At 46.6% G+C, this 131,254-nt stretch overlaps 3 protein-coding genes and 1 long non-coding RNA gene across 10 annotated transcripts in view; 2 read left to right on the forward strand and 2 right to left on the reverse strand.

The window, feature by feature from the left end:
- Pknox1 (PBX/knotted 1 homeobox 1) overlaps positions 1–41,497 on the reverse strand; it is a 46,538-nt gene extending 5,041 nt beyond the window's left edge. The window contains exons 1-11 of one of the 6 annotated variants that reach the window (XM_085679837.2): positions 41,375–41,497; positions 21,390–21,629; positions 19,693–19,800; positions 15,285–15,412; positions 12,909–13,080; positions 11,504–11,554; positions 8,958–9,054; positions 7,597–7,694; positions 4,534–4,662; positions 2,875–2,951; positions 1–98 (exon numbers count right to left, since the gene is read on the reverse strand). The exon at positions 1–98 is cut by the window's left edge and continues 75 nt beyond it. In XM_085679837.2, the coding sequence (XP_085535963.1) occupies positions 1–98; positions 2,875–2,951; positions 4,534–4,662; positions 7,597–7,694; positions 8,958–9,054; positions 11,504–11,554; positions 12,909–13,080; positions 15,285–15,412; positions 19,693–19,743 (901 nt within the window). In that variant the 5' untranslated portion in view covers positions 19,744–19,800; positions 21,390–21,629; positions 41,375–41,497. Of the gene's footprint in view, positions 99–2,874; positions 2,952–4,533; positions 4,663–7,596; positions 7,695–8,957; positions 9,058–11,383; positions 11,555–12,908; positions 13,081–15,284; positions 15,413–19,692; positions 19,801–21,389; positions 21,630–41,374 lie in introns of all 6 variants that reach the window. The other 5 variants (XM_085679836.2, XM_085679835.2, XM_085679834.2 and 2 more) reach the window with 5 other exon arrangements.
- Positions 41,498–69,999: 28,502 nt separating this feature from the next.
- Positions 70,000–77,603, forward strand: LOC148119185 (uncharacterized). The gene is made up of 2 exons (XR_015735495.1): positions 70,000–70,287; positions 77,319–77,603. It is a non-coding gene; the product is annotated as an uncharacterized LOC148119185 (long non-coding RNA).
- Ndufv3 (NADH:ubiquinone oxidoreductase subunit V3) lies at positions 76,673–86,533 on the reverse strand. Of its 2 annotated transcripts, XM_048451292.3 has the most exons (4): positions 86,396–86,533; positions 84,945–85,065; positions 79,521–80,636; positions 76,673–76,896 (listed from the first exon to the last, which is right to left on the reverse strand). In XM_048451292.3, the coding sequence occupies exons 1-4, from the start codon at positions 86,441–86,443 to the stop codon at positions 76,742–76,744; spliced, it is 1,440 nt and encodes a 479-aa protein (XP_048307249.3). In that variant the 5' UTR covers positions 86,444–86,533; the 3' UTR covers positions 76,673–76,741. The 2 variants fall into 2 exon arrangements, with proteins under 2 accessions (XP_048307249.3, XP_048307250.2); XM_048451293.3 differs by lacking the exon at positions 79,521–80,636.
- An 11,564-nt stretch (positions 86,534–98,097) lies between these two features.
- On the forward strand, positions 98,098–121,348 carry Wdr4 (WDR4 tRNA N7-guanosine methyltransferase non-catalytic subunit). The gene is made up of 11 exons (XM_048451290.3): positions 98,098–98,250; positions 99,532–99,597; positions 100,208–100,351; positions 113,841–113,997; positions 114,386–114,498; positions 116,192–116,252; positions 116,726–116,824; positions 117,505–117,569; positions 118,478–118,661; positions 118,996–119,065; positions 120,486–121,348. The coding sequence occupies exons 1-11, from the start codon at positions 98,162–98,164 to the stop codon at positions 120,671–120,673; spliced, it is 1,236 nt and encodes a 411-aa protein (XP_048307247.3). The 5' UTR covers positions 98,098–98,161; the 3' UTR covers positions 120,674–121,348.
- Positions 121,349–131,254: the final 9,906 nt, after the last annotated feature.

Here is a 131,254-nt window from a genome sequence, read left to right on the forward strand (position 1 = left end):
CTGGTCTGTTCTGAGCAGGCTTTTTCTTTGTTTTTGGAGTCTCTGAACAGCTGGAATCTAACATTGGCTGGAGAATTCGTCTTCGGGCATTGATGAACCTGTGAGTAGACAAAGGGATACTCAGGCCAAAAGAACTTGGAAAGATCTGGCATGGGGCACCACCCTTTAGGAACCATGTTGGCAAGAGGAACACAAGTGATAAGCTCACAGATCTCCAGAAGTTCATTTTAAAAATGAACTTAGTGGGGCATAGTGGTGCACACCTTTAATCCTAGCACTTAGGAGGCAAAGGCAGGTAGATTTCTGTGAGTTCAAGGCCAGCTGAGTCTACATATTGAGGTCTATACTAGCCAGGTCTATACAAGGAGAACCTGTCTCAATTAAAAAAAAATTTCCACAGCATGGTTAGCTCCACTCCTGTGGATTATATATTCATACTAACATGAATTCTCTAAGAATAAAAATGAAACACAACAAGCCTATATGGCTTGTGCTGCAGAATATCCTTCCACCTGTGCTACCAGCAGCAGGCTGAGCCATTAGCGAGATGCTGTGGGTCATCAGAGCTAGGATCTAGAGTAAGAACCATGTCTGGAGTCAGTGAGATTGTTCAGCCGGTAGAGGCACCCAGTGACTGTCTATCTCTAGACTCATGTAAAGGTGGAAGGAGCTGACTCCATTACGTTCTCCTCTGACCGCCACATGCATGTCACGGCACATGTGATCCTCCACCCTATTATGCACATATATATAGTAATAGAACGTTTAAAAAGAGATGTCTTTTCAGAAGATGATTTCAAATAAGAGGCTCTGTGTGCCCCATACACCCAGCTGCACAGCGAGCATGCAGTGACGAAATCTCCAATAGATCACGCTGCTCAGTGAGATGAAGAGCTCACACCTGAACTCAGAGAGAGAGACAGACAGACAGACAGAGCAGCAGAGAGAACAGGCTGACCAGGTGGGTTGGACATGGCTTCTCATTGGGAACATGCTAAGAAGACACGCCTCAGCTTCTGAGCTTCTGGCCTCCAATACATCAATCCAGTTGACTTTCTTTTCTTTTCTTTTCTTTTTCTTTTAAATTTTCAAGACAAGGTTTCTCTGTAGTTTTTGGAGCCTGTCCTGGAACTAGCTCTTGTAGACCAGGCTGGCCTCGAACTCATGGAGATCTGCCTACCTCTGCCTCCCGAGTGCTGGGATTAAAGGCATGTGCCACCACCGCCTGGCTTTTCTTTCTTTTTCCTTTTCTTTTTCTTCTTCTTCTTCTTCTTTTTTTTTTTTTTTTTTGCTTTGTTTTGTTTTGTTTTTTGACAGGGTTTCACTGTGTAGCTTTAGAGTCTGTACTGAAACTCACTCTGTAGACCAGACGGGACTCACACTCACAGAGATCTGCCTGCCTCTGCCTCCTAACTGCTGGGATTAAAGGCGTGCACCACCACTGCCTGACTAAAATAATACATTTAAAAAAAATTAAAAGTTGGTATTAAGTCTTCTAGATTATACAGTTCTGGGAGCTAAGCAGAGCAGCAAGGTGGGGTACACAAGGATGCAAATGGAGACAGCAAGGCGTCCAGCAGTGACAGAGGGCCCAGAGCAGCCACCAGGCACCTCTCAGAACATCAATCAAATGTGATACTAACTATGTCGTGATCAAGTGAAAATAACCATGGAGACACTCAGGAGACTGTCACAGGAGGAGCCCAGTCTCAGCTACACTGCATGAAACTATCTCACCAGCCACCAAAGAGAGTGCAGAGAGAGAGAGAGAGAGAGAGAGTGAGTCGGCCAGCAAGAATAGTTCATTGTATTCATAGCAATGAGAGAGAGAGAGAGAGAGAGAGAGAGAGCGCCAGTCAGTCGGCCAAGAATGGTTCACTGTCTTCATAGCAACAAGAGGCTGAGGGTGGTGGTGGGAGGAGTCAGTCAGCCAAGAATGGTTCACTGTATTGACAACAACATGCTTGAACCCTTTATATTTTTGCTGGCACTATACTTACAGGAAATAACTCAAGCAGCATGGTCTACTATTTCTACTTAAATAATAAATACTGGCCCAAATGCAAGAAAGTAGGCATGTTTATGCACCCCTGAAGGATAGCTCCTGCATCTCTGGTAGAATAAGCAGGCCAAATGCATGGTGTACTCTAGAATTACAACTGGCATGGATGATGGCGATAGCACAGTCATACTATGAAGCTATAATGCTTCTGGGTGGAAGTGTGTGCTTCCCTTTTGCGTGCTAATTCTATGAAGCTGACATTGTCTTCCGTCTGAACACAGTGAAATGGAGACGAGTGACTGCCCAGTGGAAGAGAAGCCTGAGGAACACCAGTTCTCACCATGGGAGCACATGCCTAGGGCTCAACTATCTCCAACAGGGTAACCCAAACCTAGCAGAGAATGTTTCACTTGTAAACACGGTGGTCTTCTCCGGGCAGGTCTACCTGGGGAATGTCTCTAAGTCCCATCATGCAGCAGAATGAATGCAGGGACACATGCAAGACTGTCCCAAGCTGTAGGTCTAAAGTGATGGCACCGGTATTATTTTTTTTGAGACGGGGGTCTCTCAACAGTCCTGGCCATCTTGGAACTTATGTAGACCAGGCTGACCTCAAACCTACAGAGATCCACCTGCCTTTGCCTCCAGAGTGCTGAGTTAAAGGCATGTGACATCACACCTGGCCATGGCCTATATCTAAGGGAGAGCAAGAGGGGCCACTGTGTTAGCATACCCGCGGGGCGAAAACACATGCCAATATACCCTGACACATGTTGTCTCTAGCTGTAGCACTCTGATGGCAGCATAGAGCATATCAGGAGGCCAGGCTCTGCCAGAGTAACAGGTGTGGTGTCAGCACGCGGTCATCTTACCAGTTGTTAACTTGAAGCAGTGTCAAATTTGTCTGAGCAGCAATCTGCTTTTTTTCATCCTCTGTTGGGTAGGGATGCTAAAAATAAAGAGGGTTACTGTCACAATGGGCTTTGAATTTGAAAGGGAAACCCAAGACTATCTAGGCAATAAATTGCATACAAATGAACAAGAGAAAAAGCCCATACAGTAGAGCTTCAGCACAACTAGACTTTATTTTGCAAATTCTTGTCATAAAAATGTTCAGATAAGAAAGAAGAGGGCTGAAGAGATGGTTCAGCAGGTAAGAGCTCTTCCAGAGGACCGGGGTTCAATTCCCAGCACCTACATGGCAGTTGACAACTGTCTGTAACTCCAGTTCCAAGTGATCTGACGCCCTCATATAGACATATATGCAGGCAAAACATCAATGCACATAAAATAAGAATAAATAAATCCTTTAAAAAATACAGGTAAGAATGAAGCATCTTTCTTTCCTGACCAAGAATGTCCAACACTAGCAGCTGTCAGTGTGTGGTGAGAATGTGGTCAGTCAGTGTCCCAAGATGCACAGGTAATGGTAGTGGGAGCTGCAGCCCTATCGTGGGGCATCCTCTGTGCACAGACATTTGAGCCTTGACACAGCACATCTATATCAACTTTGTTGAGGTTTATTGCATGAGCAACACAACACGTGGCATCTACTTCAACCCTGAGAATAAACGAACACTAGGATAGACCAGTATCACTGATAGCTTTCTTAAGATCAAACCTCTGTTGGATTAATATGATGTTAAAGTCCGGACACTGACTGCCCCTCAAAGGTCTGGGTATTGAAGGCTTGGTTTTTAGGCTGCTGCTATTGTGAGGTGATGGAAACTTAGAAGGTGGAGCCAAGAGGGGGAGACCTTATGCCACTAAACAATAAACAAAAAGTGAGGTCAGAAACATAAGCACAGAGCCAGAAATCAGACAGCAGTCACTGCTGCCCCACTGCTTGGAAAACTAGGTGTTGCAAAGGAATGAGGACAAGAAAGCACAGGAAGAAAGGAAATGTGTCCTCACTGGTCCTTATAACCAGGGTTTATGTTTGAGAAATATTAACTCATTAAAGGGAAGTGTGATAAGACACTGACGCCCAAAAAGGAAAGAGGTGCACCCAATGCAGCACTTCCGTGGGAAACTGTGACCACTGCAACACAGCCGTTGCACTGGCCATCACTTCCTGTCCTTTACCTGACACACCTGCACTGGCAGCCCTCACCATCAAGTACACTTGTGTGCCTCTAAGCAAGCCATGCGTTGGTGCTCCCCATTGTGCCCAACTTCACGATGTGCCTTAACTTAACTGCATCACCCTCTTAGCTCCACTGCACAAGCAATGCTGCTTGTCCTTTCTCTTTGCCGCCTCCTCCGGTCAGCCCCATCACAGAGTAGGATTTTCTGACCCAAATGGGCATGATAAGTAGTAGCTTAGTTGCTCCCTTTCCAGCCATAAGGGTACCCTTGCTGCATTTTAAGTTTCTTGAAGTCATTATTAGGGACCTATGCTCAAGCCCCACTATGGACACAGTATAATACCAAACTTAGACCTGGGTTAAATAAACACAAAAGTCAGTTTCCTGGGGACACAAGCCAGGAGGGCACCTTGGTCACTCAGGGTGTACCCAATGCACTCTTACCCCTATGTGCTGAAAGAGCCAGGACCGCATCACATTGGTGGCATGCTTCGGCAGGACGCCCCTCTTGTTCTTGGAGGAGCCGTCTTCTTGATGCAAGATGCTGAGATCTTGATTCAATTGCAGCTGAAGCTTTCACACAGTGAACAAATAATGTCAGCAAGGCTTTGAAATGACAACACATCAAGCAGCTTACAGCTTCAGATAGAGGAAGCTAACTTACTCTAAGGCTCTCAGGCTTACTTACAGCCAACAGGCACGTGTGGAAACCCTAAACAGATTATATACATTTTTTGAGGATACTGGAACACAGACAACATGCTTGGTCTTCATTCCCATCTTTGCAGCATGTAAGCCCTACAATTCTTAGACTCTCCAAACTGCTAAGGGATGCTTCCCATATTCTGAACTGTGTCAACTATTGACTGCAGCCCCCAGGAAGGGACTGTTCACAGGCTAGACTGAGGCAGAATCACAGATCTCAACCTCTGCCGTGCACCAATGGGCTAAAGTTTAGGGTCATCACCAACAGGCAGTGGGGTTCAACAATCCTACTTGTGTCATGAAGTTTCCAAGCTCTTGGAGGGTAGCATACTAGAGAGGGACCAGGGAGCTCTGTGCCCACCCTCTACACTATTCCTGCCTCCATCTGCATCCTCTGCAATAGACTTCACAATAAGACCAGCAGAATGGGCCCAGGCCTGGAAGGCAGTCCTGAAACAGCTGGCTCTGACAGGACAAGCAGCATCGATGTGTCACCTGGCACTGTGGACACAGACAGACCAAGGGACAACTGGACACTTATATAATGAAAACCCAGTACACACAAAAATAAGCACAATGCAAGTCAGAGCATCGTGGAACTACTGCTGAGAGCACAACAGGAGCTGGGACTGGTGTCACCATTAAGTGCTGACTTGATCAACTGGAGGAGAATGCTCAGGATGTGAGAGTGGAGCCCCGTGCAGTAGAAGGCAGGCAAGAAGTTTCAAGGGCATTCATCAGAGGCATGCTTCCCTTTAAAAACATATGTGGATAGAATAATTGGCTCAAAGGCTTGGAGGGGACCTGGGGGCAGAGGAGAAGTATTCAGATCTGCAGCCTGCCTATGGTGCTCTGTGAAGGCTGAGCTGTGACACACCCCAACCTGACAGAAGCATTCCAAGTAATGCTGAGAAATGAGGGAGTCAAAACCTGATACTCTTCTGAGTAGCAGTGGTACAATAAGTGGTCAGGCAGCTGGAGCTGCAGCTATGCAAGTAACCTTAGGTTCTACCCACAGCACCACATAAGCCAGGGGTGGTGACACAAGCCTGTGTCCTAACGCTCAGAAGGCGGAAGCAGACAGCAAGAAGTCCAGGGTTATTCTTGGTTAGACACAGAGTTTAAGGACAGCTTGTGAAACATAAAAACCTCTCTCAAAACCATTTTTATGTGGGTATGTGCTAGCAGTATGGTTAAAGACTTCTCAGTGGTCATCTCTCAGGAAGTCAAAGTCAACTCCAGCCTACTATCACCATCATGACCAGGCCATGAACAGCCAGGTCAGAGTGTCCTGACCAAGGCTGACTCCCTCCTCAGGGAGCAGCAGCAAGCAGTACTTTTTGACCTGAGTCTGCCATGTGCCCCTAGGCAGGGAGCCCTGTGTGACAGTGGAAAATAGGGTGGGAATGAGGGTCATGGGGTTTTTACAATAGGTCAGGTAGTACTGTCCTGAAGGACTCAGGCTTAATAGGTTTGCTACTTAAATGAGCTAACCTTTATCCCTAAGAAAATGCAGTTACAAAGAAGCAAAACCTTGTCCCAATCCCCCCCCCCAAAAAACAAACAAACAACAACAACAACAACAATAAAACAATCCCACAACTTTCTTTTTTTAACAAGACAAATGAAGTATCTTCTACAGTACTAGTAGGTTATTTGACTTAAAAATGTTCTAAAAAAAAAAAAGCATAATTTGCTGGGCGGTAGTGGTACATGTCTTTAATCCCAGCATTTGGGAGCAGAGGTAGGTGAATCTGTGAGTTCAAGGCCAGTCAGGTCTATTATACAGAGAAAACCTGCCTCAGAAACTAGGCAGGAATTGGACATGGCTCTATTGTTGCAAACATTTAAAATGGAAAATGACGAGGAAAGAAGACCGACAGGGAGACAAATGCAACATTAGTGAGCTCTAGCTCTCCCGTGTAGGCTTGGACCTGAGCAGTCACACAGCTCAACAGTCTCTCAAGTCCCCACCTATGCCAGGGGCATCTGCATCTTTTTCTCTAGTGTGGTCACCAAACCTTTGTGACAAAGGTGGCAGCCCCAGACTACCCAGACCACTGAGAGCACCTGCAGTCTACATGGATGGCTTCTCCCTTAAGACAACAGCCACACCCTAGGGCTAGGCATGATAAGGATGTGGACAGAGACCTCACAAAGTAAATCATCCACAAAGTAGAACTATACTTTAAACCTTGTCTTTAATTATTCAAAATAAAAAATTCATGTTTCTAGAACTTAGAGGGTCTTCCAGTTCAGAAGACCCAACTTCCCCATTTTACTACAAAGGAACAGGAAGACTGTAGAATGACTATGGCCACAATATGCCACAGGTCCCCTCTTGTTCAAAGAGTCAAACACCTGAAAGTCAAAGCCAAGAATTGCTACTGCAGACACCCAGAGCCTGACATCAATAAAGTACCCCAATCATGTCAAGGATACAAAGCAGAGGCCTGGGATGATTCCAGAGCTTGGGGTGTAGCTTCAGGTTAGGGGTACAGTCTGGGCTTTGTGGTTCTGAAAACTGTGCCTGGCTGTTCTGCATCACAGGACTCTGAGTCATGATGTGCACACACAGTGGACGTCATTGCCATGGCTGTGGCTGGGGCTGTGAACAGCCTCCCTGGTGCTCAGACTGCTCTGAATTTTGTAAACTTCCACAACAAGGGAGACGAAGCAGGAAAGGAAAGACACTGACTGCAGGCTGCTCGACAACAGCTGACAGTCACAAAGGGGCAGCTTAGCTGCGTCACCTCCCCCACCTAGGCAGCACGCATTACAGTCCTAGAGGACTTCACACACCTGGGAGTTCTGGATCCTAATTGTCCCAGGAGATAACGCCTGTGTGACCACTTGACCTTGTGGAGTGACGACGGTGACAGGCTGGTACACTGTGCCACCTCAAAAAGGAGAAGAGAATTTAAATATTAAACTACTTTTAAGTTTTAATGATTTAAAGCCATTCTTCCTGATATACTTATGGAAGAAATGAAAAGTCTATTGGGCGAGCCTTTTAACCATTCCAAATGGTCAACAAGACTTAGCAAAGTATGTAGTGAGACAAATTATCACACCAATTCTGGCCTGCATGGCACCTGCCCTTGTCACTGGGGACCAATTCATAATACTAGGTAGTTTCCAGGTCCTATGGATAGCACAATTAAAAAACTATGTTATTTGAGAAGTTAGCAAGATGACTCAGCAGGTAAAGGTGCTTGCTACCAAGCCCAGAACCCATGTGGTGGAAACAGAACTGATTCCTACATGTTGTCCTCTGACCACACCCATGCAGTGACACATGTACATGAATTTATGTATGTGGGTGCATGTACATATACACACACCAAGTATTTTTAAAACTATGTTGTTTGAAATCATAATTTTTGCTGTATCTTTTCTTTTTCTCTCTTTCTTCCCTCCTTCTTTCTTTTTCTTCTTTTTTTTTTTCAACACAGAGTTTCTGTGTAACAGCTTTGGCTGTCATGGTACTCTTTGTAAACCAGGTTGACCTCGAGCTCACAGACAACCACCTTCCTCTGCCTCCCAAGTACTCAGATTAAAGGTATGTGCCACCACCAACTTCTTTTCTTTTTTTACTTTATTACTTTAAATGTGTGTGTGTGTGTGTGTGTGTGTGTTTGTGTGTGTGTGTGTGTGAGAGAGTGAGAGAGAGAGAGAGAGAGAGAGAGAGAGAGAGAGAGAGAGAGAGAGTAGGAGCGGTATATGCACATGAATACAGGTGCCCACAGGGGATCTCCTGGAGGTGGGGTTATAGATAGTTGTGAGCAGCCTGACACAGATGCTGCGAATCAAACTTGGATCTTCTGGAAGAGCAGTACGTGCTCTTAACAGCTCAGCCACCTCTCCAGCCCCTTGCTACATACAGTCAATTCCTATATAAAACCTTTCCCCCAAATGTTTTTGGTAGAAAACTACAATCTGTACAATATATTTGTTGAAAAATCAACAAGATGCAGATATTCAAACTGCTCTGGACTCTAGCACTATTATATTAGTAACTGGCATTGAGTAAAATACAATGAAATTAAGAAGAAGAAAAAAACCCAGAAGTTAAAAGGCATTTATATATGTGCTTGTTCTAATATAATGGATGTTTTCTGCAAAAGCTCACAGAAAAGGTGCCCATTTTTAGGTGGTCCTACCTGCCACTGTTGCCATGGTTACATTTCCCTGTTGCAGGGCTGACGCTGGCACCACGATTCCCTGGGGGCTGAGAGTGCCTGTGATGGCGCTTTGAATCTGCTGAATGTCAGAACACACACATGGGGAATTATTAGAACACAGAGAAAGCACCTTCAAACGACAAAGGAAGCAGGATTATAATGTTGCAATAAGGAAGGTGAGGGAGGCCAGGGGCACTGAGCAGATTCAGTGGACCGGCTTTCAGAAAGCAAGCATCCTATATGGGAACTAGAGATGCAAAAGCAGTGTGATCCACACCATTGTGTGTGTGCAGTGTGTGGCTTTCCCCTTGCTGCTCAAGCCCAGGAGGTGAGCAGAAAGACCCTGCTTTCACATTACCACTTTCTCCTACATTAGGCTCAGGTACCAGTTCTCCATAACCAGACCCTTCAGGACAGAATAACACGTGCAAAGCTGACACCACTGGCTCAGAGGCACCAGAAGTGACCAGGACAAGAAAAGGAAGTGAGCACTTAGTGAGCACTGGATATTTCGGCCAATGCAATGAGACAAGAAAAGGGAGCAGACAGAGTTGTTCCTATTTGTACAGGACACCAGTGAAAGTAAAGAACTAGGGAATGATGCCGGGTGGTGGTGGCGCAAGCCTTTAATCCCAGCACTCAGGAAACAGAGGCAGGTGGATCTCTGTGAGTTCGAGGCCAGCCTGGTCTACAAGAGCTAGCTCCAGGACAGGCTCCAAAGCAACACAGAAAAAAACCAAAAAAAAAAAAAAATTAAATTAAATTAAAAAAAAGACCTATAAACACTTGACTTAGAAGAGAGAAATGAACTTATCAGGTCATAGGATATGAGAACAAACACCAACTGTTGTTGGAGGGCTCTGAGGGGCAGGACAGAAGGATGAAGAAGTAATGGGTGAGCGGCACCAAAGCACCACACACACATGTGGAGTGTCAAAATGCAATCCACTATTTTCCACAGCTGACATCTGCTCACAGAAACACACGGCTTTATCTGATTTTCTTATGAATGCTTTCACAGCACATTAAAAAGTAACTGCTTTTCTTCAGGCCAGCAATGAACACAAAACCCAAAAAGTACAATCCAGGGGCTGGAGAGACAGCTCAGCAGTTAAGAACGCATGAGGCTCTTACAGAGGACTGGGATTGGTTTCCAGGAACTACATGGCAGCTCACAACTGTCAGAAACTACAGTTCCAGGGAGTTTTATACCTTCTTCCAGCTACCTCAGGCACCAAAGTACACATACATTCATGCAGGTAACACATATCTAAAAACAACAAATCTTAAAAACAATTTATTTACAGTCATTCAAATATATACTTATGTGTAATCCTGCTTGTTTGAGATAGGGTCTCACTGTGTAGCTCTAGCTGCCTTAGAACTCTTTAAGTAAACTAGACTGACCTGACCTTGAACTCACAGAGATCCGCTCACTACAGTTGGACAGTTGGCTACTTGTATGTACTTCTAAAAGTGCGTGGATCACTATGGTGAAAACTACAAAACACTGATGAAAAAGCCCTAAGAGATGTAAATAAATGCAGAGATGTGGCAATTCTGGACTGAAGAGTCACACAGTAAAGATGTCAGCTCCCCTAAACTGATACAAAGAGTTAAGGCAATGCTATCAATGCCCACAGTGGAATTTGTTTTGCAGATCTACACGGCATCATTGACAATTTATATGGAAAGGCAAAGCAACTAGAAGAGAGCTAAAAACAACTCTGAGAAGTTCTGAGCTGGAGGAAAGCATCTCTTCAGTGCTGAGACTGCCAGGCGGCTGTAGTAATCACGGCCTGGTGGTACAGACACACAGCTCAACAGAACACCAGACTCCTGAAACATGCCCACCTTTTGACAAAAGGGGAAAAGCAGTCAGTAGGAGAGCTGCTAACAACAGGTGCTGAAGCAGGTGAACATCTGCAAACAATGAGAACTTTCAAAACTCAGAAACTTAAGGAAAATAAAAGTTAAAAAATGAGCAAAAGACATAAGCAAACTTTTCCAGGAGAGGCGACACACAGAAGGCAGATCAGCACATAAAAGTATCATTTGCTATCAGAAAAATGTAAATAAAGTCCTTGATGAAATACCACCACATATCAGAATAGTTAAAACACAATGATGCTTCATTCCTGCCTAGGCTTAAGGATGTTCTGAGAAGTGAAATTAGTCAGATATTGTATGATTCTGCTTCTGTGAGGAACTCAGAGTAGTCGATTCACAGAGATGGAAACAGAATGACAGGGCCAGGGCAGGGGAGGGCAGGACGAGTTAGCAGTCAACTGGGACAGGACTTCAGGGCAGCCAACGATTCTGAAGAAGCTGGCAGTCTCAGAAGTAATGATGCATGACCAATACTATAGTGACCAAGAAGCACAGTGGGCCCCAAAGGCCAGTACCTGGGACTGCACAGGGGAGTATGGGCTCCCAGGCTCCCCACTCAACAGGGTCTCGCTGTTCATTTTTGTCTTCAGACAAGCAATGTACCGACTACAAAAATCTTTACAGAGTTCATTAACCTTTTCCAGTTCAAGAAGATGAATGCGCAGAACCTGGATTGCTTTCACCATCTAGAGGTAGAAAAAATAAAGACTATTAAGTGAGAAATAATGTGCTGTTATCAGAAGTCACCGTTATAACACATACTGCTTAGCTACCAAATGGGAACGACATCAATGCCAGTAGCAGGAATGGAGCAGCACTGGCAATTGCACACAGTGCTCCAGCACTCCAGGGTCTCAGCCCCAGCCCGGCTGTACCTGTTTCAGACACGGGAACAAGGTGCCTCCTTCAGCATGGCCATGCTGGGAGTGTGGCTCAATGCTTGCAGATGATGGGGCTCCAGCCTCACTCTGCTCCATCTCAATGTCCACACCTATCTTAGGTGTGGTTCTAAAAGTTCAACCCACCAGCTCTGCCTTTTCTGGATCATACTTCTGGTGTCAAGTTTAAGAACTCTTTCCTAGCTCTAGATCCCCAAGTTCTCCTCCTATGATTTCTCTTTTGTTTACTATGAAGTCACCACGGTTGAGCATACTTGCTCTCTAGCAATGGGTCACTAATGCCAACAGTGCCATGTCACTGACAGCCCTTGCTATGAACAAGGCCCAGCCCCTCAATCAGACTCGGGTATGAAGTCACCTACATTCTTGATGCTGTGAGAGACCAATCAGTAACAAGAGCTACTGAGCATGAGCTCTGTTAAATCCTGTGCTTAGATGAGGAGGTGCTTGCAGGGTGTAGAGGACACCTGTCTCCTTACTGAGTCAGGCCAGGGATGGGCCAGGACCAAAAGGGCTTCTGCTCCTTACTCAAATGACAGGCATTTATTTCAGAGACCATAAGGCAAAGTCGAACACAGCCCATCTGTGCAAGCTCTCAGGCAGTAAACACTGAACACACAGTAAGAAATCAGGAGCAGCAGAGCTAAGGCTAATACGATTTATCCACAGATGATGAAGACCTGCTGAGGGCCAGAGTCTTCCAGATACAAAACCCAGAGAACGCACCTTGCTGTGGGGCTCTGAGTTCATCTGAATTTGGGAGAGACTCAGGCTGGAAGGGCAGACAGTGTGGGTGCCCTGACAAAGGATGCTAGCACTGTCTGTGTCCTCAAAGACCTTGCCACTGGGTCAGGAAGAAGGCACAGCAACTGGTGTCAGCACTGGGAGGGAGGCTGCTTTGCAGATGACAGCTCGAGCCTGTTTCTAAGATTAGACTTGTACTCACAACACAAGTGCAACAGACACCCCGTAGGAGCAGCCTGCCCCAGGAAGTTTTTACAGACACCCATGAGAGGACTAAGTCCCACCTCGGGAGGAAGCACAGATCAGTTAGATTGTTAAAGGGAAAACTAGCTAGAAACTAGAAGACTAGGAAGGTGAAAGGAAGGAAGGGAAAGAAAAAAGAATGAACTTTACTCACTAAGTTGTCAGTTTCTGGGTCTTCACAGAAGAAGGGCTTCCCGTCCTTCTCTTGCTTCCTGACAAAGTTCTCAATGTCCACATCGAAGCTGGCAGAGGTTGTACCTTCTGAGCCCTGTGTGGACTGCTCACATTTCTCAAACAACAAAGCTAGTAATGGAAATAGCGGGTGCCTGCAGGGAAAGAGAGCAAAGCTGTGCCACCTCTCTCCAGAAGTCTTTGGGATGTGTGCACCAATGAACCCCCACCCCTTTTTAGACAGGGATTCATTATATGACCCAGGTTGGCTTCTAACTCGAGGCTCTCCTGCCTCAGCCTCCAAGTACTAAGTAACAGGGATGCGTTGTCTGGCCTGTATGAGTGATTTTAAACAGTCCGTTACTTCTTTTTGTTTGCTCTTTTACACTTTTATTCAATGTATGTGTGCTCCACACCCACTGAGGTCAGAAGAAGGCATCAGATCTCCTGGGAACTGAAGTGGGGTCCTCTGGAAGAGTCTGTGCTCTTCCACCCTGAGCCATCTCTCTTACCTCATCTGTGACTTGCTTTTTAGTTTATATGGCATGAATACTCTGAGTGGAAGTGTTTCATGAAAAAAATTTTTTTTTGGTTTTTGGAGACAGAGTTTCTTTGTGTAGCTCTGTCTGTCCTGGAACTCACTGTGTAGACCAGGCTGGCCTCAAATTCAGAGACCTGCCTGCCTCTGCCACCACCATTCAGCAAAATACTTTTAATTGAGTTAGTTTTAAGTTACATTAAGATAATTTTTCAAAGCTCCTGATCTATTTGTTTTATGATGGAGCATCTCACAAAGTCCTTGCTGGCTTTGATTCACACTTCTCTTGCCCCAGCCTCCCAAGGCGTGGATTACAGCATGGACCATCATGCATGTATTTAAATTATTATTTGTGAACTATCCAAAACTAAATGGACTATTCTTGGTGTTTAGACCCTTATATGTGTATCTAGTCACATCAGAACCCTCAAACCCTCCTTTTTTTCTCCCTTTGGTATACCATGCTGGAATCCCTAGCCCCAGCAGGGATCACCATTAAATTTTCTCTTGGTGTTATGAAAAGGCATTTATACAAAATGCAAGCCTTCTGAGAAGGGCTTCCTTCATCAGAATAAGACAGCTGGGATTCACATATGAAGTTGCATGCAGCCATATTCCTTCCTTTTAATGTTGAGTAGCATACACTGTATGGACCCGCCACTGTCTGAGAAACATATAGGCTGTTCTAGTCTGTCAGTCATGAGGGGAGCTCCTAATACACTGTGGACAGCTAGATATGCACACCAGCTCATAGTGCACTAACTGTCAAAAGGAGAAAGCACAACCAGGGGTGGTGCACACCTTTGATCCTAGCACTTGGGAAGTAGAGACAGGTGGATCTCTATGAGTTTAAGGCCAGCTTGATCTACCAAGTGAGTTCCAGGCCAGGCTAGGCCTATAAAGAGAGAGCCTGTCTCAAGGGGGCTAAAAAAAAAGGAAGAAAAAGAAAGGATGAAGCAACACAAATAGGTAAGTGTGGTATATACACAGTGAACACCATGAAATATTATTCGGCCTCAGAAAGTCCCAGCAGATTCTATATTACAGATTCATGTTTAAAACATTTTCTGTGAAAAAAACCAGTCAAGAAAAGAAAATGAGCCCTCACTATAGAACATGACCTCACTCAGGAGATACCTGAGGTAGTTAAGGTCTACGGAGCAAAATGACAATTTCTTTCTTTCTTTTTTTGTTTTGTTTTGTTTTGTTTTTCAAGACAGGGTTTCTCTGTAGCTTTGCAGCCTGTCCTGGAACTAGCTCTTGTAGACCAGGCTGGCCTCGAACTCAGAGATCCGCCTGCCTCTGCCTCCCAAGTGCTGGGATTAAAGGCGTGCGCCACCACCACTCAGCTGCAAAATGACAGTTTCTAAAGCTGCATATGTGGAAATCAGAGGACCGCTCTGTAGACTTTTCTCTACTTTCTGTGGGTTCCAGAAATCAAACTCAGGTCATGTTTTAGACAGCAAGTGCTTTCCTTGCTGACCTATCTCAAGGCCCCCTTTCCCTTTTAGAGTCTGTAAAGTAGCCTAGACTGGCCTGGAACTGACTTTGAGTTCTCTGTTCCCAGTGCTGATATTCCAAGTGTGCACCGCCATGCCTGGCTGAAGCTTTTCTGAAAGGCTACCCAACACAAAGATCTGTAGTATAAAACCTTCTGTCTTACTATTAGAAGTAATACTTCAGTCTGAAAGGCGTCCCCAGTAGTCACAGTATCCCAGTGGTCCCTCCCAGCTCAGTCTAGAGCCCAGCCCTGGTTCCAGTTCACATGTCTGCACTCCTCCTGGTCCTCCGAAAACCACACAGTCCACACCCGCACACTACCTATAAATGGCCTGCTTGTCGGCATCCATTGGGGTCTGAGACTCCATGGGAGGAGGACTCACTCCTTCTGCATCTGGGTCAGAGCAGTTGGGATCTTGCTCTGTTTTTAACTCAGTTACCACCTGCATCTGTAAAAGGAGAAATTTTGCTATAAAATACAAAATATAAAGTGCTATTCACTCTGCAATTGGTAGATTATATAACTGCCAATAACACATAGAACATTAGCAGCAAAACTCCTTTGAATATCTCATGCTCTACCAGTGGACAACATAAAGACCAAATTTCCAACACATTAAGAATTGAGATGAGCCAGGCGGTAGTGGTGCAGACTTTTAAACCCAGTATTCAAGAGGCAGAGACAAGCAGATCTCTGTGAGTTCAAGGCCAGCCTGGTCTACAAAGCAGATACCATGACAGCCAGGACTGTTACAGAGAAACCTTGTCTCAAAAAACCACACACACACACACACACACACACACACACACAACAAAAAATGAAAGGATTTTGAAGCCATCACAATGAATTGCAGACAGGAACGGTCAGTGCAAGCTGATCTTTCTAGCCACATGGCTCCCAACTAGAAACTTAGGAGACCAAACAGAAAGCTTGTGTTCTTATACTCGCACACAAACAATTCAATATCAACAGTCAACTTTGTGACAGGGTTCAAGTTCTCCCACACCTGCCCTACACCATTATGCAAATAAGAACACGGGCTGGGAGCATAGCTCATGTGCAACATCCTGCCTGGATCTGATTCCCAGCACACACTCACAAGCATTTTACGTGTGTGTGTGTGTGTGTGTGTGTGTGTGTGTGTGTGTGTGTGTTTGGGGTGGTGGGTATATATATATATATATGCATGAGTACAGGTGCTCTTAGGTCTAAAAGAGGATACTGGATACCCTGGAGCTGGAGTTACAGGTAGTTGTAAGCTCCCAGGGGTTCTGGGAACTGAACTCAGATGCTCTGTGCTCCCAGGGGTTCTGGGAACTGAACTCAGATGCTCTGTAAGAGAAGTAGTCAGTCTTAATGCTCTGCCATCTCTCCAGACCCAGGATTCCCTACTTGTAATCTTATTATACTCACGAGGCTGAGGCAGGTCTGCCACAAGTTCAAGGCTAGACTGGACTATAACATGAGATCCTGATGTGGGAGAATTGTCTGTATTCTGTCAATCATATTTTACTAAAACGCTGATTGGCCAGGCAGGCAGTATAGGCCGGAAAACCAGATAGGAAGTAGAGGTGATGCAATGAGAACAGGAGAATTCTGGGAAGCAGAGAGGTTTCTCAGCCACTCCTGTGCAGACCACCAAAGAGGCAACATATAAGCTGTCACACTGAGAAAGGTACGAAGCCATGTGCTAACACAGATAAGGATAATGGGGTAATATATGTTATAAGAGCTAATAAGTAGCCAGAGCTAAGGGCCAATCAGTTTATAACCTTATGGAGTCCTGTGTGTGATTTTTCCTTGGGGTATGCCGGTTGTGGGGTACCAGGTGGGACAGAAACCCCAACAAGCCGGCCTCTCGTGTTACATATGGCGCCCAGACGTGGATAACTGAACCCACAGAAAGCCTGAGGAAGTTTGGGAAAGAATAGAGTAAACATGTTTTCTTGGTAGCAGCAATTTCTTGGGTCTGCTCTGCTTGCTAGAGGCAAGCAAATGTTCTCATCTAAGAGAGGCTTCCTGACTCAGCTTTAGCTGCAAAACCCTGCAGCTCATTAAGAGGTCCTGCCACGAAATACTTAAATAGTATTGATGAAAAGCTGAACGCATGCTTTTCAGTTTTCAGCCGTAGCAGGAAAAAAAAGCTGCAGTGTTTTAAAATGCCGGCTGTCTGGGCTGTCCTGCCAGGGCAATCTCTGATTCTTTCAGGCAGGCAGTCCGACGGAGTGTGGTCTGTGAGCAGAATGCTGCAGCTTGCTTGCTAGCAAGGACTTTGAAAGGCCATAGAGTTGTGGCAGTGAACACAGCTCTGGCTGGTACCTCAGCCATGAGGCTGGAAAGCTAAATAATGGGCTGGATCTAGCTGTCAAAGCCACAGCTTTAGTCCTACCGATATTGCTTGGTAAATTAAAGACTCATGTGGTCAGAAAAAGAGAGATATATAGTAAAAGAAAGATTCAAAGATGAAGAAAACCTCTAAAGAGTTTACAGTGTGTTAAAAATATATGCAGGCTAAAGGTTAAAGTCATTAAAAATAAAAAAGAAAGAAAGGGAGAAATAGGGTGTGGTGGTACACACCTTTAATCCCAATGCCTGGGAGGCAGAGGCATATTGACCTCTGTGACTTCAAGGGGTAGAGGCAGATTGACCTCTGTGACCTCAAGGTGTGGTAGTACACACCTTTAATCCCAATGCCTGGGAGGCAGAGACAGACAGATCTCTGAGAGTTCAAGGTGTTTATTGTAACACACACCTTTAATCCCAGCACTGGGGAGGTAGAGACAGAGGGATCTCTGTGAGTTCAAGGCAGCCTGGTCTACAGAGTTATTCCAGGACAAAGATATACAGAGAACCAGTCTCAAAAAGTAAAAGTAAAAATAGGAAGAAATAGAGGTTAAAATAAAGATGGAAAATATACAGAGAATCTTGATACTGTATGCTATTATGCTCTCTTTGAATTGTTTGAATGCTGAGGCAGAAACAACAGCTGCTAAAGGACTTTTGTTTATAAATGCTGCTGAACTAATCCAAGATAGGTATTTTGAAAATACCTTGGCTTCAAAATTGAAGTCAAAAGGTATGTTACTTTGGAGAAGAGATTTTGCTTTTGTTTCCACAGAAAATGAGAGGCTCTGGATTTATTCAGAGTTAAGAAAAATCATCTTTGGCCAAGGGAGACCTCCTGAGCAATCTCCGGTAGGAACAGATGGCCCAGATGACAGAGTTCTACATCCAGAACAGATTCAAGACTACTGCCTGAGATGATCAAGACTCACAGGATACTCCAGTCAGGACTTGATTATAACTTTAAATTTTCTTTAGGTCCCCATAAGATCATCAGCGCCCCCAACCAGCAGGAAGTAGCCTGAAATACTATGCCCACATTCCCAACAAATGGACTATGGGTATTTTCCTTTGTTTAAAAAGAAAAGGGAAATGATGTGGGAGAATTGTCTGTATTCTGTCAATCATATTTTAATAAAACGCTGATTGGCCAGGCAGGCAGTACAGGCCGGAAAACCAGACAGGAAGTAGAGGTGATGCAATGAGAACAGGAGAATTCTGGGAAGCAGAGAGGTTTCTCAGCCACTCCTGTGCAGACCACCGAAGAGGCAACATGTAAGCTGTCACACTGAGAAAGGTACAGAGCCATGTGCTAACACAGATAAGGATAATGGGGTAATATATGTTATAAGAGCAAATAAGTAGCCAGAGCTAAGGGCCAATCAGTTTATAACCTTATGGAGTCCTGTGTGTGATTTTTCCTTGGGGTATGCCGGTTGTGGGGTACCAGGTGGGACAGAAACCCCAACAAGCCGGCCTCTCGTGTTACAAGATCCTGTTTCACAAAACAAAATGCAGGGGCTACTAGATGGCTCAGTAGGTAAAGGCCCTCACTGCCAAGATTGATACGCCAAGTTCAAGCCCTGGTACCCACACAGTGGAAGGAGAGAACTGAGTCTAGACAGTTGTCCTCTGACCTCACAATACACTATGGTACACGTGCCCTATGTACAATAAACAAACATTAAAAAAAAACAGAGCCAGGCACATGGTATATTTTGTGTCCCAGCACTTAGGACACCAAGGCAGGTGGGTTGTGAGTTCAAGGCCAATCTAGGCTAAGCAGAAAGCCTCTGTCTCAAAACCAAACAATAAAACCTCTAGAACACCCAGCTTATGGGGTGTAGTGGTAAAGTGCTTGTCAAGCACTAGAGTTGCAAACAGACAAACACCCATCCAGCTTTTTTCTTTTTTTCTTCCCTATGCTGGAATCAATCCAAATGCTTCACAAATGCTAAGCAAGCATCCAGTTTTGGTTTTTGCTTGTTTGTTTTGTTTTTTTTGAGACAGGGTTTCTCTGTATAGCATTGGCTTCCGGAACTCCGTAGAGTAGGCTGGCCCCTAACTCTGAGATCCTCCTGCCTCTGCCTTGTCTCCTGAGTGCTGGAATTAAAGACATGCCCCACCATCACTCTGAAAGTACCCAGTTTTTAATCCCCAGCACCACATGCTTGCATGCACCCATGCATCCAAGCACAATAAAATACTCTAAAAATGGTTTGGTGGCTGGGCAGGAATTGGTATCGCTTAAGGAACAAGCATGAGCAATTGATAGCTCTGAGCTCTGTTGTGCAATGGATGCCTAATATATTTGTAAGGTGGATGTGCGAGCTCACGGAGTCACCTGGCAGTGATCAGGATGCAAAATAAAGGTCAGGCCCTTACTTGCTGTCCATCTTGATAGCTGTCTATACTTAACGTCTGTGTAGCCATCATGGTTGATGAGGGTTCACTTTAGACATCAGATCATCTTGAGTTAGAAGCGAATGGTGTCTAGAAAAATAAAGCAGAAGAGTACCGGTCAACACGTCCTCAGAATTTCTTGTCTTTTATCCCAGAGCATCATGTAATTTCTAAATACTATGTATTTTATACAGAGGACAATCCCTTCTTAACTCCAAGCCAGACCCTCCTCGGCAACACCACATTTGCTTAGTGGTCACTTGCCTTACTGTGCTGGGCCCCTACCTGCTATGAGACGGTTGAGCACACCCCTTTATCCCCTAACGAGGAGCCAGTAAATACTGCACACACAGGACACTGGGGGCTGGGACACCAGAAGCACAGGGGTTAGCCTAGAGAGACCCCACCTTCCTTGAGAACAGGGCAGTGGCAGCAGAATAGGAGACTAGTAGGAGAGACACCAAGGGCACGAGGAGAAAAGGAGAGTATGGAGGGATTCCCGGGATGTGTGGACAGAGTAGGCCTCCCCAGGAAAGGCCATCTAAGAAAGGCTTGAGAACCTGCAAGACTGGAGAGAAAAAAAACGACTAATGCAAACTGAAAATAATGTGCCCCACAGGAGCAGATGGCACTCTGACGTATCTGTGTGTGTGGCACAAATAAGTAAGCAATGTCATTTGCTTAATGATGACAGAAACCCTCAAAATAATGTTGCTGAGCTGGAATGATAAGCAGGGATCTGACAAACATGGGAGGTAGGGGGGGATGGGCAGCACTGGTCAGCCCCAGGTGGCCTACACCAGCATGCAGGAGCTTGCCTAGATAGTCACTTTAAGACCAAGGGCAGGGACATCACTTGTCTGCACTGGGAGAATCAACTAAGGGTCACCAAGGGAAGTACAATTATACTCTAGATTGTACAAAACAGAAGCACATACAGTCGGAGCATGGCAAGCCAAGGACAGGAATGAGCAGCATGTCTTGAGACAGCTCAAATAATGGTGTCTATCCCACAAACAGTACAGTGCAGTGGTAGCTGGGCTACCTCCTGTGCACATGATAGCTCCTCAGGCTTCTCAGATGGTGCCCACTTTATATCTTAAAAGTCAGAATAATGGGGCCAAGGCCACAGGGCTGACTAAAAGGTGAGTGACACTCACCTCTGCATCATCATACTGAGTTTGTCCCCAGGTACCAGAGTTTCCATAGGCCCAGGAGCTAGCACATGGGAAGGCACTAATACATAAATTCATTAGATGCTATGGGGACAAATGGCTTGGTGTAGATGCACACTACTGACAAACACTGGCAAGTCAATGCAGGAGTGATGACAGAGGATGACTGGGGTGAGTAAGGCACCTCAGAGGAGAGGTCTGACTAGGGAAGTAATAATAGGCTGCCTACCACCCCTGTGCAGAAGGAAGCCAAGAGACAAGATGGCTGAACAGAGCGGTAAGGATGTGTCTGATCAGGTGAGTCTGTGGCTACAGTGAGGACAGTAAGTCACTGGACAGAAACCCACAGCAGGGGTGAGCAGTGGGTGACACATGTACAGATCAGACTGCATGGCTTAGGGGCACAGGAGCCAAGGTAGGGAGCTATATGCACAAGAGTCAGAGGAGGTGAGCCAGGGACCTGCAGGTGGACTAAGGGAGCAGGGATGGGTCCAAACTTCCCACCTGAGCACCTGGAAGAATAGAGCCGTAGGTCTCGGGATGAGCAAACAGCTAAGATCAGCTCCATGGCTTGGGAGGGAAATAAGGCAGGACATCTCAGGCGGCAGGCGAGTCTCAGATACCTTCTCGGAAACTGAGCAGAGGAGGCTGGGCTGGAATCACTTGGCCATCATCAAGGTACAGTGGGTACACATGGAGATGAGCTGAGTCCTCCATAAGACACGTCCCACTCTAACCCAGCACCTGAACATGGACCAGATTTAGAAACAGGGTCTTACAGAGGGAATGACACTAAGGACTTGGGAGGGAGCATCTGGTTGTCTATCTAAGAGGAAAGGGGAAGCTCTGAGACACACAAAGAGGTTCACCACGGAAAGACAGAGGCACACACTGCAGTAATATACCCCTCAGTCCAGGAAGTCTAAGTAGGGTCACCAGAAGCTGGAAGAGGCAAGGACAGACCCCTAGAGCCTTCAGAGAGAGTACAGCCCTGCCTATAACTTGATCATGGATTTCCAGAACCATGAGAGAATCCATTTCTGAGGGTGGTAGGGATTAAATCGGGAGCTGTACACATGCCAGAGAGCTGTCTACTGTTTAATATACCCCAGTTTGCAGTAAACTGGCACAGCAGCCCTAGTTTAAAAAAATATATACACATAAATGCATGATGTAAAGCCAAGAGAGCAGAGAACAGAAGGAAGACAGAAGTGTGCTAAGACATGGCCTGGAGGCCAGAGGACAAGAGGACACAGCATGACATGATAAGCATGAAGAGGGAGCCGTGATGGGGGAGTGCCAACCATGTGAAGGACTTCCTCAGGACCAGGAAGAGGAGGACTGAGTCAGCAGCTGGTGAACAGAAGGTCTGTGGGGGAGCAAAACAAGAACCATGGCCCCAAACTCTACCACCAGAAGTGATGGTACCTGCACGGCACATTCCTGAGAGCTGTCTGTACTAGGAAGGGTGGAAAAATAATAGAAGCGGCTTATAGACTCAGAAGATGGGAGTTGAGTGCAGTGAAAAACTAAGTTAAAGACTTTTTTTCTTTTTTTAGAGACAGGATCTCACTATGTAGCTTTAGTTATAATAGAATTCACTTTGAAGACCAGGGTGGTCTTGAACTCACAGAGATTCACCTGCCTCTACCTCCCAAGTGCTGGGAAGTCATGCCACCCACTATGCCCAGCCTCTGAATTAACATCTTTAAAACCCTGCTTTAAGTCTGCTTCATCTGTGTGCTCCACCTCCCCCAGGACGCCACTCTGGGCAGAGACCCACACACCTACACCTTGTCAAGCATCTCCTAAAGGCCTTTGTACTGATTAAAGTCTGACTCTCCCAAATTCTGACTTCCACCTGCCCTTCCACCTTCAGAGCCAGCACAGCATAGTACCCTGAGACTTCATTTCCTTGTGGCTGTCATAGCCCAAGTATGGCCTTGCTCCAAACCACTCACCAGGCTCTCTAAAATGCAAATCTGGTCATGTGACTAGCCTCATAAGGTTGCTTCTACCCAAGCCCATCCCCGATATCAGACCACCTCCACCCAACTTCCCAACCACCAAGAGTACACCCTTATCTCCCTTCTGTAGTCACTCTCTCCCACCACAGATCCTACTAGAAGGTCTGTCTGCCTCCCACCCCTTCTGTATGCATGGCTAGCTATGAGTATGACCACCTTCCTCCTGGGTTTTGCCTAGGGAACAAGAAGCCCACAGAGAGCCTGGGAACTGATGATCTTCAACCATCAATAAACTGGAGGTATACGTCTCTAAAGGTCTGAGATGCTTAAGATATAAAGGGGTTTTTGTTTGTTTGTTTGTTTGTTTTTGTTTTTTTGGAGACAGGGTTTCTCTGTAGCTTTGGAGCCTGTGCTGAAACTAGCTCTTATAAACCAGGCTGGCCTCAAACTCACAGAGATCCGCCTGCCTCTGCCTCCCGAGTGCTGGGATTAAAGGTCTGCACCACCACTGATTGGCTGCAAGCTTTATTTGTCATAGCAAAAACAAAATATTACAACAAAAAAAAAGTTAATTATTTTAGTGTATGTATGCATGCCTGTGTGAGTTTCTGTGCACCATGTAGAGGCCGAAGGCCGCTGAATCTCCAGGAACTGAAGTTCCAGGATGCTGTAAGAAGCCAAGTATGGGGATCTGAATTTGGGTCCTCTGCAAAAACAGCAAGTGTTCTCAACTACTGAACAATGTCTCCAGTCTTATAAAAAGTTGTTCTTGTTGTTTTGTTTTTGGTTTTTTTTTAAGACAGGGTTTTGAAGCATAATTAATAAAAACTCAGAAAAATTGGGGTTCAACCTAAAGGTCTCAAAAAGCAAAGCAGCTAGCTACTGGCTCTTACCTCTACCTCAGTTCAAAGTGGCAATCCTGACTCCAGGAATCTCATAATGAGACTAAGATTGTGAACTGTCTCCTCCCATTTTATATTCCTCTCTAGGGATGGGACTAAAGGTATATACCACCCATTTTCTATGGCAAATTAGTGTGGCTACTGGGATTAAAGGTGTGTGTCACCACTGCCTGACTGTAAGGCTGACCAATGGGGCTGTTTTACTCTCTGATCTTTAGGCATTATTATTTTTTTTTTTTTTGAGACGGGGTCTCTCTACAAATCCCTAGCAGTCCTAGAACAGGTTGGCCGAGAACTGAGATCTGCCCGACTCTATCTCTGAATACTGAAGGATTAAGGGCGTTCACCACCACACCCAGTCTCTTATAAAAGTATTTTAAACAATTAGCATTCAAAAAAGGCCCCTAGACTCCCTCACATAGGTAACCTCCTTCCCTGGCCACTCTGGATGGAAAGAAACTCTGCTGTGAATGCCACTGAGGCAAATCTTCCAGGGTATTGATGGTTCTCCGTGTAAAGCAGGTCAGTCTGGAAGTGACTGCACCAAGGGTTCGATGGCTGGCCCTGAGGCTTCCAGACAGCTCTCACAGAGCACTTCCCAGGCTAGGGAGAGTGGTTTAGAACAAAGGTGCCGCCCTGCTGTGTTGGGAGACACTTTTCCCAGTCTTACTGACCAGGTTTCCTGGGCAAATCTGGCTAAAAGATGATGGCCAATGAACACACCTGGGAAGCCAGGGCAGTGTAACAACCCAAAGATTTAGTGTCTCCATGCCTGTGTTCCAGAACAGAGTAATGGGGAACCTCCCAAAACACACCTGTCCACAGTCCCCAAGTACAGCACGTGGGCTTCTGACTGCCAGCCAGAGGGTAGGACACAGGGAATACTTGTGCGGTGGTGGTGCACACATTTAACTCCGCACTCGCAGGCAGGCGGGTCTCTGTGAGTTCGAGGACAGCCTGGACTACAGAGCTAGTTCCAGGACAGGCTACAAGAGAAACCCTGTCTCAAAAACAAACAAACAAAAAGAATAAGCTGCTGCGCATTAAAGCTGTGCTATGATTTGAATGCATTCTTCAAAAGTTCACGTTATGTTAGGGAGCTGGAGAGATGGTTCAGTGGTTAAGGGCACTCACTGGATGTTCTTCCAAAGAACCGGGGTTTAGCTCCCAGCACCCACATGGAGGCTCACAGTCAACTGGAACTCCAGCTCCAGGATTCAATATACTCTTCTGGCCTCCACAGGCACCAGGTATATAAGTGATGCACATTCAGGCAAAATGCCCATACACATAAAATAAAACAAATAAAGGCTACGTAAGAGCCCTGGCTGCTCTTCCAGAGGGCCCAGGTTCAATTCCCAGCACCCACATGGCAGCTCACAACCATCAGTAACTCTAATTCCAGGGGATCCAATGCATCTAGTCTCCTTGAGCAGGTATTTAGTACACATGTGGACATGTAAGGAAACACTCATACACATAAAATAACCTTTAATGTGTGTTTAAAAATAAATAAATCGGGGGAAGAACAAGGAGGGTGATGGATAGCGGGGATGGGCCAAACAAGCCTGTGTCGCCCACAGGTGGCAAAAAGAAGCCCCTGAAACAGTCCAAGAAGCAGGCCAAGAAAATGGATGAGTAAGATAAGGCTTTCAGGGGCTGGAGAGATGGCTCAGAGGTTAAGAGCATTGCCTACTCTTCCAAAGGTCCTGAGTTCAATTCCCAGCAACCACATGGTGGCTCACAACCATCTGTAATGAGGTCTGGTGCCCTCTTCTGGCCAGCAGGCATACACACAGACAGAATATTGTATACATAATAAATAAATATTTAAAAAAAAGAAAAAAAAGATAAGGCTTTCAAGCAGAAACAAAAAGAGGAGCAGAAGAAACTCGAGGAGCTAAAAGCCAAGGCCGTGGGGAACGGACAAAAAAGTAAGCTGTTCCTCATATCTGAGATGATGGTGACCCTCTTCCATTCCCATTTAAACATTTGGATTCCCTGCCATAACATCTTTGCCATCTACAGCTAGAATGAAATGTTATCCTGGAGCCGTTAAACAGCTGGATTCCCTACTATAACATCATTGCCACCTATAGTTAGAATGAAGTGTTATCCTGGAGCCTGTTGTACATTGTATAAACTTTTGTAAAAAAATAATAATAAAGTAAATAATATAAAATAAATAAATAGATCACACTTAAAAAGAAATCTAGTCAGGTGTGGTAGCATACACCTTTAATACCAGCACTTGGGAGATAGAAGCAGATGGATCTCTGTGAGTTTGAGGCCAGCTTGATCTACACAGTGAATTCCAGAACAGTCAAAACTATATAGAGAGATCCTGTCTCAAAAGACTAAAGCCAAAAGTAAATAAATAAATCTAATTTTTTTAATTCATGGGCTAAAATTTAATGCCAAGTTCCTATTATTTGGAGGTGGGGTCTTTGAAAAGTAATCAATCATGAGGCTAGGGACATACAATAACTTTACTGACTGTACAAAAAAATAATAATTTGCTGCCAATCCACCTGCCTCTGCTTCCCAAGTATATAGTACGACTAATAAAAACCCAGAGACAGATATTGGGGTTTAACCTGAAGGTCAGGAAAGCAAAATAGCTAGCCACTGGCTCTTACCTCTACCATAGTCCAAAACGGCAACCCTGACTCCAGGAATCTCAGAATGAGACTGAGCTGTCTCCTCCTGTTTTATATTCTTTGCTAGTTCTGGGATTAAGGGCATGTACCACTACTGCCCAGTTTCTATGGCAAACTAGTGTGGCTACTGGGATTAAAGGTGTGTGTCACCACTGCCTGGTCTGTAAGGCTGACCAGCAAAGCTATTTTATTTTCTGATCTTCATGCAAACTTTATTAAAATACAAATGAAATACCCAAGTGTGGAGATTAAAGGTACCATGAAAAGGCAAGCAACCATGTTCTTGGATTTCTCAGTTCCTTGGAACAACTATGAGCCAAATAAATGTCTATTGTTTATAAATTCCCTTGTTTCATGTGATGTGTTACAGCAAAAGAAAACAAACTAAACAAGTGGTATACAGTAATTAAGAAAATTTCTTAAATTACTGTCTAGATTACAAGTTAAAATGTATCAATGAATTATTGATTTTAGATATAGTTGTTTTGTTCAGTTAAAATCAATGAGATCCCTGCCCTCCAGAACCCTTCTCTGTTGCTGTCTAGTTTGGTTTAAAGATGGTATTTTACAATGTAGTTCAGACTTGTAGGTGCAAGTTTCTGTCCTGTCTGCCAATTCTCAAATAACCACCTCAATATTAACTACAAATGTTCAGCTGATAACTCAGGCTTATTACTAACTAGCTCTAACAACTTGAATCAACCTACTTCCATTCATCTATGTATTGCCACATGGCTCATGGCTTTACTTGTTCTCTAGTTTTTTGTTTACCTTTTTTTTTTTCCCCCCGAGACAGGGTTTCTCTGTTTAACAGCTCTATAGACCAGGCCTGCCTCTACCTACCAAATGCTGGAATTAAAGAAGGAGTGTGCCACCACTGCCCAGCTTTGTTTGTTTTTTTCAAGACAGAGTTTTATCTGGCTGTTCTGGAACTCACTAAGTAGACCAGCGTGGTCTTGAACTCACAGAGACCCACTTGCCTCTTGCCTCTCAAGTGCTGGTATTAAAGGCATGCACCACCATACTCAGCTCTATCAAAAAATATTTTCATTACTCAGAATCATTTAAAATTCACAGCAAGGGTCTTGGGGTTTATCTTAGTGGAAGAAAACATGCTTAGCATGTGCACTTCTGCATGCATGCTGAAGCCCAGGATTCAGTTCCCAGAATAAAAAACAAACTAAACCCAAAAGCAGTGAGGATGAGTATACAGCAGTAAGTGAGTGGGGAAGGCAGAGGTGCAGCCAGCATGCACTTCACTGCACCTTTCATTCACTCTGCATATATACTGGGGAGAGGGGGAGTCTTTCTCCTCGCTGGGATCTATCCCAAGTGCAGGGATGGATCAGTTAACAAAGTTGCTACCATACAGAAATCACTTTATTAACAACTGCTGTAATAGACTATGAGTGATTTAGGGAGCGACAGGGGTCTTTAACTTCCAAGTCAACCACCCAAAGAACACAGGACCCTTTGTTTCCTCATCTTTACTCATTACCAAGTTCGAGGACTTCCAGGTTCCTCACTGGATGTGTCCCCCGAGCAGCCCATGGTTTTTCCTACAGCTGCTACATATAATTAACCGCACTTGGTTCTTGTTGGTGGATGTTGATGGATGGAGCAGCACCCTGCAGTCTGACCTTGGATCTGCTATGTTAGTGGACTCCTTTAATCTATGGTTTATGCAGATTCCATGTTTTTTTCCATAAATGTCATTGCAAGCCAAGCAGATACAATCCTGTGGAAAAATCTGTTTTAAGATCTCCAACTACACTCAAATGTAAATGAAGAGTAACAACAAACTTGTAGCCAAGTGGTGGTGGCTCACATCTTTAATCCCAGCACTCTGAAGGCAGAGGCAGGTGGATCTCTATGAGTTCGAGACCAGCCTGGTCTACAAGAGCTGGCTCTAGAACAGGCTCCAAAGCTACAGAGAAACCCTGTCTTGAAAAACAAAACAAAACAAAAAATAAAAGTAAATCTTTAAATGATGTGCTTGAGTATCAATTGACAAGGATGAACTTGTGATGGCTTTGTCAACTGGATTAAAGTAAGAAACGCTTAGGGATTCAGTGAGTAAGGGTATTCCCAGAGAGAGGTAATGAGGGGTAAGACACACCTGTACAGCAGTGGTGCCATTTCACAAGCTAGGTCTAGGAAGGAATCAAATAGGAAAAAAAAAGAGAAGGGGCGCTGAGCACAAATACCTCCCCACATACTTTTTTTTTTTTTTTGAGACAGGGTCTTTCTATGTATGTAGTCCTGGCTGTCCTAGAACTCAGTATGTAGACCAGGCTGTCCTCAAATTCACAGAAATTCACCTGCCTCTGCCTCCCGAGTGCTGGAATTAAAAGCATGAGCCACCACCACTCATCTCTGTTTCCTGATCCTCCTAGAGATGAGCAAGCAGCCTCCATGTTTTTCCCACCATGATGGATTAACTGTACCCTCAAACTGTGAGACAAAATGAACTCCTCCCTTACATTACTTCTTGTCAAGTATTGATCAAGCGAGTAAGAAGAGTCCTGCAGCCCCTTAGGGTAGAAGCTATCAAACCTGTGACAGCCCTTAGGTCTGGAAGCAAATATCGCAAGATTATGAAGAACTCCTCTTTGGCTACTTGGATGACTCCTTGATTTTAGGAGCAACCTTCCTAAGGCTATGAGGAAATTTCTCTGATTCTGTGCAACTCATTAGTTCTGTGAGTTATCCCTTTCAAGACTGTAAGAGAGCCCCATAAGGCTATAAGCAAGCCCAGAAACTCTACAGACTAAGTGTTCTGGCCAACATCCCCTCCTTATATTAAAGCTGACAGCTACATCTGAAAGATTTAAGAAAATGCCCCCACTGCTCAGGAGGCAGAGACCAAAGGATCTCTGTGAGACCAGTCTGGTCTACATGCTAAGTTCCAGGACAGTAAGAAGTACATACAGAGACCCTGGAAGAAGGAAAAAGAAGGATGACAACAAAGGAGGAGGAGGAGGAGAAGAAATGATGTCCCTAACAGACTGCATCTCTTTAGCATCAAGCTACCCTAGCCCCCAAGTTGAGGACCCGAACATCATGGACATGCAGGCTGTTTCCTATGATGTTTTTTCAGCTCTAGCCTACAGAAAGCATGCATATGATAAAATGGTTGTTTTATGCCACTAAAAGTTACTAGATTTATACCAGAAATAACCATGTACTTTTGAAATAGATAAAGTTCACGATCTAGGAAACATACACCAAATTAAACCAGTTTCCTGAGGTCGCTCTGCCCAGCTTCAAGGTTCTTTAGTTTCTTCTTCTATATAATAATACAGACTTCACATGGAAATTAGGAAGCATTCTGTAACTTGATAAGCTCTGGTGCCTGTTAAGTTTCATCAACTCAATTCATGTATCATGGTGTTTTTCAAACTCTGAGTCAGCTAGACAGTTGACTAAACAGAGAAACACGGGGAATCTTTGTAGGGTTTGGACATGAAGTGTCCTTCTCTAAAAAAAAAACATGCATTCAATCCTTGACTGGTGACACTATTGAGAGGCAGCTGGGTGATAGGGGCACTAAGTTCATCAATGGTTAAGGTACTGAATTCATAATGAATGGGCTATAAAAAGGTGGGGCCTTGCTGGAGGAGTAGAGCCTTGTTGCAGCAGGTGCCTAGAAGTGTGCCTTTAAATGGTTTAGCTAGCCTGATCCTTTCCTGCTTCTCTCTCTGTTTACTGGTTGCCATGAAATGAGCAAGTATCCTCTGCCATGCCCTTCCATGGTGCTTGTCTTGCCATTGGCCTAGAAGCAATGGGCAGCTAACCATGGACTGTGAGTCAATATTACATCCTTCCTCCTCTAAGTTGTGTATGGTGGGCTATCTTGCTACAGTGATGAAATCCTGACAGAAATAACTGGCACCCAGGAGCTGGTGCATAGCGGGGTGATGGTGGTACATGCCTTTAATCCCAGCACTAGGGAGGCAGAGGCAGGCAGATCTCTGTGAGTTTGAGGCCAGCCTGGTCTACAAGGCTCTAAAGCAACAGAGAAATCCTGTTTTGAAACTGACCCCCAACAAAGAAGACAACGAAGGAGGAGAAAGAAAGAAGAAGCAGGTGCATTACTTTGACTACCTCACCATGTGGTTCATAAGCCTACGGAACTTGTTTGTAGGAGGAATATGGAAAAGCTTATAAGATGAGAGTTAGAAACTCTCAACTGTTTCAGCCTTTCAGAGGGAACTTGGAAGGCCAGAGGTTGACAGGAAAGTGGAGAGAAAATATTGTGCATGCTTTGAAGGTTTCTAACAGGAGGGAGGATTCCATTGAGAACGAGATTAGAGGCCATTTGTGTACATTCTGGCAAAGATGTATGCCTATATCTTGTCTATAATGAATTATGTGGGGCTGAGTTGAAAGCAGATGGGTTAATTATGCTTGTGGAAAAAATTCCCAGTCAGCCTGTGATGTGCTTATCGGTGGGTACTTTTGGACAGGTTTACAATAAAAACTGTGAACAAAAAGCAGAAAAGAAAGATTTAGAAAAACAGTTTAGACACCAAAGGAGCTCACTTAGAATTACAGACAAGAGCTGGGCGGTGGCAGTGTAGGTCTTTAACCCCAGCACTCAGAAGGCAGAGGCAGGTGGATCTCTGTGAGCTAGAGGCCAGCCTGCTCTACAGAGCGAGTTCCAGGACAGCCAGGACTGTTATATAGAGAATAAGAACATAACTGCAGAAAAGACTAGACATTAAAGAAAAACCAAGTACTTTGCAACAGGAAAATAACAACGCTGCTGTGAGGACACCTCAGGATTTGCCAGGCCCCATGGACACCGCCCCCCCAGGCTTAAGGATGTAAAGGCAAATATTCATTTGACTTTCCGCTAAGAAGAGAGTGCTTCCAGGAGTGTGCCGTTCTCCATAGGAATCAAGCTTTGCAACCTGAAAAATTTAGTATCTTGCTGAGTCTTATACCCAGTTGTCAAAGGAAGGTAAAGTGTGATGGGGTGGAAGTCCCTGCAGGTAGACTTGAGTGATGTATAAAACTCTGAGCATTTCCTGACATTGGGAAGGAGACTCTATGATGTGGGAGACACTGACGATGGATTATTTCTGCCAGGAAAAGCTATAGTTTAAGGATGAGGACATGAAGACTGCAAACAGCAAGACCGCAGTGGTGGGGCTGGCTACACAGGACACCAGGTACCTAAATATGGCACATGCCCTACAAAGTTTAGTGTTTGCTCTACAGCTTTCAGTCTTGTTTGATCCCAAGTCTTTAAAGAGAGACTTTAGTCTGATACTAACATACCTAAGACCTTTCAGGGATTTTCTATTAGCCATGAGATGAAGGCCATTAACTCTGAGCATATCCAATGATGGCTGGGCCTTGGTTTTCCCTTCCTCCCTGGCCCCCACCAGTCACTCCAGGTTTCTTGCAGACTCCTTAGTATCTTCTCCAAGCTTCCCTCCAAACGCATAACTTCTGTCTAGAATGGCTTGGCTCCCATTTTCCTCTGCACGGCAGTCATCTCATTGCATGAGTCACCCCGACCCCTCCCTTCCAGTCCTTACCCCGGTTGTAATAGACCACTTCTTTTGATGAGTCACTGATGAACTCATTTCCTTCCAGGCACAAACTTCTGTACATTCCAGATAGGAACTTCAGCTGTTTCTATTCATCCCCACATTCCCAGTCACTATCACAATGCTGGGTACACAGCGGAGTTCCATTATTTAGTAAGAGATTCCTAAAGTCTGTACAACATAGGAATTACCTTTTCTATGAAAATTCCACAGATCTCACTCATCTGTGCCTGGAGCCTGTTCAAGATGCTCTACCTAGAAGGTCACTCAGACCCAACCCACAGCTCCTCAAAGGCATTGCCATCAGGTAGCATATGGTGTTCGTTTTTATTAGACCTTTATAAATGCTTTGTCTGCATGCACATCTGTGCACCGTGTGTGCCTGACGCCTTCAGAAGCCAGTAGAACTCACTAGTTCACAGTACTCGAGTTACAGTTGTGAGCTGCCAGGTGGGTGCTGGAAATAGAACTCAGATCCTCTGGAAGAGCAGCCAGCAACTCTGAACCTCTGGGCCATCTCTGCAGCCCTAATGCAATGTGTTCGTATTTTTGTCACCGTCAATCTATCTTTCTGTCTCTTTTTATAACTATTTTTCTCTAATTTCTTCTTAATCAAATTTAACAAGTTCAAGATCATATTTGCCCTCTTTGGGTCAATTTTACTTTTCTTGTGTCTTAAGGTGAAAGCTTAATCTGCTTCCTTTTTTATGTCCTAGTACAAGCACTTGTGGATTTAGTTTCTCCTGAGCCCTATTTCGCCTCCATCCTGGAGGTGAGCATGTGTAATACAGTTATTCATTTGTAAGTCAGAAAATAGCTGTGCTCATTCTTCTATTCAGAGGCAGAAAACAGTTTTGTTCTTTGAGACAGGGTCTAACATGCAACCCTAACTGACCTCGAACTCACTATGTGTCTAGGCCTCAAACTCAGAGAGATCCTCTTTCTCTTGCCTGTTGAGTGCTACGATAAAGGCATGTCCCATCTCACTGGGATAGTTTTGGAATCTCCTCTTTCTTCCAAGAAATATACAGAAGAATGAGATCCACCTGCCTCTGCCTCCAATGCTGGGCAGAATTAAAGGTGAGCACCACCACACCTGGCTCAAAATTTCTTTCTAGGAATCTTTGGCTTCACTTCTGAAGTTCAAACTAGGCTCTGGTCTCAGATTCCCATTCACAGAACTCCTTGTTCAGCTTTACTTGTCTTTGAGAAGCGGAAGACAACCTTGAACCCCTGATGCAGCCTCCACTTCCTAGAGCTGAAATTACAGGAAGATATTACCATACCTTTTAGGAGAGGGGTCTGTTTTTTAACACAAGATTTCACTATGTAGCCCAGACTAGCCTTGAGCTCACAACAATTCTCCTGATCTGTTGTTTAATGCTGGAATTCAAGAGTGGTACACCACACCCAGCTAGAATTTACTTTTCTGAAATCTAAGATTTTATTTTACCCTTAACACACAGCTAATTTTGTTAAGTGTTTATGTGACGAAGACAGTCTACATTTTCTTTAATAGGCAAAAATTTCTGCCCATGTTTATTGGTTCCTCTGCATCAGCAGTTCTCAACTGGAGACAATGTTGGCACCCAGGGGACATCTGAAAATGCCCAGAGACATTTCTGATGATTGAAGCATGTGAGATCCTGACCGAGTGATCTGGCTCATGTCCTGCCTACCCTCCTTTGATAACTTCTTGGTCACTGAGCTGCTAGGATCACTGAGAGAGATCTGTTTGTCTGTGTGTATGAGTGTGTGTGTACACGCATGCTTGTTAGTTTACCTGCTATAATCTATCTCAGTAAGGCATATTACTTAGTAAGTTTACATTAGTAACTAATCCTTTGTGTGACATGCAGTGGCCCTCACTGCTTTTCTCCTCTATCTAGTACTGCCACCAGGAGTTTGTCTTGCCTGGCAGCTGCTCCTAATAGGCTAAGTTTTCTACCCCTTGTTCACCATCTACCTGCCAGTCTTAGATGCCCTATATATATAGTCATGTTATTCAGTTAGAAGTCACTTTCCTGCTTAATCTGGAGCTTTATCAGATGAAAGATGGAGCCCTTTCAAATTAGCTGTGGTTCCTCATATTCTGGGCTTATGTTTCTTAATTCTCCTTTGTTAAAGCTTTTCTGTTCAGTCATCCTGCATGTTTGGTATGTTCCCTGTCCTCACCTATCCTCAGTTATCAACTGGTTATTTTCACACTAAGAATCCTAAAGTCAATAGTAACATTCTATCCCTGCTGGTTTCCATAACAACTCTGTATTATCTATTACACATAAACAGGTTTACAAGCCAGGTGTGCAGGTGCTCACCTGCAGTTCAACTGCCCAAGAAGCTGCTTCAGGAAGATCCTTGTGAGTGGTTCAAGGGGAGCCTGGGCAACATGGAAGGACACACTGTTTTTCCAGAGGACAGAGGTTTGCTACCCAGAACCTACATGGCAGTTCACAATCATGTGTGACTCCACTTCCAAGAGATTCAGTGCCCTCTTCTGGCCTCTGCAGACACACATGTGCACAGATGTACATGTAGGCAAAAACACTCATACACATAAAAATAAATCTTTAAAAATATCCACCAGGCGGTAGTGGCAAATGCCTTTAATCCCAGCACTCAGGAGGCAGTGGCGGACACATTTCTGCAAGTTCAAGGCCAGCTTGGGTTACAGGGCGAGTTCCAGGACAGGCTCTAAAGCAACAGAGAAACCCAGTCTCAAAAAAAGAAAGAAAGGAAGGAAGGAAGGAAGGAAGGAAGGAAGGAAGGAAGGAAGGAAGGAGGGAAAAGAGAAGAGAAGAGAAGAGAAGAGAAGAGAAGAGAAGAGAAGAGAAGAGGAAAGATCCACTAAAAACCAGGTGGTGGCACACACCTTTAATCCCAGCACCAAGGAGGCAGAGGCAGGTGGATCGCTAAATTCAAGGCCAGTCTGGTCTACAGAGTGAGTTCCAGGACAGCCAGGGCTACACAGAAAAACAAAACAAAGCAAACAAACAAAAAAATCGCTAAAATGTAGGAAAAGGAAAAAGCCTGAATCAGGTTGAGTAGACAGTCCAATGGGCAAAGCGCCTACTATACAAATTTGAGATCCCAAGTTCAGCTCCTCAGCACCCATCTAAGGGCCAGGCACAGTAACATGCACCTGTAACCCCTGCACTGGGGAAATGTGGACAGATGGGGTAGACCCCTAAAGCTCATTGGCCAGCCATTCTAGCCAAATCCATGAGCTCTAGGTTCAGTGAAAGACCCTGTCTGCCTTCAAAAAGATTTAAAAAAAAAAAAAAAAAAAAGAAGAGAGGAAAACACCTTACCTTGACTTTTGGTCTTCACCACACGTGCATGTGTATATTATCTCATGTGTGCTCTCTCTCTCTCACACACACACACACACACAAACACACAATACTCTCTCCTCCTCACTTATTGCCATGAACTAATCCTTAGCTCTAGGGCCATACAAATGCAGGCCACCGTGGGATTTTGTAGTTTGCTAACTCCTAGTCTAAATAAGTTATAGCTAACCAAAGAAAAATATCTCTTTCTTTCCTTTTTTTCCCCCTTCATGTTTTGGGAAGAGAGTTTCTCTGTGTAACCCTGGTTGTCCCAGAATACTCTTAACCCACCTAAAATGTTTACCAACTCAGTTGGTGATGTTTTATGCCATTGGATAGGCCCTAGCACCCTATGTTCCTTTCCAGTTGCCACACCAACACAGGACAACTTTTTCAGTCCCACCTGCTTCAAAGTGAGCTTTGTGACCCCAATCCAAAAAACCCTGGGCATTCTGGGCAAGTTCAGTTAGTATCTGCGAAGAGCAAAACCAGCACCAAAAGAGACAGACGCGACAGCAGAAGGCTGAAGACAGCACTCAAGGGCTCGGCTGTTTCTCATTTTCCTTGTTACTAATCCTCCTAAGAACTGATGTCTTTGTCCAAATTAAACCTGTTTTTTAAAAAGTTTTATAAACAACGGTGCTTTGGTTTCATGTATGTCTGGGTGAGGGTGTTGGATTTCCTGGAACTGGAGTTACAGACAACTGTGAGCTGCCATGTGGGTGCTGGGAACTGAACCCAGTTAACCGCTGAGCCATCTCTCTAGCCCTAAATCTGCTTTCTAATAAACCTGCAAAGCCAGGGCATTCTAAGAACACTAGCGAAGGTCTGCCTTCAAAAGTACACTTTCTCCAGGAGCTCTTTTGGAATTAACCACCTAGCATCAAGTCCAGGGAGTTCCACTGGGTAAGAAGTCTCAGGTGACTGGGGCTCACAACTCATAGACAGCCCAGTTCTCATTCCCCAGCACAGAGACAGTCAGTCAATAAGTAACTCATTGAAGGAAAACATCTGCCAAGAAACCACTTTAGTTTTCAAACAAAGCTTGAGAAGGTGCCATTTAAAACTTAATATCCAAATAAAATCAGATATTAAATCTTATCAAAACAAAACCTGTGCCAGGCACAGTGGTGGTACACTTATAACCCAAGACAACTCAGACACATGGGAGGCTCAAACAGAAGAATGGTTTGAGGCAAGCCTGGGATATAAAGCAAAAAACACACTAAAAATCTACAGAATAAAAGACATAGCAAATTTCTAATAACAAAGACACGTGTTAGTGTAAGGGTGTGATTGCTGGCATAGTGCTATAGCATGAGTGTGCAGAGGTCAGGGAACAACCTTGAGACAGTCCTCACCTTCCACTTTTCTTGTTTGCTACTGCATTTGCCAGGCAAGCTGGCCCATGAACTTCCAGGGATCCTCACGTCTCTCTGTCTTCCGTCTCATAGCAGTGCTGGGATTTACAGATGTGCTACCACGTTAGGCTTTGTGTGGGATCTGGGGATCTGAGCTTGGTTCACACTTGTGTAGCAAGCACCTTACCTGTTATCTCCTTGGCCCCAATAAAAGACATTTTACAGGTTTTAGAATTTGTTTTGATAGACCGAGTTAGATGGTCTATCATAGCTATGAAATTTATTATCAAAGCTTTAAGACCTTATGACTATCACTGGCATCAATACAAATGACACACAAAACTTACATAATGTCCTTGTTATTAGATCAATGAAACTGTCCTGTGAGAGATGGGTGCTAGGCTACAGCATAATGGTAACATGTGTTTACCATGTACAGTGTCCCGTGTTCATGTGCTTACCAGGGTCAATTCCTAGCACAAGGAAAGCAAAGCAAGGAAGTGGAAACAGGGACTGTAACTCTTGCACACTGAGCACTCTTTCCCTAGGACAGTCTCTCTCCCTCGGGCACTGCCAGTGTTGCTCAGAGTCACTGACTGTGCACTACAGAAAGAGGTCCCAGAGGGCCCTTCTGCCTGCAGCTGCTGCCTTTCCATAGCAGAGTCCTTGTCAACCTGGCTAATACCGTGTTGAGCAGATAAGAGGAAAGCCAGCTTTCAGATGGGAAACAGACACTGTCAAAAGCTAAATGTTCAAAGGCATTGACACATGAGGCATAACCATCAGATATTTTTAAAAAAATTGTGACACATTTTTAAATTAAATTTATTTCTTTATTGTGTGTTTGTACAATGCCACAGCTAATGTGGAGGTTAAAGAGCAACTTGTAGAAGTCAATTCTCTTCTTCCACCATGTGGGATCTGGGAATGAACGCAGGTTGTCAGGCTTGGTGGCAAGAGCCCTTCTTTACCTGCTGAGCCATCTCTCTGGCCCAACTTTAAAATTTTAAAATAAGAAATGGTTATGTTAACATGCATAAAATTATATGATAATGCCAGATACAGAAGCACTTAAATAACTGATACATAAAATGTATGTTTATAAACTAGATTCAAAAGTGGGCAAAGAACTTAAGAAGTTTCTCCAAAGAAAACACACAACTGGCAAATAAACCCAGAAAAAGATGCTGAGCATCACTAATCACCAGAGAAATGAATTAAAATTATAAAATGCCACCTCACACCCAGCAGGATAGCTATTAACAACTACATAGAAAACTGGTGCTAGGAGAGGGCTTGTCTACTGTTCAAAAAGCTCTCAGTTCTTGCCCCACAACAACCAAACATCCAAGAGCCAGGATGGCGAGAACCTGGAAACTGTGAGTATAGAAAAGCAGAATAGGGGTTAAGACATAACTAACATAACGATCTACTTCTGAGACCACCAAAGCACTGAGGGCAGAGCCTCAGATACTGACAACTCATGTCCAGGGCCATGTTTTTCACAATAGCCAAAAGGTGGAAGGAACCAAGTGTTCAGCAAAGAGTGGATGAACAAAATGCAGGGCAGATATAGAATGGAACTGTAGTAGGCTTAAAAATATGGAAATACTGGCACCAACTAAAGTATGAAAAAATTTTTACTAAGTGAAATGAGCCAATCATAAAAAGGCAAATGTATTATCCCACTTGTATAGAATACATAAAATTGGCACCTTCATACATACAGAAAATCAAATGTGGTTGTTGGGAAGAAAAAGTAGTTAATGTAGAAAAAGGTAGTCCCCAGGCCCAAGGTCAGGGTGTGGATGGTGATGTGTGGGGAAAGAGCTCAGAAGTCTCACGTTCATGGCTAACAAAGGGAAGAGGGTGAAGAATGTACAAGCGGGCACTGAGAGAATGTGAGATGGATCTGGGTGAGAACCAGGCAACATGGTGGTCACAGAGGGAACCCACTGGACTCCTGTTGTCTCATCCCACTGAACACACATATACATTGTCACCTGAGAAGGCTTTACTCTATTAGAGGGTGGGCCAAATATGTGACACAGGAATTTAGGATGACAGGATTCTCTCAGCAGAAATGACCTCACACACAACGAGCATGGACAATCCACACTAATCTCTCCTCAAGAGGGAAGAAGAGCCTGTGGTTTGAGACATCAGGATGACCAGACTCCATCATTCCAGAGACTGGCCCAAGGCAATAAAGCCACCTGGGGTAGGGATGTTCGGAATCAGCTTCAGGGCTCTGTAAAGCAATGTTCTGTCAGGGAGCTACAACCCTACCTAGTGGTTTTCAACATTATGAAGACACTCCAGATGTTTTCCTCCCTGAAAATACTTGGAATAAGAAGCTGCTCCATCTTTCCATGCTCCTGAGACATGTCCTGAGAACCACAGAACAGCAAAGAAACAGGAGTTTTCAACCACAGGCCAGGCACCACACTGACTGCCTTCTGCAGAAAATTTCCAGAAACAATAGCAGAACAGCAGGGGCTGCAGCAGGCTGGGTACCCCGCATCCTCTCAGCAAAGGAACACTCGGCAGCCTTTGTGGCCAGGCCTATGGACGCTTGGCACCAGGCCTAGGACCGTACCACCCAGACTTTGTTCATCTTACCAACCTCTGCCACCAACTTCTATCTGCAATATACTTCACTTTATACAGGCTCTAAACAGAACCGAAGACACATGGATTCAACACGGCTCGTTGTAAGTCACCTTAATCACCAAAGACTCTTACCCTCAGCCACTCTGAGGCCACACCATTACATCAGGATATTCAAGCCCCCCCCCCAACTGTTGTATTACTTAAATTCCTTGTCACCTCTGCCATCAAATAACTGTGTCAGGAAGGCTGGGGAGGGGCACATTCCCCCTCCCCCCACCCCTCCACCGTTATTCCGGCCAAAGATCGCTGAATGTACATGGGTTTCTAATGAGGACTTTTCAAACTAAGTAGCTGAAACTGACAAAATCAAAAGTATCTGCAGCAGCTTCTAAGTGTGCTCCAACTCTTAGAGGAAGGCAGACAGTAAAGCAGGAGATCTAGCAGGGCCAGTGTGGGGCATGTCGCAAAGCATCCCGGTTGTCACTGAAACCTCACCACACTCCCGAAGGACAGGACGTGGAGGGCTCTGTTCAGGCTGGTTGCACCGTGAGCTAATCCAGGGCTCAGATGAGACTCTCTCCACTTTGGTCCCATACTTTTGATAGCTATTTCAATACGGCCGGTTCTGTTTGACCCTGGGAAAGCTAGGCTCATGGATCCACACTTGGAACTTTGGCAAATTTCTTTTCTTCTCAGTCGTTCTAGTTTTAACAATACCTGACCAAAACCAAGCTTGTAACCGAATGTTACTGCTCCTGTAGTGACTTTGTTTCCACAATTCACAGTTAGGACTTTCCTAAAGTTAGGCTACAAAAGCCAAAGAAATGGAACTAAACATCATCCTGCTTGCAACCTGAATCGGAGACCGTGGGGGAACGAGCTATCGTTCCAGCCATTATTCCTCGATTCTAAAGCACAGAGAACTCTCTTAAGGTGCTTCCACTCCTGGTACCCCCGGTGACAAAGTTTGCCAGGAGAAACCGTGAGCTTCAGCGATACCTCACACAATGGTGGATCTAGACTCAACACACTATTGCAGCGGGATGCTCGACAGGCATAGACCCCAGGCTGAGAGGGTCTGCTGACTCCTGCATCACCTGGACACCGCCTGAGCAACAAAACGTGCTAGCAACGCGATCCTGCCTTGGTCAAATCTTTCCTCGGAGTGTTTAAAGAAAGCTCATTTTTCTAATGCCATGACAGGAGGCCCGCTTAGGGGCGGGTTCTTCCATCCTTTAGTGGAAAGCACCTACATCTAAAAAAAAAAAAAATCAAACCAGTCACTTCTGGAAGAAGCTTCCGTGTCGAGGCTGACACCTATGTCTCAGCTATCCAGAATCCCAGGGGAGCGCTCAAACTTGGGTCTCGCGGCCCGCGCTCCCGGGTGGCGTGGCGGACCGATCGCGCAGGCCGTAGCCTCAGGAGCCCGGAGCCCCGAGATCCGCGAGCTCCGATCTCCTCATCTGCACCGCTTCCCTTCACAGAAACACTCGGAGCAGAAGCAGCGGGCCAAACGCTCCCTAAGAAGCTACCCCTAATGGGCCGCGGACACGCGCGACACGCTGTCACCGTCCGCGGACTCCCGCGGGAAGCCCCACGCTGGCTCGGGCCGCCCCTCTGGGCCGCGGACCCCGCCGCCATCTTCCTGCCTCGCAGCCCCCCGGCCCTCGGCCCGCGCGCCCCCCGCCAACCCGCGCGCCCCCGCCGCCCGCGCGCCGCGCTCCGTGAGCGACGGTTAGGCGCGCGCCTCGAGCGGGCCCAGCGCGGAGGCCCTGCCGCCTTCCAGAAATTTCCGCGCCCCTGAACCCGCAGAGGAAAACAAGCCGGGCGCGCCCCCGCGCCGCGGCCGCAGCGCCCCCTCCCCCATCGGCGCTCCCCCTCCCCCGCCCCCCGCCCCCGCCCCGGGCGCGGGTCAAGTGCGGCCCCGGGCACCGCCCGCCCGACCGCCCGCCCGCCCGACCACCCGCCCGGCCCGCGGCGGAAGAGGCAGCAGCGGAGGCGGCGGCAGCGGCGGCCTCGGCCGGTGTGATTGATAGGGACGGCGGCGGCGAGAGCGGTGGCGGCGGCGGCGGAGCGGTTGAGTGACAGCTTACCTGGGTGCCAATCTTCATCACACTGACAAGCGGCTGCAGCAATCGGGACCCGCAGTGCCGCGCCCGCGTCCAACCGTCACGCCGACGCTAGGCCACGCGACACAGCCTCGCTCAATGGGAGGAGGGCGACGCCGACGCGCGCCGCATCAATATTCACCGCGGGGGCGGGGCCTACCGGGCTCGGGCCCCGCCCCCGCCCAGCGCGGCGGCGGGCACAGGGCGGGGCGGCGGCGGGCGGGGGCGAGGCAGGGGCGGGGCGAATCCCGAGGAGGCGGGGCAGAGACCGGTCCCGCCCCTCCGCGCTCCCTCAGCCAGGCCCCACCCAGCGGCCAGGCCCCGCCGTCTGTAGTTTCCTGCCCCGCCCCAGAGGCAGAGCTTATCATCTCATGACTATGCAATGAAGGCGTGGCCCGGAGTGTAATAGGCCACTCCCCCTCTGCGCCCGCCTCCGCTTTGGAAAGAGGTTTTCCGAGCCGGGTGGAACCATCTGTAGCTCTGGCGGGGTGTACAGGCTGTACCATCTGAAGACCTGTAACTCTGGGCCAGCTCCAGCCCTTCTGCCTGTACGGCGGCTAGCAGTTCAGATTCTGGAGCTGGGGTAGGCGCGGGGGTCGGCGGGTGGTGCGCCTTTGAGGACTGAGCGCCCGAGGTGTCTACATTAAGAACTGACCCTGGATGCTGTCTCCCGAGCGCTCCGCTACACACTGACCATGGATGTCTGGGAAGTGGTTACTATCTGGCCTCTGGTCCACTTAGGTTTCCTCTCAAGGTTCTCAAGTGCACTCGGACTCCAGGCAAATAACTTGCCCTTCTTTAGGAGGACTGGAAAATGTTGTCTCTTGTTGGAGCTCTGCCTAGCCAGGTCATCTGCAGTAGCGTACCGACGGGTTCCGCGGCATCACAGAAAGATGTAAAGACAGAGATGGAAGCCCTCAGTTTGCCTGGCTTGTCTAGGTTCACTCATTTTATGCAGTGGCCACCTGTGTGTGCGGTCAGTGCTTTGCATCCACGCACAGATTAAAGAAAGAGGTTCTGCTGACCCACACTACTCAGGAGGAACGGGGTACACCAGGACTGGTGGCTGGAAGGGGCTTGAGGTAGACTCACCACGCACAGCTCAGAGGACTTGCTCCTGTGTCCTCAGAGCTCCACAGACACGAGGAAGCCAGAGCAAGGCAGCCTTTGTAGCTACAGTTCAGTTCATAGCATCCACGTAGAAGGAGGGAACAACTACCAACACATATGCATACTCATTTACACACACACAATAGCAACAATAAGATCGGGAAAAAATGAGTTTGGCGGGCTGAAGATGTATTTTTCAGTTGATAGAGTGCTTGCCTAGCATACACAAAGGGAACATGCCTGTCATTCCAGCTCTTGGGAAGTAGAAGCAGCAGACCAGAAGTTCAAGTCATCTTTGGCTACATACTGGACTCCTGACCGTCATGGAATACATGGCACCATGTCTCAAAAACAAAAAGATACTAAGAATTTCAAGGTATCAACAAGGGGTCAATGACAGTATCCTGCTTCGGTTTCTGCCACTATGGCAAAACATGGACCAAACCACCTGGGAGAGCAAAGTGCTTATTTGGCTCACATTTCCACATTATGATCTGAAATTTGTAGTGATATTTCATCTGTGTTTTACTAAATAAAGCTTGCCTGAAGTTCAGAGAGTAAAACAACCCCACTGATCTCCTCACAGAACAGGCAGTGGTGACACACACTTTTAATCCCAGTAGCCACACTAGTTTACCATAAAAACCAGGCAGTAGTGGTGCACACCTTTAATCCTAGCACTAGAGAGGAATATAATGCACAAAAACGGGAGGAGACAACAGTCACTCACAGTCTCATTCTGAGCTCCCTGAAGTCAGGATCGCCATTTTGGATTAAGGCAGAGCTAAGAACCAGTACCTGGCTGTTTTGCTTTTCTGACCTTCAGGTTGAAACCCAATTTCTGTCTCTGGGTTTTTATTTATTCTGCTGCAGTCATTGAGGGAAGTCAAGGCAGGAACTGAGACAGAGGCCGCAAAGGACCTCTGCTTACTGACTTGCTTGATCAGCTTGCTTTCTTATACAACCCAGTACCCCCTGCCCAAGGTAGGCACCACCCACAATGATCTGTGCCCTCCCACATCAACCAGCAATTAAGAAAATGTCCCACAGATATGCCCAAGGCAAATTTGATGAAGGCAATTCTTCATTTGAGGTATTGGCTTCCCAGGTGACTTTAGTTTGTGAAGTTGACAAAAATCAGCCAGTGTAGAAGGTGAAAGCCCTTCTAAACAGGGTCCTACGCAATGGCCCAATGGCCATGGCTGGTGTCAAGGCTTTGCCTCATCCCGGCTTTGCCTGAAGGTTTCTGTTTTCTTCCATCCAGCCCATTGAAGCACCTGAGTTTGTCAGGAGGATCCAGGTGCAGGGTCACCCAAAAACAAGCTGCTGTCCCAGAATCCAGAGCCAGCCAAGTCCCCTTTTCCCAATCTGGCTTCAGAGTGCAGGAATCTAGTCTTCTTGCCTTATTCCTTTTCTGCCATTGTGTCTGAGGTATTTTTCTTTGTAGGGCTTTTTCTGAGCCTTTTATCACTCAAGTTTAGTTCCAACATTTCCTTGTTCATGCAAGTTCATCTGTGGGAAAAGGAAAAGTCTCTTGTTTGTTCTGCAAGTGTAACCCATCCATCAGGGGAGCAGAGACTCTCACATCAGGGGCCCTTGCTTCTCTCATAACTGTTCACACAGGACCTCTTCCTAGAGCTAAGATCCAGGATGACTTCTAAGGAAAAGCGTATTATACATTTAACAATTTGCCATTCACTCTGACTTTGCAAAGCCTTTTATAGCTTCATTATTAGGGGCTAGAGAGGAGGCTCTGTGGTTAAAAGCATGTATTGCTCTTCCAGAGGCAGACCACCTGTGATGCCACCTCTAAGGGACCCTACATCCTCTCTAGCATCTGTAGGTACATACCTATAGAAACACATGTACACATAAATAAAAATAAATTATTTTTAAAAACTTCGTCACTATTTTCCTAAGGACCATGTTTCAGGACACAAAAATGGAAAACCACACAGTAACTGTATGAGGAAGCCAAGAATGAGATTCCTTCCCATTTTTACAATAATGGCAGAAACTTGTGGGGTTAAGGATATGATTTTGGAACTTAAGTCTGCAACCTGCATTTCCCACTCAAGAAGCACCTGACCATGACCTCCCTTTGGCTTGCATATGCTCATTGTTGCTCTCCTAAAAAATGTATCGCATCTCTGTTTTTATTCATTCTGTTTCTGATTTTACCCCAACTGCCATTCACAGGAATGAGGATTTTAGTGCTCTGAGTATAGGTGCTCATAGTACACACGAGTCTGCAGCTGTAACAGAGGAAGGGAGGGACCAGAGAGCCACCTGCACTGGGCGTAGAGCGGGCACACGGGGCAGTAAAGAAGAGGATTAACTGGGATGGAGCCAGACAGGTGTTCCATGCAAAATCACAGGAAGGGCAAAATCGATAAAGGCAGCAACCTGAGGAATAGAGCCCCTCTGGCCCAGCCAGGGCTCAGGATTGCAGGCAACCTCACAGAAAAAGGATATGGCCCCTGACCCCTGACTCCGGTGTGCATATCAGCCCGGTGCATGGGGTCATCAGCCGTCAGATGGGCACAGTGCCCTGCTCTTCCATGTGAACTAGGGGAGGACTTTGGTGTCCTTAAGAAGTGTGAGGTAGAGCTTTTGGTGGTACAGGGCACCTGTAGTCCCAGCTACGCAGGAGGCTGAGTCTGGAGGATTGGGAGTTCAGAGCCAGCCTGAGTGATTTATCAACACACACACCCATCTCGAAATCAGCCATCTAGGCTTGGGGTTTTGTATCTGTAATCCTAGCACTTGTGGAGGTAGAAGCAGGAGGACCAGAGTTCAAGAACATCCTTGGCTACACAGAGAGTTCCAGGCCAGCCAGGCAGACCTATATGAGGCCCTGTCTCAAAAAAAAAAAAAAGGACAAAACTCAAATTAATCACTTAGGATGTATAGATTCCATTGGAGTTGTTTATTTTTTGGTTTTAATTTTATCTTCGTGTGTGTAGTGTGTAGTATATGAGTGTATGTATTTGTGTGCACATGTATGCATGTACGTGTATGTGTGTGTGTGTGCATGTGTGTAGACCAGGCGCCAACATTGAATGTCTTTCTCAGTCACTCTCCACAGCCTCTCACTGAACCTAAAGTCACCTGCCAATTCAGCTGGATGGACTGGCCGGTGTCAGGGATATCCTGCCTCTACCTCCCCGACTGGCTCTGAGATTATAAGTGTGTAAAGCCTCTCCAGACTTTTTGGTTTGCTTTGTTTTAGAGACAGAGTTTCTTTGTGTAACAACCCTGGCTGTCCTGGAACTTGCTTTGTAGACCAGGCTGGCCTTGAACGCACAGAGCTCCGCCTGCCTCTGCCTACTGAGTGCTGGGATTATAAGTGGGCACCACCACCACTGCCCGGCTTCTCCTGATCAAAAGCAGACCCTCACACCCATCCCTCCAGGTCCTGAGTGCATCTTTAAATCCAAGTCTCTTTACACAGGTATAGAAGTTTACTAGGGACACCTTAACTACCAAGCGATTTACATCTGAGAAGGTCAGAAGAGCTTCAAGGTTTAGGCAGGGCCATCTCTCACACACATATCCCCCAAGGCTCTAAGGGGAGGTCTGCTGGCCCCACCATAGCTTCCCTCAAGGTTTCCACAGTGGGAGGTGAAGATCCCCAGGGGCTTCACCTTGTCCTCCTTTTTGCTTCCACATTTCCTGTGTGTGTGTTCAGCCTCCAAGCTCCTCCTTTTTTGTAAGGACACAGGCCAGACTGGACCAGTGCCCACCTAAGGATTTCATTTTAACTTGGTGATGGTTGCTGTTGGGAATTACCCTGACCTTGTCTTCCTCATCACTACGAGCCATTTGCTAAGCACTTTCAAATCTGGCCTGAAGCACCGTGGCCGTTGGGGAAGCTGTGGGAATGCATAGTTGAAAAAGGGAGACCACTACCTGTGTCAGCCCTAAAGCTAAAAATGTCATCAGAATGCACCCAAGGCCTATAGAAGAGATCCCTCGGTCTGCTACCCTACCCACGCAAGTCCCCACCGGTGCAAGCCTTTGGTAAATGCACTGACTTATGACTGTTCTCTGTTCTTGTAACCTCTTCCACAGTGGGCTGTGTCATTCAGTATAGTCTGAATCTGTGTCCCAGGGCCACTGATGTCAGATTTGACTCCAATGATCTCTTATTCCTTTTAGAATGACAGGTACTTTTCTCATCAACCATAACCCAAATCGTACATTTTGGCTTCACCTTTGTTTCCTGGGTATTGGGCTGGGACTGTGAAGCATTTCTTGTTATCTTAGTTAGAGTCGCTATTGTGATGCAACACCACAACCTAAACAAACTAGGGAGAAAGGTTTGTTTGGCTTGCATTTTCGTTTAACTGTCCCTCAACAAAGAAAATTAGGACAGGAACTCAAGCAGGGCAGGGACCTGGGGCAGAAGTTGAGGCAGAGGCCGTGGAGGGGGGTTGCTTACTGCCTTGCCCCCCATGGCTTGCTCAGCCTGATTTCTTGTAGAGCCCAGGACCACCTGCCCAGGGGTGGTACCACCCACCATGGGCTGGGTCCTCCCTCACCAATTACTTAAGAAAACATCCTAAAGGCTTGCCTACGGCCCATCTTTTGGAGACATTTTCTTAACTGAGGCTCTTTCTTCTCAGAGGACTTTACCTTGTGTCATGTTAACTTAAAACTAGCCAGCAGGCTTGTTCTGGTCCTTGGTCTCTGACCCTGGTTCCTGGCACAGAGCCCCCCCCCCCCTGAACAAAGGAGCATCTTTTATATTCACAAGGCAATTCTGGGTGGCTCCTAAATATCAGAAGACCACCAAAATGACCAGTTCTAATTAGAAGCCTAGAACTTTCTGCCCCCTCTTCCTCTGAGAAGGAAATGTAGTTTGAACAAGATGTCCCTCATAGTCTCAGGCATTTGAATACTTGGTCCCCAGTACAGAGTGTGTGGTGTGGTTCTGTTTGTGGAGGTTAAAGAGGTATGGCCTTGCTGGAGGAAGTGCATCCCTGAGAGGGGGGTTAGAAAAAGCCTGCTGTGGGTTCCTCCTACCCCCTCTGGACACTGTGTTTGTGGTTTAAGATGTGAGCCCTAAGCATCCTGCTGTAGCCACCTTGCCTGCTGCTCACTGCCCCGCTCTTCCCACTATGATGGACTGTAATCCTCAATAAACTCTTCTTTCTATAAACCGCCTTGCTCATGGTTTTTCATCCAAGTGCAGAAAAGTAACAAACAGAGAGAAACTGTGGGATCCAGAGAACTTCTGGGTATGGGAACTGTGGAGGGCAATGGCCCCAAGCACATGGCAGCCCCTTGCCCCTTCCCTCTACCTCAGAACCTCTGCCGCCTGATTGGTTCTAAGTTGTCCTCTTTAAAATAAAAAGGATAAATGTAAGTCAAATGTCTTCCTAAGTTCTGTGAACAATTCCAGCAAATGGCAAAACAGGCTCAGGGGAATTCAAATTCGAGGCCTAAATATCTCCAGTTTGTAGGGAATCTATCCAAAACACCCATGCCAGCCGGGACCTGGAGCTATTGTCTGAAGTGGGGTCCAGCCTGTGGGGGTCGAGTCTTGGCCTGTGGGATCTGATGTTCCAGGTGGAGCCAGGGTTGAATGAATCTCCCACCTGGGAGTTAGCGTCGGGGGGAGAAGCCCACCAGGTTCGGACCACAGAGGTCCGCGTGAAGGAGAAAGCAGTCCGGTTGCTGTGCTCTCCCAGCCATGCACAATTCAACCTACACAATTGGAAAGGCTAGGCCCAATGTATGAGGGAATTCCGATCAGAAAACAGCTCTTCCGGGGGTACCAGGCCCTTGCTGCATGAGGATTCTCTCACCTGTTCAGTTTCCCACCTCCCCCACTCCATTCAGGGTGACTGGGCCCTGTGGTGGGCTCAGACGCTGGCACCAGAGTGATACGGTTTACCATGGCATCTCTCAGTCGGTAGCTGCTATGGTTTGGAGAACAGTCCTCAGAAGGCTTGTGCATGGAAGGCCTAGTCACCAGCCTATGATGTTATTGGGAGTGCTGGGGCCTTTAATAGTCTAGAGCGAGGGGTTGGCTCACTGGAGGCCTGCCCTTAAGGAGTACATCGGGAACCCAGTCCTGTTCCTGTTTTGTTTCCTGGATGCTGTGCAAGGAGCTTCCTATAGCACAGGCTATAGGAAATTGATGTGCCTACTCCCCACAGGCCCAATGCAACAGGGCCGACAGACCATTCTTCTTCTTATTTGTTTGTTTTTTATTTTTGTTGTTGTTGTTTTTTCGATGCAGGGTTTCTCTGTGTAACAGCCCTAACTGTCCTGGAACTAGCTCTTGTAGACCATGCCGGCCTCGAACTCATGGATCTCTGCCTGCCTCCCAGGATTAGAGGCATGCGTCACCACCACCCGGCCCCTTCCTTCTTAAATTGATAATCTCAGGGATCTTGTGATGGTAGTAACTGACCCACACAGAAACTTAAAGCCTGCTTCTCTGTAAAGCGTTTGCTGAGGGGCCACCCTGGAGGTCTGTACAGGTGTCAGGCCTCGTCGGCTGGCAAGGCATGTTCCCTGAGAGTGGAAGAGCAACACAGAGCTCCAAGGTGATTCCTGGTTTTACTCTGACAGCTTCAAGCTTTGGATGAGTTCCAGATCCAAAGCCATTGTCCCACTGCCTGTCCCTGAACAGCTCACAGCATCTTACAGCCCTAGGGTCACACAGGCCCCCGAGATGCAGGGCCAGAAGCTGGCTAGCGATACCCATGCTGCTCAGGGTGGCGGCAGGGTGGTTAGATTGTGGGTTAGACAGGTCCAGTCCCCCAGGCCACAGGTGACCATGCTGCACTGTGTCTGTGGCCACCCACCTTGCATTCTTGCAAGCAGCAACGACTTGTGTAGCCATTTGCAGCTGGGTTTCTTTTCCGACTGGGTCAGCTTCCAAATTAGATCCACAAACTCAAGGGATGGCAATGTTTTGTAAAGTGTTGTTTTGTACCGAGTCAGGGTCTTGGGAACCTTCAACTTGGCGGTCTTTCTGCTCCAATACCACTAATGTTGGGATTACAGAGCTGACCCTCCAGGCCCAGCACTGTAAAATATGTTTTACGAAGAAACTAGGGAAGTGAGCGCAAATGTCTTCCTGCAGGGACAAGCCCTTCTTCATCCTCCTGTTCAGTGTGGGGCTGGGGACAGGTCAGCTTGGTTGTTGTGCCCAGCTCAGTCTGTCAAAGGAGCCAGCCTGCTGACTCAAGATTCTGCCTGTTGTTTGTTATGAAGATTGAACCATTTGAAACAGTTCTCAAAGTCCTCTGGCTTCTTTCCCATGAGGTAGCAAGCATAGGATTCCCTTCCTTTTGAAGACTGAAGGCTAACCCATTGAAGGCTGAAGCTACCCCAATGTGTTACTCCACCATCAGCCTTGGAGTATTGGGGGTTGCTGCGTCCAAAGTTTTGCAATGGGGAGAGAATAGGTCTTCTCTGAACACAGGTATACAGGGAGCTCTTGGAAATCCTGCTTTCACGTTTTTGTTTGTTTGTTTGGTTGGTTGGTTGGTTGGTTGGTTTTCTGGTATCGACCCCCAAACTGGAAGTGTAGAATTGCTGTGGAATTATTTTAAGTGCTTTTTAAAAAAGGTTTTGTTTTGAATTATGTATAAGTGTATGGGGGTTGTGCACATGAGTGCAGGGACCCAACAAAGTTCTCCCTGGAGCTGGAGTTACTGGGACATTGTGAGCTACCTGATATGGGTTTTGGGAACCAAACTCGGGTCTTGTGGAAGAGCAGGAGATGTTAACTCTCTAGCCCTTTTATGTTTGCTTGTTTGTTTGTCTTTTAAACAAGGTCTCGTGTTTCCCAGGCTGGTCTTGAACTTATTGTGTAGCCGAGACTGACCCTGCTCCAGCTCCAGGGTGACAGGTGTGTGCCACCACACCCTGTTTCACAAATCCATGTTTAATCTCTGGAGCAGCCACCACCCTGTTTTCCAGAGCAGCTGTGCAGCTTTGTGCCCCCACCAGCTGCACACAAGGGCTCTAGTCTCTCCATTTCCTCCCGGCATTTATCTCCCTCCCTGCCATTCTCTCTCCCCCTTCCTCTCCTCTTTCTCTCCCCTCTCTCTCACACTCCTCCCTCTCTCTTGTCTCATATCTGTCTGTCTGTCTGTCTCTCTCTCAATAGGACCATGCTGATGGGTATGAAGTAGTATCACTGATTTCGAAGATCAATTTGATTCTAGCTTGCTGCTACACTTTCTTTCTCCCCCTTCACCTCCTGGGATTTTTAAGACATCCGGTTGATGATATGGAATTTCCTAAACAGAAAGAGTTAAGAAGACTAAACTCCCCAGAGTTGGGGATAGGACCGTTTGTTTACACTACTGAACACTCCCAGCTGAAGCCTGAGCTGTCTCTCTTCCCAGCTAGCTGGCTTCCAGCTCATGCAAGCATACAGTCCCCAAAACTAAAACAGACCTAAAAACAAAAACAAAAATTAAAAAACCTAGTCTGTGCCACTTTTGATAACCTACACATTTAAGAAAAGATTTTCCCAAACAAAGAACAGACAATGATGGGGATGACATTGTTTAACATTTTTGTAAATCCCTTCAACATCTGGCTTCATCGAGGACAACCAGATTGCCCCTATCCGCTTCTGCATTCAGCGAGTCGTGATTTATAACTCTGGCTGATGTGCATGAAGAATGAGTCCTCGCAGACAGATCTGTAGCTGGGATGCAAAGGAGGATTTAGGTGGCTTTGCAGATAACATGACACTCTGCCAAACTCCATGTGGCTGTTTCTGGCAGGGCTGAGCCATTAGCAGCAGGCTTAGATATAGTCAGGGTTGCCACATCGATGAACCAAAAGCCACTGCTGCCTGGGGCTTGACTGATAGACACATCACCCATGTGGAGTTGTGCAATGGGGCCATTTGGAAAGTATCGTTTCACTGATTGTGCAGACGTACCAAATGTCGGTCATTTTCCCTAAATTAAACAAAACCTTGGTGTTAGTGCCCCTGCCTCCTTCCTAAGAGTCAGCACCAGAAAGTGATCAAGTTCATGTCACAGAGGTAAGTTCTCCAGAATTTTAACTTTTTGCTTGAAATTTCAGATTTTATTCCTCACAACCAACACTGTCCATGGCTGAAGTCACAGGCCCACTGTGTGCTCAGTCTGGCTGTGAACTTCAGGGCTCACTGAGTAGCTGGGACCCCAAGTGTGTACACTGGGTCTGATTTTAGTGCTCGGGGGTCTAGGTAGCAAGGGCTGGCTGCACAGGCACAAGGACCTGAGTCCGCATCCCCAGCATGCGCGTACAAAGCCAGGAATGGTGGCAAGTGTCTAGGAGCCCAGCAGTGGGTGTTGGGGTGTGTGTGGGAGTGGCAGGATCCTGGGGGCGAGCTGGTCAGCCAGCCTGGCCAAAATGGGAGCTCCAGGTTAAGTGAGGGACACCGTCTCAACAAAGTAGCAAAAACCAGGTGGAAAGCAAAAGAGAAAAACATCTGAGATCAACCTCTGGACTCTCCAGACACCCACATGGGTAGTGCATCTAGACAGACAGACAGACAGACAGACACACACACACACACACACACACGCAAGATGAATAAATTAAAAATAACAACAACAACAAAGAAATTGTCTGTTTAGTGTTCACGTGTTTTCTGCTTTGGGAGTCTGTGCTCCGGAGGCTTGAAATTGATGTCGGCATCCCTGTCCTCTTCTGCCATTCTTCCCCTTAGTTTTTGGGACAAGCTCTCTCTCTTTCTCTGTCTGTCTCTCTCTGACCCTGGAGCTTATAGATCTGGCTAGACTGTCTAGCCTGCATCCACCCCCCAGCACTGGGGTGACAGATGTGCCAGATGTGCACTGTCAAGCCTGGCTTTCGCATGAGTGCTCGGGACCCAGATTTGGGTCCTTGCGCTTGCTCAACAAACTCTATACTCACTGATCTTTCTCCCTAGCTCCCAATACACACGTCTTGAATCACCAAAGTGTGTCAGTCAGCTGTCCTTTCAAATAAAGAGGAGTCCAGTGGTGGCACACGCCTCGAATCCCAGCACTCGGGAGGCAGAGATAGGTAGAACTCTCAGGTTAAGGCCAGCCTGGTCTGCAGAGTGAGTTCCAGGACAGCCAAGGTTACATGGAGAAACCCTGTCTCAAACAAAATAAAACAAAAGAGTATTCCATAAAAATAAACCCAGCAGACTGTAGAAAGGAGCTGCGGGCAGGCCTGCTTTTCATCCTGCCCAGCTCCCGCACGGCTAGCTTAGTCCCAGAAATAACAACACACAAATTGTATTCATTTAAGCACTGCCTGGCCCATTATCTCTAGAGAGTTAGCTACTGACTAACTCTCATATCTTGATATTAACCCATTTCTAATAATCTGTAGCACCACGAGGTGGTGGCTTACCGGAAAAGATTCAGCACGTCTAACCTGGTGGCTGGCTCCATGGCGTCTGCCTCACAGCCCTCTTCCCAGCATTCTGTTCTGTTTTCTCCGCCTACCTAATTTTCTGTCCTATCAATGGGCCAAGGCAGTCTCTTTATTGACCAATGAAAATAGCACAATAGACAGATAACCCTCCTCCATCATTTCCCCTTTTTCTGTTTAAACAAAAAAGAAAGGCTTTCATTTTAACATAGTAAAATTACATATAACAAAACAGTTATCAAGCAAGAATTACAGTCACAATATTTATAACTAAATCTTTATCATAATAAAGGAAAACTATAACTACGACTATCCATTCTTTAACTCCATTAAAGACTCCAGAAGGATATATTACCTAAGTAAACAAGAAGTAAGCAACTTCCAAAACTCTAGAAATGACAGAGACATCTCGCTGCCTGGACAGTCACCCAAAGTTCCTCTGTATCGTTGGGGCACCCATCTTCAGCCTTCAGGCCCATAATATCCAGAGACATTTTCATGAAGCAGGAAATTTCAAAGGCAATTCAGTCACTATCTGCTGTGTCCTGCAGAATGTCTCTCAGACTCTTTCATGAATCAGGAACCCCGAAAGATCATCTCACCTTTAGGCAAGTTCAGCAGTCCTCTCTCTACAGGTTCTCTGTGTCCAGTTTATATAACAGTCCAGGCAAGAGCAGTTTCTTGCCCAAATGGCTAACCAACTCCATAAGGAGCCACTTCGATGCCCATCTTCCTCTTGAAGTAGATTGGTGCTGCCAGGAGCAGACGTGTCTCATTGTCATGAAAGGTCCTAAGTTATTAAAACATTAAATGCTATGTTCTGTAGTCTTTGAAAGATATGAAGAAAGTCTCTCTGAAATATATCTATGCACATCTAGAAAATCAAACTAACATTACTACAAGCTTGAGTATTATTGATGATTATCCATTAACAACCTATATTTTTAATTATACATTGCATTTTTAAATGAACTACACAATCAAAATCAGAAATATATATACATATAACAAAATTGACCTTAAAATCCATAACAAAGCAAATTATTCATATCTATACTATATCCCCCTTTAAATGTAAAAGAATATTTATAAACAATATCTGGGAATATGGACGTAGTTATTTCTCTCCAAACTTCTTCCTGCTGAATAGGGGTGCTGTTAATCAGGTCTTTCACAGTAAACCTGTTTGCTAGCTTCGTCTCAGTTGATAGTTGAATGAAGTAATTTTTTGAGGGTGTTCACAGAAACCTTTCAGGAGGGCGTGGTCTATCATACCATACTGGGATAGAAGCTATCCACAGGGTCTCATCCTCTGTGAAAACAAAAGAAGAACCTCCTTTCCAAAGTATCATATCCTTAGATCCAAATTCAGAAGTCAAGGTATTTTGAACATATCTATCTTGGATTAGTTCAGCAGCATTTATAAACAAATATCTTTTAGCAGCTGTTGCTCCTTCCTCAGCATTCAGACAATTCAAAGAGAGCATAATAGCATACAGTATCAAGATTCTCTGTGTATTTTCCATCTTTATGCAGCTTTATTTTTAACCTCTATTTCTTTTATTTTTTCTTTTACTTTTTGACACAGGTTCTCTGTATATCTTTGTCCTGGAATAACTCTGTAGACCAGGCTGTCCTTGAACTCACAGAGATCTGTCTGTCTCTGCTCCCCAGTGCTGGGATTAAAGGCGTGTGCTACCACACCTTGAACTCAGAGATCCTCTGTCTCTGCCTCTCAGGCATTGGGATTAAAGGTGTGTGTTACCACACCTTGAGGTCACAGAGGTCAATCTACCTCTGCCTCCCTTGTGTTGGGATTAAAGGTGTATACCACCACACCCAACTACTCTCTTCCTTTTTTACCCTAAGAACTTTAACCTTTAGCCTACATATATTTTTAACTCATAGTAAACCATTTAGAGGTTTTCCTTCCTCTTTGACTCTCTTTTTACTGTATATCTCTTTTTTCTGACCACATGAGTCTAAAACCGTGGCTTTGATGGCTAGACCCAGTCCATTTCTTAGCTTTCCAGACTCATGGTAGAGGTACCAGCCAGAGCTGTGTTCACTGCCACAACTCTATGGCGCTTCAAGGTCCTTGCCAGCAAGCTGCAGCATTCTGCTCACAGACCACACTCAGTCAGACTGCCTGCCTGAAAGAGTCAGAGTTTGCCCTGGCAGGACGGCCCAGAAAGCTGGCATTTTAAAACAGCACAGCTTTTTTCCTGCTATGGCTGAAAACCGAAAAGCATGCGTTCAGCTTTTCACCAACACCGTTTAAGTGTTTCGTGGCAGGACCTCTTAATGAGCTACAACGTTTTACAGCTAAAGCTGAGTCAGGAAGCCTCTCTTAGATGAGAGCATTTGCTTGCCTCTAGCAAGCAAAGTAGACCTGAGAAATTGCTGCTACCAAGAAGACATGCTTTACTCTATTGTTTCCCAAGCTTTCTCAAGCTTTCTATGGATTCAGTTATCCACGTCTGGGCGCCATATGTAGAAAGGAGCTGCGGGCAGGCCTGCTTTTCATCCTGCCCAGCTCCCGCACGGCTAGCTTAGTCCCAGAAATAACAACACACAAATTGTATTCATTTAAGCACTGCCTGGCCCATTATCTCTAGAGAGTTAGCTACTGACTAACTCTCATATCTTGATATTAACCCATTTCTAATAATCTGTAGCACCACGAGGTGGTGGCTTACCGGAAAAGATTCAGCACGTCTAACCTGGTGGCTGGCTCCATGGCGTCTGCCTCACAGCCCTCTTCCCAGCATTCTGTTCTGTTTTCTCCGCCTACCTAATTTTCTGTCCTATCAATGGGCCAAGGCAGTCTCTTTATTGACCAATGAAAATAACACAATAGACAGATAACCCTCCTCCATCAGCAGACCTCAGGATGTGGCTCATTGTCTGGCAGGCACAGGAGTACTGGGTTCTACTTCTGGCACTGAAAAAAAATCTGGGAGGGATGAAGGAAAATGGGAGGGAGAGAGGAAAAAGAGGGGAGAGAGGGGGAACAAGGAGGGAAATAAATGAGGAAGAAAGAGAGGGAGGGGAAGGAGGAGGGAGAAGAAATAAGAAAGGGAAGAATGGAGAAAAAGAAAAAAAAGAACCTGAAAAAATAAAATAAACAACTGGCAATAATTTGATTCTCCTGCCTCAGCCTCCAGCCTGGAATCACAGGTATGTGTCATGACAACTTTAACAACAACCAACCAGCCAGCAAGGGTTTAGGGGTAACAGGCAGTGCCAGCAGCAGGGGGTTCTCCTGCTGTCTCCCTTGGTAAGCTGTCAGGAAGGAGGTGAACTGTTTCCATGAGAGCAATTCAGGAGACAGCAACATGGTCATCAGACTTGGGTAAAGCAGCTAACCTTCCATGATGTTGCTGGGATTCTTAAGAAATGACAGGGCCCAGGAAGGAAAGAATTCTGCCTCCAGGTAACCAGACTCTGGCCAGGCAGCTGCCTACTCTGGTGTTCATCATTGCAAAACAATCTTCCAAAACGCATTGTTTAGCTTGTACAGCACTCAGAACTAGAGAAAATCAGATCTGAGAAGCTGCCTTGGGGTGATTGGCTCCTTGATTGGCTCCTATGCATACTCCTGGCTCCAAGAATGGGCGGGGCTCTCTCTAGGTTCTCTTTCTTTGTTTTTTTTTTAATTCTTTTTTGTTTTGTTTTTCTTTTTTTTAAATATTTATTTATTTATTTATTTATTATGTAAACAATATTCTGTCTGTGTGTATGCCTGCAGGCCAGAAGAGGGCACCAGGCCCCATTACGGATGGTTGTGAGCCACCATGTGGTTGCTGGGAATTGAACTCAGGACCTTTGGAAGAGCAGGCAATGCTCTTAACCTCTGAGCCATCTCTCCAGCCCCTAGGTTCTCTTTCTTGATGGAGAAATTTCTTCCAAGAGCAGCACAACTGGCTTGGACCCCACACCCCATGAACCCCATTAGCAGGGAAGATGAATTGACAGCAAGAAAGGCAAGAGGCTGGAGCAGAGTTGCAGAAGTAGGTTCCCAATGTTCCAGGATGGTCAGTCTTCACTTCAACACAATCAGGACAGCCAGGAAAGAGGGGCCGACTAGGGAAAGGCTCCAGCATGCTTTTACACCGTGCCTGCTTTCTATTCCAAGGCTTCACCCCCGTTGTAAGAAGGCCTTTGTTCCGGCACAGCCTGCCACCTGTCACCACCTTCCCCAGAGCCCAGAACACTTCGTGCCAAGCCTTGGTGTATCCTTCGAACCAATCCATTTCTCTCCAAATCATGGGGCCTGCCCTCCCCTTGCCTGAAGGGCTCTCCAGTCATTCCCTCTTCCCTCACCCCTGCAAAGGAAGGTACTTAAGCTCCAACCATCTGGCCCTTCTCTGGCTTTCATATTTCGTATGGCTTCTGTGCACATGTGCGTGTTAATAAATCTGCCCACTCTTCTCCCCTTGTCCTGTCTGCTGTTGGTTTCAGCGCACTCAGTTTGCAAAACTGTCGGGGCTTGAGCTTCGCTGCACCTGCAGACCTCACACTTCACAGCCTCCAAGCTCCTTAAAATAAACCTGAGAAAGAAGAAAGGAAGGAAGGGCAGATGGATGGGTGGGCAGATGTATGGATGGGTAGATGGATGAATGGATAGATAGGTGTGTGTGTGTGCATCTCTGTGTGTGTGTGTGTGTGTGTGTGTGTGTGTGTGTATGGAAAGATGTCTCCAGCCCACACATTACGCTTCTCAGGAGAGTATTGCCGTTCTAACCCCCTCCTATCTCTGTTTGGATTCTGACATGCTTCTCTGATTCATCACACCACTGTCTTGTCCCCCACTGTGGAGAGTCACGACAGTCCTGGATGGCTGTGGTCCTGGCTGGCCACTTAGCACGGGCTCTTCCAAGAGGTAAGGTGTAGAAGGACCAGTCACAGGAAGAGGAGTGCTTTCCAAGGCCTGCTGTCCTGCTTCCCATCTGCAGACAGCAGTGTCCAAGGTTCTTTCTCTTCTGCCTGCATGCAGGGACAGCAGGGGGTCACACACTGTCTCCTGGAGAGGACCTTGTCCCTCTTAGCCTGGTTGAGGATTGAAGAGGATGAAAGGAGAGGGGAAGGTGGGAGGGGCAGTGACTGTGGCTCGTCCCTACTCCCCAGCTGGTCACAAAGGCCTTTGCAGACTCAAGTGGCCTACTTTGGCTATCTGAAGAAACTTAACATGAAAGACCGGGGCAGGTGGAGCTAGACAGGACTAGCGCTCTGCCTTCCCGTTCCCTGGACCTGCAGAGTTGATTCACAAAAGAACTGTCAAACTCAAAGAAAATCCTTCCTTTGTTGGCCATGTTTTTCTAGCTAGCTGCCCTTCTCATCACGCCAAAGTGAAGACTTGCCATCTGATACTGAGAGGCATCCGAGTACAAGGTTTCTGCTTCCCCAACACAGCCAGTGAAGACAAAGAGGATGGCCTTGTGGGTGGGGCCCCTTAGCACCCACAGGGCTGCTTTTCTGGCTTCCTGTCTAGGAGAGTAAGCTGCCCTCACCCTTGGCCCCCTTCCATATGTATTATCCATCTACACATTGGGACCTTTGTGTGTGTGTGTGTGTGTGTGTGTGTGTGTATGCACGTAACAAGATCAGACAGCATCCGCGAAAGCTTAATGAATGGAGTGAACTCGACACAGAATGTACTCGGAAGTTTAAAGCAGAAGCATCAGGATGGAGCCTGCTCTATAGAGAACAAGTTCAAGGCCAGCTCCCAGGCACCCTCATCTCTAGCCCCACAAATATTCTTTGTGCTCAACTGTACAAAAAGGGTAAAGCAGTCTCCTCCTTTCTCCTTTCAGGTATTTGCCTGGGTCCCTGTCAGAAAAGGCAAATCAAGAAAAGAAAATCATGCAAAAGTATAGTCTGTATGGCTCCTAAGGTATGAAGAAGAAATTCAGGGGTGAAGGAACCCAGAGGTGGCTTAAATAGATTCTCTAAAGCCAAGGGAAGGCGGACTATGATAAGGTGGCCCTGTATGGGAAAAGCAAGTGATCAACTCAAGAATTATTGTGCAGATTTAAATCTCTGGAGAGAAATAGGGTGGGAGAAGGAAACTTCTGGTTCAAAATGACTCAACACACTCCCCCCCCATCAAACCCAAGAGTGTCTCTGGTGTCTACTGGTCTCAGGGTGATTGTCTTATGCTATTGAGGTATATTTCCGGTGACATCACTCCAAACTTAACAATACTGCTGTCCTATAAATGACTGTCTTCTCGCACTGTTTCATATGAACAAGGACCGCAAAGTCTTTTTGTTTGTTTGTTCATTTAAAGTCAGGGTCTCACTATATATCCCTGGCTGTCTTGGAACTTGCTGGACAAGGCTGGCCCCAGACTCATAGAGCCACTTCCCTCTGCCTCCTAAGTACTGGGATTGAAGGCATGTGCTACCATGCCTAGCTTTAGGACTATAAAATCTTAATCAATAAAGATCTTTTGAAGACTTAACAGCAACAGCTTGATGGAAATAATACATAATTAGTTAGGCAGCTGCTAAACATTTGTAAGCATTTCCCAAGTCCTTCAAGTAGCATTTGTTACTTAGTCAAAATTCTCCCAAGGCATCGCCTTGCCCTTATTATCCCAGTACAAAGGGTTTGTAAACAAAACAAGTTCCAGCCCTTCATCCTGGCCACTGGCGACCCTGACTGACCAAAGACTTCTGTGTATAATTTATAGTATTGATTTGCTTGCTTATTTTTGTGGTGGGGAGGCATTTTATAGTTTTCTTTTCAACTGGAAAACTGGCTATGATGCTGCACACTTGGAACCCCAGCTCTTTGGAGGCTGAGGCAGGAGGATTGAGAATTGGAGGCTAGCCTGGGCTATGTAGTGAGATGTTGCCTGGAAGTAAAAGAAAATGAAAAGTGGTTGTTTGCATCCAGCTAGGCCAAACAGGCACTTTTAGGCCAGACTCCTATACCTGTGGGAAAGCTGCTGCCCTTTTAAAGCCTGTAAACGGGCCTTTGTTTCAGTTTAACTAAGGCGCTTTGGGAGAACTTGGAGGGACTGAACTTTACCTCTGGGTGCCATATTTTTGAACATATCCTTGTGATCTTGAATTCTTACACAGGAGGATGCCCCTCTGCAAGTGACGGTGAGTCTCCCCTGTGCAAATGCATACAAGCTCCCTCTTATGTGCCACACACACTGACCTCTCTCTGCTATGCTAGCTTCTGGCTCTGTCAATGGCTAACTTTCTTCATCAAGAGGCAAACTCATTGCCTTTACCCCAGAACCAGAGGATAATGTGGTGTGTTTTCTTTCTTCAGTTTCAGAAAGATGTGTTTCTCTCTTCTTTGTGACCATCGTGTTGTGGGATGCTCTATGGTTCTTCATGGTAGAGTGTGCTGGGCTTGGTGTCTCCACTCTTTAAGAAGGTTTCCTATGTTTGCAGAACACTGTACATGCAAGTCTTGCAGGGAGAGAAGGCTGCTGGTAAGTGATGAGCTCTTTCCTCTTTCAGGGCTGTATAATAGACTCAAGACATGCTTACAGTATTGTAGGAAGTGTAGAGGTTTTTCGAAAACACCAACAATAACGTACATCCCTCCAAAAGTACAGGCAAGGAGTTGTTGCTAATTATCTTTACATTTATTTATTCATTTATTTGTCTGTTTGTTTAGTGTGTTGGGATTTCCTGAACCAAGATGCACATGTGGAAATCAAAGAACAACCAAGTCCCTTCTCTCTTCCTGTGGGTTCTGGGGAACCAACTCAAGCCATCAGCTTTGGTGGTAGATCCCTTTACCTGCTGAGCCATCACACAGGGTTCGGTTCCTGATTTAGAAGATTTTCTTTTTCAGATTTTATGTGTATGAGTGTTTTGCCTGCATGCCTGTATAGGCACCCCATGTGTGCCTGAAATCCTCCAAGGTCATAAAAAGGGGTTGGATCCCCTGGAACTGGAGTTCTGAGTGGTTGAGAACCACCACATGGGTTCTGGGACCCGAACCCAGGTCCTATGTAACAATAGCAAGTGCTCTTAACTGCTGAGCCAGAAATCCAGCACCAGTCCTTGATTTCTGAATGGTGGACACACAGTTTCAAAATGCATAGCAGTCCCCTCCCAGTCTAGACCACTCACGGCCCTTATCACATTGTTGGTGCTCTGACAGCCACCGAGTCCTATGCCTGCTGGATCCTCTTACTGGCACCTGAATCTCTGCACTCAGCATTCAAGATGGTGGGAATTAGCCAGCTTCCTCAGGAGCCTCTCTGTATTCAGTGTATGTACCTGCCTGGGAGCCAGTGATATATAAATAAAAAGATATTATTTATCATTTACTGGGCTAGAACTGTTACATGGAACTCCAGAGATAAATTGTCAGCTAGAAGGCAACATATCTTTGATATATTTTGAGTTTATATCCTTCACCACCAGTGAGTCCAGATGGGGTTCCCATCGCTCATGTTAAAAGCAAGTCCCTTGCATAGCGGGCCCCTGATTGAAAGCTTTATTTTTGTCCTTTGCAGCCTCTCCTCCCCAGGGTTCTAATCTATTTTCTGTCTCCTTGTCAACAGCGCCTCAAGGTGTGATGCAATCTTTTTAGGGCCAAGGAATAATAATGCAAAGTCTTATTTATGATGCTGCCTTCTCCAAGGAGCAAAAGGCACCCTGAGAGGACTGTTGGAAGTTAGTGTGGCTTTTATTTAACGTGTTAGGCAGGGCCGGGTGTTATTAAAGCTATTTTTTTTTACTCATTATTTTGGACATTTCAGTGTGCATAAAGGTAGAGAAGAACATATAATGAACCCATGTGATGAGCATTCAGCTGCAAAATTAAGGGCTGGGGGAACAGTTGAACTGTAGGACACATGCTTAACATCCATGAGGCCCTCCATCCAGTCCCCTTCAATCCCCATCACACATGTACGCCCCACACACAGACAGAGAGAGTACAAACAGAATAATAATATTGCGTCAATCTTGTTTTTTCTATTTCCTACCTGCCTCCTTTTCCCCTTAGATTGCTTTATAATTTGTTTGCTTGTTTCTTGTCATACATGTAAAGCAAGTATCTGCCACTAAGCCCTTTCCTCTTAGAGGCAAATCCTAGACATTATATTGTTTCACTACAATCTGGGCAAGTATTATTAACTCAATTTTATGGGGAATTAAAGGCATTGACAAGTTAAGAATCTCACCAAAAATGATATACAGAATCTGGGAAAGATGGTCAAGCTGAATTCCCCCCAGGGACTCCCAAGAGGTAAAGAAAAGTACCCTACAAATTATTTTAGTAGTAGACGTTACTTAGTTGCCTAATTATCTTTCAAACCCTACTACAAGCTGCAATCTTAGTGACAAAGTTCAAACAGATTAGTTACATGGACTTACTCCAGTGCATGGTGTTTAACAACATGAAGAGTTTACTCCCTGAACCCAAAAGCAGAGTTTCTTTAAAGGGGGAAACAGGGACTAGGGGTGGTGATGGTCACCTTTTCTTTTTTTCTTTTTGGTTTTTCAAAACAGGGTTTCTCTGTGTCTTTGGAGCTTGTCCTGGAACTAGCTCTTGTAGACCAGGCTGGCCTCGAACTCACAGAGATCTGCCTGCCTCTGTCTCCCGCGTGCTGGGATTAAAGGTGTGCGCCACCACCGCCCAGCTGGTGATGCTCACCTTTAATCCCAACACTCAGGAGGTTGAGGCAGGAGCATTCCTATGAGTTTGAGGCTACAAGGGCTACATAGCGAGACCTTGTTGTGTTTTGTTTTCTAAAGACTAATAGGAAATCTAAATCCAAAGTCACATTTACTTGTCCTTATAAGTTGTTGCTTAAAATCTTCGGCTGGGCACCTGAGACTCGGCGTGCGTGTCTCGTTTTTGCTATTGCACATGGCCTACGGCAATTTGTACTGCTGTGGGGAAGTTTTCCTGAACACCACCCCAACTAAGAGATCTCAGCTGTGAGTTTCCCCCTGACAGGTCTTTGAGTTCTGAGGATCTTGACTGACAGCTCTCTGTACTTTGGTTTCCCATGAGGTGTGGTTATCAGGATGGGTCTCAGAGAAGTCTCACAGGGAATTGCCTTTGGTCCTCCACTGTCCCTGGGAATACAAAGAATAAGGTCCGTCTCTGTCCTGGCTCCTAGTGGGAGTGTCTGAATGCATGAATAATCTGAGTGGCTTGTGGCAGCCCACAGACTACACATGATAGACGCCCATTTTCAGGAGGGTCCTTTCCTGTTGGAAAGAGCAGCCATGACATTGGATGGTTGGGAGTTTTTAACCTTACCAGGGTAGCCTTGGGTCACTGTGACCCAATATGGGCAAGAACAACACAAGGGAAGAGTGTTGGCTCCTAGCTTTAGAGGCTCTGCTGATCCTGGCCCCATGCTGGGGTGGAATGGCCTGGTGGACAGGAAGCAGAGAGAGGACATATAGGAAGGGACACTAATAAGATACAGTCCCCAAGGCCCCTCCCCCAGTGACCTGTCTGCTAGTAGGTATCACCTCTCAATAGCGGCATCATACATTGAGAGATAATCAACTCATCAGGTCAGGACCCTCAGGATCCAGTTTCACCCCCCACCACCACCCCGAAACCATCAGCTGGCAACCAAGCCCCTAATTCACAAGCCTGTGGGAGACAGTTCCAATTCAAACCATCCTCTGGTATTACTAGGCTGCCCTTGAGTGGAGAGAAGAGCTGGAAACTGAGTTAGGTCAGGTGACCTGTGATCTAGTCCTTCTCCCTAAGGACAGACTGCCACTCACAGATGAGCTTCCTAGTGGGTGGCCACATTCTATGGTTACCTGGTCACTTGGTTCTATTAGCCTGAACTCAGAGATCCACCTGCCTCTGCCTCCCAAGAGCTGGGACTAAAGGAGCGTGCCACCACTATCCAGCTGAATTAGTGCTTTTCAGTGTTTGGATTTTCTTTGTTGGGAGTGCTGATGGAATCCAGGGCCCTGAACATGCTCAGTTCTTGCTGGCTCTACAAAAATTTCTCTCTCTCTCTCTCTGTGTATGGGTATGTGTGTATATGTGTGTATGGGTATGTGATGTGTGTGTGTGTGTGTATGGGTATGTGATGTGTGTGTGTGTGTGTGTGTATGGACATGTGGTGTGTGTGTATGTGTGCGCATGGGTATGCAGTATATGTGTATGGGTATGTGGTGTGTGTGCAAGTGTATATGGGTATGTGGTGTGTGTGTATGGGTATGTGGTATGTGTATATGGATATGTGGTGTGTGTGTGTCTGTGTGAGTGCATGTGTGCACATGTGTCTATAGACGCCAAAGGTCAGTCTCTAGTGTTGTACCTCAGGTGCTGTCCACCTCGGGTTTTCTTTTTCTGTTTGTTTGAGACAGAATCTCTCAGGGGCCTGGAGCTCATCAAGTAGGCCAGGATGGCTAACAAACCCAGGAAATCACCTGTCTTTGCCTTCCACCCTTGTCTGATGGAGCTACAGGCAAATGCCACTACGCCCAGCTGTTTTTTTTTTTTTAATCGTATGTTTGTCAGGGTCAGAGAGACAACTCGGCAGTGAAGAGCACTGTCGCTCCTGCAGAGGACTTGGGTTTAACTCCCAGCACCCACACGGCAGATCACAACTGGTTGCAACTCCAGTGCTAGGGTACCTGACACACTTTTCTGGCCTTTGTGGGCCTCAGGCACAAATGCGTTGTGCACATATATGTGCAGGTAAAACACTCATACACACACAAAACCAAATAAATCTGAAACTAACAGCAACAGTGACCATGCCTTCTGGGGATTGAACTCAGTCCCCAAGTCTGAAAGGCAAGCACTTTACCAGCTGAGCCTTCTCTCCCCAGCCCTCAGCTACTCTGGGGCTCATGGGGCTCCACCCTTGCCGCTAAACTGTTGGCAACTGATGGGTTCTAGGGCAGTTCCCAGGTTGGGCCACCTGTAACTCCAGCTGTAGGACATCTGACATGATACTTTCTTCTGGCCTTCGCAATATATAAATAATTAAATATTAATGATTAAATTAATTAATATATTAATAATTAAAAATTAAAACAAGTGGGCTTGGGAGATGGCTCAGCAGTTAAGAGTACCGGCTGCTCTTCTAGAGGTCCTGAACTCAATTCCCAGCACCCACATGGTGACTCACAGCCATCTACAGTGGGATTTGATGTTCTTTTCTGGCATGCAGGCATACATGCAGAGAGAGCACCATACACATAAAATAAGTAAATAAGTCTTTAAAAAAATTAATTAAACAACATCTTTAGCCAGCATGGTGGTGCACATCTCTGATCCCAGTACTCAGGAGACAGAGGCAGAGGCACAAAAGACCTTATCAATAAAACACCCTGAATTGGGCGGGGGTGAGAATTCTGCAGCTGAGGCTCCCCTTCAGAAAGCAGGGGACGTAGCATTCCTGGCCTGTCGGCTGGCCTCCTCCCCTGGCTGTTAGTGGTCTGTCATTGCCGCCTTTGCTGACAGTGAATCTCCTCTCGATGGGACTGTCACAAGAACTGCTGCCGCTGCCAGACTCCTTTGGTACAAAACTCCTCTGAGTGGAAGCCAGCGCCATTAGCTGGGGAGGAACAGCTGCGAGGGCCACACATCTGTGAGTCATTTGAACATTTTATGACCAACGAAAAGTATCCATTACCCAGACTCATGCATTATATATGAGCCCAGTGCCAGCGGGCCCTTTTGTTGTCGGCCTTTTCCCACCTCCTAATGACATACTAACTCCAACAATAAATTCAAAAGTCAAAAACTTTACATCTCTAGCAACACTACATAAACTTTCCTATTCCGCTGTGGAATTCTCAACAGCCACAGTAAGCAACAATGGTGAGTACAGCATCCACCGCAAAGATACAGGCATGGAAAACCCTGGAAGGGCAAGCGTTTGGGATGAGAATTACACCTTTTAGAGAAAATAACTGGAAGATTAATGCAACACAAGGAGCACCACAAGATGTCAAAAATTAGCCTTAAATACACAGTGGGAAGGGAGTCTCCCTAAGATGCCTCCTGCCTGCATATGACCTTGGTTTACAAGAGGGTTTCTGCAAAACAATGAGGATCTTTTAAAGAGCCCAGCACCACAGTGAAAAGGAAGGAAAGTGGAAACTGAGCCAGGAGAAGCCAGCTGTCTGAAGTGCCTGAAGCTGAGCGAGGGCTCGCCCTGCAGTTCAGAGTCCCATAATGAGGACAGCACTGGACAACCAACCTGTACAGCCTTCCCCACCCTCAGGTACCTCAGATGGCCTCCAACCCCGGAGAGCTGCTTTCCCCCCACCCACGCCCCACCCCACCTTCCACCTTTTCTGTCCTTTCTTCCTAACTCTTTAATTTAAATATCTTTCTCCTGGAAATAGCTTTGAAGGCAGGAAGCTTTGTTTCTGGTAGAGGCAAGGGAATGACCTTCCCAGAACCCCTGAAGGCAGCAGTGGTCGTTGTGGCTGCGGTGGCAGTGGTGACAGAGGTACTTGGTGTCTTGCTTTGCTCTGCTGTCCCTTGGCTGGCTTGGAGATGAGGACAGGTATGGAAAGCTCTGGCATTTTAAAATAATGCCCAGACTGTAGGAAGCCCCATGGCAGAGTGCTGGTATAGCATGTGCATAGCCCTGGGTTGATCCCCTGCATGCACACATGCACACACACAAACCCATAAATGTATACACACACACATAAATGAATACACACACGCATAAACGTACACACACATCTCAAAAACTAAAACAAAAGAAAGCCTGGCAGGATGGCGGACTCCTGCAGTTCCAGCCAGCACTTGGGAAGTCAGGTGGATTGGAAGCAGGAGAGTTCACAAGCTGAGCTATATAGTAATAAACTTGAATTAAGCTAAAGGGAAATAAAGCAGAATCCTTTGTCTAAGGCTCTGGGGAGCAGAGAGCCTCAGATGTGCCTGCTCCTCATGCTGGGCTCCCAGTGAATTCCCTGATTTCAAAACAAGGGCTCGAGAATAGAAAGACAGCAAGTGTCAACTCGGAGTGGTGGGATGTGTCTCTCTACGCATTGGGCCCACCATCTGGACTGCTCTGTCACCCTAGGAAGGCTGCTCTGGAGCCTTTGGCCTTTGGGAGGCCACTGCTAGGGATGCCTCCTTATCCCAGGCCTTGACTAACCAGCAGTGTGCTAGGAAATGTCTTTCCATGTTGCTCATTTGCATATTGTCAAGACATTTACTGTGAGTGCAGGGGCAGGGGTGTTTTCTGGGAAATGACTCAGTAGCCACTGTTGGTTCAAACTTCTGGAATCTGACCCTGAGTGGTCTATTTGAGGCATATTTAAGCACAGCACAATTTGGTGAAAATTATTCTGGGGATGATTAACTCAATCCTGTGTGCACACAAAGCATGCATAAACATCCTGGAGTAACAAAGTAAGCTAAATATAGACCATGACTATTTCAAAACTCAACTCCACACAGATAGAGAGGTTCTATAGATTGACTGAGAAAAACAAATTTATGAAATGTCCAGAGGAGTGCCTGGTGCCAGAAAAGATGCTAGCCACACAGACAGTATAAAAGGCATCAGACTAGAAAGTATACTGGATCTAGCCTTCTGGGCAGACAACAGGCTTTCGTTTCTTCTCTTGAAGGGACAATCTTGTGTGCTTAACTTTCCAGCTTCCTCCAGTGCGTGTCTGTGAACACAAAGATCTCTGAGCCCTCTGTGCCAGGGGAGGAAAAAGGCTGCCTCCTTTGTTTGTCTAGCTTGCTACAGTCATTGCTGGAATCAGAATTCTGATTCTTCAGGTGGGGACAAGAAGCAAGATAATAGCAACTTTTTTTTTTTTTTTTGGTTCTTTCAAGGCAGCGTTTCTTTATAGCTTTGAAGCCTGTCCTGGAACTAGCTCTTGTAGACCAGGCTGGCCTTGAACTCACAGAGATCCTCCTGCCTCTGCCTCCCGAGTACTGGGATTAAATGTATGCACCACCACCACCCGGCATAGCTACCACTTTTGTTGTTGTTGTCTCTCTTTTCTTAAAAAAAAAAGATTTATTTATTTATTTATCTATTTATTTATTTATTTATTATGTATACAACATTCTGCCTTCATGTATGCCTACAGGCCAGAAGAGGGCACCAGATCTCATTACAGCCGGTTGTGAGCCACCATGTGGTTGCTGGGAATTAAACTCATGACCTCTGGAAGAGCAGCCAGTGCTCTTAACCACTGAGCCATCTCTCCAGCCCCTGTTGTTGTTTCTGAGCAGGGTCTCACTGTGTATCCCTGGTTGACTGGGAACTCATTATGTAACCAGGTTGGTCTTGAACTCATAGTGGATCAACTTGCCTCTGCCTCCCACCTCACCTGGCCTGATACGAAATTTTTCCTGGTTTTGAGAAGGGGTTTTGCTGTGTAGCCCAGGTTTGCTTGGAACTCACGATCCTCATTCCCTAGCCTTCTGAATCCTGGGATCACAGGTTTGTACCACTATGCCTGGCTTGGAAACATCATTCCTAATTGGCAGTCCAGAGGTTCACTTTCCAGGACATCCGTGTCTGTGCCCTCCACACAGTGACTGAGGAATGCACTCAGCTTCTCACGTCTGCTCTGGAATCAGAGTGTTGAGTTGTGCCAGCAGTAGGTGTCCTGAGTTCTTGTTTTGAGAATTTTCTTCTTGGGGTGTGTGTGGTGGGGGATGCCAATGTCTACTCCTTCCTTGTCAGGTCTCAATGACAAACCTAAGTTTGATTCCACCAAAGTTGAGCCTGAGGAACCAGTGAGATTTTAGGTTTATTTACAGAGCATTGGTGAGGGGAATGGGTGACCTTAGAGAAGCCACACTGGAAGGCCTGTAACTCTCATAAATGACAAATCTCCCATGGTTGCATAGATGGAGCTCCTCCTCCTTGTCCTTCTGAATCTATACACACTGGTTTCTCTCTAACACACTGGAGGTCACATGCAAGTAAGGCAGAATTACATACAACTGATTGGTTGGAGTGACTGGACACTCAGGTGAGGGTCCCATGACTCTCCCTACTCCCTCCTTCTATTAGGGAAGGTCAACATGCCTAGCTGTGATGATCTTCTGCAAACAGACACAGCTGAAATCAAGAAGATGGGAACTGTTTGGCTCTGAGGATAGTCCTATACAATGATGCTCTCCAGGACAGTAGTCCCTGAAAGGCAGAGTCCCTGCTGCCCCAACTGCCTTCCTGGGACAGTCCTGTCTGTTTGCTGTTGCTATAGCAAAACACCAAGACTGATGACAGATAGATAGATAGATAGATAGATAGATAGATAGATAGATAGATAGGAGGAAAAGGTTTATGAGGAAGAGAAAATGGGGCTGAATTCCATGGTCAGCTAAGCCATTACCAGAAGAAAGAGATCAGTTTGTTCCTGGAGCTCTCTGGGCTGACTCAAGACCCTCCTACCAGCCCCCACCTCCCGACACTGCTGTTCTGTAGAATTCAGGATCCTGACACGTGTCTTTAGGGAGTGTGTCCAGTCACAGAAGGTGGTCTGGAGAAAGTGAAAGCACAGACGCCATGGATCCTCTGCCCGAGATAGCCATACTGGACCTTTGCTGGTAGACCACGACCTCATGGTGATACACAGGTTAATAGAAATGGGTTAAACTAATATGTAAGAGTTAGCCAATAAGAAGTTAGAGCTAATGGCCAAGCAGTGTTTTAATTAATACAATTTCTGCTTGGTTATTTCGGGTGTAAGCCAGCCAGGTGGCCGGGACAAACAAGGGGCCCACTCCTTGTAACAGGGGGAGGAAGAAACAAGGGAGGGAGAAAGGGGTGAATAAGCTGGAGGAACATGCTAATTCACACAGACTTTCCTCGTCATTGTCCCATCAACCATGTCACACATCCTCACATGCACATGGATGTAAGGGGGCAAGGGCTGGGACTTTCTATGTAAACAATGCACTTGACATTGTTGATGCTCTTAGACCAGCCAGGGGGGGACTTCTGAGTAGCCGATGGGGGCGTCGAGCTGCTTCATGCGCAGAAGACATTTCTGGCACACACAACAGGAGCGAGCTTTCCACTCCAGCTCAGTCATATTCCCCCTGGCTGTGTAGGAACGATCACTGGCTGGAAACCTGCCAAGGGAAGCGGAGCTGTCTTTGTCAGCCCAGATGGGCGGCTACAACAAAATGTCGTGAGTGCTGTGGCTCTGTAAACAACAGGCTTCCTCCTCACCGTTCCAGAACTGGGGGAAGTCCTGAGTTCATGAATCACATGACCGAGCAAGCATACAGAAGCTAACTTCCTTTTGTTCACAGTGCCAAACAAGAGGCGAGGAAGAGAGCAGCCTGGACCTTGGATGTGGCTGGTAGCTTTGCCAAGTCAAGCCTGCAGGACGTCAAGCCTGACTAAAGTCAGAAAGCTGTGAGATGGGTGTGACCAGTACATCAGAGTGGAGGCAGGGGAGGACACTGGCAGACTGGTGAGTGGTCACACAGGACACATGAGTGCTCCCACTGGGCACACGAGTGCTCACACAGGATACATGAGTGCTCCCACTGCATATGTGAGTGCTCACACAGGATACATGAGTACTCCCACTACATGTGTGAGTGCTCACACTGGGCACATGGATTTGTACTATACAATACTGCTTGTGGAGAACACATTTTGGGGATCAGCTTAGAGGTCAATGGAGACATCCTGCCACCACCAAGCTGTGAGTGTCACTCAAGCCCTTGGCTGCTGTCAGGCCTAGGTGTTGGATCTAGTACCTGAGACAGCTGGCTCGCTGTGGGGTCTGTGAGGTGGTCAAGAGAGGTGGACTTCCCTCCAAATTCACATCCCAGTGAAGTATAAGCCACTCCCATATCCAACGGTGTTTGGAGTCCTCTCTAAGTGACTTAGCACTGGATTATATGGGGCCGGCTGGCTGTATCTTCATATGGCAGTGGGAAAGGAAGCTCTCTGGGGCTTCCCATATAGGAACTGCCATGGCCTGAGCCCCGCAAAGGCTCAGCCTTCTCCCTGTGCCACCTGCTTCTGGGTTTTGTTGGTGGTGTTTGGGGGTGTGTAGTGTAGGTACTCGCTAGTGTAGATGTGTACACATATGCGAAGATCCAAGGTCAAACGGGTGTTTCCCTCAATTGTTTTCCTTTATTTTTATTACATTTATTTTGTGTGCATGTGCATGGGTGTGCATGTATGTCTGTGGATGTGCACATGCCATGGAACATGGATAGAAGTGAGGGGACAACTTGCAGGATTGGTTCTTTCTTACTGCTTAGTGGGTCCTGGGCTTGAACTGAACGCATCAGGCTGGGCAGCAAGTGCCTCTGTTCCCTGAGTCCTCTCAGTGGCCCTCATCGTCAGCTTCTGTTTATCTCATTTCCTTTAGTGCTGGGTACCCAGCGGTGACAGTGCTGACTGCTTGTTCTAGAAGGTGGGTGGTGCTCTGAACTGCTGTCCAGTCCTCCTCCTCCTCTGGGAGGAGGGTGATGCCGTCTAGCCCTCCACCACCTCCGGAAGGAGGGCGATGCCATCCAGCCCTCCTCCTCTGGGTCTTTAGCTTACCCCATTTTCACCATTGGTATTTTAGCAGCTCCATATGCTCTGACTTCCATGATTGTTTAGTCCAAATTCTATCTGTGAGGGGGCCTTGGGGTTGACCCAGTTTTTCCCTGTAACCGATGTGAACCCTGCACAGAGATAGTGAGACAGTAGCGAGGAAAGGGGAATAACCTAATGTCTCTGATGGTTACATATCTAGGTGGGAAAAAGATGCAGACCATGTATGTGAGATATGACACGGAAAACACGCTCCAGACACAGACCAGGCCATATATTATTATTTGAAGACTATGCAGGATGACAGTCCAAGACCGTAGCTAAGAGCCAGGCAGCTTGCCCTAGGGCTCAGGCTGCAGAACTCTCATCCAGATGAGCAGCAGGGCAGAGGTGCCTATCAGACCACACGTGGAAGGAACTGGCACCCCCAGGTCACCATGGGTATGAGGTTGGAAAGGCCATGACCTGGACGGGCCGTCAAGATGATGGTTGACCTATGAGTGTCATCAGCTCCAAGTGCCCTGGCTGCCATATTCAGTTGCTGGCCCTTTACCAGCCACCGCATGAGCATAGCGGTGGTGTCCCAATCCTCTCTGGCTCAAGCTTCTTTTCCTAGTCCATTCTGCATGGGATTAGTAGGAGCTTCAAAGGTCTTTCACTATGAAAATGGAACCGCAAACCCCCATCTGCCCTCACCAACCCTTCCATCTCTGCCACTGTCCCTCCCACCACACAGTTGAGGGTGGGGGAGTGAAAGTTCCAATCACAGGGGTTTGGTTTTGGGTTTGGTTTTAATAAAACACAGGAGCGAAGTTTTCCCAAAGGCTAGAGCTCAACCCTCATGGTTTGGTCTAGCCTCAAACTGTAACTGCAGTTTCTGGCACTCCCAGTGTTGCTAGCTCATCACACATGCCTGGACACACACGAGGGCCTGGAGAGCCCCCTCTCTGGGGCCCCTACATCAGTCTCATGGCGGTCCTCATCTCTTTTCCACAGTCTGCCTCTTTTATCTGCCCGTTACCACCCTGCAGGTCCCTTGCAAGGGTTCCCATGTGCTTTTTTTCCCCCCAAACCTTTAAACTCAGAGAAGAGGCAGTGCCTTCACTTGGATGCAGGGCCACTATACTAACAGCAAGAGGCATTTAAAATAGAGCTTCTTGCTTCACGGCTGTACCACCCTGAATGTGTCCATACCAAGTGCTAAGATTAAAACAATAATAAAATAAGGCTTCTTCCAGGTGTTCTCTGAGGTGACAATCGCTCCTGTTAGCTGTTGTGAACCTTTTACATTATAGCATTTCTGGGCCCTTCTGGAACAAAGGTGAGAGGAGAGTGAAAAGAGAGATGGGGTGAAGTTGCCAAGCACCTCAAGCACTCCACCTGCCTCAGCTTCATCTCTGACCAGTCTTTTGCTAAAGAAACCATGGTGATGCCAGGCAGTGGTGGCATATGCCTCTAATCCCAGAGCTCAAGGGGCAGAGGCGGACGGATCTCTGTGAGTCCGAGGCCAGCCTGGTCTACAGAGCGAGTTCCAGGACAGCTAGGACACCCTGTCCGGAAAAAGCAAAAAAGAAACCATGACACCTTGAATCCCCTGACTGGCAAACCATGGCCTCACTGACGAGGTCTTGCACACTGCCTCCTTCAGTACACAAGGGTAGTGCTACTGCTATGGTGGCCTTGTACTTTAAGAGGGCTATGGGAAGCGAAGACCAGAATTGAGACCTTGTGAGGACTGCAAAACCTACTGCATTTTCTGCTGGCTTGGCCAAGCATCTGCTGTTCTGCCTTAACAGAAGCTAAGTGTGCAAACTCCGCACCCTTGCTAACCTCAGGGGCACTGAACACAGCTTCTGAATGTTGGCTTGTTTCTGGTGTGCAAACCAGACTCTGCTGAGGCGATCTGGGTGTGCATTTGGCTCTGAGGCCAGTATGGCCAGCAGAACACAAGTTATTCGAACAAGAAGTGGGTGTTTACGGTGACTCTACAATGGACCCAGCAGGACAGGCTCTTGCTGGCTTTAAGGGTTGAGGGAACTTTGTATACAACCATTCTGTTCCATGGGCAGCTGCACCATGTATGAAGGAGCAACATCTAGAAAAGATGCCAGGATACAGGTGACAGAAAAATAGGAACCATAGTCATACATGTCAAACTGTTTTAAAAATTCAGCCAAAGGAAAGCAGAACTAAAGTCGACAGTGTGTGACTCTGAGAATCTGGGAAGCCATCCTAAGGCAGTGACTCAAAGCACAGGCAAGTTTGAGCCACACAGATGCTCTGGCAGCAGTCCTTAGAGCAGGGGAAAACAACACACACATCCCTCTGCCACCCCAAAACTGACTCTGGGGGTAACCACTACATTGCTACCAGATGGAGTACCCAGGAGGCACCAGCTGTGACCGTGCATGGGGCTGCCTGTCATTGTCTTTCAGCCCTTTCAATGGGCAGTGAGCCAACTGCCAAGGAGGCAGAGACAGCCCAGAGGGACCAGTTCCAAGGCGAGAATGGTTCAAGCCTCATGATTCCTGTTCAGAACAAAATGTACTTATTCTTGGGGCGAGAGAGATGGCTCTGAGGGTTGGAGCTGCTAAGCCTGGTGAACTGAGTTCTGTCCCTTGGACCCACATAGTGGAAGGAGAAAATCAGCTCCTGCAGGTTGTCGTCTGACCTCCACGTGTGTGTTGTGACATGTGTGCATGCGTGTGTACACACTTGCACACATGCACACGCAAATGCGATTTATATATTTCTTTCTGTTCAGTGCTTCACATCCCTCAATACATTGCCACATGCATGGGTCTGGATTTGAGAGGCTGCTAAGCTAAAGTCAAAGTCTGAACATTAAAGCTAGGTACATCCTCCTCACACCATCTACATCTGGGGAAACGAGCTAGTATGGTAAATTCTGGAAATTCTTACTGTTTTCCACTTTTGTTACTTTTGGTACAGTATTTAAGTAGTTTATTAAGAAATGTGATTAGGAGACCCCAGGTGACAGGCAAGAGTCAGCCACAAACACTCTACTCTCTGTCTTGAATCTCTTCACAGTGGGTGGCGGTTAATGCAGGGACTCATCAGAACTGGTGAAAGGGCCGAGAAAAAGTGACTGTTCTCAGTTCTAAATGGGACATCTGTACCTATCCTGTCCCATCCAAAGCTCAGAGAATACCTGGGAACAAGGGGTGGAAAGGATGCTAGAGCCAGAAGATGAGGAGGAGGGCTGTGAAATGTCATCTGGAGTAGTAGAGGCTGCTTATGCTAGACTGAGTCGATCACCATGGACCGTGGATGGAAGAGGGACTCATGTGACCCAGTTCCTCCTGTGAAGCTGTGAGCAGTCAGTGTCAGAGGGCAGTCATGTCCCCAGTGGTTCAGTTGCTCAGCAGTCAGTGTCAGAGGGCAGTCAGGTCCTCAGTGGGACAGTCGCTCAGCAGTCAATGTTGGAAGTCAGTCATAGTCTTAGTGGTACAGCTGCTCATAAGTTGACACTGTGCTTGTTGGTCTTTTGTCAGTTTGACACAAACCTAGATAGGGTTAAACCTGGGAAGAAAGACCCTCAGTTGGAAAAACTGTCTCATCAGATTGCCCATAGGCAAGACTACAGGGCATTGTCTAGACTAACAGTTAATGGAGAACCAAGCTCATTGTGGGCCCTGCAGCCCCTGGCCGGGTGGTCCTGGGCTAAATAAGAACACAAGCAAATCAGTAGATTCTCCAGTAGCCTCTGCTTCATTTTAGTTTCTGTCTCCAGGCTCCTGCCCAGACTTCCCTCAGAGATGGACTGTTAAGCTCTGAGTTGAAACGGACCCTTTCCTACCTAAGTTGCTTTCCTACCTAAGTTGCTTTTGGCCGTGGTGTTTATTACAGCAATAGAAACCCTAAGACACACCCCTGCTCCAGGGAGGAGTCCCAGGCCACACTCACATAAGCAACCCTAGTTAAATGAAGTGGGCCACACACACAAAAAGACATCAGAGCAGGAGGGAGGTTCAATGGGAGGGAGAAGGGAGCTAGGGTGGGTAATGGATGTGTGATCCAAGTACATTATATAAACGTGTAAGACTGGAAGAATAAGTCTCACCATGTGATTAGAAGACACTTGCTGAGTTGCCGAGCCTCATGCTGGTCACAAAACCAACAGAGGATCACAGTATCGTTCGGTGAGTTTTCCACTTGAACTAACTCTGAGGAGTGTGAATGCGGGAATTCTGATGGAAGTCAGTGTCAGATGCTCTGTTCCCGACGTGCTATGGGTTAATTGGAGGTCGAGACTCAAATGGAAATAACCCTAGCAGGGGCTCCAAGCAAGCCTGTGAAAGGCAGGCAAAGAAAGCCCAAGATAACACCTAGGCAGACTGTACTCCTGTGTGCTCTAGTGAGGAGGGACCAGATCTGATCTGGGCTGTCACTTGTCAATCTCCTGTCCCCCATGCTGTGCCTAGTGCTGTGCTGAGAACCATGGCATGCATAGCAGCATGGCCCTTGAATTATCATGGGTGACAGGGGTTCCTCAGCTAATGTGGACCTCTGAGCAGTTACATTGCTCAGTGTGCTGTGTCCGCCAGTCTCTGCTGTCCTGGAGAGCATCCAACTGGCCCTTTCGGATGTGGTAGCACATGTCTGTATCTCAGAAGTAGGGAAGTTGAGGCAGAAGGGCCGAGCTGAAGGCCAATCTGGACATTCTGTTTACATACATATGTACACACACATGCTAATTTTTTTGTAACATAGCAGTTAAAAATCAGCATAACTCCTACCCCTTTTGTATTCTATGGGTGTATATATACATGTGTGTGCTTACTTATTTATAATGTAGTATAAATCAGTATAATTGGTATCCTGTTTCTACTCTTTCTCACACACACCAGTTTTTCTTTTGTGATACGGTAACTACAATCAGTGTAACTCTACCCCCAGTTTATCCAGGCTGCAGCTCAGATCTAGAAGTCAACACTCCATTATAACCAACCCCTCACTGCCTGCCAGTGCAAAGCTGAGTGGGCAGGAAGGTACCCTGCTTCTCTCCTGTTATGGATCTCTCAGGCTGGCTGTAGTCTTGCAATTAAACAGGGATGTCATACATAGGTGTTCCTAATAGGTGATGTCCCCCAGGCCTTGTTAGGGATGATGCAGTTTATCGTTGTCTCCAGAAGCTGAAGATTCTAGCCTGGAAGAACTGCGAACATATCACTGTGGCCCCTGGAGGATGCCACTGAATGATACAGACTCTACAAAAATAATCAGGGTTACTAATTCATTCTCTGGGAGCTGTGAGGGATAATAACAACACACTGAGCTTGTGACTGACTTTTATTCCCACAGGCAATGAATTCACGGGTCCGACATGGGGCTACCGTGAGCTGAACTCAGTGCCGAGGCGACTCTCGTCCTGAAGAGGGCTGCGGCATCCTGAACTTGGAGAGGTCCAGGTTCAGGTCTAGGAAGGTGTATGTGTTGTAGTCATGATGCTGCAGGTTCTTGTAGGTGGTGGCGTCAGTCGGCTCAGGGGCCAGAGTGGGCTCTGTAGAGGAACGAGACAGGAGAGCCATCAGACACTCGCCCATCTGAGTGCTCAGGAAGCGGAAGTCCCCACAATTCCAGTCTGACGTGTGAGCAGTCTAACTAGCAGGGAGAACTTGAGGACCCCCATGTCTTCAAACAACAATAAAAAAAATCACCTGGAAAATGCAGGTTGAAATTTATAACCTTACTGGTTAAGTACAATCACAAGCACACGAAGGCAAGGCTGTCATCCTAAGACACCCACCCCTGGTCCTCCACAGAAACCTTCCCTGACACTGCGTCACAGGCCTGCCAGGACACAGGATAACTCTCTGCTTTGATAACAAAGTGGCAGTGTCCTAAAATCTATGGGTGGGGACAAAGCTGTTCTGTTCCTGATACTAGATCACAGTACCTCACTTTACTTTCCTGAATTTCTAGGCACTGGGATCTACAAGTTTAGCAGGACCTGGAACTACGGACAAACTTCCAAGGACTGTGAAAATACACAGGAGAGAAATCACGCCCCTTTGCGTGGTTTCGTCACATCACATCTGTTTGTGATGAAAACGGCCATCACAGACCTAAGAAAGAGCTGAGTGTCCCAATAATGATAAAACGAACATGGGAACCAGGGAGGAGGGTGCAGTTTTGCTGTTTTAACTTTTTGGGGAAAATTGTTGCTATCTTCAGACTCATAGAAAGAAAGAAACAAGCAAACATACACACTTAGCCTTTTATCTTAAATGGGAAAAATTAAATCTATATATCTAAACACTCGATAAACTTAAAATTCAAAGTGTGGGACTGAAGCAAAAGGACAGGGCTCTTCTGCAACACAAACGCAACCAAACAGGAGACAAAACCTGGCGAGGGCCACAGAGCAGGGTCTGGGCTGACTTCCCAAGGCTCTAGAAATCAGGTCACTGGAGCTGTCTCAGTCTCTACTCACACTGCACAAAAGCTAAGCGCCCCAACAACTTAAATACCTATTCCTCTATTCCAAATCCAAAAGCTGATTCTCATTATTTAATTTAAAAAGGGAAAAAAGAAAGAAAAAGAATGTCTACTGGAGCTGGCCTCTTCTCTACCTTGGCAAGCTGAAGCTCCCCAGGGTGGTGAAGGCGCACCTTCAAAGCCATGGATTACATGGCTATTATAGGGGAGGCGACAACAGACCGAGTCGGGGAATTCCAAACTCTTTCAAAAGCTGCTCACCTGTAAGCAAGGAGCTTTGGGCAAGGACCACTTGTGAGCCTTAGCTGCCAGCAAAAAACGGTTTGGGGGCGGAGAACAAGTTTGCTTCTGCAGTGTTGGAAACTGAGCCCAGGCCCTTCCGCACTGGCTGAGCCCCACACTAATCTACATCGGCAGCCCCGTGAGGATTTGTTTCCCCTAGAAACAACCTAGAAACCCCCCAATCCTGTATTTTCATCCTGGGTTTGAGGCACTCCTCTCCAGTTGAGACCAAATATGAAAGCCGCCACAGTGTCAGATGGGCAGGAAGTCGGCCGTGCACTGGTACCTGGCGTATTAGTGAGAGAAGGGAAACGGAAAAGGAAGAAAACATAAATGCTGTCGGCATCCTGGAAGAGCAACAGTTAGCACACCGGATGAGGTAAAGTAGGCAAGTGTGGGTTGGAGTGGCACGTAGGTGCAGGAAGAAGGTCTTGTTAGCAACGCTGCATATTAAGCAACTCTCCTGAGCTGCAGATTCTAAAATCAAAGAATTTCTGTTTCCCAGTGAGCTGCCAGAGGGTGTCACGCATACGCAAGAACACACAGGATGTTGAGGGCTTAGTCCCCCTCGAAAAGCTCCTCAGTAGAAACTCACTGTAGAAGACGAACAGCCCATGGTGTTGTAGCTGTGAAGACCACGGGCACGGTCCACAGCTGCCTACCTGCTAATGCTTACTTCAACTGTGAACAAGGTTGCTAAGGTGCCTCTCTAGCTCAATCCACCCAAGGGCTACCAGCACCAAGTGACGGCTGCTCCTGACCCCATGCGCTGTCACAGGAGATTCTGATTTCCACTCAGCAGGAAGTTGGCCAAGTTCATGAACTATGTGCTTAGGCACCCTCCAAGGCTAAGAGTGGTGATGCTGAGCTATCAGTTCCCATACATTACTGTCTAAGAAACAGTTGAACAGCTGAGTGGTGGTGGCACAAGTCTTTAATTCCAGTACTCGGGAGGCAGAAGTAGGCTGATCTCTGTGAGTTTGAGACCAGCCTGGTCTACAGAGCTAGTTCCAGGACAGGCTCCAAAGCTACAGAGAAACCCTCTCAAAAAACAAAAACCAAACCAAAACAAAACAAAAGCTACTTCTAGGACAGGCTTCAAAACTACAGGGAAACCCTGTCTTGGAAAAAAAAAAAAGAAGAAGAAGAAGAAAGAAACAGTCGAACAAGGCCAAGCGGTGGAACCCAGCACTGGGAGTCAGAGGCAGGAGGATCAGGGATGGCAATGCCAGTGCCAGCTATCTAGCAAGTTTGAAATTGCCCTGAGCTACACGACTCTGTGCCAAAGAAATAAACAGATAAACATAAAGATACTACTTTCTAAACACACAGAAACTCAAGAGGGCGCTTCAGAATCTATACACCCTAAAGGACAAGGAGAGTCTGAACCAAGGCAAGGTGTACCCTGAGTGTCGCCTGGGGCTTCCTGGGGTGCGCCTGCATCAGTGGGCGGGGCTTCACCATCTGCCGCCTGGAACTTCCCCGCTAGCTGTGGTTCTGCTCTCTCTTCAAAGGTATCTTTCTTCTGGACAGGAACTGTCTTCGAGTATCTCACGGGTTTCTGACCTTCCAAGGTCTCCGCCTTGGCTGTCAAGCACCCTTCTGGCACCTGCTTCTCCAGGCTTTCTTTTCCAACTGGGACCTGAGGAGAAGCTGCCTTAGATTCAGGCTCTGGCACTTTTGGTTCCAGAGGTTTGGCTCCGGCCCTGGGCATAGCGGCTGCCAGCTGTTCTCCTGCGCTGGTCTCTTGTGTTCTCGTTGTGGGCACTGGGCCACTGGTGAGCCTTGCAGATGACCTGGCCTTTGTGTGGTCGGGTAGGATTTCTTCAGCTTCAAACGGCTTTGGGCTTTCCTTCCTTGTCTTACTTGGCCTCAGTTTCCCCTGCAGGTGTTCTTCCTTCACGTTTTGGTCTAAAATCTCACTGGACTGTGATCTGGATGTCACAGGCTTGGATCTGGTTTCTTTGCTGTCCTCTAAAGGCTTGGTGATGGTCCCTTTCTTCTTTGGCTGCTGGGACTTCTCTGGGTAGGTGACATCTGTGCGTGGCTTTTGCACCTTGGCTTTCTCTTTTGCAGGTACTGTGATGTTAGAGACTCCATTCTGGAAGGGCCGAGAGGCCTCTGGTTTGTAAGACCCTGCCTTGCCTTTGCTCGCCACTTGGGGCTCCATCTTTGAGTCATGTCCCTCCCCATCAGAGTCTGAATCTGAGGAGCTGGATGAGGAAGATGAGGATGAGCCATGTGTCCCCTTCTGCTTACGCCGTTGAGCCTCAGAGTCAGAACCCTGTACTCGGGGTGGAGACAGAACTTTCTGAGGAAACTCTACCAAAGTCTTTCTTGACAAATGCTTCGAAAGCCTTTCATCTGTGAGTGGCAGGCTGCCACTAGGGTGTGGGCCAGCTACAGCCCCACCTGTATTCTCCACGGCTGGGTAAGGACTGCGTGGAGATGCACTTTTGGACACTGCCGCTGCCGTGTGGTTGGCTAGAAGCTTGCCCCTCTCCTCTGCTCCCACCACATCTGGGAAACGGCATAAAGAGGAACATTTATTATTTAATGGACAATTCAAAGCCATAGATATCGCATTGCATACCAGCATGTTATAATGTCATCCAGGTAACTGACCCAAGGGAGGTTCCAGGAACCTCCCCAAAAGTTGGGGCAGCAGCAGGAGTGGGCAGACTTGCCTCTGACCAAAACCTATAAGGAGGGTCTTTCTCACCAACAAGAGCCACAAACTCACTCCATTTCTCACACTTATGACTTCCCAGATGGCAATTTTTAAAACGATCTCACCCAAATTTAAGACGGTTAAAGTCTAAAGCAAGTATTTTCAGTTGACTATACAAGTTTTCCAAATGCATAATTTCTTAAAGCACTAAGACCACTCAAGTATTTGGGGCTTTTCCAATATGAAAAAGTGCTGAGTCTGGCCTTTCTAAACAAAGCAGCAGCATAGACAAGAGTCTGTCGGAGGACGGGTAAAGCGCACCCCATGAGGAGGAGTGTAGAGGAGGGAGTGGCAACAGCTTTTCAAGGAAAGCTGCCCTAAAAAGGAAGGAAAGTCCTCAAAAATCCCACAGGTCACATGGGGATTTCTTCAGCCAAGAAAACAAGATTTGCAAAGCCAGAAAGTCTAAAATAATTTAATACCACACATATCACTGGAAACAGCTGTTAAACTGCAGAAAAAGCAGGGCAACAGAAAAACCTTACACTTCATAGGCACTTACAAAAGAGCAACAAAGAAACAACCAAACAAACAAAACCACATCCGTTAGAGCTAATTTCACTCAGTCTTCTCAAGTGCCAATCTTTCTAAGCATACGGATCAGAAGAAAAACACACGGCAAGTTATTAATATGAGAAACTACCCTTCATACCTGAATGGAACCAAACATTCTCCAGATGACCAGATCTACAGAGGGGCTACATCTAGGCTAAAACTGCCTGCTTCCTCCTCTATGGCAGAATCAGGACTATGATTAACTATGGTTTACTGAAAGGGTAGGAATGAGTTTCCAAGCCAGAGAAAGTGTGCCAGGACTGTGAAAGGAAATGACCAGAGCGAGCGAGAGAGGTGGGTGACAGTTGAAACCAGCGAAGGCCATGCCTGTCTTGGCCCTGGCCACCTAGAGCAGGATCGAAAGGGTGACTCCAAGAACACCTAGTTCCAGAGCATGGCGGCCCATACTTGCTCTCCCCTGGCTTCAGCCGCACAACTCGGAATTCCAACAGCCACAAGTATGACTTCCCGGCCCCCAGGCCAGCCAGTCCACTCATCCACACCACTGCTATTTCTCTGAGCTTACCTCTCACAAACAGGAAATGACCTTAGGGGTGGGGTGGGGTTCAGCTAGTACAGTGCTAGGGTTCGAGCCCAGCACTGCAATCAATAAGGCAGGTGTGGTGAGATCCCAGCACTCTGGAGATGGAGGCAGGAGGATCATAAGTTCAAGGTCACCCTCAGCTACATAGCAAGTTTGAAGCTAGCTTAGCCTATGTACGGCTCTTTCTCAAAAATTACAAACATATTAATAAAGTTCTCAAAGGGCTATTTTTGAATAGAAAAATGATAGACTAACTCTCCCGAAATATGTTTAGGATTTGGGGATTTTGTTTTTCTGCTCTTGATTGGACCCAGGGGCTCAGGCACACTAGGCAAACTGGCACTGAGCACCACTCTCCCTGAGATACTAGGCAAACTGGCACTGAGCACCACTCTCCCTGAGATTTCGGGAATTGTAACAAGCTCTAAAACTATATTCTTGGGGTTGAGGTGTAGCTCAGTGATACGGCATGTGCTGGGTACATGCAAGGCCCTGGTGTTAAACCACAGCCTTACACACACACACACACACACACACACACACACAGAAGAAAAAATTACATCACATGGTATTTACCTACAAAAACAGAAAGAACATTCCAGGTAGCTTAACAAGGAGACTCCACTGTATAGGCTGGAACAGTTTCTCTTCTTCTCATTGGCTACAGGAAGAATTCCAGGAAAGGCTAATGGATGCAGGGATTGGCTTTGCTTTTGATGACGGGATGTGTGTGTGTGTGTGTGTGTGTGTGTGTGAGAGAGAGAGAGAGAGAGAGAGAGAGAGAGAGAGAGAGTTTCTGGCCCGCCCAGACCCAGCCCTGGCCTCATCCTTTGAGCCCCAGACCGAAGTCTGCCTATGGACTTACAGTTGCTCTCAGGGGTGGTTCCTGACCCTCGGGCTGGGGACCAAGAGCAGATGCAGTAAGCCCAGGGGCTCCCAAAGCCACTCTGGACTCTGATAGTTTCTAATCCCTGGCACCTCAAGGAAAAACACAGGCCTACGTGTGACTATTTGGAAACATTATTTTTCTCTGTACAGAAATTATTTTAAGTTATAATATACAGGTGTGATATGCACAGAAGACAATTTACTTCCTAAGACCATCTTCCACCCCAAAGTGCACAAGTATATGCACACTTAAGTGCACAGACACAGACACACACACATTTTCATCAGCCCCACAGCACCGAGGGAGGTGGTAAAGCTGCAGGCTCAGATGGTCTTCCCAGGTCAACATCACTTTAACTCACACAGAATCTTGTTCTTTTTTTTGTCTGTTTTTGAGACGGGGTTTCTCTGTGTAGCCTTGGCTATCCTGGAACTCACTCTGTAGACCAGGTTGACCTCGAACTTACAGAGATCCACCTGCCTCTGCCTCCAAAGTGCTGGGATTCCACGTGTGCACCACCACCACCCAGCTCGGACACTTGCTTTTATATAGACAGTTCTTAGATCCTAAAATTCATTTAGTTTAAAATCATGTATCTAGAAGATTGGATTATAGAAACCTTAAAACTCCACCAGAGAAGAGGACATAGTTAGTATTGAAATCCAAGTCACTCACCAGCAAGCAGTCATAGCATTCCAGGCTATGCAAAGCCCTGGGTTGAAATCTACAGCATGCAAAAATAAAGGACCATGCCATATACAGTCCACAACTTAACAGGCATTCTTGTTGCAGATATTTTTTAGGTACACTGGGATTCTATATGTTGTTGAATAAGTTCTCGTGTTTAAGATTTCTGTTTTTCAATGCATCCAAGAGGAAAAGAGCACTGTGTTTTAAAACGAGGGAGGTTTGGGCAGAACTGAATCAAATCCCTCTGGAATTCAGGCCAGGACACCTTTGCCATGTCTCTGGATGCTGTGGGGCTGATGGAGATGTGAGGGATGTGTGTGTGTGTGTGTGTGTGTGTGTGTAGCATGAAAGGTTATGGGCAGGCACTCTCATGGCCAGTACTCAGACAAGGAGAAAACAAAGGAGTCTCTATCATTTCACATATGTAAGTTGAGGAAATTGTGTTTTAGTGAAGCTAAAACCAAACACCATTAGCACTCCACAGTCCTGTGTTAGGACAGAAGATTTGCCAAGGGGCAGTTCTGCATAGCTGTTCAAGGGTAGACTGGGGCTCCATGAACTAAGAAATTAAATTCAATAGTCCTAGTTTGTGATCTGTTATCAAAAATGAGCAAAGCATAGGAGATAAAACTTCTTGGAAGAGAAGCATCTAAAATGCACTGCACTTTCTGCTTGTGCGAGGCTATCCTACACTGGCACCCAGAGAAAGGAAAAGGTTAAAACTTGTGACAGGAATCAAAATGATCCCAAAAAGAGCTGGAAACCAACCAGGCACCAGCTGAATGGAGCACAGCAGAAATTCTGGCTCCTAATTCCCTCCCCATTTGGGGTCCTGATGGTATCCCCAAAATGATCATGGGGTATACCAGAAAAACCTCACTAGTCTTGGGAAGTCAGGTAATGCCAGAAACCAGGGAAAGGAAAGCAGGATGGGTGGATCTCGCTATTTCACCCAAACATGAATCCCGGAGAGCATCAGAAACGCCAGCGTCCTCTGCTCTCCCCATTGAGCAGAGAGCCAAACTCCAGCTTGAACAGTGCTTCTCAACCTGTGGGTCACGACCCTTTTGGGGGGTTGAATGACCTTTCACGGGGTCGTCTAAGACCATAAGAAAACAGATATTTTTACATTATGATGCATAACTAATAAAACTACAGTTTTGAAGTAGTAATGAAAATAATTTTATTGTTAGGAGAACTGTATTAAAGGGTCAAAGCATTAGGAAAGTTGAGGACCACTGATCTAAAGCAAATGCAGAGCCAAAGACTCTGATACCACTGATATGTTCCCGCTTTTATATCTGATTATAACCTGGACACTGGAAGATTAAGAACCTTAGGTTATGTGGCTGGTCAGATTCATTTCATGCTAATGATTTTGCATTCTCTGCCCCTCCGAGACCATCTTTAAAATCTCACCTTTGGGTGCACTTTGCTTCTTGGGATTTGGTTGTATTCCCTTTCCAATCTTCCCTGACTCTGTAGAGAGGGACACCGTAGAAGACAGTTCTCGGAACACCCTTGCCTCCAGGAACGCAGCCTGGGGAGAGTCAATAGGAAGGATACTCACCTTGATGACAGCCATTATGTGAGTGCTATATATTAATATTCATGTGGCACATTTATTACAATGTTCATAACATATGGGAAGTATGAAAAGTACAAAAGATGGGGGAGCAGGAGGGGAATGGGAGGATGGAAGTGTAAATTTTTGAATGGAAAATAAATAAATACATAAAAAAGAAAAGTACCAAAAAAAAAGCTGCAAGATAAATAAACCCAAGTTCCTGGGCAACCACCGTTAGCATCTGGGTAAAGGAAAGCATCTTCATTTCCCCATTCTCTGCAAAAATTTCCCAAAATGGAAACTTGGAAATTTAAATAAAAACAACAACAACAACAACAACAACAATAAAAACTTTGCCAGCTTCTTTATATAAAACTTCAGAGCCCTGGTAGACGAGAGGCATGCGCTGCTGGGAGAAGCCCTTGTTGCTGCCACATGTCCTGCAAAGTCCAAGTGAGAGAGACCTGTACTGACATCGGGGAAAGGAGGGAGGTGCTGGCCTCTGGGCCTCTATCATCACTTAGATGGCGAGGTGCAACCCTCACCATCAGGATCCTGGAAGCAAGGCCCAGCAGGCACTCGACAGTGTTCAGACTTCTGGGTCTAGACAGGGTAGCCAATTTACTCCACTGGCTTACTTTGTTACTCTACTGAATCACTACAAAATACTATGTTTCTTTTTTGCAAAATTATCTCCCTCCACTTAGTTACAGTATCTGCTAGTAAACACAATGTAAATAATTGCTTCAGAAATGTTACAATGTTAAATGGGAAGACTCCTAATTTCCCAGGCAACCACTAAGGTTTGTGCTAAGTCTAAGCTGCTCCATGCCGGACCCAGAAAAGAATGGGAAAACTACTATCTGTATTTGATTTTTCGCGTGTGTACAAATTATGTGTATCTTTACACGCTGAAAAAACTCGCTGAGAACAAGATACCTGAAGGAGTGTTTAAATAGTGCCCATCTGACGACGGGGACCCTAGGTCACATGTATTTTATTTTGCTGTGAGCACTTCCTGCTTTGAGGATGGTTCGGTGACAGCACTTGACAAGCAAGTGCAGGGCCCCGGGTTCCATCTTCAGAACCCAACCCAAACAACCCCCAACACTGGTTTTACAGAGAAAGCCAGGTTTCGTTTTTAAATCAGCCAAAGAGTCTAAGCTTTGCTCCTGCAGAGAAAGACCTTAACTCCAGGTCAGGTGAGCACAGGCCCTGGAACCCGTCATCGTGACACCAAGCCCACGGGTACAGCTGAGGGTCAGGCTACGGGCTGGGGAGGTCGCGCCCGTTCCCCCTTTACCTTCAGCGCCCGAATTCGTCCTCCCCGAAGCAGGAGAGAGACCGCCATGGTACAGACACTGCTCGCCGAGGTCGTACCTAAGAGCGTGACCTGCGCGCGCACGTACTACCCGAGGCTCCGCCCTGCGTTCACGTTCGCCAATCGCAGGCCAGGGTGGGCACAAGCGACTAAGCGCGCATTTCGGGAGGACTTCCCGGGCCACACCCCTGAAAGAGTTCACCAATCCTAGGTGGGAGCGCGCGGGGACCGCGCCTGGGCAGGTCCTGCTGGAAGTCTCGCTCCTTCGTTTAGGGCCTGCCTACATTGCCCTGATGTCACCCTTAACTGTGCCTGAATGATGCCTTCTTCTGTGTTTGGCGAGGTTTTTGTGAGTTTGTTGTTTGTTGGAGTCACAGCTTGGTGGTAGTGAGCTTGCCCCGTAGGAGCGTGGCCTTGTAAAGACAAATCAGAAGCTGGGTGTGGTGGCTCGCACCTTCCATTCCAGCCATAGGTTAGTTCAAAGCCAGCCTGTGTCTTATAGATCAGCCTTAAGGATTATAATCAAGATATTGATTCATTAATGAAGGCAGAACACTCCCTCCCCTCAGTAACCTCACCAGCTGGAGACCAAGACTTCAACACCCGAGACTTATGAAGGGAACCTTCCTATCCAAGGTATAGGGGTGGAGTATGTATTATTGGTTTATTGGTTAAAAATTCCTCCTTCCCGCTGGGCGGTGGTGGCGCAGGCCTTTAATCCCAGGACTCGGGAGGCAGAGGCAGGCAGATCTTTGTGAGTTCGAGGCCAGCCTGGTCTACAAGAGCTAGTTCCAGGACAGGCTTCAAAGCTACAAAGAAACTCTGCCTTGAAAAAACAAAAAACAAACAAACAAAAATCCTCCATCCCATTGTTGATGATGCCCCCGCCAAGGTTCCCAGTGCACCGTAAGTATTTCATGCAGATGAATGTGTCCACCCCTCCAGTTTCCACCAAGGAAAACTCCCTTCCACAAGCTGTTAGGTTCTGGATGGTAGTGCAAGGGTTTAGCACACTAAAACTAATTATTGGTGGGGGAGAGTTTATTGGAGCTATTAATGTCATGTACGGGGAGATGGGAAGAAAGAACGTGGTGGGAGCTCGGAGGACCATTCAAGCCCCAGAGACAGAGGGCGTGGCCAGGTCTCTGAAGGGTGGAATCAGCCCATGTGGGAGCTTTGAGGGATAGGAGAGGTTTTTGTGAATGGAGGGATTGGTGCAGATGGTGTGGGCTGAGCAGAAGCTAGATCCTAACATTACAGCCTTACAATATCCGTTGAGAGTGACTGGAAATGGGCCTCTGAGCAACATCTGGAAACCCACTCATGTGGCAGGATAAACTGGCAGAGTCACGAGTCTACTGACCTTGGCAGAGTACAGGAAGGCAGAAAGAACAAATGCAGGTCTAGACAACAGTGAAGACACAATTCACTGTCCCTAAAGGAAGAAGACACAAACAGTGTGCTAACAGAAGAACTGCCCCCCCTTCACCCAACTCTTGTCTCCAGGGGACCTTCCCTTGCAACTGCCCAAAGTGAGGTTATGAGGAACTTACTTATACTCCAACACCCCCATTCCTGCCTGCTGCCTCCTCCCACCCCACGCAGTTCCCAGCACACACGCAGAGGACTGCGGATTGCTACTCTTTCTGTGAATTTATCCCCAGATAAGTAAATCTTTGTTATATTATGTTTCAGGCTATTGTAGAGCTTATTTGTACCCCAACAAGCTTAGTTTACAGGTGAGCAAATAATATTGAAGGGAACAGGTCCTGCCTGTCCTTTGGGCCACTGGGGCTAGGTAAGATCATGGGACCCAGAACCTCTGCTTCTCAGAGCCGACCAGTTAGATCTTGGAGGAACTAGGGAACTCAAGAACAAATAAAAGGGAAAGATTCTCCAGTGGGAGAGTTGATGCATGTGTCCCCACGAGGGCTCATGAGCTGGAAGCTCATGGTCTCCAGGGTGGTGATGTGGGAATAGAACCCGTCAGAGGTGGGGCCCGTGGGAAGTAACTAATCATAAGAGGTGCAGCTCTTGGCAGGAACAGATAGGTGCCCCCGCCTGTTAATAGTTTTCTCTGCTGATGAAGTAAGCAAGATCAAGCCAAACTGGAAAAATATAACAGGTATATTTGAGCAGAGCGGTTCCCAGGCAGTTCTCCCGTTCCAGAGATAGAGACCAGAGACGTTGTGTCCTCAAACTAAGGCAGAGAGACTTTATAGGTTAGGTTGTAGGCGAGAGGTGAAGATGTGTCGGCCACAAGCTGGATTTGTGTCCAAGTATGGTCAAAAGCTGAACTCTTGGGTGGGCTTTTGTTGTGGGATTCCCCTTTGTAAAGCTTTATTTATCACCCAATAAAAACAATACATATACAGAAGGACATCCCACATCATCCTTTGGGCGGCTGGTAGCAACAGGGGAAGAAGTTGCAATTGCTGCTAAAAATGCAGAGCTGGGCTTTTTAATGCCTTTCTTTGTTTGGCGACTCTCTGTGAGCTGGTGGGGTTTTGGAGAGAGAGAGAGAGAGAGAGAGAGAGAGAGAGAGAGAGGTGGCAGGGGGTGAGGGAGAGGAGAAGCAGAGAGGGAAAGAGAGAGGAATGGGGTTTTCCAGATCATGCTGAACAGGAACTAATGTTGCTCCTGGGGGAACCTGGTAGTTTTCAAAAGAAGGGTGGTGTTTTGGGGTGATATGACTTGGCTGATTTGGGGTTTCTTTGAGACAAGGTCTTTATGAGTAGCCCAAACTGACCTTGAGCTCACTCTTCTCCTTGCTCAGCCTTCCTTATGTCAGGATTATAAGACGTGATGTCAGGCTTGAGAGGGTTTTGCAAAGGAGCAAGCCTGGCTCTTTCCTGCTATCTTGCCTCCTGTCTCATCAGGCAGTCTTTCCTTCTTTCTGACAATGCCATGACTATGATGTGACAGCAGTGGGAGGTGGGGAGGGGGGCTTTGCCAGAGCCAGCGCCATGCTGTCTGGATTTTAATCTTTATACTAGGCTAAAGAATTCCCCCCCTTTTTTTATGCGTGTGTGAAAGTTCATGCATGTGAAGGATGAAACAATCAGTCAGTCAGTCCACTTTGTTTTGTGAGACAGAGTCTCTTTAGCCTGGAGCTTGGCACATATACTAGTCTGGTTGGCTAGCAAGCCCCAGGGATCTGCCTGTCTCTATCTCCCGGGCATGGATTTAGAAATGTGTGCCACCATGCCTGCCTTTTTAATGTGGGGGCTTGAGGTTCAAATGCAGATCCTCATTCTTGCAAGGTAAGCCTTTTATTGACTGACCTATCTTCCCATCCCATTATTATTATTATTTTTATTATTATTATATTTTATTATTGTTGTTATTATTTTGGTTTTTCAAGACAGGGTTATTCTGTGTAGCCCTGGCTGTCCTGGTACTTGATTGTAGACCAGACTGGTCTCAAACTCACAGAAATCTGCCTGCCACTACAAAAACAAAGTAAATTAAAAAACAAAATACATAAATTAAAAAACCAACTCTATCTACATCTTGTTCTTGCTCCCCTACCCCTTCACTCCCCCACCCCAATTTCTAGTGTGGTTTGTTCTATGTAACAGTTCTGGCTGTCCTGGTACTCACTTTGTAGACCAGGTTGGCCTCGAACTCACACAGGTCTACCTGCTTCTGCCTCCAGAGTGCTGGGATTAGAGGCATGCACTGCCACCATGGCCCCACCCATTATTTTCTTTACAAGCTACTCAAGCAGAACTATTGGCGACAGCAGATGGACTAATACAGACAGGATGTTGTCAAGCCAGATTGTTGGGAAGGGACTGTGTAGCTAAGGGGGAACATAGGGGAGAAAGAGATAGAGCAGGGGTGAGGAGCTTTGGGGATGATTTTGTGGAGGGAGTGGATTGCAGTGTAGCCATTTCCTCTGAGCTGGACATGGCCATTGCTTGGAATCAGATTAGACAAAGCCTCCATGGAGGTCCTCACAAGACCTGGAACACTGGCATTTCCTCCTGGAGGGAGCATAAGGCTCGTGAAGCCTTCCTCAAGACTATAGAAGAGATAAACAATTCATTATGGGTGGAAGTCTTGAGTGGCACAGCGCTCTGTGAGGCCTCCGGGGTGGGGTGGGAGTCCCTGGCGGTAAGGCTGCCTGTGAGGTGTGCAGGGGACCGCCCAGTAGTGTAGATGCCTGCAGTTGTGCCCCTGTGAACAGACAAAAGTAAGCTCATGGTTTGCCAAAGTGGACTTGGAGGTGTGAAGGAGAGTTCCTGGAAGGTCACTCTGTCTGCAGAGGCTGAGTCACTGCTTAGAGCTGCAGTGGGGTGGGGAGGTTGCAGTGTTGCAGACCCAGAGCCCAATTACAGTTTGTCTCGGGGTAGCTTTTGCCCCCTAAATAGTCATTCCTCGTACCCCTCTGTGTGTGACCTAATGTACTGACAAATAGATAAAACCCTTGGACTGTGTTAACTTAACCAAACCTTCTCCACTCAGCAAAGGGCTAAGAGTCATCTGCCAAGCAGCATCTCAGACTTACAGTTGAGCTTTCTCCACCTTGCCATAGCTGTCACTTAACATTCCCACCCATGTATTTAAGTGGAGCCTTGTTTGTAATTCCTTTTTGTTCTGTTACTATAAAAACTTCATAGCTGGGCAGTGGTGGTGCACACCTTTAATCCCAGCACTCAAGAGGTACAGGTGAGTTTGAGGCCAACCTGGTCTACAAGAGCTAGTTCCAGGACAGGCTCCAAAGCTACAGAGAAACCCTGTCTTGAAAATCAAAAAACAAACAACAACAAAAAACTTCATGAAACCACTTCCATGTTGGAACATGGAACTTACATCTGTGCTCTTGAGGTGTGGTCACTCAGAATAAATTTTCTCTTACTCCCCCTTGAGGTGAAAGTTGTGATGGTTTATTTATTTGTTATTTATTTATTTATTGGAACAAATGAGATCCTTTGGTCTGTCGTTGCCCTTTCCATCTGGCTTGAGTAAATGTTTCATCTCCTTGGGAAAGGTCACACGATGGGGATTGTGACGGGAAACGTCACTGTGCAATGTCTATCTATCAGTGCTTAAGCCTGGCCGGGGCAGACCCTACCAGGAAGCTTACACAGCACATTGTAGGATGTTCTTCTGTGTGCTGTAACTTTGTGTTTTTCTTATTGGTTGATGAATAAAGCTGTCTGTTCAGTCAGACAGACTATATCTAGGTGGGAAATCCAAACAGAGAGAGGGAGAGAAAGAATGAGAATATGGGAGGTAGTTGGGTGGGTGTGAGATGCCATCTAGCCACCCAGGAAGAGAGATACCAGCAACAGCCTAAGGAGAACAATGTTAGAATAGAGATTATGCCATGTGGCAATACACAGATCAGTAGAAATGGGTTAATTTATAAGAAAGAGCTAGTCAGTTAGAAGCCTAAGCCATTGGCCTAACATTTGTAGCTGATATTAAGCGTCAGAGTGGTTATTTCATAAGCGGCTGCAAGGACACGGTGGGTGGAGTGGTCCAGCAGAACGGCTGGACAGAGAAAAGTCTTCCATCTACAGTGGGGGAAGCCACAATCTAACAGAATTTAGTCAAAGAGGGAAGAAAGACTGTGCTTGATGATGCATGACTTTGATCCCAGCCAGCACTTGGGAGGTAGGAACAGTCAGATCTCTATGAGTTCAAGGCCAGCCTGGTCTATGGAGTAAGACCCTGTCTCAAAAGCAAGCAAACAAACAAAGATGGGGTGGTGCATCTTTAAATTTAGGGTGCATGCCTTAAATCCCAGCACTCTGGAGGCAGAAGCAGGTCTCTGTGAGTTCGAGGCCAACCTGGTCTACAAAGTGAGTTCCAAGACAGCCAGAATTGTTACACAGAACAAATAGCAACAGAAACCAGGGTGCGGGAGTAGGGGTGAGAGGCAAATACAATATGTGTGTTTTTTTTAAAAAAAGATTTATTTATTTAGTTAGTTTCCTGTTTGTTCTTTGAGACAAGGGTTCTGTGTATAGCCCTGGTTATCCTATAACTCATGAGGTAGATCAGGGTGGCCTTGAACTCACGGAGATCTGCCTGTCTCTGCCTTCCTAGTGCTAGGTTTAAAGGTCTGCACCACCACACCTGGCTAAGATTTAGCTTTTTATTGTTTTCCATTATGTGTACATGCACGTTTCTGAGTGTGTTTGTGCATGTGTGTGCAGTACCTGTGTTGGATCACAGATCCCACCCCACCCCCAGCAGGAGTTACAGGTGATTGTAATCCCTTAGAGGTCAATGTTGGCCCTGGGAACCAAAGTTGGATCCTCTCAAAGAGCAGAATGTGTGCCTACCCCAAGGAGCCTCTCTAGCTCTGTAAGAGACTGGGTTTAAAGTGCCTGCTGAAAATGAAGCAGAAGCCACAGAGTGGGTTGTGGATTAAGGAGTGTCTCTAGAGAGGTTTGCTATGATGCGTCCTAGTCAGCAAAGCGCTGTGGTCTTGATTGTGCAGGCAGCTCCTTCATTGTTAGCACTATCCAGGGTTCACAGCATGTGCCTCTAGGAGGCAGCAGCGAGCAGCTTAGTTTAGGGTTAGAGGTGAAGTGGTGGTGGCTGTCATTTATCCATAGGAACCTACTAGGAACCCTGTCTCCTAAAGATTAACTAAACTTCATTTAAAGGATACTGGAGGCTGGGCCATGGTGGCACACACCTTTAATCTCCCGCACTCAGGAGCAGAGACAGGTGGATTTCTGTGAGTTCAAGGCCAGCCTGATCTACAGAGTGAGTTCCAGGACAGACTCCAAAGCTACAGAGAAACCCTGTCTCGAAACAAACAAACAAACAAACAAACACTGGCTGATTATTTGGGTCCATAGCCTGACACTTAACTCATTACTGAACACTGGCTAATTCATAAAGAATAAAGGTTCAGCCGGGTAGCGGTGGCACACACTTTTAATCCCAGCACTCGGGCGCAGAGGCAGGTGAATCTCTGTGAGTTCGAGGCCAGCCTGATCTCGCTAACAGACCCAGTCCTGAGACCTCTTTGGCCTGCTGTTGCATGGGTGCTTCTGTCTCCTGTGACCTAGTTACCTCTACACTATCCCATCTAGCCTGATTGCTTAATACTTCAAAGTGAAGCCTGAATTCTTTTTTATATAAAAACAAGTTATTTAACAGGGAAGATGGCTCCGTGGGTAAGGGCACTTACTGTGTAGTCATGAGGACCTGAGTTCGAATCTCCACCACACTGGTAAAATAAGCAAAATAGTGCACACACAAAAAACAAGACTTATTTAGGGGCTGGAGAGATGCTTAGTAGTTAAGAACTGCTCTTCCAGAGGTCCAAAGTTCAATTCCCAGCACCCACATGGCAACTCACAATCTGATGCCCTCTTCTGGTGTGCAGACTTACATGAAGACAAAACACTCATATACATCATATACATAAATATATTTTCAAAAATTATTTATTATATTTCTTTTTGAGGTGGGGTCTCTCTGCATAGCCCTGGTTGTCCTGGAACTCACTATGTAGATCATAGTGGCATTGAACTCACAGAGATCTGCTTGCCTCTCTGCCTTTTGAGTGCTGAGATTAAAGGTGTGTGTCACCACACCAGGCTGTGATTTCTTTTTGTTTTATGTGTATGGGTGTATTGCCTGAATGTATGGCCGTGCACCATGTGGATATAGTACCCACCAAGGTCAGAAGAGGGTGATTGATTCCCTGAAACTGGAGATGCAGACAATTGTGAGCCACCACATGGGTCCTGGGAATTACACCTGGGTTCTCTGAAAGAGCAGGTAGTGCTCTTAACCCCTGCACTGTCTTTCTAGTCTCCAAGACTCAATTTCAGTGTGAATTTTGGTGGGGACAATTAAGCACAGAGCATCATGACATAAGGGCGGAAGAGCTTCTCCTCAGCAGCAAATCACCATCTCCTTTGGGATGGAGACGAGGTAGTGCCACAAAGCCAATGTGGGGTCACTTGTGGGTGACAGGGATCGTCATGGGCTTGTCCAACAGTGGCAGGAGCTGTTGGGGAACACATTTTTGTGTCTGGGAACTCTGGCTAAGCCCATCTGGCACACAGCTGACCTGGAGACCTAGGAGCAGCCTGCAACAGCCCCTCCCTTGGCAAGAGCAGATGGCCACATGCCAGGATAGCTGGCAGTGTCTGTTAGCAAGTCCTAGGAGCTAGTGAGAAACATGATGAGAATTCAGAAAAACTACTGGATGAAAGAGTAATTTACAGAACTATAAACTGCATCTTTTTAGACAGCAGGAACAAATACCGAATATAATTTTAAAAGATCCCATTATGTTAGCAAAACCCCGTATATTTTGTTAAGAATATCTTTAAATATTTTTTCTATGCCCTTAAAGGATAATGTCAGACAATACTATGAGATAAGAGAAGCTATTGGAGGAAAAGAAAAGGTGTTTCTACACACTGTAGACAAGCTATTTTTCTCCCAAACAGTCTAATACATTCAATTATTTCCTAATCAGTATCCCAGCAGGGTCCTGGGGGAACTGGACAATTTAATTGGTACAATTATTTGAAAGTGGGGGGAAGGAAACTGAGTAGCTAGCAGTGAGGGAGGAGCGGGGAGAGGAGGATTGGAAGGATGAAGAGAGAGGAGGGGGTAGGGGTGAGACACAGATGCAAAGTGAGTTGCCTACTAAATTCTAAAACTGAACCTGCTGCCAGAGTGATTATTTCTGGGTAGCATTTGCTCAGGGGTTTGATATTTGACACCAGCACATAAAAGAATTCAGGAGGAAGTTAAATTTATTTATTTTTATTTTTAAATTGTGTGTGTGTGTGTGTGTGTGTGTGTGTGTGTGTGTGTGTGAATTTGTGCGTGTGAGTTCAGGCATTGGGCATGTGAGTTCAGTGTCCATGGAGGCCAGGAGCAGACATCAGATGCTCTATAAGTAGTTAGAGGCAATTGTGAGCTGCCTGGGTGCAGGCATTCTGGAAGAGCAGCACACATTCTTGACTGCTGAGCCATCTCTCTAGTTTCTTTTTTGTTGTTGTTTTTTTGAGGCAGGGTCTCACTATGTAGTCCTTACTGGTCTGGAACTGGATATGTAGAGTAGAACTTACAGAGAGATTTGCCTCCCTCTGCCTCCTGAGTACTGGGATTAAAGGCATTGCCACCATGCTAGGCTCTTTTATTTATTTATTTATTTATTTTTTGTTTTTTCAAAACAGGGTTTCTCTGTGTAAGCCTGGCTGTCCTGGAATTTGCTCTGTAGACCGGTTGGCCTCAAATTCAGAGATCTGTCTGCCTCTCCTTCTGAGTGCTGGGTGCTGAGTGTGAGCCACCACCACCGGACTATTTTGGTTTTTTTGAGACAGAGTTTTTCTGTGTAGCCCTGACTCTCTTGTAATGCACTCTGTAGACCAGGCTGGTTGAACTGAGAGCTCCCCAGCCTCTGCCTCCCAGGTGTTGGGATTAAGGGTGTGTTCTACCACTACCTGACCTGGCTCTGCTCTTTTATTTTTTTAAATTTATTTATTTATTACGTGTACAATATTCTGTCTGTGTGTATGCCTGCTGACCAGAAGAGGGCACCAGACCTCATTACAGATGATTGTGAGCCACCATGTTGTTGCTGGGAATTGAACTCAGGACCTTTAGAAGAGCAGGCAATGCTCTTAACCTCTGAGCCATCTCTCTAACCCTCTTTTATTTATTTTTATTAAGAATTCCATACATGCATATGTGTTTTGATAAAGTCCGTCCTCCATTCCTTCCTCTCCAGCTCCTTCCCTCTCCTCACCGCCACTATTCCCTCCCAATTTCGTGTATGTGTGTGAGTGTGTCTGTGTGTGTGAATGTGAGTGTGTGTGTATGTTTAGTTCACTGAGTCTCTTGGTGCTGCCAGCATGAATGAGTGGGGAACCATCTACTAGATTATGGGTCATATGGCTTCTCAGAGGCCACATTCCTTTTTTCCCCTATTTATTTATTTAATAATCTTTTCTCATTTTACATACCAATCCCAGTTTCCTCTCCCTCTCTCCTTTTGCCCCCTCCAACTCCTTAGAGAGAGTAAGGCTTCCCATGAGGAATCAACAAAATCAACAAAAACATCACTTTGAGTCAGAACCAAGGCCCTTTGCCCTATACCTAGGCTGAGCAAGGTATCCCTTCAAAGAGAATGGGCTCCAAAACACCAATTCAAACACTAGGGATAAATCCTGATCCCACTGCCAGTGGCCCCACAGACTGCTCCAGCCGCTCAACTGTCACCCACTTTCAGAGGGCCTAGTTTGGCAGAGGCCACATTCTTGAAGACAGCTGGCTCCTCCTCTCCCAGCAGCCATCAGTTGCTAATAACTTCTCAGCTATGTTTAAATCGGAGCCTTTTTTAGGGGCGGTAACACTGAACAGCCTTCCAGAAAGCTGGACTGAAGCGGCTCCAACAAGCGTAAGGTAAACTGGGAATTTAACAGGAACAAAGGCCCCTGGTTCCAGATTTCCCAAGGGCAGGAAGTAAGGGGAGAATGTTGCTCAACAGGCACTTTCATCAAAGCAACCAAGAAGATTCTGGAGGAGAGGCACTTAAAAGGGCAGACCTCAAGCCCTGTCAAGGCAAACCCCTCTCTTTAAAATACTAAAAACTTTGCACAGTGGGCTTCAGAATTGTCATAGACCAAGGATCCTGTCATGTGTGGGTGTCGTGTCCCCACTCCCCTGCCCCCTTGACATGTTAGTGTTTGAGTAAGCTGTTACGTAAATGAGCACGTTTGTGCTTTTCTACACTGTCAGGATTGTGTAGGAGGGCTTGACGACAGATGGGTCCCGAGTTACCTTAGCATGAGGCTCCACTTTCTCTCTAAGGCCCAGGCTTGCATTATTCATTGGCATTTGATAAGCTCAGGACCTGGCTTCTCTGATAAGATTTTGGTTCACCCATGATACATTTGTAGACGGTGATTTCACTTGCACAAGTGATTTTTCAGTCTATGCTTTGCATTAGACAGATGGTGATTGTTTATTTGCTCAAGCAAAATGAAGTCATTCTGACTCAGTTTGAGGTAAAAATGGAGTCAACTACTGCTTTATAAAATAGGCTCACTCAGGGAACCACGCAGCGTTAAGACGGCAATTCTACACAGTACAGTGACTGTGACTTTGTGGCAGGACATAGACTGACCCGCTCAAGTAGTTTACCTTCACTAGGATGTGATGTGATGGGTGGGTGGGGCAGGTAAACCATCTTTTTAGGAACTGTCTGGGGGGGGCCCACATCCAACCTATAAGAGACTACAGCATTCAGAACTTTGAGAGTCACTGGGATGGAATAAACCTTTCGGGGATTTGGGGAGGCACGTCATTAAACACGTCTGACACTTGGGGTTCAAGGCGTCTTTGTCCAACACGAGGAGGGTAAGAAGAACATTTCCAGCGACCTCTGCCTTGATGCAACTGAGACAGCCACACGCGCATGCGGTCACATGGTCTGGCCATCCAGCACTGACGCCATTCACTCAGCAGCTTTTTACCTAGTGGGTACCAGGCTCTGTCCAAGAGGAAGCTTTACAACCACCGAAGCTGACGGCAGGAAAAGCTAATCAATCAATACGAGAGGCACATTCGGGGCACGTGTTAACCGAGTCTAGCCCTAGCGCCCGGGAGTACTCAGCGCAAAGGAGACCACTCGGTATGCGCATGCTCCAGGCAGGCACGCCCTACGCGCGGCGCCGAGTGACGTCACTAGCCAGCGCCAGCAGGAAGAGCGCTGTGCGTCGCACGTGTGCGAAGGCCGCGGGCGGGCCCATGGCGAGCTCCGCGGGGCTGGCGCTGTGCGGACAAACGCTGGTGGTGCGGGGCGGCAGCCGGTTCTTGGCCATCTCCACTGCGAGCAGGTGAGAGGCTTGGGCCGAGGGCGGCCGGCCCACCGCGGGGCCGGATCACCGCTATCCCCTGTGAGACCTTCTCCCGGAGTCCTTGCCTTCGGAGTTCCCTCTCGCCAACCCAGCACCCCACGACCTGCACGGCGGCTCGGGGCGCTCTTCTCCGTTCAGAGTCGGAACACTTCCGGACTCAGTGGCGCCTGCGCGTCGTCGGGAGGGTTGTATCACGTGGGTGTCGCGTAGACCAGACTTCGGGTCCTAGTGTTCGAGGCTGACCTACTTGGAACCTCCCTGTTGAGGGGCATGTATTGGCGAATTCAGCGGGCTCTCACTGAGCGCAGAACGTGCTTCCTCTCCCGTGTCTGTGCCCAGCAACCCGGCTCTGGTTGCTCTTCAGAATTTTTAGGCCCTTAACCCGACGCCTCCCAAACCCAGGATGCACGCAGAACCTGAAGTGGGCATCTCCCTAGAGGTCCTTCATATTACTGGTTTTGCTTTATGTTATTTCCGACTTTATGTATGTATCCGTAGTGCTCGGTTAAAGGATTCATAAATCAGTCCGTGTTGAGCATGTAGTTATGACCCAGGAGCCAAGGAATCCGTGGCAGGCCGTTTTGGCTTCTTTTACTTTTCCCATTTAGTTTTGGTACTTTGACATTTGAAGATTAGGAGTGTTCCACAGTTTGTATCTTGGGGCGATGCTAGTGACCAACAAGGGTTTCAGACTTGGAAAATGACATTTCTTTCTTCACTCAGTGTTTAATTGGAAAAGCCTTTGGTGCAGCCACATCAATAGTAAAAGGTGCATTAATGTGCTAGGGTACCGGGTCAAAGCAACGGAAGGGAGCTTAGGTTCCAATAGGGAAAGTGGGTGATTCCTATAAGTAGGTGCCTGAGGTTCATGGTTTGTTTGTTGTTTTTTTTTTAACCCAGCAGGTGAGACATGTTTCTGAACCGTGCAAGGACAACCTCAGCTGTTTTGAATTTGGGAGCAGAGCCCAGTTGAAAACAATATCAGAACATAATTTCTTAGAGTCAGCATCTTGGTGCCTGAAGGAAGGTTAGATTGATTCCAGGCGTGCACCTCCATGCCAGGCTGAACTGATTGGGAACAGAACCATGCTGACTGTTCATGATGCAGCTCATTAGGAGATTAAGCAGATGCCAGACAGTTCTTGGCTCTTCTCTGTCTTGGAGAAGGTCCATAATTCAGTGATGATGAGGTGTTTTTGTCCAAGAGTAAGAAGAATCGATCCTGTGTGTTAATCAGTTCTCATTGTTTCTTCCCCCTAGTGACGATGACCGCGTCTTCAGGTATGACTGCAGTGCTGCAGAGAAGTCCGCCCCAGAAGATAAAGGGTGAGATGGTGGGGAATCGGGCTCACTGGTGGTTTGAGTGGTGAGACCAGTAAGCCACGCAGGAATTGCTGGCTCGTCCAAGTTGTAGTTTCTGTTACCTAGTTGTGGTAACATTAGAAATGTGGGAATAACTTAGGACCTTCCCAAATACTCTTAGTGTCTTTAGTAATCATTTTTGTCACTGGCCCCTTAAAGTAATAGTGACCATTTCAAATGCATTGCAGGCAGACGTGGGAAATTAACTGATTGAAAGGTCTGCAGCAGCGTGATTGTTCTGTGTGGTAGCTTGGTCTTGTGACTCAGTTTATTAATGTCGCAGGTCCCTGCCTCTAGCCTTGGATTAGTCCATGCCTATGAAGGTTAGGCTGTGTGATCGCTAAGGGTCCTTCCAGCCTGCAATGGATGTTAGCTTGTTTGCAGAGAGATCCTGTTGAGTTAGGTTTCACAGCTTGTAAAATTTAAGCCGTTCTTTAAACTTCCCCTTAGTCTTTCATCATGCGCTGACTACATGAACTGCTTGACTAAGCATTTTCTACCTCTGTTAGATTGGACAAGCCTGGCAGCTCAGGTGACCCTAATTGTTTTTCTTTCTTCCCCTGCCCTTCTTCAGGGAGAATGGACAGCCCGTAGACAAGGGGAGCGACACGATTCTGGCGTCCACCTTCTCCAAGTCTGGCAGCTATTTTGCTTTAACTGATGACAGTAAGCGTCTGATTCTTTTCCGTACAAAACCATGGCAATGTCTGAGTGTCAGGTATGAAATGCTAACATTGAGTCATTAAGATGTCCTATGCACTCCTTGTATTTGCATGTCATGATCAGTAGTGACAGTAACCGTTGTAATAAGCAGCTAACATGAAGTCTCAGCTATGTGTGAGACCCTGATTTCAGAGCTTTATGTATTAACTGACTGAATCCTAACAGCATGTGAGGGTGTTGTGGGCCCGTTCTCCCACATTGGGTGATGTGGGCTGTAAAGCAGCCAGTTTCAGGCCATTGACTTGGAAAGGCAGAGCCAGGCTGTGTAGATGCCCCTATGGCTGTAGTGTCTGTACTCTGTGCCACTGTGCCATCCTTTCCACGTTGCTGTAGCCTCATGCCCGGCAGGAGTAGGACTGTTAGCTTATATTCCGAGAGCACTGGGGCTTTGGGTAGGTGGAGGTGGGCGTTGCACATTTGTGAGCTAGGGGTTCATCCTTTTGTGTCTGATGAGAAGATAAAGGACAGACTAGATGTGGGGTGAGGCCAGCAGCTGGGCAGAAGTATAGATGGGTGTTCTGGTCCTCTCTTCCAGCAGGTCCATAAATACCCTGCATCACTTCTCTCAAACTGTAACTGTCATTTCTGAAGGCGAGGTGCAGGGAGAGAGATGGGCCCGTGGATATGGGGGAGGTATGGTGATGGTGAGGAGGAGGAGGAGACTGTGAATCTGTGTTTCCTGAGATGCTGCTCTTCTCAGTGCCACCTTGTTCCCGAGAGTGGAAGGGGATGGCACACAGTGCTGGGCAGATTACGTTTTTGTTGACTCCAACAACCCTCTAATTCCGATGATGGGAAAGGTTTGGTGGGCAGAGCTCACAGTGTTCACATATCTGTTGGTATGTTAGGATTCAGAAAGCAGGGCTGGCTAGTGTCTCTCAGGTCTGCCAGCTAGGCCCTATCTCTTGAAGGGTCCATAGCCTCTAGAGCCACACCATTGATGTGGATAAGCCACTCAAGCACAGGAGCCTGAGGGACTCATGCATTCACCCAGTCAGGGAGGCTGTGGAGCAGCATTTGAACTACTAACATTTAGGGACTTAAGCTGAGCGTTGACATTTTTAGGTCATCCTGTTTTCCTTCCTTCCTTCCTTCCTTTATTTTTTTCTTACTTTTGTGTATCTTTAGAGCCTGTCCTAGAACTCACTTTGTAGACCAGACTGGTCTTGAACTCACAGAGATCCACCTGCCTCTGCCTCCTGAGTGCTGGGATTAAAGGGGTGCGCCTCCATCACCCAGCTAGGTCATCCTGTTTTCTGAGAGATGAGGGGAAAAAACAAGGTGGTATCAAAAGAAAGAACATGCCAGGTGGTGGCCCATGCCTTTAATTCTGGTCAGAGGAGGCAGAGGCAGGTGGATCTCTATGGGTTTAAGGCCAGCCTGTTCTACAGAGTGAGTTCCAGGACAGTCAGGCTACACAGAGAAACCCTATTTCAAAAAACCAAAACCAACAGAAAACAAACAACAGGGAATAGGAAGAAAATCCATTCTGCCCTCTTCCCGTCAGCTTAATAATAGAGGCTTGTGTCACTACCTATCTTTAGATGGCAGTGTGTATGCTTTTGCTTCTCAGCTGGATAATAGATATACACTGTTTAGAAACAGAACAAATTAAATGAAAGGACACTCCTGTACCAGGCTTCCTCAGGCCTTCCCACAGACAGATGATTCACCAGCAGGAAGTTGGCTTTCTTTCTTAAATTTACTTATTTGTGTGTGCCGGGGTGTGTGTGTGTGTGTGTGCGCGCGCGCGCACCTACATATGTATACCTATATATGTACTTGAATCATTTCTCCTTCTGCCATGGGGTCCTGGAATAGAATTCAGGTCATCTAGCTTGGGCAGCAAGTGTCTTTATTCTGAAACAAACTTAATGCTGGATTCATGCATCTGTAGCCACAGCACTCCTCCAGCAAGATGGGAAGGAAGTACACAGGGACAAACAATAGGACATCCTCAAACAAAGTGAAGGCATGGAGTGCTGACCTTCATGTGTGCTGTGGTATGCACATATTTATATTCACATACAGGAGTCCACAGATATGCACACAGATCTTTAAAAGAATGTGATGATGACCCTTCTGTAGAGTAAAGACTCTGGCAGTGCAGATGTAGGCACAAGAATGACCTGGTCACCATGGCAGCATAGGCTCCAATGTACCAGCCTTGAATGGGATGATCTGTGATCTGTTTGTTAGGTTCTGTGTGTAGAGCCCGTTGTGCTCAGAACATGTTCCCCTGCTGGACCATACCCTTAGCCCCCAGTGTACGATTCAGATAAGCTTACGTGGTTGTAGTGCTTCTGAGCTGTGGACTGCACTTGCAGCAGGAGATGTAGGCTCAGATAGCTCTCTGACCCTTCTTTTTAGGTCCTGCAGCAGGCCAACAGCACAGCTAGGGGATGTGACAAAGGGGTCCTTCTAGGATGAAGGTGTGTGGGAGAAAGAGATGTAGTTGCTATGTAGAAGATGGCATCTGGGAATGCAGGCTGCAGGCATGGGGAGTGCATCTGTGAGTAAATCTGTACACGTTACCAATATATGTTGCAGGTAAGAGGCTGTACTTGTCGTTTAGACTGCAGTCCCAGAGCGCCTCCAAAGGCGCTGTATCTGTTTCTGTGTTCCCCTTAGGGCCAGCATGTGCTTCACTAGCAGGTGTAAGGTGTTGGATTTCATTGTGTAAAAAATTTTTTGAAAATACTGTTTTTGCGCGCGCGCACGCGTGCCTGTATGTACATTGAGTGTGTGCATGGTGCCTGAAGAGCCCTTGGAACTGGAGTTAGAAATGATCGTGAGCTGTGGGTGCTGAGAGCCCAGGTCCTTCTGCAAGAGCAGCAAGTTCTCTTTAACAACTGAGCTCTTTCCTGTGTGTTTCTTATTATGCAGTATTCTCAGATCTTTAACTCGGATGGACAGATCTCTGACTGCTAATCTCACTGCCTGTAAGTAAGGTAGTGCAGTACGGTTGTCCGCACACTGGATAGTCACTTGTGTTTCGTGAACTTCCTTTTGACTTTCACATTTTTTCAGTGGGAGGACTTTTTAAATTTTTTTTTCTTAGTTGTAAGAGCTCTTTAGAAAAATAAAAATTGAGAAAACAACTCCTTTTGAATTTGAGTTCATGAAGTTAGTAGGGTAAGGTAAAGTCCTTACTTTCTCTGACAGCGGGGATTGGGGGGCGGATGAGCGTGAGGAAGGGAAGAGTAGGGGAGGTGGTTTGATCAAGGTGCAGGAGGAGAGTGGGAATTGCTCACTCCCCATCATCACATTGGAGGCTGCCACACTACGGTCTGGTGCCTTTTCACTTTGTGGGCATAGATCTCCATGGGATCTGACGAACCTGCTCCCTTGAGGGGCACCACCCTTTAGACCCCTGACATGCAACCTGGTTCCAGCAGTTGCATGAACTTGAGTCTGTGTATACCACATACCACTGGGGGCCCCAGGCTTCTTTGGGACTCCCTGGCTGAAACCACCTTGGGTACTATCCAGCTGCTGCCTTCATTCTCTTGCGCGCGCTCTCTCTCTCTCGCTCTCTCTCTCTCTCTCTCTCTCTCTCTCTCTCCTTTTCTCTCCCTCTTTCTTTTCCTTTTTTCTCAGGACAGAATTTCTCTGTGTAGCCCTTAGCTGTCCTGGAACTCATCTGTAGAACAGGCTGACTTCAAATTCAGAGATCCTTCTGCCTGTGCCTCCTGACTGCTGGGGTAAAAGTGTGCACCACCACCACCCCATCTTCTGCCTTCAGTCTTAATATGGGAGCATTGTAGGTGACACTGAATCTTTTTCAGGTGTAGTTTAGAAATGTACTACAGTAGGCTACTTGGTAATGGTCATGGTTGCCAGCTAAAGGTGAAGAGACAAGCAGAACTCTGACGTGTGACTTTATGAATGAGCAATCTTGCGTGTGAAGTCACGTCAATCCAGAAAGTATTCTTCAGAAAACAATAACAGCACACACAAAGAGGCTGAGTTTGCTCTGTCCGGGCTGCTGGGGATGTGGATTTGGCAGAGCTATAGTCAGACAGCCATGACACTTGGTACCTTTGGTGCCTGGTGGGACCTGAGCACTGTGTCTCTAAAGGCTGGCTTGGGACCATGCCTTATGTAAATGGGAGCTTCTGGGTTCGTCAGTGTGATGCTTTGACAGAGACCAGCTTGTTTCCCCTCCCCTGGAACCCACCAGAGAGAAGAGTACTCTCTGTTCTGTGGGGCTTTTGACCTTAAACCCCGAGACCAGAAGACTAGGGAAGAGCCCAGCGCTTGCCATGACATAGACTGGGGTTCAATGGGATTACTACCACAGTTCCTGGAGTGACCTGCCCAGCGCACTGTCCTGTCTGGTGACCTGACTGGGACCCTAATTCCAAGCTTGCTACCCACAGCAGACACCTTCCCAGAGTTGCCTCTGTGGTACAGTCTGAGCCTGGTGTTACAGCATGGACATTTCTGCCTGGAGCTGAGTAGCAGCAGTGGGCATGGGAGGACTCCTACAGGAATCTGGTTTGGGGCATATGGGATCCTGGGGCCCTCATGTATTACCATTGGTGGTTTGTCTTGTCATTGTGCAAAGCTTGTGCTTGGCACAGTTGCTCATTGAACCCATTAGCATAGTCCCCATTGCCAGGTGACTCAGAGCATTTGTTTTGAGGCAATGGCCCTGGCACCTAATTGTCTTTCTCTTGTTCTCCATTGTACCCTCTGGAGCACCCACCCTGCAGCTGCACTGATGAGAGGAGGAGCAGCATGGCAGCTGAGTCCTTCCCCTTTCTTCCTTTTGTCTATGTGGAACGCTATCCTCATGCTTCAGGTTCTGTTTCAGGTCCACAAACAGTCAGCCTTCTGTGAGGGTGTGGGGCCTGTTCTTCCTCAGCAATGCTTACTGCCTGTGCTTAGTCAACAAAGGAGAGCAGGGCTTCTGTGATGAGGGTCCGTGCACTGCAGCGAGCAGTGTTAGAGTATGCACTAGAGAATGGTGGATGCAGAAGAATATGGTCTGTAGTTATGGGGGGGCTGTCCCCTAGTGTGGGAGAGGAGTGAAGTGTAACCACTGCCTTGATGGTGGAAGTTACAAAATAATCCCACACTAGTTCAGAATTACATATAATAAAGGGTTATTTATTTATTTAGAGTCACAGATCACTGTCCTAGATCACAGTCCTCTGCACGAATGAGGGACAGGAACAAAGTCTAGCAGCTAGAAGTGAGAGCCAGAAACAAGAGAGCGAGCGCATGCTTTACAGCTGCATTATAGTATAAGAGACCATGCCCAAGTGAGCTGGTATCTTAACTTAAAGGCTATTGACCAAAGGAGCTCCCACAGCACTTCCCCCTTTTGTTTAACTAAGAGAGTTCCAAACCCAATACAAAGCTATGTACACTTGGAATAGATATTAAGTATAAAGTTAGAATTACAACCAGCATAAACAGTATTAAGCAAGGAACATATCCTAATGTTTTAACAAACATTCTATCTTTAGGAGTCTAAGTCTTGTATTGGAAATGGCTTCACTAGATCCTAAGAGGACAGTAACTATGATTGTCTAATCTTCAACCCCATTGAAGACCTCAGAAAGGAGATAATATTACTTGAGTAGGCAGTAAGTGCATTCAAGCAGCTTCCAAAATGTGTAGTAGATGACAGAGACAACTGGTTGGCTGAACAGTTCACCCAAAGTCTCATTTGCAATATTGAAGCAACCAACTTTGGCTAAGGCCTAGAGTAACTGACAGACCATTTTTGGAGGGAGGGAATTTTTCAAAATCATCTTACCCTGTCTTGGCAAGATTTGACAGACGTTTTTCTTGTATCCTGCTTGTCCAGTCTGGACATTGTGCACTTTGTCAGCTTGGGCAGTTCCTTCCTAAAGGCCAGTTATGCCAAGAAGAAAACAAACTCCCAAGTGGAGTGTCTTTGGTGCTCAACATTCTCTTGAGAATAGATTGGTGCTGCCAGGAACAATTGTGTCTCACATCAACAGAATCCTAGGTTATTTAAATGCCATGTTCTACAGATCTTTGAAGTGGTTTAAGGTTACCTATTTATGCAGAATACAATCTCTGTGTACCTAAAGAACCTAATTAGTCTGACTAGAAGTATAACAAACATGAGTAACTATTGACCTATAATAAATACCTATATAACTTAAAGATTAAGACTTCATATCAGAATATTAAACACTCTTTAAACAACTGCAGTAAAGGAGGACAAATGACCTCAATATGTAAACAATGTATAAATATCTTGATCAGAGGTAGAAATACATAATGCAATATGGTAAATATATCCTAAAACTGTATCAATATACAAAATGTCTTAAAAACATGCATGCATACAATATTACAAAATAACTTTGCATAGGTGTACAAATATTGTAAACAAATAGCAAATATAATTTGAACTTGTATCAATATGCAAAAAACTATACCAATGTAAATTGTTCATAAATAATAGCTCATAAGTTTTACTGTTTTACTCACTATTATTATTAGTGTAAGTTCACACTAATCCCATTCAATCCCCCCCTTTTTTTGAGATCTCTTGACCTACATAATTTCCACCCCAATCCCCAACCCTATACAAGTAATAATCATCCCCTAAATGGTCCCTAACAGTGAAGACAAACTTTGTTGGGAGAGGGGACGTTGTCTTCTAGAATTGCTTCCTGCTGTCTTGGAGCCAAGTTCTTTCTGTGGGATCCTGTAAAAGTAAAATGATGATTAAGTTCCAAGATTACTGTTTTGGTATAATTACAAATAGTCTCTGGGTATTTGATAGGTTTTTTTCTGAGGTTCCTATTTGGAGTTCTGGCCAGAATGTTTTAAAAAGGTGTACCATTTCAGCTAACCAAGTTGGACCATCTTGAGCAGATCTTATAGTAGCACTATCAGCATCATGATGTCATACCAACCAGGTAGAATTGTTGTGGGACTCCATCTTCATGGAAACTTCAAAGATTACTGCAGGAAAATTCATTGTTCATTGTGTTAAACTTAAACATTATTTATATAGATGTATATTCAATGAAAAGTACGATAGAGACAAAAATAGGTATGACAAAAAGTAATTTTTTTTCTAAATTCTCTTTTCTTTCTGTCCAATACCACGGCTCCTGACATGAGACAGAAACTCTGAACTTTTGTTTTAAAAACATGCATGGGGGGTTGGAGAGATGGCTCAGAGGTTAAGAGCATTGCCTGCTCTTCCAAAGGTCCTGAGTTCAATTCCCAGCAACCACATGGTGGCTCACAACCATCTGTAATGGGGTCTGGTGCTCTCTTCTGGCCTGCAGGCATACACACAGACAGAATATTGTATACATAATAAATAAATAAAATAAATAAATAAATAAATAAAAACATGCATGGATTTACAGAAGGATAGAGCCGTCGTCCAACTCCAAAGCCAGCTTTGATTTTTAAGTGAATCATGAATATTCTAGTTTATGTTCCGAGATTCTTACCCTCAGATAAAATCATAATTCTCTTTGCTTTGTGATCCTATCTAGATAATTATCTTTTCTTTTTAGGCATATTGATGTCTAGGGTCTCTTGAATTTTTTGAAGATGAGTATTTTTCCTGCAAAGACAAGAACAAAACCCTGCCCCAATCCTTATGAGATTTTCTTAGCATCTGTATGGTTATCACCTCTGTGGATGAGCTGAGAAATGAGTCATTTCTCTTTCTCAAGAGATTTCTCTTTTTCAAACCGAATGTATTAATTTTGATGGTATTATAACTTTTCTTCTGTGGAAACAAGAGCAAAACCCCTTCCCCAACGTAGCACATCTCCTAGTTTCCATTGTGAGGTCAACACATCAATACACTGGCTGATGTAATTCAGAAGACTTTTCTATTATCCAATGTCTCTCTGCTGCTGTTGTTCCTTTCTCATTAGTGTTAAGAAAATTCAAGATTGATAAAGCATTATGTAGGGGGCTGGAGAGAAGGCTCAGTGGTTAAGAGCATTGCCTGCTCTTCCAAAGGTCTTGAGTTCATTTCCCAGCAACCATATGGTGGCTCACAACCATCTGTGATGAGATCTGGTGCCCTCTCTGGCCTGCAGGCACACATGTAGGTAGATATTGTATGCATAATAAATGAATAAATATTAAAAAGGTCATTATGTAATCTATTTCTGGGAATATTTTCCATCCCTTTCTGTTTGTTTAACATATCCTTCATAGTTCAGTTTGATCTTTCTGTAACTGCCTGACCTGTAGGATTGTTTGATATACCTGTAATATGTTTTATATTATCATCAAAAACTGTTTCATTTTCTTTGAGACATATGCTGGACCACTATCTGTCTTTATTTGTGCAGGTATACCTATGATGGCCATAACTTCTAATAAATGTGTGATTACTGAATCAGTGTTTTCTGAGCTCAAGGCAGTTGCCCATTGAAAACCTGAATAAGTGTCAATAGTGTGGTGTACATGTTTTAATTTTCCAAAATCTGCAAAGTGGAACACATCCATCTGCCAGATCTCATTCCTTTGAGTACCCTTTGGGTTACTCCCTGCAGGTAATAGTGTTTGGTTATAGAAAGAGCAAGTAGGACATCTCTTTATAATCTCCTTAGCTTGTTGCCATGTAATAGAAAACTTTCTTTAAAATTTTGCTATTGACACGATGATTTTTATGAAATTCTTAGGCCTTTAGCACACTTCCAATTAGTAATGGGTCAATTTCTGCATTACCTTGTGCTAGACAACCTGGCAGACCTGTGTGTGTTCTAATTTTCTGTAAACCTATTTGATAACCTGGGAAATTGACAGCATTTCCTCTTTGTATTTTTTCAGAAGAAATTTCTAATCCCCATTTAGGCAAAAATTTTCTTTACTTCTTCAAACATTCTTTCTAAAGTATCTACATTTGAATCAGGTAGTAAAATGTAATCCATGTAATAATAAATTGTAGATTTATGAAATTGTTTACATATTATTTCCAATGAGTGATTCACAAAAGATTGCCACAAGGTGGGGCTATTGAGCATTCCCTATGGAAGGATGGTCCATAGATATCTCCTAATAGGCTGAGAATTATTATAAGTAGACACTGTAAAGGCAAATTTTTCTCTGTCCTTTTCTTGTAAAGGTATAGTGAAAAGCAGTCTTTTAAATCAATAACTATAAGAGGCCATCATTTAGGTAAGAGGGAAGGCAAAGTAATTTCAGATTGTAGAGGGCCCGTAGGCTGAATTACCTTGTTGACAGCTCTTAGGTCTGCCACCATTCTCCATTTTCCAGATTTCTTTTTAACAACAAGTACAGGGGAATTCCAAGGGCTGGTTAATTCTTCAATATGATGAGCATCTAGTTGCTTCTGGATCAGCCTTTCTAAAGCCTACAGTTTGTCTTCCTTTAAAGGCCATTGTTTAACCCATATAGGTTTCTCATTTGACCATTTTAAAGGCAAGGCCAAAACTACTTGTTTTGCGTTCATGTACAGCCTAAATGGCTGGTGACCTTTATTATTATTATATTATTAGCATCATCATCATCATCTTATAATATTCTTCCCTGAAACATGAGTTTTGGGGGCTGCAGGAATGTTAACCTGGGTATTCCGTTGCTGCAATAGGTCACAACCCCATAAATTTACTGTAATATTAGCTACATGTGGCCTCAGCCTTCCTTTCTGTCCTTCTGGGCTTATGCATTCAACCTATCTCGTGCTTTGTTTTCCTTGAGATAGGGTTCCAGTTCCTAGGAATTGAATATCTGCCTCTTGAAGAGGCCAATCTGGATGCCAAGATTTTGGAGGAATGATAGTCACTTCTGCACCTGTGTCTAGTAATTCCTACATTACAGTGTCATTAATACATACTCTTAGCTTTGGTCTTTGATCATTTATATAAGTTTTCCAGTATATATGTTTCCTATTTCTTACTAGAGTTTTTTGACTCATCCTCCAAGTCCATTCCAGTATCCAGAACAGTATTTTTTTTTTAACAGTACACACTGGATTATTTAATTTTCCTGGTGAGACATGTTCTTCACAGTGACTGGGAATGACAGGACCTTGTTTGATATCAGGGCCTGCGAGAGGCCCCTCCCCCAAGGAGTTTCCTGGTGGTATTGGGTTGCCTTGTTTGTCTCTTGTTGATCTGCATTCATTAGTCCAATGTCCGCATTTGCTCCACCTACTACATATACCAGAAGGCTGAGTTCTCCTATTCTTACCATTCCTAGAGGAGACATTTTTCCTAGGAATTACTTGTCGACAGTACCTTCTTAGATGTCCTATTCTTCCACAGTTAAAACATTTGGCATTTTGGTGTCTCCTCATACCATTGGAAATCACTTGTCCTACCCAAGCTTCAGTACTCTAGTCAAATGTTTCAACATTCACTGTATGCAAGATCCATTCATTTGTGGGTGCTGATCTAACCTTTAAAAGCCCAAGGAGCTTCTTACATTCTAAGTTGGCATTTTCAAAAGCCAAGGATTCAATTAGTCTAGCTTCAGGGTCTGTCACTCCTAATTGTACAGTCTTAGTTAATCTTTGTAAGAGGTCAGTAAAGGGTTCTCTCTGGCCCTGTTTAATCCTAACATATGACTCAATCCTCTTTCCTTGTTCCTGAATTTTGCCCCAAGCATTTAAAGCTGCAGAGGAACAAGGCGCATTTGTCATAGTGAGCCTGTTCCTGAGGATCAGAGTAATGACCCTCACCAAGAATTTGATCTTGGGAAGTCTCAAATCCTTTTGCTTTCCCCTGTTGCTCTAAAGTTTTTTGCCTCTTCTCTCCAATAACACTCCCAAAGCTGCTGAGGTCCACTTTCTAGGACCACTGAGATTAATTGAAGCCAATTGTTTGGGGTTGCCTTCGTGCTTGAAGCCCACGTTTTCACCATTTCCCTGACAAATGTTGAATATAGCCCATAAAAAAAAATATCACTTGTTTTATTTCTCTCATACATATTAGTTTCTATGCATATTCTTTGGCTACCTTAGGGTACTTTGTGCCAGATGGTCTTTCTGAGGAAATTACCGGATATGTAGTTGAAACTCTGTAAGTCATCCCTGGGTCTGGCACATACTGATAAAGCTAAATCCTGTCCTTATACCTCTGTCCCTGCTCATCAGTTTCAATAAATTCCTCAATCTTTTCAATTATTTTTACCACTGCCTTTTTAAAAGTCTGAATCTCCTGTCCAGTGTTCTGTTCTAATGTCCTCACTGAGGATTCTAAGGTATGAAACTTGTCCAGTAAAGATAATGTCTCATCTTTAGACATATCATAACTTTTCAACAGATTCCTGTAGTTAAATTCAACAACACAAATTCAGATAATTTTGTCAAATTGATGCTATCCCTCTCCATAGTATTGAACCATTTTTTTAATGAGATAATATTGAAAACAAGGCTAATTCCTAGAAACAAATAAAGGGATATAGAAGGAATATCACATAAACCTTACAGAATACCTTCCATAGCATAAGCAAAATAGTTATTGAACTCATGGATGTTATCAGTCATTTTTTTTTTGTAGTTTTTCAGATCTCACACGTCATAAGGCAATTACAATGAATTGGAGTAGGTGTAATAATCATTTTTGGCCAGCAGGTGTCGCAGTTGCAGCCACATGGTCAAGAGACGCTAGCAGTAGTGAACAACACGAATTGTTTACTTAGGGATTGAAAAATACGCTTTAACAAATTAAGATCAGTTATTAAGGCGACCAAATGATTCTGAGAGAAAATCGAAAGTTTTTCGTCAGTGCGAGTTGCTAACTGTGTGCATCGCAGGGACTGCAGGCAGCAGTGTGTGAGCTGGTGTGTAACACACAGAGAGGCAGTGTGGGTCGTGAGCCGGGAAGCTCTGTGAGGCAGCCTGCTGCATCTGAGGGCTGGCTAGAGCTGCAGGTGGGAGTCAGTGCCGATCCCAAAAAGTGTAGACTGGACCTCATGTTAGGGCGCCAGATGATGGCGGAATTTACAAAATAATTCCACACTAGTTCAGAATTACGTATAATCAAGGGTTATTTATTTAGGGGAGAGTCACAGATCACTGTCCTAGATCACAGTCCTCTGCATGAAGGGGGAACAGGAACAGAGTCTAGCAGCTGGAAGTGAGAGCCAGAAGCACACACTTTACATACAGCTGCATTTATAGCATAAGAAACCACGCCCACATGGGCAGTTTATCTTAGTTATAGCCAAAGGAGCTCTCACAGCACTACCTCTTAACTGAATCGGTTTGCAGCTGGTACTTGTGGTACCTGGACCAAGGATTGCTGTGAATGAGTTGAATTTGACACTTAGGTGGTGCACCACGCTGTCCCTGTAACTTCTACTGGGGATTGAGGTGTCCCATAGTTGTCCTGTATTGCCCGTGGCCCACACTGCTCTGAGTATGAGGGGCACAGCATCCTGATAGTACCTGTGAGCTTCCTGACTCTAGACACAGGCCTAGCAGCAGGATCACAGGTGGTGGGTTGGGTAGAGCCTGGTGGGCCTGCTGGTTAGGGGGACTCAAGGCTTGGACTCCAGAGAGCTTATGCTTTGTAGCATAGCTGACCCTGTCTCCTTCATCTGAGCAGCAGAGGGGTAGGGAACAGTTTCCTCAGCATTTTATTATGAGCTTTTCAAATGCGCAGCAAAGCCGGTGTATTTTATAGCAAGTACTCATGAGACAGGCCTGGAGCTTCGGTCCTCCTTTCTTAGCCTCCAGGAGCTGGGATTACAGGTGTTTGCCAGCATGCCTTTTAGTTTTAGTGGTTTTTTTTGGTGGTGGTGGGGGGGGACAGGGTTTCTTTGTATGTAGCCCTGACTGTCCCGAAACTCACTGACCTCAAACTCAGAGTTCTTATGTCTTTTTTTTTTTTTTTTTTGAGAGGGAATTATAAAAGTTTAATAGGTTGAGGACATTGGCTTTATGTTGTGAGCACCGCCTTCTGTGGTGCAGACACTGAGTCCACATATAGAGTGGGTGCTACTGACCTAAATCAGAACTACGGTTAGGTTAAAAATGCACTGAGTGATGGCTCAGTGGGTTAAGAGTACTGGCTGCTCTTCCAGAGGTCCTGGGTTTGATTCCCAGAACCCACATGGTGACTCACAGCAGTCTATTACTCTAGTAACAGGAGATCTGACACCTTCTTCTGACCTCTGAGGGCACCATGAATGCATGTGCACAGACAAATAAAACATTCACACACATAATGAAATGAAATCTTTAATAAAACCATGCACCAACTACCCCAGTGGAGCATCTGAGACTACCTCTACCTTTCAAATGTGTTCAGAACCACAGCTGAGCAAAGCCGTGTAAGGGAAGGGAAAGGCTTGCTTTACAGTCCCAGTGATTATTCAGTCAAGTGTTCACTACAAGTGAGCTGGGTGTGTGGGTACACCTTTGCACTGTGGTAAAGTCAGAGTATTTGACTGTTTTAAGTTGAGGGCCTTCTCTCTGGCTCGAGGGTAGGTGGAGGTCTGTGCTGACTTTGGGCACTAACCTGCTCACCTCTCTGGTTCTGCAGGACTGTAGTGCGGAGGTGCACTGCTCTGACTTTCACAGCCTCAGAGGATCGGCTCTTGGTGGCTGATAAGTCTGGAGATGTCTACTCCTTCTCGGTCTCAGAGCCTGATGGATGTGGCAGGCTGGAACTTGGACACCTCTCCATGCTGCTAGATGTGGTATGTGGTGGCGGTGGGAGGCATACAACACTGTCTGCTGTAGCCAGGGCCCTGGCCTCCAGCCTGTAGAACTGGGACAGACTGAAGTGGGGTGGAATCAAAGGCTGTGTGCAGTGCCTGGCATGACTCTGGTGCTGCTGTACAGTGTGGAGAGGGGAGGGGTGCAGCGGGTATGGGTGAGTGGCATTGGAGTTGGTTTCCGTGTATAGAAGTGTGGCTCTGGCCCTCATTTAAGCTAAGTAATGTGAACTGGGCTGACAGTTCCCATTGCTCTTCCAAGCTGCACTGCAGCTCCCTGAAAGGGGCCTTCAAAATCCAAGCATTCTCATGGTACTTTGCAAGGCCACCCAGTGAGTGGCTCTTCTTCTACTGACCCCTGGTGATGTAGGCCATGAGTCCTGATGACCTGTTTGTGCTCACTGCGGACCGGGATGAGAAGATCCGGGTCAGCTGGGCTGCTGCTCCGCACAATATCGAGGCTTTCTGCCTGGGACACACAGAGTAAGTGTGATCCTGTCCCCTCCTCAGTCAGAGAAGTCTGGGTCTGACAATGAGGGTGGGCCAGAACTCTGGTATCTGTTGGTAGACTTAGGGGCTCCATGCTAAGAGCTACCTGAGACTCAGAAAGCCCTCCTGGGCCCATGCCTCAGTTGTGACAGCTGTGGGCATCTAGGGCTGTAGGCTGTGTGAAGCAGTTTCTCTGAGCTTACCTCCGGGGCTGTTGCTCCTCAGCCCTTTTCCTACAGTCTCACATTGAAAACTCTTTCTGGGCCTGGTGACCAGTGCCTGGTGGCTGCAGGTAGTCAGGAGGAGTCTGAGGAACATCCTTTAGGCACTTGATCTGTTGGGAGCTAAATGACTGGGTCCCTAGGCCTATCTGCACCTGTGCTCTCCTGGTAGGAGCCCCAGCCGGGAGGCCTTGAGTAGTGCGCTGTTGAGAACGGAAAGAGCATTATTGCAGACAGTAGGAAACCTGAAGGACTGAAATTCCGTTCTGAGCGGGCTCTTGGCTGCTTAAGTGGGGTGCAAAAGTTTGCCTTGGAGAGAAGACTGGTGAAATTTGGTTTGGACTTCTACTTGTCCCATACTCCAGGTCTTGAGTTTTTGTTACCCTCAGTCATGTCCTCGTCACTGCATCTCGGTGGACTTGGTGAATTCTGACCATCTGCCCAGCTGGAATGCACTCTTGGTACAAGAATGGTGCTTGGGAGGTTGCCCTCTGCTCCTCTTCCTTGCTTTATGCTTGATGCTGCCTGCTTCCTTAGGGGGTTTCCCCTCTACCCTCTGTCACTTGAATACCACGACTTCAGAATGAACAATTCCTGTTAGCTTTTAGATTTCTGCATTGCCAGAGATTGGACCCCTCTGTGGCCTTCTGTGATGATATCTGTTTAGTTCAGCTTGTGGGGACTAGTTCCCACTTACCTGCTAAGAACTGGGGGTGACTTGGCTTGTAGAATCCACAGTTTATTCCTCTTGGATGACCTAAGACTAGAACTAGGCATCCTAAGAGATGGCAGCTGTTAGTCAAAGACCAGCTGCAAGTCAGGCCTGAGTCAGGGTGGGGGCTTGCTGTTGGTGTGATGGGTGATGGGGATGGAGGGAGCCATCCGGCCCAGCATGTCATAGGAGTCCTGGGTCTTATGAATGATAACACGGTTTCCGTTAAGAGCTGGTAGAAGAGCAACCTTGCTGCTTGGCAGGTGCTAGAGACATACATGTTCCTGGCCAGAAGGACTGCAGAGTAGATGTGGGAATTCCTGGAGAGCCAGCATGTGCAGGTGCACTTCTGGTGGCAGAGTGGTTTCAATGTCCTGTGCATTTAGAGGCTGTGGAGCTAGGCTGAGATTGGTGGATAGACGCCTTCGGTTGGGTTCCTTGAGTCACCAGTACTGGACTGGCCACATAGAGCTCCCTTGGGGTCTGCTTTGGCTGCAAAGTAGTGTGGTTTCTCTCCTTCCTGTGCTGACCTTGAATGGAGGCAGGTGTGTGGGGCAGAGTGAGGTAATGTCCCCGTGAGGAGCTGCATGTCTTACAGCGCTCCAGCAGAACTGGGCCCTGCCACCCTTGGTCCAGATAGAATGTTGGGGATCAAAAGTGCCCAGCCATGTTCTCAGACCTGCTGGGATGGGTTGGGTCTGCAGTGTTTTTCTTTTCTGAGACATTCCTTGTGACTTATCTTTGCTTCCCACAGGTTTGTGAGCCGCATCTTTGTTGTGCCCAGTCACCCTGAGCTGCTGCTTTCCTCATCTGGGGTAAGTGCTGTGTTTCCTGGGGTGGTCAGTGCTGTTCAGAAGAAAATAGCCCCCCAGCCTCTTGTTCCTAGCTAGGGTGCCACTAGAGGGAGCTTCTTCCTGGCTCTGAGTGCTCCCCTCCTTCACAGCTGTATATATGGTTTGTGTGCACATGTGTGTTCACCTGCCTGGTCCCAGCACAGTGGACATTGTAAGTGGATTAGCAGGGGAGTCTGGCCATATTGGCTCCTTTGTCCCTTGTGCCACGGGCTGTATGTCTTGATTGGCCTGTCTTCACAGAGGCTTTCCTAGGTGCTCCATTGCCTAATTGGTTAGCTGTTGGTACTCTGCTGAGACATAAGGGAGTGAGCCCCAGATGTCAGTGGGGATGCTGACCACACGCAGCCATGCTTGGTGTCCTGTGTTTCCACTCTCTTCCCCCAGCCTTTCTTGATTCCGGGACAGGCCACATGAGCCCTTTTGTCTGTGCACAGGATGGCACCCTGAGACTCTGGGAGTATAGAAGTGGCTGCCAGCTGCAATGCTGTGACCTGGCCAGCCTACAGGAGCCTGCAGAGCATCAAGGCCACAAGGTAATTCCATGCTCAACTCTGGTACTGGAGCTGAGCACCTCCTATTGCTCTGATTGTGGGAAGTCATCTGTGAGAAGCATTGCCTTGCTGTCAGTGTCTGACTTTGTTTTGAAGGCATGTGATCACCTGATGGAAAGTAATTCACATCTCACCTCACAGGGAGGCCTCCAGACACACATGGACATGAAAGAGTGTTGGCATAGAGCTTTACCTATGTTTTGAGTGTGTGGGGGGGGAGGGTACCCCAGCATTCTGTGCTCATAAGTGCCTCTTGGCACCTGCTGTATCCATGCTTCCTCTGGCATCAGGGATATTCCTGGGTTTCATAGCTATCTGTCATAAAATTGGGTGACATGGTGTCTGCCAGGCCAGCCATTGAACAGCAGGTGCTTTTTCCCACACATTGTGAAACTTGGGACTTCTAGAAACTTCTGTGTGTATCACCTCTTGTTTGGGAAGCATGGAAGCCCATAGGACAGTTGTCTCTGATTACAGTCCCTGCTTTCCCACCTGTTCTGTTGCTCTGGAGACAGTCACAGACCTGCAGGGAGAGCCAGGGTCACACATGCTTTGACACTATGAGGGAACTATGATGCCGGTGGCCTTCCCCTCTGATGACATGAGAAGGGCATAGGTGACCTGTCAGCAGAGCCTGGTTAAGCGGCTTCTTTTTCTTGCAGGGATTGGCCGCATCTAGGATTGCATTCTGGGGACAAGAGAGCTATGTGGTGCTTCTGTGTGAGTGGTAAGATGAGAAGTTTTACTGTCATGGCCTGTGGCTGTGTCTTCAAGTGATGAAAATGTGGTGACTGTTAACTCTGCCGAGTACTCTTTAGGGAGGCGGGCTGGGGTCCTCTGATCTGCCCTTTGTACTTAATTATCTAAAGGGTAGCTGGGAGCTCGTATCCATGATGGAACAGTTGCAGGAGATTCCACAGGCCAGTTCCTCTCAGAACTGATCCTGCTGGAATCTGTCCGAGAGTTGGCACCACAGAGCAGATTGAGCAGCAGGGTGTAATCGAGTGGGGACCTTCTGCCCCTTCTCAATGCCAGGGTAAACCTCTAGTGCTCTGCATTTTCTCCTATGATAGCTCTTAGCTCTCCTTAGAAATGAGAACATAGGTTGGAGAAGAGGCTGGCCTCTCTTTTAGTCAGTGATTCTCAATCTTAATGCTACTTCTGAACTATGATTTTGCTACTGTTATGAATTGTAATGTAAACAAACATCTGTGTTTCTCCTGGTCTTAGGCTACCCATGTGGAAGGGTGGTTTGACCACCAAAGGGGTTGCTACCCACGCATATACACTTAGGGTAGGGCAACCGTTTCACTCTTTGTCCTGTATTTGTTAGTTCTTGGTAGTTGGCTTTTAATCCCAGCACTCAGAAGCAGCCTGGTCTACGAAGAGAGTTCCAGGATAGCCAGGGCTATACAGAGAAATCCTGTTTTGGGAAAAAGCAAACAAAAAAACCCCAAGTTGCTCCAGAACTCGAGACAGCAAGCATGTATCATTTTACAGAGTTTGGGTGACTCAGTTGGCTCTGGCTCAGAGTCTACAGGGTGGTAGAGGCAGGCCTGGTGCTAGGCTGTGTTGTGTGGAATGCTACCGTGGGCCTGGGGTTGCAGTGGTGACCAGTCTCTCTCTCCTGGAAAGCGTTCCTGTGGTCTTCATCTTCCAGCTTGATGCCAGCAGACAACAGCTGGTGTTCAGACAGCAGCTGACTTTCCCTCATCGAGTGTGGGATGTCGTCTTTGAGGAGACTCGGGGGCTGTGGGTTCTGCAGGACTGTCGGGACGCTCCCCTCGTGCTCTGGAGGCCTGTGGGTGAACGGTGGCAGGTGAGATCTCCATGTACTGAGCCTGCTGTGGGGTGGGGTGGAGTTGGGCAGGCTGACACACCAACCCATACTAGTAAAGCCAGCACTAGGCCTGATGTGGGTGTACCCTTCGTGTGTGTGGGGACGTCCCCGCCAATCCCATGAGGCCATGGGTGAGGTGGGACAGCACCTGGAGCTCTTGCAGCTTCCTGTGCTCACCTCCTGGGGCTGAAGGGTTTATATGACTAGCCTTGGAGATAAGGAGCCTGTGCCTGAGGATGGGCCCTGCTAAGGCTCTCCCTGCCATCTCTGGGCTCTGGTTTTGGTCTCGACCCTGCTTACTTGTCACCTGCAGGCTGTTCCTGAAGATGCTGTGTCCCAGAGACTTGGCAGCCATCTCCGTGAAAACTGGGCCATGCTGGAAGGTGAGAACTCGGTTAGGTCTGTAATGCAGATAAGACAGCAGGAAGCGAAGGGGCTTCACAGCCAGAGCAGATGCAGGCTGGTTAACATGCTAACAGGAAGATGCACTGCTGCAGGTTCAATGAGAAGCATTGAGGCTGTGGGGGTCATGTGTCCTGGTTGGGGTGGAGCTTCCAGGTGTCCACTGTTTTATTTACTGGACAGAGAATGGTCATTCAGACAGGACCACCCAGACTCAGCCTTTTATGAAACAATTACTTAGAAAAGATCTTGCAAAGCTAATTCTTATTAGAAGTTAGTGTTTCTAAAGTCTACAGGATCTGACCTAAAACTTGATTTCAGGGGTGTTTGTACCAGCTGTGAGCTAAATGCCCTCTGAAGCCTGCCTGCAGGTTCACTCGCCACAGGGCAGTCTAGTGGGCACTTTCTCAGTTAAGATTCCCTTCTTTCAGAATGACTCTAACTTATATTGAGTTGACATACGAGTTGCCAGGACAAAGTGAGAAAGGGTTAGTGTCCTCTGACCCAGTCTGAGTCTGCATTAGGACTTCAGGGTGGACCCGGGCTGGTCACCCTGGGAATTCCTGACTAGCCTTTTAAGGATAAAATTGTTGTGTCCCAGAGACAACCTCTTCAAAAATCTTTCTTCCTGTGAGGTGAAACTCAGGTTGTCAGGGATGGCAGCTGGTTCTGAGCCATCTTGCTGGCCTCCCACTGCAGTTCCTTATTCTCTGCCTGTGCTGCCCTCTGGCCTGTGCTGGGCTTTGCCCAGTCTGCTTCTGTTGAGGGTTACCTGGGCCTGGCTTCATGTCTAAGATATTCCACACACAGATTGGGGGCATGGATGGATGGAGAGGTGGAGGAGAACTATGCTAGCCTGAGTATCCTGAGCAGTGGCCTTGGCTGCTAGAGGTCAGGGAACCACATCCACCTCAAGGTAGGGTGACGTGGGGCACTCTCTGGCCTGCAATGCTGACTGTCCTCGGGGTGTGCTACGTGCCGACACCACCCAGAGCCACACCACCCCCTGCTGTCATTCCAGTGGGCTCTGTAGACTGCCTACCACCCACTGGTGTTGACTGACACTGACTGGTCTCAGGTTCCCCTTGGGCAGTGTCTGTCCCCTACTCAGTAGGTGGTTGGAAGATTCAGGCCTCACTTCTGTGCTACCCCCTGTTCAGGACTTTGTTAGTAAATGAACAGGAAGATGCAGACAAGATGTCAGCCAAGACCTTGTCTCCTTCCACTTCCACCCTTCCCTTCCCACATTCTGTGGTCCAGCCCGACTATGGATCCCAGGTGGTAGGAGCATGTGGGCCTCCTCGAGGTCTGTGAGGTGTCGGAGGCGATCCTGTGAGAGGAAATGGTGCTGGGCCGTGTTCCAAGTCACTTCACCTGGCGTCTGTTCTGTCCTTGTCATAGGCACTGTTGGTGCAGATGAGGGTTTCCGCAGCCTCTACAAGGCCACCTTCGACAACATGACCTCCTATCTGAAGAAGAAGGAAGAGAGACTGCAGCAGTTGAAGAAGAAACGACAAAGGAGCCCCCTCCCAGCGTCCCCAGAACAGACCAAAAAGGCGTGCCTGGGGCAATCAGCCCTTAGTTGCTGATCTTGGACTTGGCACAGCTCTCAGCCCTGAGGCTTCATGGGTCGTTCTCTCTTCTTCCTCCTGCCGGTTCATCCATAAGAAGGGAGATCATGGCAGCTCAGTCCCCACCGCTAGCTCCACAACCATCTTTGTCACTGAGCACAGCCTCTTGACTGCAGGGGCACCCATGGTGTTAACCTAGCTAATGATTCTTCAGAGCTGCATGGAAGCACCTTCACATTGAAGGGTACACTGACCTGCAGCACCGCGTCCGTCAGTCAGTGCCCACGGTGCCGTCTCTGCAGATCTCTAGGGAGGCCTGCGGGCAGGATGGGCAGGACCTGCCTCCATTGCTTTGGGCTCTCCAGGTGGAGTACTTTATGGCTCACACGTAGTTGCTTGCTATTGTGGGGCAGATTGCTCTGTACTCTTAGCCACTTGTGGTGAGGGGCTCAGTCCAGGTCAAGCAGAGCAGCATGTACATCCTAGGGAAACAGGCATGGCATTGGTGCTGGAGCAGACCTACCTTCAGGGCAGATGAGGATGTGATCTGGGCCAGGCCTTATTTTACAGGAATGACCAGTGATGTCGTGGTCTATTGCTTTGATTTGAACTCTGCACACACCGCAGAACAGCAGGGGATCAACTGAACACAGCATCAATAAAGAAACTTTGCATAGCTTTCTGTAATGTTCAGCAGTGGCCTCCAAAACTGGTCTTAAGACATTCAACATGTATATGATGAGATGACTTAGCTTATAGTGGTTAGAGAGAGGTGTCACCCAGCTCTGCCTACTTTCCATGTTATGTCCCAGACCAGCCCCAGTAGATGCTTGGTGAATAAGAGCAGCTGTGAAAACAGAAGACCTGAGTTCAAGTACCCACCCATACAGAAACCCTAATACTGGAGCTGCAGGCCAGGGCAGATCACAGGAGCTTGCTGGCTGCTGAGCCTAGCCTAAACGGTGAGCTTTCAGATGCTCAAGATGGACAGCAGAAGAAGGCAGCACCCAGTATCATTCTCTGGCCACCATGTGTGCACACACCAGTGCATTCATGGCATGCAGTAAAGTCTTGTGGCTGCCAGCAGCTCTGCTGCCTTGCTTATATGCAGGTGCTTTATTTCTTCTCTCAAGGTGAGACTGGGCAGGTGCACATGGAGCAGGGCATGCCCTCCTGTATAGGAGCTAGCCTCGTTCTGCCTCGTGAGCGCTGAGGTGTTTGGTCCCAGAGTGAATCAGGAGGCAGAGACAGGTGGATCTCTTGTAAGTTCAAAGCCAACCTGGTATACAGAGCAAGTTCCAGGACAGTCAAAGCTACACAGAGACACCTGTCTCAAAAAAGAAATGGATCTGCAAACTGGTCTGTGGGCTGTGGCCTGTGGCCTAAGGATTTCTAGGTTTTAAATAGTTGGAAAGGAATTAAAATAAAAACGTTACGTGGCTATTTAAGCTGAAGTGCATGTGGAATGTATGGGCTAGAATTTAACCGCTTGGATTCATGTATGTGAAGGTACCCTCAGGAATAGGACATTTGCCAGCTGCTGAGACCCTACATTCTCTTGTACTAACGCTGGTGGCCAGACTGACTTCTGCTTACCCTGTGGTACTCGACTGTGTTTGCTGAAGCCTCTGAGATATACACACTGCTAATGGCTTGAGTGTATGAAAATATTAATCTAGTCTATCCACAGGCACTGAAATGTAGTGTTATGTTTTAACGAAGCTTCCTGAAGATCAGGGTGCAGAGCTAAGTCACTAGAGTCCAGGGAATGGTGGCACACACCTTTAATCCCAGGACTCAGACAGGCAGCGGGATCTCTGGTAGTTCAAGGCCACCCTGAGCTAAATAAAATTGAATTTATCTAAAAGAATAGCTCACAAAAAGGTGATCCCAGCTTTTGGGATTGCACGCCTTTAATCCCAGCACTAAGGAGGTGGAGACAGGAGTGATATGGCTGGGCAGAGAGAGGAATATAAGGCAGAAGGAGACAGGAGCTCAATGCAGTTGAAGATTGGTGGAGATAGTCTGGAGATGCAGTCTGAGGACAGGATGGCCCCCCATTGGGCTGAGCATTTAGTGGCTGGCCTCTGTTTCTTTTGCATTAACCCCTATATCTGACTCTGAGTTTTATTAAAATCAACTAGAATTCGTGCTACATTAGATGGTTTAAATATGTTAGCTGGTAAGAAAATGCCACGAGCCTTCAAGTTCCTGCTATTTGGTCCACAGGGAAGAGTCAATGTCTGCAGGAGGTTGATCCCAGTGCTCCCAGGATCTGTAGATGCCCAAGTCCCTTGTGTAAGCTGTCTGCAGTAGAACCTTCATGTGCCATCTCACCTCTCCAGCACCCTGACCTTGCTTCAATGTGTGAGAGTTCTTCATCCCTAGATCCTGAAGATTTTTCTCTGACTTTTCTAAGAGGCTTCTGGCCATTTCTCCTTTAAGTCCACAGTCCACTCTGATCAGACGTTGTGTGAGCTCTGGGCCTCAACTGTCTCAACTTTGGACATCCCATTGAATGGCTTCCGCAGCTCCTGTCTTCTTAGATACAGTTCTAGATTACTCAGGCTTCACTGCCTTGCTTCTGGCCTGTAGGTGTCATCTCTGCTGTGTCTCCCCCTCCGCTCCCCCTGGGCACATCTTACCCTGGAGACAGCCCTCAACATTTGTTCTTTCTTGCAAGCACAGTGCTGAACTCTGCCACTAGGAGGAGCTAGAGGCACGCCAGGGATGAGGATGGCTCTGGTTTCTAGGTGCTGCCTTTTCTGGGCTTCTGTGCTACATGCTTACCTGCTGTAGGGACATTGGAGTTTAATAGCACCCAGTGGGTGTCTTCCTGGTGACTTCCATCTTTCAGCAGGGGAGGGTTCCAGTGTGGGTCTTGGTTGCCAGTCCTTTGACAGCCCACTGTCCTGCATGACATGGCCACTTCCAGCAAACAGGTTCTGCCGCATCTCAGATGTAGTGGATGCATCCAGGCCCAGGACTTCTTTGTGCCTATCACCTGCCCTTGATGGTGGCTACCACTGAGAATACACACATCTTTCTACTGGGCCCTGGGGACCTCCCTGCTGCTTCTGAGACTTTTTTTTTAAATCTCTTGTTTTCTGTGACTTGGTGTGTGTGTATGTTCTGTTTAGGGCTTGATTCTTGTTGAACTTACTATTTTGTGCAGCATGGGACATCCCCAGCTCCTACCCACTTCTACAGTCTGACTCCGGTGTGACTGGCTTGGTCTGCTGGCCCTCAGGTTGCCGCCCTCTGCTCCTCTTCAGGCTTCTGTTCTGCCCTGCTTTGGTCTGGGCAGATTTCGATGGCTCATCTTCCCTGTGGCCTCTAAGGTGCTGATGCTGTAGGCCAAGGATTTTCTTTATTTCAGTTTTGGCCTAAGCCTTCCATTTCTCTGAGAATAGTAGTCTTAAGGTTTAAATTCATCCTTGGGCATTGGGGTGTGCATGGACTTTGCCTACTCTGTTGTCTGTGGCATTTCTTAGCTGTTTCTGGAGATTGGTTGTATGTGTACAAGTGTGCTTGTGTGTGTACATACATATGCGTATGTTAGAGGTATGTTGTGTGCGTGTTAGAGGTCAGAGACCAGTTTGTGGGAACTGGTTCTCCTTCCACTACATGGATCTTAGAGTTCAAACTCAGGTCACCAAGCATGGCAGTTAGAGGCTTTCCCCACTAAGCCATCTATTGGCCTTGAGCAGTTTATCCTGTGCTTAGGGGACACGTTTTTCTGGGACAAGAATGTTGCAGGTTGGTACCAACCTCGACTGTGTCCTTCTGAGTGTGCTTTGTTTTTTTCTTCCTTCCACACAGGCCTGCTCTTGTGGATTTAGCTGATTTTTTGTTTTGTTTTTTGAGACAGGGATTCTCTGTAACTTTGGACCCTGTCTTGGAACTAGCTCTTTATAGACCAGGCTGGCCTCGAACTCACAGATATCCGCCTGCCTCTGCCTCCCGAGTGCTGGGATTAAAGGTGTGCACCACCACCACCCGGCTTTAGCTGACCTTCTCAATCATGGGGTAGGACCAAAGTAGGAATGACCCCACTCCTGCTCAGGTGTGGCTGCACTGGGTCCCTGTTGCACCCAGAGTATGAGCACAAAGTTCTAGGGAAACCAGAGTGGCCCCCAGGCTGTTGCGAGGTGTGGGGCTATCTTAGGTGCGCAGAAATTGTTCCTTCTCAAAAGTTGCTTGGGGTTTTGTGGTTGGGTTTGGTATTCAGGATTAGACCTAAGACCCCAGCCTCTTTTCTTACCTCCATGTTCCTCTTCCTGCTGCAGGTGCTCTGCCTTTCTAGAAGTTTCTACCTCGGGTCTCCTTCCTGGGGTGCTGCAGTCAGAATTGCTCCCAGGCATACAGCCTAGAGGATGTGCTCCTGAAGGCCTGAACAAGGCTTGCACTGTTGGTTCTCCTGCAGGAATGCAAAAGGGTGATTCTAGGTCACCTTGTCCATCCTGGCCAGCCAGGAGATCCCCTGTGCTCCTGAATTTGAACTTTCACCCTGGGCTGTTTGCTTTGATTTCCTGGGGAACCTCTTTTGCCCTGTTGTTCATGGGGTTGATCCTGCCCCCAGTTCATTTGAAGGTGACCTTTTAATGAGTTGCTGCCTTTAAACCAATTTTAAATGTTTTTGTTTTGAAAACTGCTACCACTTAACCTACCAAGCCTCCCAGAGCTGCTTTTAACGCAGATTTTTGTGGTCACATTGTCAGGCTTTGCTCACAGTTCCTCACAATGGCTTTACCACTCGGAACTATGCTGGGAACACCTACAGAAGGATGGGAGGGAGGGTGGGGAGATTGGTATCCTGAGAAAGCCACTGGGCACATGCTTGTTTTCTGTTCTGTGCAATGAAAGCCGAGTGGGATCTCAGCGACTCCCTGGAAGCTTTGTCAGTTTTTGAAGCAGGAAATTACAAGCCCCACATTGTTATGATATTCCTGGTCCCAGTTCCACAATGAAGAAGTAAAAGCAAAAAAGTAGCCTTCAAGGTTCCTCAGGCCCAGTGTTTGGTGGGGAGAGGGTGGTGCTGGAGGCAGGGAAGCTGGGGAGCCAGAGCAAAGCTCCATGGGACACTGGGGATGTGCTACCAGAGAATCCCTGTGGGTCAGAGGGGGCAAGGACAATGGAGAAGGTAAAAAAAAATCTGTTTGCCTCTGGGATTAGCCATTCACTGGCAGCTACAGACCATGGCCATATTCATTTGCTTTCTATTGCTATGATAAAATACTGTGACCAAAACCGGCCTGGCTGGTTTAATCTTACAGTTTGTGGTCCATCAGGAAGAAAGCCAGTGCAGGCACTCCTGGTAGAAACTGAAGCAGAGACCATGGAGGAGTGCTGCTTACTGACTTGCTCCCTGTGACTTTCTCAGCCTGCTTTCTTATAGAACCCAGGACCACCTGCCTAGGGGTGGTACCACCCACAGTGATTATTATTATTAATTATTAATCAAAAATGCCCCACAGATTTGCCTACAGGCCAGTCCCATGGAAGCATTTTCTCAGTTGAGGTTCCTTCATCCCAGATGACTCTGGGTTTGTGTCAATTTGAGAAAAATCTCACCAGTATAATGGTCAGGATTCCTACCAGTGATACACTGCTTGCTTTGAACAGGAACAAAATTAAGAATTTTAAGTGCTGCCAAAATCTGAAACCACATCTCTGCATGCCGTTGGATTTGGGCACCTTCCAGAAGTCTTGGGCTGCATTTGCTGTTGACCAAAGGCCAGCACCGCAACTGTATGCAGAGAGCAGAGCGTTTCCTGTGGTCAGGAGCATGGCATGGTCACTGTTTACTTTTCTACCCTGTAGTGGTGTAAGCCAGGGCAGCTAGACGAGGGGGCTGATTCATGGCACAACTGCCAAGGGAGGAAAACTATTGACAGATGGCATGATAATGTGTCTGGACAACCTAGAGGTCCATGATAAAACCAACTCTGAAGTTGCTGGATAGAAGATTGAGAGGAAAAGTCAGCAGCCCTGATATATGAGTAAGAAATAGAAGATGAGGGACTAGAGAGTTGGCTCAGTAGTTAAGAGTTCATACTTGCCAGGTGGTGGTGGCACACAACTTTAATCCCAGCATTTGGGAGGCACGGGCAGGCGAATCTGTGAGTTCGAGGCCAGCCTTGTCTACAAGAGCTAGTTCCAGGACAGGCTCCAAAGCTACAGAGAAACTCTCTCAAAAAACAAAACAAACAAGAACATAAAAACCAACCACAAAACAAACACCCACATGGTGGCTCATAACCAGGCATATACATGCTACACATACATACATGCAAAGCAGAAACACACATACTCATAAAAAATAGAAGATGGCCCATCAAAATCCCAGCAAAAGTCTTCAAAGACCTCAAAAGAACAATACTCAACTTCATTTGGAAAAGCAAAAAACCCAGGATAGCCAAAACAATCCTGGGCAATAAAAGAACTTCTGGAGGCATCACAATCCCTGACTTCAAACTCTACTACAGAGCTACAGTACTGGAAACAGCCTGGTACTGGCATAAGAACAGATAGAAGGACCAATGGAACCTAATAGAAGACCCAGATATCAATCCACACATCTTTGAACACCTGATCTTAGATAAAGAAACAAAAATATCAAATGGAAAAAATAAAACATTTAACAAGTGCTGGCATAACTGTATATCAACATGTAGAAAAATGAAAATAGACCCATATCTATCACCATGCACAAAACTCAAGTCCAAATGGATCAAAGACTTCAACATAAAGCCAGCCACACTGAATCTATAGAAGAGAAAGTGGAAAGTACATTTGAATGCATTGACACAGGGAACCACTTCCTAAATATAACTCCAGCAGCACAGACACTGAGAGAAACAATAAATAAGACCTCCTGAAACTGAAAAGCTTCTGTAAAGCAAAGGACATGGTCAACAAGACAAAACAACAGCCCACAGAATGAGAAAAGATCTTCACTAACCCCACATCAGACAGAGGTCTGATCTCCAAAATATACAAAGAACTCAAGAAATTGGACACCAAAAGATCATATAATCCAATAAAAAAAATGAAGTACAGACCTAAACAGAGAACTCTCAACAGGAATCTAAAATGGCTGAAAGACACTTAAGGAAATGTTCAACATCCTCAGTCATCAGAGAAATGCAAATCAAAACAACTCTGAGATTCCATCTTACATCTGTAAGAATGGCCAAGATCAAAAACACTGATGACAACTTATGCTGGAGAGGTTGTGGGGAAAAGGGAACACTTCTGCATTGTTGCTGGGAATGCAAGCTGGTACAACCCCTTTGTATGTCAGTGTGGCGATCTCTCAGAAAATTAGGAAACAACCTTCCTCAAGACCCAAAAAAAAAAAAAAAAAAAAGACCCAATAATACCACTTTTAGGTATATATCCAAAGGATGCTCAATCGTGCCACAAGGACATGTGCTCAATTATGTTCATAGCAGCTTTGTTTGTCATAGCCAGAACCTGGAAACAACCTAAATGCCTCTCGATCGAAGAATGGGTTAAAAAAAAATGTGCTACATTTATGCAATGGAGTACTACACAGCAGAAAAAATAACGACAGCTTGAATTTTGCAGGAAAATGGATGGAACTAGAAAACATTATTTTGAGTGAGGTAACCTAGACCCAGAAAGACAATTATCACATGTACTCACTCATAGGTGGTTTTTAAACAAAGCGAAGAAAGCTAGCCTACAAACCACAATCCCAGAGAACTTAGACACAACACGGACACTAAAAGAGACTTACATAGAAAGTATAAAAAGATCTGAGTAAATTGGGAGCATGGGGACCTTGGGGGAGGATTGAAGGAGGGAGGGAAGAGGCAGGGAGGGGAGCAGAGAAAAATGTAGAGTGCAATAAATATCATGGAAAAAATAAAAATTAAAAAAAAAGATGAATAGTTTCTAGCACCATCTATTTCTGTCTTTGATCCTTGCAGACTTGGAGATGGGGTAGGGCACATGGGGAGTGTCAAAAGTGGGAGTGTTCATGCAGCACTGTATAGTGACTACTCCCACTTCTCTCCGCATCCACACACTTCATCTTGTGTGTACCATCCCTTGTGACTCGCTGAGGGCCAAATCTACCTCTGCTCTTTTCCCATCTGGGCATGTCTGCTGGCTGGGGTCATCCTCCTTGAGTGATGTGGGATTCCCCTCTGTATGCTGTGAATACCACTGGTTAATAAAAAAGCTGTTTGCGGTCTGTGATAGGGTAGAGTAGAGCTAGGCAGGGAAAAGTAAATTGAGTGCTGGGAGAAAGAAGGTGGAGTTTGAGAAGCCATATATCCCTGCCCAAGACAGATGCAGGAACTTTACCCAGTAAGCCACAGCCTCGTGGTGATACACAGATTAATGGAGATGGGTTAATTAAGATGTAAGAGCTAGCCAATAAGAAGCTAGAGCTAATAGGCTAAGCAGTGATTTAATTAATACAGTTTCTAGGTGTCTGAGTTGCCAGGCAGTCGGGAAACAAACAACCGGCCTTCCCACAACTCTTGAGTTTCCTTTTCCTGTTAAACACAGGAACCTGCCTGTGTTCCAGTCCCCTATGGTCAAGTTGCAGGCTGTGTTGGTGGCACTATCTGATAGACTTATGCAGTGAGCCACAAATGCCAGGCACCACGTGACTGGGTGTCCTCAAAACCATATTAAACAGCAAAAGCTCAGGAGAAATCAATAAGCTTTTTGACTAAAGCAATGTGGCCAAAGGGCTATCATTTCATTATGTAACTGATATAAAATTAATGAGATATTTTGCATTATTTCATCACACTGAGTTAATGTGAGTTAATGTGAGTTAATGAGTTAAGCCACACATTAAACCTGGTGGCTTTCTGCCCTTTCTGGGGCCTTGTATGATACAACAGCTTTGGCTGCCATCACAGAGGAACTGGCACAGACACATAGCTAATGATGTCACACAGGAATGGCTGCATGGTTGCCCAGAATACAGGACCTAAGACAGGATCTGCAGGCATCCAGTGGCCCTGAGGAAAGGGAGGGGCTGGATAGCTGGGGTCCTGAGAGCTCTGGAAGCCAACCAAGGTCACTGACTTTGCCTGTGAATAATGGTCACCCCTAACCGCTTTCTCCCCTAAGTTGCTCTAGGACCAGGTTGTTCTAGCAGAAAAAAAAAACAAAACAAAAAAAACAAACAAAAAAAAACCAACAAAAAAAACCAGTTGAAACTGGAACAAGCACTCATTCTAACTCAGGCAAAATGGGAGTGGAAGGTAATGGAGGCTGGGGAATCCGCCTTTGCTGGCACGGAGCTCCTGTTTGGAAGATGTTCTGGAGAAGGGTGATGGCTGCATGGCAGTAAACGAATCTTATTGAACTGCACCTAAAATAGTTGTAACAATAAATGTGTCATGTGTACAAATGTTACCTCTCAGAGACACACTTTCTCCTACACGATTGCCTCTAACTGCAGGTGACCATTTCTAAGGGAGGACAGAAGGCACCGACAGGAAGTGACCAACCTGAGGCAGTCCAGGTCCTCGGAGGCAGAGATATCTGGTCTAGAAGCCCCTGGGGGCATGCCTTTAGTGGGTGCCTAAGGCCTGTAGGAGCCGTACATGTCCTGATGTGTCCCCTGCTGAGGCAGCCTGCTTTTACACACTAGGACCTGAGCAGGGGGGTCAGAGAACTCTACCATCCCACATGGCCAGTGAGCTCCTCCACCATCCCACATGGCCAGTAAGCTCCTCCACCATCCCACATGCCCAGTGATCTCCTCCATCCCACTTGGCCAGTGAGCTCCTCCACCATCCCACATGGCCAGAGAGCTCCTCCACCATTTCACATGGCCAGTGAGCTCCTCCACCATCCCACATGGCCAGAGAGCTCCTCCACCATCCCACATGCCCAGTGAGCTCCTCCACCATCCCACATGGCCAAAGAGCTCCACCATCCCACATGGCCAGAGAGCTCCTCCACCATTTCACATGGCCAGAGAGCTCCTCCACCATCCCACATGCCCAGTGAGCTCCTCCACCATCCCACATGGCCAGAGAGCTCCTCCACCATCCCACATGGCCAGTGAGCTCCTCCACCATCCCACGTGGCCAGTGAGCTCCTCCACCATCCCACGTGGCCAAAGAGCTCCACCATCTACAGCCCAGCTACAGGGCCAGGACAGAGCAACCTCTACAGGAAGTCAAGTCTTTAGGTCAGTGAGACCATATCAAAGGGCATACATGGAGTTCCCAGGATGACACATGAATCCTTCCTACTCCACTTGTCCACACACAGATACCTGTACACACCTGCACACATACATAAAAATAGGATCATAGGAGCTGATTCCTAGTAAACTATCCATACTCAGTGGCTTATCAATGTCAGCCTTTTCCCCCCAAGACAGGGTTGTAGAACACAGTATCCTCTGAGCAGAATAGCTGTCAACTTCATCAGAGCAGCTGTGACCACTTATAATAATCAGTTTTGTTGATTATTGACCCTCCCTCCCAGTAGGAAGCGGTGGGGATGACATTGGTCACTCCCCTGTACCCCTCAGCTAGCTATGTGTGACTTTCCTAATTGCACACAGCCTCATGGTCTCCAGAGGGGCTAGGA

Source organism: Myodes glareolus, chromosome 18 (assembly GCF_982192425.1).
Source record: "Myodes glareolus chromosome 18, mMyoGla1.1, whole genome shotgun sequence".
NCBI lineage: Eukaryota > Metazoa > Chordata > Mammalia > Rodentia > Cricetidae > Myodes > Myodes glareolus.

Bases quoted from the DNA above. Each gene is read 5' to 3' on its own strand.
- Ndufv3 (XM_048451292.3), bottom strand. From the start codon at position 86,443: ATGGCGGTCTCTCTCCTGCTTCGGGGAGGACGAATTCGGGCGCTGAAG. The intron at 80,637-84,944 runs GTGAGATTTTAA...GCCGTTTCCCAG, and splicing joins GAAGCAAAGTGCACCCAAAG to ATGTGGTGGGAGCAGAGGAG. The intron at 76,897-79,520 runs GTACACCTTGCC...GTTCCTCTACAG, and splicing joins AGCCCCAGGCGACACTCAGG to AGCCCACTCTGGCCCCTGAG.
- Wdr4 (XM_048451290.3), top strand. From the start codon at position 98,162: ATGGCGAGCTCCGCGGGGCTGGCGCTGTGCGGACAAACGCTGGTGGTG. The intron at 99,598-100,207 runs GTGAGATGGTGG...GCCCTTCTTCAG, and splicing joins TCCGCCCCAGAAGATAAAGG to GGAGAATGGACAGCCCGTAG. The intron at 116,825-117,504 runs GTAATTCCATGC...TTTTTCTTGCAG, and splicing joins CAGAGCATCAAGGCCACAAG to GGATTGGCCGCATCTAGGAT.